Source organism: Homo sapiens, chromosome 9 (assembly GCF_000001405.40).
Source record: "Homo sapiens chromosome 9, GRCh38.p14 Primary Assembly".
NCBI classification, from domain to species: domain Eukaryota; kingdom Metazoa; phylum Chordata; class Mammalia; order Primates; family Hominidae; genus Homo; species Homo sapiens.
Window position 1 is genome coordinate 32,969,978 of NC_000009.12, and position 130,631 is coordinate 33,100,608.

Consider the following 130,631-nt stretch of genomic DNA (forward strand, 5'->3'; position numbering starts at 1 on the left):
ATGGTGAAACCTCATCTCTATTAAAAATATAAAAATTAGCCAGGCATGGTGGTGGGCGCCAGTCCTCCACAGTGACCTGAGACCCCTCCTGTATATCCCAGATGCATGGTAATGACCCTTTTCTCTTGAGATTCTTAAACTGGGGTCCACAGACCCTATGGAAGCACGTCAGTGGCTCCATAAATTCCCTGATAACATATACAAAATGTGTAAATATTCATTATGCTGAAGAGGTTTCACGGCTTTCATCACATTTTTAAAAATTAGTCTATGGTAGAATCTTCAGAGCCCTGCGAAAGTCTCCCTCCAAGTTGGAGTTGTTGGAAGCAGAGGGAAGCATTTAGGCCAACACTGACAGATGAGTCCTAACTCTCTGATATCCAGCCATGTCCAGTCTGTGTGACTATCAGATGCCAGGCTCTAGAAAATATCCCTGAATCTAAAGACATCCTTAACTACCATCTCAAGTATGATCTAGTCCCTACAAGGACCATTTGTACCTGGGTATCTCAGAGACAGGCCCAGAGAAGGAAAAATACTTACGCTCTGAGCCTAAGGCTGGCAGCGTTCATTACAGGTCCCAGACCAAGCCACTGGACTGATCTCTGGGCATGAAGAGGGAACGGGAGCAACTGAGGGGAAGTCATCTCCAGACATGGCTCCTAAGAGCCTGGGGCCAAAGGAGCTCTGCCAAACTCCTGAAGAAAGGAAGGGCTGATCCCTGTAACGAGGGACTCCCCTTCAGCTAATGCCGGAGGTCTCCCCAGACTCTGAAATAACCCTGACACAGCAGAGGGAAGGCAGACCTATGACAGGCCCAGGCAGCTAACCAGAAAATGCTATTTGTGTCCTGGCAGGGAACAGCCAAATCCATAAGCTTCAGAAATGCAAGGTGCTTTGAAGCCAAAGGTTCATTTATATTGTGGTTCTCAAACATCAATAAAATCAAGTTCATCCTGAATGGTTTAAAATGAAGATTCTTAGGCCCTCAGGATTGTGATTCAGTAATTATTTGGTAAAGCCCAAGTGCTTACATTTTTTTAAAGGGAAACCAGTAATTCTGATCTAAGGAGTCCATGGAGTACATATTTAGAAAGTTTCCAGGGGCAGTAAGGCTTCAGATGCAGAGAGAGGCATGGATAAGGTGAATTCCTCTTTCCCAGCCTCCACTGAGATAAAAGCAGAGGCTTCCAGTTACCATTTATTGAGTCTTTCTCTATGCAAGATACTATGCTAAACCCTTTACATAGATTATTTAATCCTTATAACTCAACTCTGTTATGCTCATTTACATATGTGAATTCCAAAGTTCAGAGAAAATAAGTAACTTGCCCAAGATCCCTCAGCTGTGAGTAGCAGAGCCAGGACTGGAACCCAGGTCTGAATCCAGAGCCTGTTTTTAACTAATATGCCCATGATTTTTTTTTTTTTTTTTTTTTTTTTTTTGAGATGGGGTCTCACTCTGTCACCCAGGCTGGAGTGCAGTGGCACAATCTCGGCTCACTGCAAGCTCCGCCTCCTGGGTTCACACCATTCTCCTGCCTCAGCCTCACAAGTAGCTGGGACTACAGGTGCCCGCCACCATGCCCGGCTAATTTTTTTTTTGTATTTTTAGTAGAGGCGGTGTTTCACCATGTTAGCCAGGATGGTCTCGATCTCCTGACCTTGTGATCTGCCCGCCTCGGCCTCCCAAAGTGCTGAGATTACAGGCGTGAGCCACCGTGCCCAGACAATTTTCAAGAGTTTCTGTGCCTGGTACCTGATGACAGCAAATAAAAGGCTATGAAGCCACATGCCCTCTGCAGCTGGGTTGGGGAAGAACGTCCAGGAGCCACAGTGTATGTAGACAACCACCTCAGGAGACGAAGCAGACAATCAAGCAGGCCCAAAGGTCCAGCATCAAGCCAGATAGAAGAACTATGGATGGATGGACTAATGACCTAAGGATTACAATCCTGGAGTGCAGAAGGAGCAGAGAAAAGAGATGAAAGATGTTGGGAATGAGAGATGGACAAAAAGGGCTAAAGGAACTGGCTGATCTCAGGGAAATCAATGAAATGCCACGGAAAGCTTTTGATCAGCACAGGTCCAAGGCCCCTGGGTTCTATGGCTTCTGCTGTTAGTCTTGCATTTATACTGTTCAATTGATAAGAAAAATAATGAGTTGATGCATCAGAATCAATACCAACTTTGGATAGTGCCCAGGAACCATTGTAGAATATTAGATGCTCATCCACTAAAGGGGCATAACAATAGCACGTAACCTCATAGAGTTATGTACAGTGAGAATTCAATGAGATCACTTGAGTACAGTGTTTAGCATAATGCAGGACACACAGGAGTCAGACAAATGTGAGCTGCTATGATCATTAATTATATAATTATTACTATACCTATGTTCACTAAGTAACCACTGTGGCATCTTGTTTGTTTGTGAAAGACATTGAGGTCAAATGTCTCTATGGACTGTGGCTTTTTCTCTCCAGAAGAAGCTTTTGTTAAGGGTGTTTCCTTTTTTCTCACAACTTGAGTGAAAAGTCACATCCCCAAAGATATCCACAATTTCATCAAACCCAACTTTTTAGTTTTCCCTTCACCTTTAGTTCTAATATTATCCCAAAAAACAACTGAATACAACTGTTTTATCCAAATTTATTCTCAGGGAAAAAGAAAGTAGTGGCTCTACGCAACTTTTTCATTCACCAACCACCTTTCCATGCATCAGAACCTATGCTGTGATTGTTAGCTGAACTTCAATAGTTTCCACCTACTTAAGAGAGATGCCTCAAACAAATTAACTTTATTTTCAGACAACAGGTCCAAGAAGACTTCACAGCTCAATCATGACGAACATGTGGCTGTTTCCTCACAGCCAGGAACCCTCGGTATTAGAAGAAAACTCCAACCCCCCACACCATCATCTAGCCTCTTTTCTCACTGTGAAGAACTGATGAGACAGAATTCCTGAGAAGGGAACATTTAGGTAATCTGGGATAGAAGGGCATGGAAGGACTGGACAAACTAAGCCTCCCCATGAAGGAAGGGAAAAGAATATTACAAAACAGACTAACAGAAAACAAGACCCATCAGTATCTTCAGGATAAACAAGAGGCCACTCTAGATGCTCTGATTAAAGGTTGTCCATGCCTACAGAGGCGGAGGATAAATCTAAGAAACAGAAATGTATAACCAGCCCAATGCTTCCATACTCTGCATTAGGTCAGTGTGAACATGGCTTTGCTCCCAATGGTCAGACCTGACATGGGTCCTTCTGAAGATGGTGGGTCAGGTATATCCCAGCCACCCTCACCAGAGAATACATCTATGACAAACCCAAATTCCTAATCCTGAAGTACTTTGAGCCACTCTACATTGTGGCCACTCAATAATAGAATAAATTTGTGAAAAAGCTGCATGTTTTAATTTAGGAAATGAGTAGAAGTTCACAAGCAACCCAGAATAGGTGCCAGCAGTTTGCTCCAGTGGGCCACACCACAGCAGCAGCTCAGGCTCTGCAGAATCACTGTGTCCAGTGCTTCCTGAGATGTTCTTTCAGCTGAGGAATGGAAGGCAGCAGCTGCTGGCACTCATGACAACGAAGGGGCAGCTTCAAGAGCTCAGGCATCCCATCTCGGACAGTTACTCTACCAGCCTCTTGTACCATCTCGATCACAGCTGCAGGCAAGGAAGAAAAGTCAAATCCCAGCTACTCTGGAAAACCAATATGAGATACCAAAAAAAAAAAAAAAAAATCAAAAACGTGACTCCAATCAGTATGCCAGGCCAGGTATTCTACAGCTCCGTAAGCTTAGTTTAGACTTCCCTCAGGCAAAATGAGCTTAATCAGATTATAAATATGAGCAACCCACCTTTGAAATAATACACTCCTTCAGGACACACTCTAGGCAATCCATGTTACTCTGTCAAGAGCTCATCAGAGTGCTTTACCTCTGGTTGGCCCTTGGTAAATGCCAGCTGCCATTGTGAACACCCCATCAATGCTTAAGTTCTTACACACCAGGAAATGCTTTCCTGGTGTGTAAGAAAGCATCACACACCAGAAAATGCTTTCTTCTACATATACACAGGGTTCCCCCTGCTAATTCACCACTCCTGACAGGAGGCAGCCCCAAAGCTCCCACCCAACTGATGGCAGAAGAGACAAAGAATTGTCCACAGCTTTCTTATCCATGAACTCCACTAATTCTCACGGCAGCCTTTAAGTCCCCTTTTGTCACAATAAAACACTGACCCTGACATAATAGCTTTCTAGGTCCCCCAAGAAGACAACTCACAGCAAAGTGGCAATAATACTACAATCCAAATAATCCAGTTTCTTTTCACAGGGCTCGCTTTATAGGGAACACAAAGTTGTACATAGGTTTTTGAGGTCAGACTGTTATTCAGGGAAACAACCAAATCAAATATAAGAACAGCTCAGAAAATGAAACAAATGTGAAAACCAAGGAACACTGTTTACCTTGTGATTCTAGGAAGTATTCTGTATTGAAAGAATTCCAATGTTTTTTGTTTTTAAGGCAAGGAGAATCAAAATCCTGGCTGATCACATGAAGATGTACATGGCTAGTTGAAAGAAAAAAAAACTGAGCATTAAACTCTTTAACAACTATGGCTTAATCAAAATGACAAAGAGTATGAGTACATTGTATATTCATACTATTGAATACTCTTTGAATATTCATACTATTGAAGTGATAGTGTGTCCATTTAATTCAATTGATTCATTCATTTACTTAAGAATATTTAATGCTCAATAAGTATGTACTATGGCCAAACACTGTTCCAGGCACTGAGACTTTAGCAAGAAACAAAATGGGAAAAGCCTCTGCCCTTATAGAAATTGTACGCTAATGAGGAAAGACAAATAATAAATAAGCAAACAAATAAACAAACAAAAAAAAACTTAAAGAATTAACATTGCCAAGAAAAAATAAACAAGGAAAATGGGATAGAGTGCCCAGGGGTAGAAGCTGCCCTCTTTAGTTAACAGTGTTCAGGGAAAGCATCTCCCGGGAAGTGATTTGAACGGAGACAGCACCCAAGCAAGCTAGGTCTGTGGGAAGAGTGTCTCAGAAAGTGAGGAGGCCAAGAGCAGGGGCCCTGAGATGAGGAAAAGCTCAGTGCAACCAAGAAAGAGAAAGAAGGTAATATGGCCCAAATGTATGGCCTGAATTGTTGGAGCCAAGCAGCAGAAACGAGGCAGGAGCCAGGTCATAAAGCCTCTTAAAGGTGACAAAGGGTTTGCATTCTATTCTGAATCTACTGGGAAGCCATTGAAGGATTTTCAGCCGAAGAGTGCTACTATCTGATTTATACTCTTTTTTTTTGTTAACAATAAAAATTGAATTATAAAATGGACCACAATTTAAAAGTGGGCCTATTTTAATTTTATTATTCTTAAATTCATTCTTTTGAAAATGCAACCAGGTGCGGCGGCTCACGCCTGTAATCCCAGCACTTTGGGAGGCCGAGGCAGGTGGATCACTTGAGGTCAGGAGTTCAAGAACAGCCTGCCCAACATGGTGAAACTAACTACTAAAAATACAAAAAACTAACTGGGCGTGGTGGCAGGTGCCTGTAATCCCAGCTACTTGGGAGGCTGAGGCAGGAGAATCACTTGAACCTAGGAGGTGGAGGTTGCAGTGAGCTGAGATCATGCTACTGCACTCCAACCTGGGTGACAAAGTTAGACTCCATCACTAAAAAAAGAAGAAAAAGAAAAAGAAAATGCACTTTATTTTTGAAATGATAAAAGATTTAACTATGAGCTGACAAAGTAGAGGTCGGCTGACATTAGTGGGTCAACTCTTCATGTAGATATTTAAATGCTGTTTTTTCTGTATTACATCAAAATGATTTGCAATAGGAAATTGGAAAAGGGGAGCAAAGCAGAGTGCAAAGCATATACTGAGGTCTTTCCATGGGTATCTGATAGAATGCAGATTCAGCACAATAAAATGTAGACTGCAGCAGTGGCCTGTAAGTGTACTCCAAGCGTACCGTAAGAACCTATGTAAAAACCATTTTTTTCTTATTCCTAACAGAAAAACAAATTTTGTTTTGTTTAAACAATAAAATGTAATGGAAAGATCTGTACTGTAAAACTACTTGCTATAAACTATCACAAGGACAGAAAACCAAACACTGCATGTTCTCACTCATAGGTGGGAACTAAACAATGAGATCACTTGGACACAGGGCAGGGAACATCACATACCGGGGCCTGTCAGGGGGGTGGGGGGCTCGGGGAGGGACAACATTAAGAGAAATACCTAATGTAAATGATGAGTTGATGGGCGCAGCAAACCAACATGGCACATGTATACCTATGTATCAAACCTGCCTGTTGTGCACATGGACCCTAGAACTTGAGTATAATAAAAAAAAATAAAAACTACTTGCTGTAGCCCATGTGTTCAGTTTGTTCAACAACCTCACTCACACATGATGAATTACATGAATAGAAAGTCACCAAATAAGACTCAAGACAAAAAAATTATCTATCAACCTCCATATGAAAAGACCACAGCTTTAATGATTTATACAATCCTTAAGCTTAATATCTGGTCAGTATAGGTTTCCAAATCAAAATCAAGTCATAAGCTGTTACAATAACTGCATTATACTAACATTTTCTTTCCAGTATTTCTTCCTATGAGGGAAAAAAATCATCAGAAGCTTTCACTCTTGAAAAGCGTCCTAAACTAAAACAGTGTTCTTCTCCAAAACGAAAATACTCTACAAACAGTAAATAAAAGCTAAGCTAATTTCAACAGTCATATTTCCAAAAGTAAAATCTATTAAGTACAATACACCTGCACAAGAAATTACAAGAAATGATTACAGTTACAGATGCAAAATAACATCTAATTATCCCAGGCTTGTGAACATAATAATTAAAATCAAATTCATATGCTAGTCCAAATATTATGTACAATTTAGATAAGCTGGTCAAGTATTATTTGAATATACACCATATTTGTTAAACCTAAAATTATATTACCTTTTCTTGTCCTTTAATATTTGTAGATACACGCCAATATGAAAAAAAATGTAATTTCCATTTATGTATTAACAGAGAATTTCTACTGCACATGTTTTAAACCGTTAAAAAATAAAAAAGTCAAGGTACATTTTCACTTAAGAGATAAAAATAAATTACCAGAATTTTAATTGATAAAAGTTTCATATCAATTTATAAAAATGACCCAAGCACGTGGCTCATACCTGTAATCCCAGCTACTCAGGAGGCTGATGCAGGTGGATCACTTGAGGTCAGGAGTTCAACATTGGCCTGAGCAACATAGTGAGACCCTCATCTCTAAAAAATTGTTTTAATCAGCCAGGCATGGTGGCACACCCATAGCCCCAGCTACTCGGGAGGCTGAGGCAAAAGGATACCTGGAGCCGAGGAGTTCAAGGCCGCAGTGAGCTATGATCTTGACACTGTACTCCAGACTGGGAGAGAGGGTGAGACTCCCATCTCTTAAAACAAAAACGAAAACAAAAAATGAATAAAAAAATTCATTTATAAAAATGGGGGGGAAAAAACCTGGGTGCAGTGGCTCACACCTGTAATCCCAGTACTTTGGGGGGCCAAGGCAGGTGGATCATTTGAGGCCAGGAGTTCAAGACCAGCCTGGCCAATATGACAAAACCCCATCTCTACTAAAAATACAAAAATTAGCTGGGCGTGGTGGCGCATGCCTGTAATCCCAGCTACTCGGACAGCTGAGGCATGAGACTAGCTTGAACCCAGGAGGCAGGGGTTTCAGGGAGCTGAGATTGCACCACTGCACTCCAGCCTGGGCAACAGAGTGAGACTCTGTCTCAAAAAAGAAAAAGAAAAAAAAAACGGAAACAGATACCATATAATTATCATATGGTCTCTGATATAAGAAGGTATTTAAAGAAGGGGCATTAGGTCAAAAACAAGGACTAACCCAAGTGTGTTGCTTTAAAAATCTAATTTGTAGGAAAACTAGTTGCTTGGCCAGTTTTAAATCTAATTACAAAATCCATCCTTTTTTGTTTTTTGAAAAGCATAACAAATTTATTTAATCCAAGTTTTATGTGACACAGGAGCCTTCCAAATGAAGATGCAAAGATACGGGGAAAACTATCCATTTTTACACTTGGGTTTGTTGAAGAATGGAAAGCCATGTAGAACCACTACTGCTTCAAAAGGGTATACGACTTAATGAGAATAGACTGAGTGGGGAAACTCAGCAAGGCCTGTCTGTCCAGATTCTTCTTAACCTCTTTGTGCAGCATTCCTTCTTCCCAGGTATGGGAATGGCAGTCTTATGACCTACCATCAAACAAGGTAGATCAGGGAATTTCTTTATAGCCAGGTCTACATAGAAAAGAAGGTTAGAGTAATATTTTGGGGTTTTTGGTTGGCTTTGAGGAAGAAGGTTCTAGTTTCTATAACCTGCCTTGAGAAAGAGGAATTATAGTTTCTATGGCTTGCTTAGGGGGAGAATGAGGGGCAAGAGACGGGAGCAGGAGAAGGTCAAGGAGAAATTTTGCTTCTGAGGCCTTTATTTGGGGTTATCATTTTCTAAGCCCCAGCAACACTATCTGTGAAATGGAAGTGAAGATACCTACTTTACAGGGTTGCTAAGATGATGAAATGAAAGAAATAAAGCTCAAGTGCAATTTCTGATAAATAATAGACAGCAGATTTTAAATGAGGTATCACCTGTCCCATAAACATTTATGGTATGTATCCTCCCACCTTCAATATCCATGGTGGGGGACAGGAGAGCAGGACAGGAAAAGGCTACAATTCTCCCTTAACTACAAGCCAGATGAGCACTGTTTCTGCTGACTCCACTTCCATGACCCACTTTCTTACAACAGTGGTTCGCAAACCCTAAAGCTCTATTGTTGATATTCACTTTTTGATCCATTTACTATGATTGGGCTTCTGTCCCATCACACTACTAAAAGCATATTTTTTTGGATATAACTTATGTTTTGCTAACTACCAAGTTGGTTCTCCTTTTTTTCTATCATTAATATATTTAATATAGGTAACTTTTTAAAACTTTTAGGTTCAGGGATCCATGTGCAGGTTTGCTATATAGGTAAATTGTATGTCACAGGAGTTTGCTATACAGATTGTTTCGCCACCCAGGTAATAAGCATAGTACCCCATAGGCAGTTTTTCAATCCTCCCCCACCTCCCTCCCGCCACTGTCAAATAGGCCCTAGTGTCTGTCATTCCCTGCTTTGTGTCCATGTGTGCTCCGTATTTAGCTCCCATTTATAAGTGAGAACATGTGGTATTTGGTTTTCTGCTCCTGTGTTAGTTCACTTAGGATAACGGCCTACAGCTCCATCCATGTTGCTGCAGAGGACATGTTCTCGTTCTTTTCTATGGCTGTGTAGTATTCCATGGTGTATATGTACCACATTTTCTTCATCCAGTCTACTACTGACGGGCATCAATCATGGTTGATCCCATGTCTTTGCTACTGTGAATAGTGCTGCAATGAACATACAAAATCTAATTTCTTAATAGTCCAGATATTTTGGTAGTTATTCCAACTCAACAGAACTTCCACTGACGTCCACATTCATTACAGACAACGAATGTTATCAGTCCATCAGCACTACATTTGCACATGTGAACAAGCCACTCTGGGTTCCACCTGCCTTGGCCACCTAATGCTCTCTGATGACTTCTTTGGTCAAGTTTTTCCATATCTCTCTGAGCCCATCACTAGCCATTTCCTCTGCCATCATTCTAGCAAATAAGACAGGAGGAATATTCTCACATGGTACATTTTCCCTTAAATTTGGATTCTTTGCTCTTTAAGATTTGATATCCTACTTCATACTCTACTTTTGCATTTCGTACCTATATTCCTTAATTTCTTGATATACAGCCTCCTCAATTTGAGATCCTAATTCTTCCTCACCAGCTCCAATAGCAGTGTAGCCATCTCCTGTTTGGAGAGCTGCAGCAAGCACCTCGCAACACTTTAACCAAAGAGAGTCAGAAGTGCTTCGTTCCTGAATAAAAGATGAAACACGAGTATCTAGAGCATTTGTCTCACCCTCTCTGCTGCTTGCACTGCCACCGGAGCTACTTTCTTCTCTCGCTTCAGAGTTATTCTGCAATGTAACTGCAGGTTCTTTTTTCTTTTCTTCAGGGTCTTTCTCGGTTGATAGTAACTTTTTCCCAGATTTCATGACAGACTGTTAAAGATGTAACTTCTTCATCTTTATGCTGCTTGCCATTAGCATTAACTGATATTCTGATTCTTCTGGGGGCTGTAATAATTCCATGGTCATGGGAATATTTTTAAGCTCCTTTGGCAAATCCAATGCTCCAGCTGTATTCTTCTGCACCATCTTGTCCATCTACTTGGCAATGGGAACCACCTTGTCCAATGTGGCTCTGGCAGGTCTTCCCCACACCCAGCCAGCTGGAGGTGAGAAGTGTGTAAAACTGAGGTGGAAAGGATGGCAAGAAACAAGCCTCAGTGGTCCTGACAGGCTGAGCCAGGCTCTTCCTCACAAACCAAGCCCACAGGGGCAACCTGATTTACATGTTTAAAAGATCACTCTGACTGTTGTGTGAAGAAAGGACGGATAGGGAGGAACATGGAGAAACCAGTTAAGGAGGCTGCTACAGCAGTCTAGGCCAGAAAATCACAGCCTACACTAGAGCTGAGCTGTAGCAGCTGAGATGTCAACAAGCAATCCTACTTTGAATGCATTTTGGAATAGAACAAACAGAACTTATTAATGGGCTGCATGTTGCTTTGGGAGAGTGTTACTTACTGAGATAAAGAAGGTTAGGTGAAAAAGCAGGTTTGGGGAAGAAAATCAGGAATTCTCTTTTGGACTTGTTAAACCAAGTAGAATGCCTTTTTGTATAACAGCTTTCACTCTTATAATCAGTAATATTTCACGTTCTCCCAATAAATAATCAAAATCAATCAACATGTGTGCAGAATCCAAAATGAAATATAAGCACTAATAAATAAGCATAGCTGTATTACAAATGAATGAGGAAACCACACTAAATGGATTGAGGAAGAAAATATATTAACTATACTATAGTAACCTAGCTTTGGAGAACAGTGTTTTGACTAGATACGATAAGGCTAAAAACAAAAAGAACTATAGGCAAGTACTGTACTCTAGTTAGTAAATGTCCTTCTCACAGGGGTATGGGTTAGGAATCCTGTAACTATTTTATGGGTACACTAGGACTGAACAAGTAAATGAATTTATTGTAACTAATGAGAGCCAGGTTTCTCACTGTTGGAGAAAGTAGTTACAAAAAAGGAAAAGGGAAACAAGAATGAAACTTAGAGTTGGAATGGTGTCAGAGATATCAGTATGAACTCATGGTTTTTCACATACAAATAAAGGTAGATAAACACAGAATTATAGGGGTGTGTATGTGTGTGTGTGTGTATGGCTTAGGATTCATACATGCATTTCTGGCTCTATGGCTGAGAGGACCTAGAAAGCAAGGACACCCTGGAATCAACCACTTCTCTCACAGAAACCTAGTGCCCAAGAAGACCTAGGGCTCTTTGGAGAAGTGGTTCATTCCAGATAAGCCTGGAACATCTTGTGGGGCCAGAAAATAAATTGCCCAAAAGATGTTGAAGGCGTATCTAAGTGACACAAGAGCTGACCTAAAGGAGCTTTCAATAACCAAAGCTGAACAATTTGAGCAACAAAATAATTATAGTATTGAATTATAACCTATAGAATAAACATCCATGAGTCCATACCATTAAATGATTGAATAAAGAACTAATGAGAAAGACAGAACAGCGCTTTCACACAGAATAATTTCAACTAATAAGTTAGGTGAAGGAAGTATAAAGTCACCATAGAGTAAATACCAATACAATAACTATTACAGGCAAGATGCACCAATAGATGCTAAAATCATTGGGTGCGAGTTTGAGGAGAAATAGTAGTATAGTCTCAAAATATCTAACCCAAAATATTCATGAATTAAAAAAAAAAAAACAGTAATTTTGAAGGTGAAAACCTGGCAGACACCACCTTAACAAAATGATCAAGGTTAACATCATCAGTAATAAACCATCTCAACATCATGCCCCCCCATATGACATATTGAGAAGGACACAATCAGAAATATCACTTCAGTGATTAAAAAAATGCATAACGTCAACCTAATCATGAAAAACAAAATTAGACAAACCCAAATTAAAAGACGTCCTAAAGACAATTAGCCAGTATTCATCAAAAGTGTCAAGGTCATGAAAGCCAGGAAAGTAGGAACTGTCACAGATTGAGGGAGACTAAGAAGAGAGAACAAATAAATGAAATGTGAGATTGGATTCTGGAGTAGAAAAAGAACAATACAGGAAAAATGGGTGAAATTCAAATAAGGTCTACAGTTTAGTAAGTTATCTAAAATAAGGTCTATAGTTTAGTTATCTACAGTTAGTATTATGAAAGGTCTTTGTTCTTTTTCATACTTAATTTTTTATATTTTCTTAATTGAAAACATTACTTTTACAATAGGAAAAATAATTTTACTTGTTTATCACCTTTTCCTTTCTAATATGTTCATTTATTCAAAACTACATCATACAGAGTAATATAAAAGGGTATATAAATAGCAACTTTGCTTATTGGCTCATTTTGCCTCCCATATATACCTACCACAGCTCTTGCTGTGAGCATTCTCCTTAGCACGACAACATTCACTGTAGGAAAAAGGTATGGGCATCACGATCACTACGTGAAAAGGGCTCAGTGGCCAAGGGCTCTGTTAGTCAGGGGCTCTGCATTAGGGAAACAGGATTATGGGTGACTTTCCCTCCTAAATTTTCAAATCAGCCTTTAACAATAAAAATATATTTATATTTTTAAAGTGAGGTACAACATACATCCACCCTATGACCTAACAATTCCATCTCCAAATATTTATTCTTTTTTTTTCTTCTTCTTTTTTGAGACAGAGTCTCACTCTGTTGCCCAGGCTGGAGTACAATGGCGTGATCATAGCTTACTGTAGCCTCAACCTCCTGGGCTCAAGTGATCCTTCCAACTCAACCTCCCAAGTAGCAGGTGTGCACCACCACCCTTGGCTAATTTTTTGTATTTTTTGTAGAGACAGGTTTTGCCATGTTGCCCAGACTGGGATCCCTAAATATTTACTCAAGGGGAAAAAAATAAATAAAGTACATATGTCTATGATATACACAATAACACACATGAATCTCAAAATTATGCTGACCCAAAAAAGCCAGACCAAAAAAGAGTATGCAATGTATGATTCCATTTATACATGGTAGCTCTAGAAGAGACAAAAACTATCTATGCTGAAGGAAATAAAAGCAATGCTTGAGGGAGGATTAACTGGAAAGGGGCACAAGGGAACTTTCTGGGATGAAAGGATAGACATCTTCTGTATCTTAATCAGAATGATAGTGAAAAGATTATACACGCTTATGAAAACTGATCAAACTATGCATCTTATTATGCACTTTATTGTATGTAAGTTATGCCTCAACTTAAAAGAATCAGTACTGACTAGGGAAAAATCTGGCACAAAGATTTCATTTGGTTCAAGTGGCCAGTAACCTAAGTCATAATTATTCACCTAAATAAAATGTGAGTGTTGGTAGTTAAAAAAAAATAAGCAGAGAAAATCCTGTCACATGCTACAACATGGATAAGACTTGAAGACATTATGTAAAGTAAAATAAGTAAGTAAATAAGTAAAATAAGCCAGTCACAAAAGGACAAATATGTCCTTGTATGATTCCTCTAATATGAGGTACCTAGAGTAGTCAAATTCACAGGGAAGGAAAGTACAATGGTGGTTGCCAGGAGTGGGAGGGGGAAATGGAGAGTTATTATTTAAGGTACAGAGTTTCAATTTGGGAAGAGAAAACAGTTCTGGAGATAGATGGTAGTAATGGTTGCATAGTAATATGAATATAGTAATGCCAATGAATTGTACACTTAAAGATGACTAAAATGTAAATTTTGTTATGTATATTATATCACAGTTTTTTAAAAACAAAATAAAAACTCTAAAATCTAGACTTATCATCTTATTGCTTAAATCAAAGAAATCACGGAGATCCACCTTGCTTGTATTCTTTGAAAGAAATCAGTCATTCCTTTCTGAATCCTTCTGGGCATAAGCCACAGGAAAACAAATTCTATACTTTTCTCTCATTTTATTTTCAAATCCTGGATCTACTACGCTGTCATTACAGAAGTCTATGATGTTTGTTTCCTTCAGAGTAATGGTCCTTAATCATTCTGGGGTTATAGACGCTTTTGAAGAATCTGATAAAAGCCACTGACCACAATTCTTTATCTGAGGATAATGAAGCTGCTTCATCTAGTTCATATATTAGGCTCTCGAAGATTTATATTTTGAGAGGAACAAAGAACCAAATATGACTGAATTATAGGCAGAAGTGGGAACTCAAAGCTTGCATGCAAGTCAGGCAGAGAGGTGGAAGCTTCAGCCCACCTGCTTTGGAAAAACTCCATCCCACTTCCCTGGGTCTCAGTGCAATATGTGCCCTCAGCAAGCCCAGGCTGAATCTATCTGCCCACCTGGACAGAACCAGGAGCCAGCAGCACTACCCACCTGGCTTACCTCATACTCGGAATGGCGTGGTAGCCCAATCGGAAGCGGAGTTTGCTGGACCCAGCAAAATCTACAATCACCTTTTCCCCCACAGTGTGCATATGCTTAAGGAGTTCAAGGTGTTCCCTGGCCACAGCCTTCAGACTGGAAATGGAGGTCCACGGTAAGACCAGCCAATGGTAACGGGCCTTTGGGTATTTATCCTTTATCACCACCACCTGCTCATCTTTGTAAACCTAGCAGAGGGATACAAGAGAAGGAAACAGACATCTACTAAGAATCTTCTGTGTGCCTGGTTGTTATATTCACTAAGTCACTTAATTCCCACAGTCTTGTGCAAATGGTTTTAATAGCCCAGTTTTGAGAGAGGAGAGCACTGAAATTCAGACAGGTTGAGTGTCTTGCACAAGTCATAGTTCCTAAGAGGGAAATCTAGGATTCCAACTCAGATGTGGTTGACTCCAGAGTCTGTTTTCAACCACCACACTACACAGAATACACAGAAGATGCACAGTACAAAATAGTTCCCAAGAATGTGATGTAAAATCTCTGTAGACATAAATTCAAAAGCATCCTTCTCCACTCCAACATGGCAGACTGTGTGACACGTACACGTGGGTTCCAGTGAGCCCTATTAGACCTGCCCCTTGTCAACAAGGAATATAATTGAAGTGGGACTCAAAGGCTCCTCAAGGATGATGCCTGTTTTTTTTTTTTTTTTTTTTTTTTTGAGATGGAGTTTCGCTCTTGTTGCCCAGGCTGGAGTACAATGGTGCAATCTCAGCTCACCGCAACCTCCACCTCCCGGATTCAAGTGATTCTCCTGCCTCAGCCTCTCGAGTAGCTGAGATTACAGGCATGCACCACCATGCCCAGCTAATTTTTTGTATTTTTAGTAGAGACAGGGTTTCTCCATGTTGGTCAGGCTGATCTCGAACTCCTGACCTCAGGTGATCCTCCCGTCTCGGCCTCCCAAAGTGCTGGGATTACAGGGATGTCTGACTGTTAATGCCAGGGCAGCACAGTACTACTGTCACAGTGTATTATCTCTGATGCTCCCCTGAAAGGAACCATACTAAGGTTAATGCAACTTCCCTTAAAGTACCCAGAAGTTTAAAAGGCACAAGGCAGAGGGGATATTCATTTGAAGAACTCAGCTTTCTCTCCAAACAATGACAGCTGCTACTTTATTGCCAATGTGAAAAGCCTCTTGTTCTCACAGAACAGCCCAATAAAATGAATCTCATTCAGAAAGACTGATATCCTTTGATTTCATTTGTAATTAAGACCTCTGTGGAGTGGTCATTTACAACATGAAATGTACTGAAATTCCAAAATTGTATTCTGACCTGCATTTTGGGGTCCTGCATAGAAATCTTCAAGCCTTGACTCCAGTGGCCCAGGGATTCCTAAAAAAAAAACAAAAAAAAAAACAAAAAAAAAAAAAAACAAGCAATGTAAATTACAAATGCCAATAATTAAATTTGGCAACAGTTAATACTGTGTGATAGCACAACTAAACTTGGAAATAAGCTTAGTTTTTGAGAATTAAACAAGATTCACTTGACTCTGCTTCACTCCATTGCCTTCCTATATTCTCTTTTTTTTTGAGACAAAGTCTCACTCTGTCTCACCCAAGCTGGAGTGCAGCGGCGTGATCACTGCAACCTCCGAAGTGATTCTCCTGCCTCAGCCTCCCAAGTAGCTGGGATTACAGGTGCCCACCACCACGCCCAGCTAACTTTTGTATTTTTTAGTAGAGACGGAGTTTCACCAGGTTGGCCATGCTGGTCTTGAACTCCTCACCTCAGGTGATCCACTGGCCTCCACCTCCCCAAGTGCTGGGATTACAGGCGTGAGCCACCACACCCGACCCTATATTCTTTCTTTTTTTTTTTGAGATGGGGTTTCGCTCTTGTTGCCCAGGCTGGAGTACAATGGCGTGATCTCGGCTCACTGCAACCTCTGCCTCCCGGGTTCAAGCGATGCTCCTGCCCAGCCTCTGGAGTTGCTGGGATTATAGGCATGCACCACCACGCCCAGCTAATTTTGTATTTTTAGTAGAGATTAGGTTTTGCCATGTTGGTCAGGCTGGTCTCGAACTCCTGACCTCAGGTGATCTGCCCATCTCGGCCTCCCAAAGTGCTGGGATTACAGGCGTGAGCCAGCACACCCAGCTGTTTTTTATTATTGTTGTTGTTTTTTGAGATGGAGTCTCGCTCTGTCGCCCAGGCTGGAGTGCAGTGGTGCAATCTCAGCTCACTGCAACCTCCGCCTTCCAGGTTCAAGCAATCCTCCCGCCTCAGCCTCCCGAGTAGCTGGGATTACAAGCATGTGTGTACCACCAGGCCCAGCTAATTTTTGTATTTTTAGTAGACATGGAGTTTCACAATGTTTGCCAGGCAGGTCTCAAACTCCTGACCCTCAAGTGATCTGCCCACCTCGGCCTCCCAAAGCGCTGAGATTACAGGCGTGAACCACTGCACCCAGCCAGCCTTCCTATATTCACAGCTGGCTGTTCTAAATGAAGGCGAGAAATGCCAGAGTATGAGTCATACCTTCTTTGCCCTCTCTCACTGCAGCTACAGCCTGACCAATTCTCCACTTTGACATCAGCATATGAATTACATGATCTATGAAAACCTTCTATAGATGCATAAACAACTGATCCACTTTAGTTGTTCAATGTTAAGTACACACTGCCATTATTGTTGTACCTTCAGGTGGCTTACCTCAGGAATTTAAGAAAAAAGCACATAAAGGAACATTCATCCAAATGATTTTCACGCCACAAACAAGTGACTCTTTCATCATGGTTAATAACCCCTCACGCATTTCTGAACTTTAAAGTGTACAAAACAATTAAGCAGTCATTATATTTCATTTCTTCTCCACATCATCTACCAATCACACTACCCTCACCTTTTTGATAGGTGCATCTTTTCCCTTCTTTAGGGGCACAGAGCATTGGCCAGAGTTGCTCCCAGGTTCCAGCCCTGTCCCAGCCTCAGCTTCCTGAGCAGCATCCCTTTCTATAGAATCACTGTTGCCTGATCTCTTTCTCTTCCTGTGTGTTTCCAGGCCAGGGTTCTTTGCCTCTTCCTCAAACTCTACAATATATGGATAAAGTTCATTCACCATGTGGAGAACCTGGCCAGGCTGCAGCTTCACCTCTTGGTCCTTCCCAATTACGACTGAGTCAATGCTGGTGGGATTGACTCCTACCTATGGAATAAACAATCAGAAAATAATTATAATAATAGCAACAGCACCTACAGTAAGATAGCCACTGCTATGTTAACCACTTACTATATGCCAAGCACCTTGCCTTATGTTCACCTATATTACTCCATCACTTCCATACATGACAGAGAAGCCTTCACTGGCTGGCACAGACACTCTAAAGTCAACAGCATAAGAAAATCATCGAGTATAAAATTCCAAGTTATAAATACACCTACCTGCTTTACCTTGACATATCCCTTGTTACACTCTGCTTTCAACTGTACTGAAAGAGATTGGAAAAAGTTAAACACAAATGCAACAAAGAACCAGGCACTTGCTCCTATCTTCCCTAAAGAAAACAAGCTTCACTACAGGCGGCAGCTGAACAGGTGGTGTTTCCTTAAAGGCCTATTAGCAATCACCTGTTATTGCAGGTGGCTGGAGCTCCAAATCCTACCAATTTCTAAAGGTTTAAATCCTTCCATAAAATGTCCAACAGCGTACATACTCCCTTAGCTATTGCCAAGATCCCTATGAGGCAGCTTCAATTAATCCCCACAAGTTTCCCTATTCCAGAACCCCTGGCCTGCTCATGATCACAGACTCTGCCGCCAGAAAAGAAGACCTGTTTCTCCCAGCCTGGGCAGCATGGCAATACCCCGTCTCTACAAAAAAATACAAAAATTAGCCAGGTGTGGTGGCACATGCCTGTAGTCCCAGCTACTTGGGAGACTGAGGTGGGAGAATCACTTGAGCCCCAGGAGGTGGAGGTTGCAGTGAGTCAAGATCGCACCACTACACTCCAGCCTGGGCAACAGAGTGAGACCCTATCTCAGGAGGAAAAAAAAAAAAAAAAAAAAAAAAAAAGATCCATTTCTCACACGAACTCTTGACCAAGGATTAAATCAGGCTTCCACTATTATTTTGGAAAAACAACAACTATTAGATGCTTTAAAAGATAAAACAGTAAAAGACACATTCCTGGAAAACAGAAACTCAGGTGGCTTTGGGTAGAAGGAGTGGAAAGAATGTTCTAGAAAGATGATTGCAGAGACAGAACAATCTGAGCATGTGTGAGAAGTGGTAACATTAAGCATTCCTGTTCTGATAAATGAACAAGGTATCTGGAGTTGAGACAGGGAGGAAAGAAGAACCACCATAGCTGCTCCCCAGAGAGGACAGGGTGCCACATACATGCCCCTTCAGTTGCTGTTGTGAGGAAGGGAACAGAGAGAGAAGCAGCCACTGCTTCTGCATCTTGGGCCTACTCAGCTCAAGCATGGCTTTGTATCCCTCCACTTAGATTAACTCATATAGGAAAGATCATAATCAGTGCTGCAGATGCCAACTCTCTAAGTTCAGAACCCTTGGGAAACCTTGCTGTGGGGGGGTCACACTCCAGCCAGCAGTGTGCATGTTTACAGGAAAAAACAAGGTACATGGTAAGGATTTTTTTCTGAGGGCAAGGACTTTCATGTTATTAAACCCTAAGACAAGTGCTAGATGCCACTGTCTCATAATACTTTGCGTGAAGCAATATGTAAAGGACGGCACTACCCCATTACTTCTCAGAAAGACATGGTTTCACCTGTAGACTCCAGAGTTTACATCTTGCTGCCCATTGAGCAATGTCCCTGGGGAAAGGAGGGCAGGACTCAATTCCACCATCCCATGGTAACAGTATGAACTTGACTGCTCCCAACCTTCACCCACCCTGCCTTGAACATTATCACATTGGGAGGGCAGAATCAGGAATAAATAGGGCCCTGGTGTTGGCTAAAAGAGCTCAGTTCCTGAGCTGTATTTTTGGCAGACAATAGATTTTCCATCAAGATCACCCAGAAAATATGCATCTTTGGTTATCACTATCCCACATAACCATAGTAATCTCCACATTTCTATGACCAGTTACCTTGCTGTCGAGAACATTTCTTATCAGTGATCTTGGTCTCTGGGCCACGCCCAATCACAACTGCTTCCAAATGTGGAAGTCTGATTCGCTGGTGCCGGCTGTCCTGTCTCACCAACCAGCACACCCGCATCATCACTCTAAGGGACAAAACAAAAGAATCACTAGAAAAACAGATCCACTAGCACGAGTCCTCCAGGGCCACACCCGGTGCCACCACGCATGTGATCTACCAGCTGTTCATCTTGAGGCAAGTGACTTCACCACCCTAGTCTCAATTTCCTCACCTATAAACCATGATAATGATGGGACTCAGGAGGCTGTTGTGAAAATTAAATGAGATAATGTGAGTAAGTATTTACCTCCCTGCCTGAATCATGCTAGGCAATCAAATATTTATTACACATTTATTTATTTATTTATTTTATTTATTTTGAGACAGAGTCTCGCTGTGTCCCCCAGGCTGGCACGCAGTGGCACAATCTCGGCTCACGGCAACCTCCACCTTCCGGGTTCAAGCAATTCTCCTGCCTTAGCCTCCTGAGTAGCTGGGATTACAGGCACCCGCCACCACACCTGGCTAATTTTTGTATTTTTAGTGGAGACAGGGTTTCACCATGTTGGCCAGGCTGGTCTCAAACTTCTGACCTCAGGTGATCCACCCGCCTCTGCCTCCCAAAGTGCTGGGATTACAAGCATAAGCCATCACACCTGGCCTGTTACACATGTATTGATATGTGCTGGACATTAGGCTACATATTGAAAGTCAAAGGATGAATAAAACAGGGACATTGTCCCTGTCCTTGAGGAGCCTGGAGTGCAGTAGGACAGACAGAATCATATACCAATATATACAATATAATGTGATAAACACTACAAGAAGAGAGTAACCAAATATGGCATTAGCCCAGTAAAAGGACTGACTGACTCTTGTGGAGAATATTTTAAAAGGCTTCACGAGGAAGGGATATTAATGTGCGGTTTTAAAGGATGAGAAGGAGTTTGCCTGCCAGAGAACTAAGGACATAAAAAAGATGTTCTCTAGTGCTTAGGTGTCTTTATGTGTCATAGGTTTTCCTTCCCTGTCATGACATACTGATGTTAGAACAATATATTTCACTCCCATCTGCCAGGAGACAGTCATAATAAATATGCAAATCTACAATTTCTTTACTTTTTTTTTTTTCTGAGACGGAGCTTCACTCTTGTTGCCCAGGCTGGAGTGCAATGGCACAATCTTGGCTCACTGCAACCTCTGCCTCCTGGGTTCAAGCGATTCTCCTGCCTCAGCCTCCCGAGTAGCTGGGATTATGGGCATGTGTCACCACAGTCAGCTAATTTTATATTTTTAGTAGAGACTAGGTTTCTCCATGTTGGTCAGTCTGGTCTCGACCTCCTGGCCTCAGGTGATCCGCCTGCCTCGGCCTCCCAAAGTGCTGGGATTACAGGCATGAGCCACCGTGCCCGGCCGCAAACCTACAATTTCTAAAGTGTGAATGTGACAATTTTGTGCAATACGCAACGCGCAAAACAATGGAAGTGCTGATATTCTTTTGAAAAACAACCCTTATGGCCATGTGGACTATCAGTAAAAGAGAAAGAGACAAGAAATTCAGAAGAGAGATGAGACCTCAACAATGGCCGAAGCAAAGGGGATGGAGAGCAAGAAGAGCCAGGAGAAATCTGGAAGACATACTTAATTACTGATGACATTTGGGGAATGACAAAGGAATAAAAGGACACACTGGCCAGGTGCGGTGTCTCAGGCCTGTAATCCCAGCACTTTGGGAGCCCAAGGCAGGCGGATCACGAGGTCAGGAGTTTGTGACCAGCCTAGCCAACGTGGTAAAACCCTATCTCTACTAAAAATACAAAAATTAGCCAGGTGTGGTGGCAGGTGCCTCCCACCTACTCGGGAGGCTGAGGCAGGAAAATTGCTTGAACCCAGGAGGCGGAGGTTGCAGTGAGCAGAGATCGCACCATTGTATTCCAGCCTGGGCGATAGGGCAAGGCTCCATCTCAAGAAAAAAAAAAAAAGGCGAGACACTCACCAAAGACTTCAAATTTGGAAGATGCCCATTAACAAAAATGAAAAATACACAAGGAGACATAATTTGGGGATAAAAAGGAAAGTGAAGAGAGAAGGACCAATTTCATATTGAAATGTAATTATTTTAAGTTGCCTGTGGAAGATCCAAGACTCAAGCTGTGATATGTGGGTATGAAGCTCAAGAGAGGGGAATGGACTAAATGCATATATTTGAGAGGCATCAACATGTCACAGAGGCTGAGGCAAAGAGAGAGAGGATGAGATCACCCAATGAGGTGAAACAGGGAATTATGGGCAGAGAGAGATTGCCTCTCTAGACTCCAGACTCTTATCAGTGCTCAAGCCTCTAACATGCCTCTCCCGGAAACCTGCCTATAGTCAAGGCAGCACATATGCCCTCTGCACAAGTTTCATGTCCATAAGCAAAGAAAAAAGAAACCCGATTTTTAAAAATCAGTTTCATTACCATCTGCAAAGACAAGACAATGCAAGGCAAAGTGAGCAAATGACAGCTGAGGAGATGCAAATTCAAATGAATAAGATTAGTGCGAGTATATGAGTACTAAGGAGGTAAAAAGTCCTGTATTAGCCAGTACAGGCTTCCAGAAACCTCCTGGTTAGAGATGGCTAGGAGCCAAGGGGACTGATAAAGAAGAAATGGAGTGGGAGGGGCCATTCCATTTTAAAAAGCACAAGTGACAACACAGATTTCGGCAATGGCAAGCCATAGGTCGGGGTAAAAGCAGACTTAGTTGGCTGAACCAGAGGAGCTGCCTCGGAGAGTCACAAAAAAAGACAGAGGTGTTGAAAGAATACTAGGCTGAAAAGTTTACATTTACCATAATCAAGAGGAGACAACTGCCAGGTTTTGAGCTTCACAGTAAGATAAAACAACAGCATCCAAAGAACACTTAACAGCTGTGTGTAGGCAGTCTAGCATGGAGAAATCCAGAGTCAGAGATTAGTGAGGAGGCTGTTAATATAACGTGAGCCAGAGAGGTCAAAAAGGCAGTTCAGCAAGTCTCTGTGAAGGAGCTGATGCAGGTGCACGAAGAGTCAGCTATAAATCTAAAATCCTAAACCTGGAGCCTCAAATGATGATGGTGTTATGGGCAGGTCCCACTTTTAAATGCTATGCGTTCCAAGGGGCATCTGTTTGCACTTGCTGGAAACAGATGAATGAGCAGGTAACAGACTGAGAAGTGAAATATGTCTTCACTAGGCATTGGGAAATATGTGGTGACTGACTACTCATACTGACAATAAGAGAAGCCAGAAGAGAACAGATTTTGAGAGCAGGGCAAGAGAGGAATCCAGTGAGCAGCAGAGAGCATGGCTGGCAGATGCAGGATAATAAGAACTACCCTTTCTGCCCTCCATCAATACAGATACTTTATTCCCCCAAAGTTCTCAAGTTATGGTGTTCCTTTTTACTACTTCCTGAGAAGCTGAAGTAGTGACTGCACAACAGTTATGTAACCAACCTTAAATAGTAACTTCACCCGTTTCAGCCTCCAATTCCAACTTTTAGAAATGGAGTGTTTTACAATATGGCAAGTGCAGAAGGATGGGTGTTCCTGAATCTTCAACCCAGTCCCTCCAGTAAAACTCCATAAACTGAAAACTATGACAATAGAGGTCATGTCCATTTTCGCTTATCAATATATCTGTAGCACCTAATCTAACACTTGGCATACAGCGGGCATACAATAAATATTTACAAGTGAATTATCAAATGCTATTTACTCTCTGCATGAGAGTAATAATTATCCCAGTTTTCTTTCCTGCCTTCTCTCTCCCTTCCTTCTATGGCTCTTCTTACGATGGAATGCTCTGTTCCTCTCTTTGGGCAATCCCATCCATTCTCACATCTAGGTGGATAAATCCCAATTCTCTATTTTTCACCTCTATATCTTTTTTTTTTTTTTTTTTTGAGACAGAGTTTTGCTGTTGCCCAGGCTGGAATGCAGTGGCGCAATCTCAGCTCACTGCAAACTCCACCTCATGGGTTCAAGCAATTCTCCTGCCTCAGCCTCCTGAGCAGCTGGGATTACAGGGGTGCATTACCACACCTGACTACTTTTTGTATTTTTAATAGAGACGGGGTTTCACCATGTTGGCCAGGCTGGTCTCGAACTCCTGATGTCAGGCGATCCGCCCACCTCGGCCTCCCAAAGTGCTGGGATTACAGGCGTGAGCCACCGCGCCCGGCCCAGCTCTATATCTTTCATTCTAGAGTTGAGGGGATCCGTCAGAAAGAAATTCTGATTATTCCTTAAAGAACTCAAGTGATCTGATAGACCACACAAGGCCAGAAATCAGGTAACCTCAAATAGTGCTGTCCAATAGAATTTTCTGCAATGACGGAAATGTTCTAAACCTGAACTGTCCAATAAATTACCCACCACGTGACAATCGAGCATCTAAAATGTAGCTAGTACAACAGAGAAACTACATTTTTTACTTAATAGTTAAATAACTCCACGTGGCTGGGGGGCTACCATAATATCCACCACAGTCCTGGAAACTTGCCCTGCCCTGATCCATCTCAAGTCCCTCAGGCCTGAAGTTAAGCTCATCATACTGTAACTCCACAGTGCTTATGTATTTCACCTCCCGTTCCTCTTCACAGAACTAGTCCCACTTGCCCATCCCTCTCTCTCCTCTCTTCCCCAAGAAACACATACATACTGGCATACCTGCTTTGTGCTCTGCTCTATTACATTTGAAAGATATTGCATTTTTTACAAATTGACAGTTTGTGGCAAATCTGTGTCAAGCAAGTCTTTCAGTGCCATTTTTCCAACAGCATGTGCTCACTTCAGGTCTCTGTGTCACATTTTAGTAATTCTCACAATATTTCAAACTTTTTCGTTATTATTATATCTGTTACAATGATCTGTGATCAGTGATCTTTGATCTTTGATGCTACTGGAAGAAAATGCCATCTAGGACTTTCACAGGTAGAGAGAAGTCAATGCCTGACTTCAAAGCTTCAAGGACAGGCTGTCTTGTTAGGGACTAATGCAGATGGAGACTTTAAACTGAAGCCAACGCTCATTTACCATTTCAGAAATCCTAAGGCCCTTAAGAATTATACTCAGTCCACTCTGCCTGTGCTCTATAAATGGAACAACAAAGCCTGGACGACAGCATGACTGACTGAATATTTTAAGATCTCTGTTAAGAACTACTGCTCATAAAAAAAAGATTCCTTTCAAAATATTACTGCTCATTGACAATGCACCCAAGATCCCTGATGGAGATATATTATACAGGGAGATAAATATTGTTTTCGTGCTTGATAAAACAACATCCATTCTGCAGCCCATGGATCAAGGAGTAATTCTGACTTTCAAGTGTTATTAATTAAGAAATACATTTCATAAGGGTATAGCTGCTATCAACTGTGATTCTTCTGATGGACCTGGAAAAAGTAAATTGAAAACCTTCTGAAAAGGATACAACCATTCTAGATGCCCTTAAGAACATCTGTAATTTATGGGAGGAGGTCAAAATATTAACATAAACAGGAGTTTGGAAAAAGTTGATTCCAACCCTTATGGATGACTTTCAGGGGTTCAAGACTTCAATGGAGGAAGTCACTCCCAATATAGCAGAAATAAAGAGAACTAAAATTATAAGTAGAACCTGAAGATGTGACTGAAATGCTGCAATCTCATGATCATACTTTAATGGATGAGGAGTTGCTTCTTATGGATGTGCAAAGAAAACGGTCTCTTGAGATGAAATCTATTCCTGATGAAGATGTAATGAACATTACCAAAACGCCAACAAAGGGCTGGGTGTTATGGCTCACACCTGTAATCCCAGCACTTTGGGAGGCCAAGGCGGGCGGATCACGAGGTCAGGAGATCGAGACCATCCTGGCTAACACGGTGAAACCCAGTCTCTACTAAAAATACAAAAAAATTAGCCGGGCGTGGTGGCGGGCACCTGTAGTCCCAGCTACTCTGGAGACTGAGGCAGGAGAATGGTGTGAATCCGGGAGGCGGAGCTTGCAGTGAACCGAGATCGCGCCACTGCACTCCAGCCTGGGCGACAGAGCGAGTCTCCGTCTCAAAAAAAAAAAAAAAAAGAAATTGCCACAGACATCCAAACCTTCAGCAACTATGACCCTGATCAGTCAGCAGCCACCAACGTCAAGGCAAGACCCCCCCTACATCAGCAAAAAGATCACAACTCACTGAAGGCTCAGGTGACTATTAGCAATTTTTAGCAAAGTACTTTTAATTAAGGTGTGTACATTGTTTGTTCAGCCATAATGCTATTGCACACTTAACAGACTACAGTATAGTATAAACATAACTTTTATATGCACTAAGAAACCAAAACATGCATATGTTCACTTTATTGCAGTTGTCTAGAACCAAACCCACGTCTCTGAGGTATGCCTGTATGTATACCCTTCAAGTATAATATACTGAACAGCATCTCCCAAATAAATCGCTCTTTTTTTTTTTTTTCTGAGACAGGGTCTCACTCTGTTGCCCAGATTGGGTGCAGGGCGTCATCACAGCTCACTGCAGCCTCAACTTCCTTGGGCTAAAGTGGTCCTCCAGCCTCAGCCTCTGGAGTAGCTGGGACTACAGACACACACCACCATGCCTTGCTAATTTATTTTATTTTGAGATGGGGTTCTCACTATGTTGCCTACACTGGTCTGAAACTCCTGGCCTCAAGCAATCCTCCTGTCTTGACCTCCCAAAGTGCACGGATTACAGGTAGGAGCCACACCTGGCCTAAGTCATTCTTAATATGGTCTCCTGGTATTCCTTTCTCCTAAAACCCAAATCCTATTTAACTTTCAAGCCTCACCTCCTCCCTAAAGCCTTCATTGAGCTGTCTTCTCTTCTCTACATCTTATTATTGGATGTGGTCAAACTACCTTCACAGTTCTCTGACTGTTTAATGTGGATGTAATTCTACTTTCCAAACAAGATTATAATCTCCCTGCTAACAGACTGCATCACTGCCTACGCATTCACAAAACAATGAGGAGGGGTTTCGGGAGATCACTGTCCTGGGCCAGGCCTAGTCTTTACTCCAGGATCCCCCGGTTTTCAGCACCTTTATCAAGTGCATACTATGTGCTAGGCACTATGCTAAATGTCTTACTTACATGGTCTCATTTTAACACTCACAACTCCATTCTGAGAAGAGAAAATTCAGGATGAGAAGATAAGTAACATGTTCAAGTCACATAGCCAATATGTGCCAGAACTACAATTTGAATTCCAAAGAATGGGTTCTTAACCACTGCATCATATAACTTTTGGCTTCACTCATTTGATCGTTCAGTCAAAATTACTACACTCCTGTGTATCTTGTGCCATTCTAGTACTGGGAATAAAGAGATAATATATGAGCCCAGCCTTCAAAAAACTCAGCCTTAGCCAGGCATGGTGGCACGTACCTGTAGTCCCTGCTACTTGGGAGACTGAGGTGGAAGGATTGCTTGAGCCTAGGGGTTCAAGTCCAGCTTGGGCAACACAGCAACACCTCATCTAAAAAAAATAAATCTTGTGGAGGAGAAAAACACAAACAATTATGTTAATAGTAGATGTGGTAAACATGATGATTGCTCTGTGCAAAGGGTGGAAGCACAATGCTAGAGTACCCAACCGAGATTGGGAGGAAGGAGGTGTCAGGAAAAAATTTCCTGGAGGAGGTGGACCTAAACTTTATAACTGAGTCCCATTTATAAACTGGGTTAATTAGGTGAAAAGGAGCAGCCTAATTAGGTGAGGAGCAGGAGGTGGAGAAAGGAAACAGGGAGAAGATTCCAAGCAAAGAGAACAAGGGCAAGTACACAAAGAAGAAATAGCACAGTACCCATGAAGATGCCATTCAGTGTTGCTGGAACCTAAAGCATGAGGCAGAGAAGAGGCTGGAGATACAGGCAGGGTTCAGAACAGGCAGAGCCCTGGCTGAGAAGCTCAAACTTTAGAACTTTCAATGGATTTTGCAAGCCAGTAGACAATGAATGTTTGCTGAATGAATTAGAGAAAAGAATGGATGAATGCATGGACAGATCTTTAAAGATTAAGCAGGAATTTGATACAGACTTGTTTCCAAAGACCATCTGGGGGTGGAGGGGAGTAATGTGAAGAAAAGATATGGGGGAACAGGCCTAGAAGCAGGGAAATCAGTTAGAAGGCCATGATATTGCAGGTAAAAGGACAACAGTAGAGATGGAGAAGACTGCACAGATTTGAGAGATGTTTAGGGGGTAAAACTATCAGGACTTAGTGATGAATGTGATAAGAGTTAAGTCCAGGAAAGACACTGAGTTCAGTTTCAGTCATCTGAATTTGAAGTGTCTGTGGGACTTGCAGGCAGAGCTGTCCAGGAGGATAGTCAGATGTGAGGGTAAAGCTCAGAGAGGTCTAAGCTGACAATTTCAATTTGGGGGCATGTAGGAGGTAGTTAAAACCAAGCCAGCTGATGGGTTCACTCAGGCAATGTGTACAGAATGAAAAGAACAGTTTTCATTCTGAATGCTGGTAATATTATGTATCTGTAACCTAATCTGGATGGTGGTCACATAGGTATAATCATTTTATAAAAACTGGTCAAGCTTCACATCCACATGTATGTTTATTGCAGCACTATTAACAATAGCAAAGAGTTGGAACCAACCCAAATGCCCATCAATGATAGACTGGATAAAGAAAATGTGGCACATATATACCATGGAATATTATACAGCCATAAAAAAGAATGAGTTCATGTCCTTTGCAGGGACATGGATGAAGCTGGAAACCATCATTCTCAGCAAACTAACACAGGAACAGAAAACCAAACACCACATGTTCTCACTCATAAGTGGGAGTTGAACAATGAGAACACATGGGCAGAGGGAGGGGAACATCACACACTGGGGCGTGTCAGGGGGTGAGGGGCTAGGGGAGGGATAGCATTAGGAGAAATACCTAATGTAGATGACAGGTTGATGGGTGCAGCAAACCACTATGGCACTTAGTATACACCTATGTAACAAACATGCACGTTCTGCACATGTATCCCAGAACTTAAAGTATAAAAAAAAAATTGGTCAAGCTAAAAAAAAAAAAAGAACAGTTTTTCATTGTTTATATGCCAAAGTCACAAACAACAGAAACACCCAACATTTTAGGGAAGGAGGAAAATGACTACCCATAGCAGAAATGACTGGTAAGAAAGGCACATGGAGAACAGCTAGAATGTAAATTCCTTAAGAGAAAACAATTTATCTGTCTTGTTCATCTCTGTATCCCAATCAATACTTGTTGAATAAATCATCTGAGAGCACTGACACGTAAAGCAAAGAAGAAGGGAGTAAAGGGATGACCAAGTTCCAAAAGCAGCAAAGAGATCCAGTAATAATCAAAAAATTTTTATCTGGTTTGACAATAGTCACTGGTGACCTTGGGGTGAAATTTCAGGGGAATGATGGGTCTGAGAGCTAGATACAGAAGGAAACAAAAGGTGAGGAAATGGAGGCAGAGTTCAGAATACTCACTAAAACAGTTTGGATATAAAGAGAAAGAAAGTTATTGGATGACAGCTAAAGTTATAATGGACCACCAAGGAGTTTTTCTTTCTTCGGCAACGGGAAGTGTCAGAGATCTGAGAAACCTGGCCTTGTTTATACACGACTGGAAACAGAAATGACAAATGAAAACAAGGTCTCATAAGTGACAGCATAAAATATCAGAAGCAAACATAAAGAAACTGCTCTGATTAGAGAGACAATTCATCCTCTGAGACAAAAGGAAAAGGGTATAAATCTTGATGACTTTAAAAGGGAAAGCAGAGGCAGAAATGTGAGGGAAAGCACATCTCATGACCCTAATTTTCTCCATAAAATAAAAGGTAACAAACAGGCCGGGTGCGGTGGCTCACGCCTGTAATCCCAGCACTTTGGGAGGCCGAGGCAGGCAGATTACGAGGTCAGGAGATCAAGACCATCCTGGCTAACACGGTGAAACCCCGTCTCTACTAAAAAATACAAAAAATTAGCCGGGCGTGGTGGTAGACGCCTGTAGTCCTGAGCCAGGAGAATGGCGTGAACCCGGGAGGCGGAGCTTGCAGTGAGCCGAGATCGCGCCACTGCACTCCAGCCTGGGCGACAGAGACTCCGTCTCAAAAAAATATAAAAATAAAAATAAAAGGTAACAAAGAGTAGGTGTCTGGGAGCTTAATGGACAGTCGAAGAAAAACAATATAGAACAGTGGCGAAGATCAAGGTCTCTGAAGTTGGACTGCCTGAATTCAAACATTGGTTCTACCACCTACTCGCTGTGTGACTTGAGGCAAGTTATTTAACCTCTCCAAGCCTTCATTCCCTCAAGTGTCAAGCGGTATTAACAATTGCTCTACACCATGGGGTTGTCACAAGAGCTAAAGGACAAAGTATGTAAAGCTCAGTGTCTGATAAAAAGCATTCAACACTATTATCACTCTTGTTAATAGCGAAGGTAGGGCAAGCAGGAGCTGTGGACATATAAAAAGATCATTTGAAAGCAATAACTGCGGCTGGGCACAGTGGCTCACGCCTGTAATCCCAACACTTTGGGAGGCCGAGGGGGGCGAATCACCTGAGGTCAGGAGTTTGAGACCAGCCTGGCCAACATGGTGAAACCCCATCTCTACTAAAAATACAAAAAATTAGCCAGGCGTCGTGGCACACGCCTGTAATCCCAGCTCCTTGGGAGGCTGAGGCAGAGATAGCTTGAACCCGGGAGACGGAGGTTGCAGTGAGGCGAGATCACGCCGTTGCTCTCCAGCCTGGGTAACAGAGTGAGACTCTGTCTCAAAAAAAAAAAAAAAAAAAAAAGAAAAGAAAAGAAAAAGAAAAAAAGAAAGTAATAACTGTGTAACTAAGAAGAACGAGCACAAATCTGTATTGTCTCACATATGAACAATCCCCAAAAGTTCCAAACCTAGATCACAGCAATTCCAAATAGAAATTTTATCCCTGCTTTGTTAAGCCACTATCACTGGTATGTATGGGGAAAGGCTTTTTTTTTTTTTCTTTTTTTTTTTTTTTTTGAGACGGAGTTTCGCTCTTGGCATGCCCAGGCTGGAGTGCAATGGCGCGATCTCAGCTCACCACAAACTCCGCCTCCCGGGTTCAAGAACGTCTCCTGCCTCACCCTCCCGAGTAGCTGGGATTACAGGCATGCGCCACCACACCTGGCTAGTTTTGTATTTTTAGTAGAGACGGGGTTTCTCCATGTCGGTCAGGCTGGTCTGGAACTCCCGACCTCAGGTGATCCGCCCGCCTCGGCCTCCCAAAGTGCTGGGATTACAGGCATGAGCCACCCCGCCCGGCCAAGGACTGCTTCTTCTGGCATTCCCTACAAGGCCTGTTGAGGATGCTGCTAAGGTCCCTCAAGTGCCTTTCACGAAGCATTTCTGGCGGAAACGCTGCCCTTCCCGACAAGCTGGGCCGCCTCCTTGGTTGGACAGGGCCCATTCTCTAATATTTTTTCGGCTTGTGTTGCGACCAAGGTACATACAGGTGTCGGGAGCACACGTGAACAAACGCAAAGTGGGTCGAAGACCAACGCGAGCGCCCGCTGAAACAGCCCAAGGTAGTAACAGGGGAGGACGGAGAAAGCAGCCGTGAGAGCAGCGCATGAAAGCAGCGTCATTCAAGGCACATCACTCAAGGGTAGGAGCAGCCTCGGCCGAACGCTCACCCGCGGCATTGAGCCCAGCCAGCAGAAGAGATAGGCTGACGACCGCCTTACCTCCAGAAGTCGGAGACGGACAAATTCACGTTACTCATCTGTGCCTCACCGCTTCCGGCGCTGCGGGATGACGTCAGAGGCCGGCTGTATCGCGACCAGTGACGTCACCAGCACCTCTCTAACGGATTGGCTGAAAGAATCTTGCCCACTTCCCAGATCAAAAAGCGTCCGCCCCAATTGGGTTCTCTCTGGGCCGTGGTCCAACTGAGGATCCTGGAAGTTATGCCTGTGGGGACCAGCTCTCTCAGCATCTCTCTGCCTGAGGGCCACTCGCCTGTCACTGCCTCACAGTCTCTGAATTGGGTGACATTTCAGACCCAATCCCTCTGTGGACGTTTCTAGGTGGCTGTGCAGCTTCTCGATACTCCATAAGGAGACGTTCACAACCTTTAAGGCCATCTCTCCTGCTGCAGACAACCTGCTGTAGCACTGCTACTTGCTTTTTAAACTACAGTCCGCTTTCTCCTTTGTGCAGGGAGGAAAGAATGGAGCGGTAAGAGGCAGGGAAACCTGTTTTTTGTAGTGCTGTGTACACTAAATGAACTGAGGGGCAATCCGGGAGAAAAAAAGCAAGATGCAGGGATAAGATGCGTGTACTGATTTTTTACAGCAATTCCAGAAAGTTCCCTAAGAATCATATTGCAGTTATTCAAAGGCATTTTGGCAGAAGGAACAATCCCTATCTCGGAGGTAAAAGTATAGTTTATAATTTTTCTCAAGTACAACACACTGGCAAAAATTCTTTGGTTGAATTAGGTTTCTGAATTTTCTGCTAGGCCCATCTGTGCACTTCCCTGTAAAATCCAGTTTTAGCACAGACCCTGGCTAAGTCAGTTTACCAAGAACCACCACCACCACCCCGCCTTATGTGGTTATTCTCAATATCTGATCAGGTTCCTTATTCTCCACTATCCCCCAGATGATGTCTGATTACCTTGGCCTGTCTCCAGCAAGAATCCTGTTAGGTATATTTAGCCAGAAACTCCTTTACCCCGATGTTTCCTCTTAGTAATTTTCCATCCACTGACCCCTACACAGCTCCTTGGCCATAAATGCCCACTTGCCCATGCTGCTGTTTGGAGTTGAGCCTAATCTCTCTTCCACTGCAAAACCCCGTTGCAGTGAGCTCTATATACCTATCATGAAGTTCCTGAATAAAGTCTTCCTTACCATGCTTCAGCAAGTATCATTGAATAATCTTTTCTTTAACAAAATTGAGATTTAAGGAGTCACATTCTTCATCAAGGTGGAGTATTGTTTCCTTCCATGGAAAAGCAGAGACTTAATGGTATGATGAAGCTATCAGAGCCTTCAAGACAGAAGGTGGGAGGATCTTCCAAGAAACACAGAGGACAGGCTTGCTTTTGTTAGCAGAGAAGATGCAGGTTTATATTAGGGTCATATAAGGAAGTGGGAAAACACAAGCAGCATCTCAGCAGCCACACAGGCCTTACAGCTGAGGAATGTTGTTCACAACTGCCCAAGATAAAAAGAGGCAACTCTGGTGACCTGACCAGTTTTGTTGTTCCCTCAATTAAGCATCCCTCTCGGTTAAGGGTGCTTCTTTGACCTGCCTTTGTGTGTCTTGCATCCAAAAGTTGGATTGGATCATTCTAATTACATCATTCACTATATAATGTGCAAAATTGGGCAGAGTTTCCACGTCCTGCTTGTTAGGCCTAGTCCATTGTCTATAGTGTATTAGTGGCCAGAAAAGCAAGATCACATGGCACAATGTATAGCTAAAGGTATGGCAGGCAGTGAAGACTTTCAGGCACTTCATATTGCCATGCTAATCACCAGAACTTTTTCATCTTGAAAAACTGAAACTCGGCCAGGCACGGTGGCTCACACCTGTAATCCCAGCACTTTGGGAGGCCAACGCAGGTGGATTACCTGAGGTCAGGAGTTCAAGACCAGCCTGGCGTGGCGGAACTCGCCTGTAGTCCCAGCTACTTGGGAGGCTGAAGCAGAAGAATTGCTTGAACCCGGGAGGTAGAGGTTGCAGTGAGCCAAGATCACTCCACTGCACTCCAGCCTGGGCGATAGAGCAAGACTCTGCCTCAAAAAAAAAACTCCGTATCGATTAAATAGCTCCCTATTTTCCCTCCCCCACCTGGCAACCACCATTCTACTTACAGTTTTCATGAGTCTGACCACTCTAGGTACCTCATGTAAGTAAAATCAGACAGTATTTGCCCATTTGCGACTGGCTTATTTCACTTAATATAATGTCCTCAAGTTTCATCCACATTGTATCATGTGTAAAAAGTTCCTTTTTAAAGCTGAATAACACTCCATTGCATGTACACACCATACTTTATCCATTCATCCACCCGTGGATATTCCACCATTTGGCTATTGTGAATAATGCTGCTATGAACATGAGTGTATAAATATCTCTTTGAGATCCTGTTTTCACAATTTGCAATTGCAAGAACATGGAACCAACCTAAATGCCCATGAACTGATGAATGCATAAAGAAAATGTCGTACATATACACCACAGAATACTACTCAGCCATAAAGAAGAATGAAATAATGTCTTTTGAAGCAACTTGAATGGAACTGGAGGCCATTTTTCTAAGTGAAGTAACTCAGGAATGGAAAACCAAATACCACATGTTCTCACTTATAATTGGCAGCTAAGCTTTGGGTATGTAAAGGCATACAGAGTGGTATAATGTTCATTGGAGATTCAGAAGTGGAGAGAGTGGGAGGAAGATGAGAGATTTTAAAAAACTACATATTGGGTGTAACTATTACTCGGGTGATAGGTACACTAAAATTTCAGACTTCACCATTATACACTTCATCCATGAAACCAAAAACCATTTGTACCCCTAAAGCCACTGAAATTTGTTTTTAATGTGAAACAATTTTTAAAAATTCTTCTTTCAATTATTTTGAATATATACACAGAAGTGAAACTGCTGGATTATATGGTAATTCCATTTTTAATATTTTGAGGAACTGTCACACTGTTTTCCATAGCAGCTGGATGATTTTACATTTCTACCAATAGTGTACAAGAGTTCCAATTTCTCCACATTCTTGCCAACCCTTTTTTTTTTTTTTTTTTTTGAGATGGAGTCTCGCTCTGTCACCCAGGCTGGAGTGCAGTGGTGCAATCTCGGCTCCCTGCAACCTCCACCTCGCGGCTTAAGGCGATTCTCCTGCCTCAGCCTCCTGAGTAGCTGGGACTACAGGTGCCTGCCACCACACCCGGGTAATTTTTGTATTTTTTTTTTTTTTAGAAGAGATGGGGTTTCACCATATTGGCCAGGCTGATCTCAAACTCCTGACCTTGTGATCCACCCACCTCGGCCTCCCAAAGTGCTGGGATTACAGGTGTGAGCCACTGCGCCCGGCCGCTTGTTACTTTTTTTTGATAGCAGCCATCCTAATGGGTGTGAAATGGTATCTCATTGTGGTTTTGCTTTGTATTTCCCTAATGATTAGTGATGTTGATCTTTTCATAAGCTTCCTGTCTATTTGTATGTATTTGGAGAAATGTCTATTCAAGTACTTCATTTTTTAATGGGGTTATTTTTGTTTTGTTTTGTTGTAGGAGTTCTTTATATATTCTGGATATTGACCTCTGATCAAATATAAGATTCCCATTTCATAGGGTGCTTTTCACTCTGCTTGCTGGCTGTATCCCTGGATGCACAAAACTTAATTGTGAAGTACTTTAATTTACCTATTTTTACTTTTGCTGCCTGTCTTTTGGTGTTATATCCAAGAAAACATTGCCAAATCTGTCATGAAACTTTTCCCTTATGTTTTCTAAGAGTTTTATAGTTTTAGGTCTTATGTTTAGGTCTTTGATCCATTTTTGAGGTGTGGTTTTATTTTTTTGTTTTTTGTTTTTGTTTTTGTTTTTGTGAGACAGAGTCTTGCTCTGTTGCCCAGGCTGGAGTGCAGTGATGCAATCACAGCTTACTGCAGCCTTGACCACCCAGACTCAAACAATCCTCCCACCTCAGCCTCCCAAGTAGCTGGGACTACAAGCATGTCCCACCAAGCCTGGCTAATTTTTTTTTTAATAGAGACAGAGGTCTTGCTATGTTGCCCAGGCTGATCTTGAACTCCTGGGCTCAAGCAATCCTCCTGCCTCAGCCTCCCAAAGTGCTGACATTACAGGTGTGAGACACTGTGCCTGGCCTTGAGTTCATTTTCTGTACTATGTAAGGTAAGGCTCCAACTTCAATTTTTTGCATGTGGATACCCAGATTTTAACAATATCATTTGTTGAAAAGACTGCCCTTTCCTCACTGAATGGTATTGACATACTTACTGAATATCATTTAATCATTTATGCAAGGATTTACTTCTGGGATTTCTATTGTATTCCATCAGTCTGTATGTCTGTCTTTACACTAGTACTGCACTGTTTTGATTACTATAGCTTTGTAATACTTTTTGAAATCAGGAAGTATAAGAACTTTATTCTTTTTTTTTTCAAGATTGTTTTTGGCTACTCTGCTCAGGGTTTTGTTGTTTGTTTGTTTGTTTGTTTGTTTTAATTCCAACAGTTAGAAATGAGATCTCACATGAAAACCTGGATTCTGGCTGGGCTCAGTGGCTCATGTGTGTAATCCCAGCATTTGGGAAGATGAGTCAGGAGGATTGCTTGAGGCCAGGAGTTCAAGATCAGCCCAGCCAACATAGCAAGACCCTCTCTCTATAAAAAAAATTTTAATAAAAAGAATTTTTTTTAAAAATCAGGATTCCTGATCTCTTGGGGGAAAAATCAATAAATCTAGCCAAGTCTAACAACAAATAGCTAGAATTGTGAATAGCTGCCATGTGCTCTCCAGTTTGCCACTGTTTCCACCCACTCACTTATATAACCTGTCTGGCCCCCTGAAAGCCCTTCTTTCTTTAAGATTTTGAGACTCCTGCTCTAAGGGAAAAGCAGTTGGAGGCAGAGTACCTACCTGATCTAAGGGAAAAGCAGGTGAAGCCAGAGGCTGTGGTTGCCTGGTCCAGAGACTTGCTCAGAAGGAAAAATATGAAATTCTGAGAGAGAGTATAGCTGGGACACCTCATTTTGTTTTGGCATTTGGGGAAAGCTGTATTAGTCAGAGTTCTCCAGAGAAACAGTAGAGAGGGAGAGGGTTGTGAGGGCGTCAAGAAAGACCTATCTGGCCGGGTGCGGTGGCTCACACCTGTAATCCCAACACTTTGGGAGGCCGAGGCAGGCGAATCACGAGGTCAGGAGATCGAGACCATCCTGGCTAACATGGTGAAACCCCGTCTCTACTAAAAATACAAAAAATTAGCCGGGCAAGGTGGCGGGTGCCTGTAGTCCCAGCTACTTGGGAGGCTGAGGCAGGAGAAAGGTGTGAACCCAGGAGGCGGAGCTTGCAGTAAGCCTAGATTGCGCCACTACACTCTAGCCTGGGCGACAGAGCAAGACTCTGTCTCAAAAAAAAAAAAAAAAAAAAAAAAGAAAGAAAGAAAGAAAGAAAGGCCTATCTGAGGAAAGGACAATTAGACTGAGTCCAGAAAGACAGAAAGGAAACAAACACATGAAGACTTGATGGAAAAATATTCTAGGTCTGTGATCCAAACTGAGGAAAGAGCATGTACAAAGGCCCAATAGCAGGGCTTTTAGATTATTCTTTTAGAGTTGCTAGAAGTCCAGTGGAGGTGAAAATCCAATGGAGTTAGTGAAAGGAAGATAAGGAGGCCTGAGCAAGGACAATAGTAAACCATTTAAGAACTGTATGTGGATTCATCATTCATTGAAAAACCCCTGAAGAGTTAGTTAGGAAGTGACATATTTGATGTTCATTTTATGAAGGTCATTGTGGCTGCTGTGAGCAAGAATGGACTAGTGGGGAAGGCAAAAGCAGAAAAGTGGAAAGCAGTTAGCAGTTTACTGATGCAGTGCAAAGGACGTTGGCAGCCTGAACGAAGGGACAGAAGTTCACTGACTCAAGGGATATTTGGGGGCAGCATCAACTGGACAAGACAAAACATACTCTTTTCTATAGGCAGTCCTAGGTCTGATGCCAAATCATAAAAGTTATTTAGTGGTGATAGAATGAAAATCTAGCGAAACATAAATTTAGCTGCATGTTTCATATATCCAAAAACTTCTTACTGCAAGAACTGCGACATTGCCTTCTCTGACCATATACAGGTCTAAAGTGAGGGGATTTATGCTACTAAGTGTAATGAAAACGATATTAAAAAAAAAAAGTAGGTAAACATGTTTTCTCACCCCTAGGGTGAAACAACTTTGATGTGTGTACTACACTGTCTCCCCAACGCTCCCCACCAAGACTGAGCCCAGGCTGCCCAGAGGGGTACTCTGCCTATCAACCCGTCCTCTGCTGGTTTCCTTCCCATCCCTGTCTCACTTCTTCACTCCCCTGCTGGTAATTCTTGAGATCATCTCCAAAGTACCAGCATTCCAAATCCTTGTGACACTGTCTGCTCTGGGGGAATCCAACCTAATGCACTCCTCCTATTTTCTAGTATCATTTTATTTACTTTTTAGATAAGTTAACCTCCTACTGCTTCCCAACTTCGTTATGTCATGGCACAAAGATAAAATTCTAATATTTGCAGAACACATGGGGGTAAATCTGAGGGGAGGCCTATGAGGAGCTTGGTGAAAAAAATTTCCTTATTTTTTCTTTATAATTATATATAATAATATAAATAAACAACAAAGTATTGGGGAAAATAACATTGATTTTGGCTACATATCCAAGTAAAATATTTTTAGATTTTTTTTGATGAGGAAATTGAGCATATTTCTGTAAATATAACCTTTATGATATTAAGGTTTCATGATAAAATAGCTATACAATTTCTGACTAAGATTTTTTTTTTAAATTAGAGACAGGGTCTCACTGTGTTACCCAGGCTGGTCTCAAACTGTTGGCCTCAAGCAGTCCTCCAAACTCGGCCTCCCAAAGTGCTGGAATTACAGGTGTGAACCACCACACACAGCTTCTGATTAAGATTTTTTTTTTTTTTTTTTGAGATGGAGTCTCACTCTGTCACCCAGGCTGGAGTGCAGTGGCACGATCTTGGCTCACTGCAACCTCCACCTCCCTGGTTCAAGCAATTCTCCTGCCTCAGCCTCCCCAGTAGCTGGGATTACAGGCATGTGCCACCATGCCCGGCTAATTTTTGTATTTTTAGTAGAGATGGGGTTTTGCCATGTTGGCAAGGCTGGTATCGAACTCCTGACCTCAGGTGACCCACCCGCCTCTACCTCCCAAAGTGCTGGGATTACAGACGTGCGCCACCGCGTTGGCCTGATTGATTTTTTAATGATAATCTTTTCAAATTCTTGGTAATCATACCTGTAATTGGGACACCAGTTGAGCAGTTCTGTTCTATACATTACAGTGTAAACATGATGAGGTATTCATAAAAACTACACCCTGTAAATTCACTTTAAAATCTTCCAACTATAATTTACCCTCTATTATTTTCAACTCCTGCTTTTAGGACTGGTTAACTTCTCCCACTATGTGCTGATTTCTTGAATCTTATTAACTCTTAACTCTTTCAAGGATCTAATTTTTAAGAGTTTAGGAGATGATTACTGTAATCCCAAGCACTGACATTCATATCATTGGTGGTTTGTGGAAAATTTTATTTCAATTCAGCAATGCTGATCTGTGTAAATCACAGATCTTATAGTGGTCTATCCTGAAATTTCTTATAAACATTAAGAAGAAAGGCACAGGAATGCCTTCTAACTTACTTAACCTGCCTTGCCTTCCACCACCTCTTTAGTCCCAGCCTTGTACCAGCAATATTGAACTTCCTACCCTTTCCCCCACCCCAATACATCAGTATATTGAGTTCCTTGATGTTCGTGCTATTCTTTCTGGAATGTTATTCTTTCTTTTCTCCCTAATTCACTCTTGTCCCCTCCAATCCAATCACACTGCAACTAGAGAAAATATTTCACATGCCTGTAATCCCAGCATTTTAGGAGGCCGAGGCAGGAAGACTGCTTGAGACCAGAAGTTTGAGACCAGGCTGGGCAACAAAGTGAGACCCTCTCTCTATAAAAAATAAATAACTTAGCCGGGCACGGTGGTATGTGCCCGTGATCCCAGCTACTTGAGAGACTGAGGAAAGAGGACTGCTTGAGCCCAGAAGTCCAAGGCTGCAGTAAACCATGATTATGCCACTGCACTCCAGCCCTCCAGCCCAGGTAACAGGGCGATACTCTGTCTCTAAAAAAAATAATAATAAAGAAAAGAAAAGGGAAAAAAAATTCAAAACACAAACAAACCTGATCATGTCATTCCCCTGCTTAAATCCTTTACCAATGCTCATCAAATTAAGAATAAACTCCCTTGTTTGGTCAGTTTTACAGAAGTTCTTGTCCATCTCTCTAATCTCATCTACCACTCTCTCCTCGCCTATTTGCCCAAACACAGGGCCTTTCCTTCAATTTCTTGAACCCATTCAGTCAAGAGTCCTGGGTTGAAACTTAGAAAACTTCTCTGGCTACTTTAAAGACTGATGGGGCTGCCTTCTGCACCATCTCCAAACCATAAGAACCTTACGGTATCTGGGCCCTCAATCTCACAATCACAGACAGGCAATAGTAGTTCCCAGAACAGGAGGGCCTGGGCTCTTGGCACCGTCAGACCAGCTCCTCTTACTAGTCAACTGGGAGAGACATGGCTATAGGAGCCCACACGGATACCCACATCCCACAGTCTCAGGGTCTTGGCCTCCAGTCAGATGAAACCAAAGCAACTCTAGCTCTCCATTGGCTGGCGCATTCATTCATTCATTCAACTCTGAGCAACTTCTACATGTCAGGAATCACTCTAGGAGCTGGGGCTACCACAGTGAACAAAACAAAGTTCCTGCGTTCGCCAGGCGTGGTGGCTCACACCTGTAATCCCAGCACTTTGGGAGGCTGAGGCGGGTGGATCACTTGAGGTCAGAAGTTCAAGACCAGCCTGGTCAACATGGTGAAACCCCGTCCCTACTAAATATACAAAAATTAGCCAGGCTGGTGGCAGGCGCCTGTAACCCCAGCTACTCAGGAGGCTGAGGCAGGAGAATCGCTTGAACCCGGGAGGCAGAGGTTGCAGTGAGCCAAGATCATGCCATTGCACTCCAGCCTGGGCAACAAGAGTGAAACCTCGTTCCAAAAAAAAAAAAAAGTTCCTGCTTTCAAGGATCTTACAGTCTAAATGGGTGAGGCAGATCATAAGAAAAGAAAGATACAGGTCATGTGAGGATAAATGCTATAAAGAAAAAACAAGTGGGATATAGAAAGTGGTGAGGATGGCCGGGCGTGGTGACTAACGCCTGTAATCCCAACACGTTGGGAGGCCAAGGCAGGTGGATTGCCTGAGCTCAGGAGTTTGAGACCAGCCTGGCCAACATAGTGAAACCCCATCTTTACTAAAAAGTACAAAAATTAACAGAGCGTGGTGGTGCACGCCTGTAATCCCAGTTACTTGGGAAGCTGAGGCATGAAAATTGCTTGAACCTGAGAGGCAGAGGTTGTAGTGAGCTGAGATCGTGCCACTGCACTACAGCCTGCGTGACAGAGTGAGACTCCGTCTCAAAAAAAAGAAAAAAAAAAGTGGTGAGGATGTCTTGGTAGTGTGGGAGGCCTCTCTTGAGCACAGACCTGAAAGAAGAAAAAAGTCATGTGGATATCTGGGTGAAATGAGAAACCATTAAAGGATTTTAATCAGTGGAGCACCATATTTTTTTTTTTTGTTTTGAGATGGAGTCTTGCTCTGTCACCCAGGCTAGAGTGCAGTGGCACGATCTTGGCTCACTGCAACCTCCGCCTCCCAGGTTCAAGGAATTCTCCTGCCTCAGCCTCCCGAGTAGCTGGGATTACAGGCGCCTGCCACCACGCCCGGCTAATTTTTTATTTTTAGTAGAGACGGGGTTTCACCATCTTGGCCAGGCTGGTCTCGAACTCCTGACCTTGTGATCCACCCGCCTCGGCCTCCCAAAGTGCTGGGATTACAGGCATGAGCCACCGCGCCCGCCCGAAGTGCCATATTTTTTAAAAGGTTACTCTAATTATTTTATGGCACCAGAATCTTAAAGAGAGGGAATGGTTTCCAATTCTGCGTTTCTTTAAATGTATCCATTCATCAAACACTTAAGAGTGCCTTCTCTGTGTCACGCAGTGGGGTCCATGTTGAGTCAACAAGCCAGACACAGCCCTTCCCCTTAAGGAGCTTTCAGTCTACTGAGGACAGCTGCAGGACACGCTCACCTTTCACAGCCTCAGTGCTGAGCCCACTCTCCTGAACCTGCAGTCTCCTTACTGCTAGTCTTTCCAATATTGCATTGCTGCTCTTTCTCCCACTTGTCTTTCTTACTGCACTTCAGACTGGACGTCCAGTGGCATTTTCCTGAGCATGGTTTGGTCCCTCTTGACAACAAATTTGAATGTCTACACATTTACACCATTCAGACAACCCCGAGACACTCCTACTTTGTCATTCTTTTCACAAGCAAAGCTCCAGCTGTCTATGTGAAAATAATACTATTTCAACAACTGTCTTCACCATACGTTTAACCACAGTAAAACTTCTGCTTTCATAGAATAATATTGCTCCTAAATTATGAGGCCTGTAACAAAAATTTTAACCACCCTCCAAAGGGCTTTGATTCACAAGAGACCTTACTTTTCACCTGTATGACTTCTTGGATATTTTAGAGAGAGAGGATATAGCATACATGATTAAAGAAAAAAAAAGAACGCAAAATTTTTTAGAAAATGTATACTTAGCCTTTCTCTCTGTGGTAGCCAATTACTTTAGTAGACCTAATTGATTCTCCCCTTTCAGAATTCCTACCCTTCCATAGTCCCCTTCCACATTGACTGGACTTGGCTGAGTGACTGGCTTTTGCCAATGGGACACTACCAAGTACAATACAAGCAGAACCTTAATAACTGCTTACACATTGTGGCCTATCCTCTGGGGGTGCTCCTGTTCAAAGGATCCAGCTGCCATGCTGTAAGAAGCCCAACTTAGCCACATGAAGGAGAGGTCCCAGCAGAGCTCCCAGCCAGTAACAGCCAGTATATGAGTGACCCAGCTTGGAAGTGGGTCCTCCAGCCCTAGGGAAGCCACCCTAGCAGTTGCTACACAGAACAGAGATGCACTATCCCTGCTAAGCCCTGCCCCAACTGCGGAATTCTGATTAAATAAATGATTGCTACCTTAAGTCACCAATTTTGAGGGCAGCTTGCTAAACAGCATTAGATAACCAGAACACTCCCTTTTAGAAAAAGGGTGGGGGCACTATTCCTACCACGTTCTGGAAGTCATAAGATTGTCTGAAATCTGGGTCAAGGCTCAACTTCCTAATAGAAGAGTTGCCTTATATACTTGTGTAAATGTTAATGTCTGTGCCCCACTCATTCGTAAGCTCCATGAGAAAAGGGATTGTGTCTGTCACAGTCAACATTGTTTTACTGACCTAGAAAACACCCTGACATATAGTAGGTACTCAATCAATATTTTAGTAAATCAATGTAATGTTGATTTACTAGCTCTACTATTTCCTCTGTTTGAATAGGATAATTTCTATGACCATTACTATTAGCAAACATTTACTAGTGTTTATTTATATGTGGATACTCTTCTGCACACCTTGTACATGTTAACTCATTTACTCTTCACAATAACTCTATGAGCTAGATACTATTATTATCCACTTTTACAGACAAGGAAATTGAGGCACAGAAAAAATAAGTAACTTGTTTGTGGCGGGGCCAGGATTCAGTTTCCAGAATTTGTATTGTTAGCCACTACAATGCCTTTCCCAGTTTCCTGTCCTAGATCTGACAGTGCCATTGCTGTTGAAAAAAAGAAAAAGGTAAAGTTACACAGCAGATGAACAGTTATCTTCATCACAACTTCTTCACGATGAAGACAACATCATGACTAGGCAGGTAGGAAGCTGCTCATGGAGAGCCAGGCGTGGTGGCTCATGCCTGTAATCCCAGCACTTTGGGAGGCCAAGGCGGGCAGATCACAAGGTCAGGAGATCGAGACCATCCTGGCTAACACGGTGAAACCCCATCTCTACTAAAAATACAAAAAAATTAGCCGGGCATGGTGGCAGGTGCCTGTAGTCACAGCTACTCAGGAGGCTGAGACAGAATGGTGTGAACCCGGGAGGCGGAGCTTGCAGTGAGCCGAGATTGCGCCACTGCACTCCAGCCTGGGCGACGGTGCAAGACTCCGTCTAAAAAACAAAACAAAAACAAGACCAAGCTCCTGCTCTAAAATGCCTTTTCAATGTCAATGATAACAGGGAGATGAAAGAAATGACAGGTGGGGGCAACCACCAGGAAGAAAGACTTTTACATCAGGCCTCACCCCTAGGGCTGTAAATCTGGCAGCTAAAAGTAACTGAACTCCAACCTATGCACTCAACCCAACTGCAATATCCCAACAGGAGTGTAAAGAGACCCTAGTCAGTAGCTGCTAATTCAGTGCAGAGTCCCTTTTAATGCTGATACCACTGTGGCTTGTGCCTAGGTCTTCCCAATGCTCAGCACAGAAACTGATGGCAAAGGCCTACTCTGGCACCATTACCAGCCCTGCCTCTGCTCTGAGGGACAACCTGGATGTAGGAGTCTAAGCCAATAGCACTCATAAGGTTACCTGAGGACTGACCTCTCAGTCTGGTAAGTACAGGACTTTCTTGATGAACCACCACTACCACCACCAGCAAGTGTGTATGAACAAACACCCCTGGCCTCACTCCCATATTTGGAGATGTGGGAAATTTAACACAAAAATATCTAAAGGGCAGTTTATTAGAAATCATGGTAGGTGGTAGAAAATGGCAGTTTAACCCAACAGTAGAATAAATATTCCATAGCTGTACCACTTAACAGCTTAACAAAAGGATGCATAGCTGGGGAGCAGCAGGACATCCTTAACAAAAGGATGCATAGCTGGGGAGCAGCAGGACATCCTTAACAAAAGGATGCATAGCTGGGGAGCAGGACATCAGGTTTTGGTAATCAGGGGAGCCGCCCTAAAGGGGGCCCTTAAACTGGGTCTTGTCCGTTAGACATTCACTCAACAAACACTTCTTGACACTTGCTATATGCCAATTACTATACTAGGTGCTGGAGATAAAACATTGCTAAGCCATGATCACCAAGACAGTCCTCCACCCTAGAAGTATTGCTGTAGCTCAGCAAATTGCCCTTTGTTGTGCTGCCATCAGAGGCATCCCTCTACACTGGTCACCCGGTCAGGGATACTGTCAAGGACACTGCTCCTCACATAACACAATGTGCTCTTTATAAGCATCCCTGGGAGACATTCCAATCTGATCTCCATTCTAGGAATAGTTTTACTTCTCCAGAGTACTGGATTGATGTTTTATCTTCAGATACCATGAATTGTGGGACCAATGAGGTTGTCAGTTTAGAGACAAATTCATGGCCCAGCTGTATCAAATGTGAAGGTCATTCTTGTATGCCTTTTAGCTTTGTCTCTGGTTCCATTTTGTTACTACCCGTGTTTTTATTTTTTTCATTCTCCACACTTTTAATGTATGGCATCTTGGGGTATATTGTCTCTGTTTGTTGTATCCTTGGAAGTGGCTGTAAACCCTTCTGGATGAAAGCATTGCCTTCAATGTTTATAATACATTATACACATCTGCACAAATGCTATGATGGAAGTGTGTACACTGCGTGATGTGGGAACACAAATAATAACGCCTTATAAATTATCAAAGGCATTAGAGAAGATCTTGCATAAGGGTCATTGCCTGAGTTGTATTTTTTCTTTTCTTTTTTTGAGACGGAGCCTCACTCTATTGCCCAGGCTGGAGTGCAATGGCGCGATCTCAGCTCACTGAACCTCCACCTCCCGGGTTCAAGTGATTCTCCTGCCTCAGCCTCCCGAGTAGCTGGGATTACAGCCGCACACCATCATGCCCTGCTAATTTTTGTATTTTTAGTAGAGACAGGGTTTCACCATGTTGGCCAGGCTGGCCTTGAACTCCTGATCTCATGATCTGCCTGCCTCAGTCTCCCAAAGTGCTGGGATTACAGGTGTGAGCCACCACGCCCGGCCTGTATTTTCTTTTGTTCTGTGTTTTGCTGAGAATGCCACAATACACCAATCTTAAAACAAGGTTGCTGCCACATGCATGCAAGAAAACTTTTTTTTAATCTTACAGAGTAGATCTTGATGTCATATCATGGGCTTATAGGACACACTGAAGTTGTTTATAACTAATCAAAGCTATTTCCATGAGAGTTTCCCTTCATCAATTTTTTTCTGACAACAAGATTATGGGGCAAAACAATTCATATCCGCATCTGAATTTTTGTGCAGGGAAGGAAATTCAGATGAAATATCAAACTTAAGTTAGAATACATTTGACAAGGTGAGGTGAAGAATTAAAATAATTATCTAGAAGATGTATATACACAAAATGTTATCAACTGAATTTTTTTAAATAAACGTTGCCAAATGGTATCTAGGAGTTCGTATTATCTAGACCAAGAGTCTGAGATTTTGAAGGGCTATTAAAAGTCATTTTGTTCAGTCTCATATCTGTGCAGCAGTATTCTTCCCGAATTCTTTCCACTTTTCAGGTATATTCCCAACCTTGGAGTTTCCCGTGATGGTGTGATTGCCTGTGTGAGAACAGGGTGAGAGAAAGTATTGTTGCTGACACAACATCTGAAGTGTGGTGAACCAGCAGATACTCTCTCAATACACTCAATTTTAGCTTTTTTTCTTAAGCGTTTTAGCCATGTAAAAATTCATTTCAACAAACAGCACACAGAAGATCTCAAGAAATAGGTCAGGATCTCATAAATGAGCAATCCAGTTTACAAAAAAGACAGCAATAAACATGTTTACTGCATATCCTTTCACTCTTCGGTAGTATAAAACATTACAACCATCTTCCTTTAGGTTTAAAAAAATAAAGGAAAGAAAAAGTAAACTGAATGTACCTCACGACTTCTTTCGGCTTTCTACCAGGCTGGAGCTTTAAAGACAACACTATTTTGTCTCTGTATTGAGGAAAATTGTGGACTTTTAACTTAGAGTGACTAAATAGAATGCATTACACTCCCCCCCCCATTTTTTTAGAATTAAAAAAAGCAGAAAAACAAAACTATCTGAAAAGTACTCACTGCTAAGAGGAAAGTCTACTCTGAGCTCAGCAATTAGGCACTCTGATGTTAGAGGAGGGCAGCCCAGGCAGGCAGAAAAATCACCAGACTGTGTAGTGCTGGGCTGGACGTTCTAAGAGGCCAGGAACCATCTCCGCTTTTTCACAACTATATGCCCAGTACCTGGCACAAATTCTGGCAAAATGCATATTCATTCATAATTTATTGAGTACCAACTCTGTACCAGGCAGTGTTCTAGATGCTTGCGATATATTATAAAACAAAACAGACAAAAATCTTTGCCTACAAATAAAACTGTTCCTCTATTCATAATACTTTGAACCAAATGTTGGGGGTGGAGGGGCTTCAAACCAAACAATTCTCTAATTCTCTGCAGATACCAACTGGGTATCCTACAATTTAATTCAGTGTGGACACTAATTATCCAACATTATTGCACATCCCACAGGTTAAGGGCTCAGTCTCACAAGACTACCTCCAATTTAAGATACCAATAGCAAGTCCAGGGTCTCCTGTACTTCTGATAGACTGGCTATGAATCGGGGTGTCTTCATCTATTTGAGCTGCTATAACATGCCATTAACTGGGTAGCTTACAAACACCAGAAACTTATTTCTCATTTGTGTAAGCTGGAAAGTCCAGGATCAAGGTACCAGCTGAATGGGTGTCTGGTGAGGGCCTGTTTCCTGGTTTGTAGACAGAGCTGTCCTCACATGGCAGAAGGGACTCACAAGCTCTCCTGGGTTTCTTTTGTAAGGGCACTAATCCCATGACGTAGTCACTTCCCAAAGGCCCCATCTCTGAATACCATCAACTTGGGGATTTCCAATTTATGAATTCTGATAGGACACAAACATTCAGACCACAGCACAGAGGTTCTCACAACCGCCTTAGAGTCAATAATTTGCTAGAACAGCTCACAGAACTTAGAAATAATTCTTACATTTCTCAGTTTGGGGAAGGGATACGGACCTTCAAGGCCCTCTCCGGGAGCTCAATCCTTCCAACACCAACCTGGAAGCTCTCCAAACTCCTTTGGTTAGGGTTTTTTTATTGAGGCTTCATTAGGTAAGCATGATTGATTAGGCCATTGCCCACTGGTAATATCCAGCCCCTTTCTCCTCCCTGGAGGTCATAGTGTGAGGCTGAAAGTTCCAATCCTCTAATCACTTGGTTAGTTGCCCTAGCAACCAGCGCCCCCCCCCCCCTCCCATTTTCGGGCTCTCCAAAAGTCACTTCATTAATATAATCTCAGATGTGATTGAAAGGGGCTTGTTATGAATAACAAGATACCACTTTCACTCTTATCACTTAGGAAATTTCAACGGTTTTAGGACCTCTGGCCAGGAGTCAGAAATGAAAACCAAAATTTTATTTTTTATTTAATTTTTTTTTTTTTGAGACGACTCACTCTGTCACCCAGGCTGGAGCGCGGTGGCACGATCTCAGCTTACTGCAACCTCTGCCTGCTGGGTTCAAGTGATTCTCCTGCCTCAGCCTCCCGAGTAGCTGGGACTACAGGCACGTGCCACTACACCTTGGATAATGTTTGTATTTTTAGTAGAGATGAGGTTTCACCATCTCTACTACGATGGAAGGCCGAGGTGGGCGGATCACCTGAGGTCAGGATTTTGAGACCAGCCTGGCCAACATGGTGAAACCCCGTCTCTACTAAAAATACAAAAATTAGCCAGACGTGGTGGCAGGTACCTGTAATCCCAGCTACTCGGGAGGCTGAGGCAAGAGAATCGCTTGAACCCAGGAGGCGGAGGTTGCAGTGAGCCGAGATTGTGCCATTGCACTCCAGCCTGGGGGACAAGAGCAAGACTTCGTCTCAGAAAAAAAAAAAAAAAAAAGACTGTACTTCCCCAGGTACTGTGGCTTATGCAGTAATCCCAGCACTTTGGCAGGCCGAGGCAGGTGGATCACGAGGTCAGGAGTTCAAGACCAGCCTGGCCAACATAGTGAAACCCCATCTCTACTAAAAATACAAAAAATTAGCCAGGCGTGGTGGCAGGCACCTGTAATCCCAGCTACTGGGGAGGCTGAGGCAGGAGAATTGCTGGAACCTGGGAGGCGGAGGTTGCAGTGACCCAACATCACGCCATTGCGCTCCAGCCCAGGCAACAGTGCGAGACTCCATCTCAAAAAGAAAGATATGTACTCCTCAAAACTGTCAAGGTCCTTAAAAATAAGTAAAGTCTGAGAAACTGTCACAGTCAAGATGAGACTAAAGAGATATGATAACTCAAAGTAATGTGGTGTCCTTGGTGGGATCCTGGAACAGAAAAGGGAAAAATTAAAGAAACCCAAATAAAGAACGAACTTTAGTTAATAATAATGTATCAACGTTGATTCATTAGTTGTGGGAACTGTACCATTTTAATGTAAATTTTAACAATAGGTTAAGACTGAGTGCGGAATAACAGGAACTCTACTATCCTGACAACTTTTCCGCAAATCTAAAACTATTCTTAAATATAAAGTTCAGTTTAAAAAAATGAAGGGTGGTGAGTGGGGGTAGGAATGAAGGAGAGAGTTCATAAAAAAGACTGAAATTGTACGTAGTCAGAAGAGAAGAACCACAACAAATTGGTGCTACTCAAAAAATAAATAAATAAATAAAAGTCTGGCCCCAGTTAATTAAAAACTAAATATTCTAAGAAATTTAAATTAATTTATACAAACATAAAAAATAGCATTTCAGTTAGGATTTACTTTCCACTTTGTGCCGATAAAAATTTTTCTTTTTTCTTTTTAATAGTAGCTCAGTTTTATTTTCTGTGGTAACAAACATTTAAGAACCAGAGAAAACAAGGGACCCCTGAGCACACAAAGGCAGTACAGGCCGACCATGAGGCCCTCCCGGGAAAGTAGCAACTGTGGGAATTCCCTGCCCTAGGGAGGATGGATGCACTGCCTAGGAGGAGACGCAAGGTTAGACCTCGCCCCATTTTCCCAGGCCAGGCTTAGCGGGAAACTGGGGGCCCAAAGTGCTGCAGGGTCCGCACCACCAGAGAAAGATGGTCGAGAAAGTTGATAAGGGAAATTCGGAGCAGGCAACAGTCTTCAGCTTTCCAGCGGACGGCCAGGATCCTGCCGCTCACTGTGAGATCCTTCCCAACCACCCTTTGGTGGGGTTCGGCATCTGGAGCCAGGGACCCATGGGCAATTTCCACCTCTAAGGGGGTCGGGAAAGGCACGCTGAGGGTGAATATGTGCGGCCGCATTCCTGGCCCTTGGCCACAGACGCTGCGTTTCTGCTAGGACCTGACACGTGCGGTGGGGGAGCTCCGCTGGCCGGAGCTGCCGGGGTGTCCGCGCCCCCGGGGCAGCTGTGATCACCCTAGCCATCCCCGCAGTTGGCGCCTCCGCCTGCGTCTGCATCCACGTCCCACATAACCGCCCTGGCTCCGACTCCTTTTCTTTGTAAACTAAAGAAAAAAGTATAGCTGTAGTTGTACTCATTCAAACCTGGACTCACCTTTTCCTTCACCCAATTTTGCTCCTACCCTGGCTTCTTCCTCCTTCTGGGCTCCCTACCCCAGGAAGGGGATCTCCAACCATCCTGTTGCTAAAGCCAGAAAGCTGGAAGTCATTCCTCCTCCCTACCTCTGCATCAAGTCATCATGACTCTACCTGAAGACTTTACATGTTTTTATATTTGTGTTTATTTTTCTCCCTCTCCATTTCTTCTATTTAGGCCTCATCATTTCTGATCTCATCGCTCACCATAAAAACCTGCTAAGAATCCAACCTTCGCATTAGCACCCAAGTGATTATTGTGAAATTTAAATGTAATCAAATCAGCTCTAAAACAAGGGTTACTGTGAGGATAACAATATGGCAACGTTTGTAGAGTGTTTAGCGCAGTGCCTGGCAGGTCCTCACAAAAGAAAGAACAGATGAGGAAAGAGAAAAGAAACAAAAAGTCAGCTGTCACAGGTTATATCACCCCATCCCTAAAATCCTCCAGTGTCTCTCAAGAGCCTTCAAAACAAAATTCAAACTTTTTAGCATAATGCCCAAGCCCTTATTACTTTGCTCCTGCCAGGCCTCCAGCCATCTCCAGCTACCTCTATGAACACTTACGGCCATGTGGTTATTGAGTTATTGGCCAGGCGTGGTGGCTCACGCCTGTAATCCCAGCACTTTGGGAGGCCGAGGCGGGCAGATCACCTGAGGTTGGGAGTTCAAGACAGCCTGGCCAACATGGAGAAACCCTGTCTCTACTAAAAAATACAAAATTAGCCAGGCGTGGTGGAACATGCCTGTAATCCCAGCTACTTGGGAAGCTGAGGCAGGAGAATCGCTTGAACCTGGGAGGCGGAGGCTGCAGTGAGCCGAGATGGCTCCATTGCACTCCAGCCTGGGCAAAAAGAGAGAAACTCTGTCTCAAAAAAAAAAAAAAAGAAAGTATGAAATATCCCACTGAAATAAAATATAATGGTAAGAAAAGAGGCCATCCATGACAGCAACAACAAAAAATGCCTAGTAACACATTTAAGAAGAAATGATGAAGACCTAGTTTAAAAAATGAAGAAAATAAATATACAGTTATATGTTCATGAGTAGGAAGATTCGACATTTTAAATGTGTTAATTCTCTCCAAACTGATATATAAAATCACTGTAATCACAATAAAACTCACAATGGGATTTGGGGGGAATCTGCCAGAAATATTCCTAAGTTCCTCTGGAAGAATAAACATATTAAAAAAAATACAAGGAATATTCTAAAAAGCAAGAACAATGAAGGGAAGTAGTACCATGTATTTCAGTGGAAATTAAGTATACATTAAAAGTGGTGGCCAGGTGTGGTGGCTCACGCCTATAATACCAGCACTTTGGGACACCAAGGCAGGACAACTGCTTGAGCCCAGGAGTTCAAGAACAGCCTGGGCAACATAGGAAGACCCTATCTCTGCACATACAAAAAAAAGGTTGGGGGGCGGATTTCACATTAGTCAGGAAAAATAAGATTAGTGTTAGACAAACTAGTTTGCCATTTGGAGAAAAATAAAGATCAGTTACTTACAAATAATCCTCAGTCCTTACACCAAAATAACTTTCAGATGGAATAAAAAATTTAAGTTTAAAATGGAACAATGATTCCAGATGCAGTGGCAGGTGTCTGTAGTCCCAAGTACTGAAGAGGCTGAGGCAGGAGAATCACTTGAGCCTAGGAGTTCGAGGCCAGCCTGGGCAACACATCAAGGCTGTTAATTTAAAAAAAAAAAAAAAAAAGGGAAACAATGAAAGTACTAGACCTAACCTGTAAACCTGGGACAACAGATTTATATTTATAATGCTGGACTGATGAAGGGGAAGGTGGAGAGAAGAAAAAGGCCAAAAAGGAAGAGTCACAATTTATCTACATAAAAATTAAAATCTTTATATGGCCGAAAAATATATATATAGATACTAAGTAAAAAGCGAAGAATATACTAAAGAAAACAATTGTAACACATGACAGACTAATATCTACCCCTAAAAGGGCTATTATTAAAATAGTGGAATTACACCACAGAAAAATGGTAAAATAATATGAACAGTTGACAGGAGAGTCAGTAAACATTTAAAACATGGTTAAACTTACTAACAAAGAAACTCGAAACAATAAGATATCACTTTTTATCTCCAAGCTTAGCAAAGATTTAACAACAAAAGGCCCTCATATTGGCAAGGCCCACTCACACACTGCTGGAAGCAGTTACAAACCAGTATGGAAACTTATTTATTACAATTTTAAATCTACATTCATGTTGACTCAGCAATTTCAATTCTAGCTGTCCATCCAACAGAAATACTTGCATGAGTACTCAAAGCTGTATTTGCTAATTTCTCTGCAGCAGTTTGTAAAACACTGGAAATTGCTGAAATATTCATCAGTAGGGGAATAAATTACGGTGCCTACATACTACGCCATTAAAAATAACAAGGCAGATTAGTTATTTATCCTGGCATAGTAAGATGACAAAGTGAAAAGGGCAAGCTGTAAACAGCTTGTATAATGATCCCATTTCTGTACAAACGAAGACCACATACAAAGTTATTGCCAGTTTTTTTATTTTATTTTACGTAAGAATGCTTCTTAAAAGTGTTAACTTTTTTGTTAGTTTCGTTTTTAGACAGGGTATTGCTCTGTCGTCCAGGCTGAGGTTCAGTGGTGCAATCACCACTCACTGCAGCCTTGACCTCCCAGGTCCATCCTCCTGCCTCAGCCTCCCAAGTAGCTGGGAGTACAGGCCCACACCACCACACTAACTCTAATTTTTGTAGAAACGAGGTCTTATTATGTTGCTCAGGCTGGTCTCAAACTCCGGGACTCAAGGGATCCGCCTGCCTTGGCCTCCCAAAGTGCTGGGATTACAGGCTTGAGCCACCATGCACCCCCTACTCTTCCTTTATTAGCATTTAACACTCAACTGTTTGTTTCTGGTTCCCTATGTTGTGAGCTCCTTGAAGGCAGGGACCACGACTTATGTGATTTTTTTTTTTTTCTGAGACTCGACAGAGTCTTGCTCTGTCAACCAGGCTGGAGTATAGCGGCACCATCTCTGCTCACTGCAACCTCCGCCTCCCAGGTTCAAGCGATTCTCCTGCCACAGCCTCCTGAGAAGGTGGGACTACAGGCACGTGCCACCATACCTGGCTAATTGTTTCTATTTTTAGTAGAGAAGGGTTTCACCAAGTTGGCCAGGCTGGTCTAGAACTCCGGATCTCAGGTGATCCGCCACCTTGGCCTCCCAAAGTGCTGGGATTACAGGTGTGAGGCACGGCGCCCGGCCTGACTTACGTGATTTTTGTATTACAAAGCCCTAGTACACTGCCTGGTAATATTAGACGTTTATTAACGGTTGGTTTAAACAAAAAACTTTATACCAGAGGTGATACTTGAGAAGGCAACACCTAAGATTGAAAAAAATCAGGTGTCTGTCAGCCAATGCAAAAGCATACAAAGGTGAAAAGGCGTATATGGGAAACTGCGGATAGTTCTGTGACTGGAATGCACAGTTAAAATTAATGAAAGAGAAAAGGCTGAAGAGGCAGCATGAGGATGCTTCCAAGGATAAAGTTCAAAATTCTTAGCGTAGCATATATACCAACAGACAAAGGCATGCCCTAACTAGCTTTGAAGCCTCACCTCCGGCTATTCTAGCTCCCTTAGCTATGGCTATATCCAATTAGTTGCAATTTCCTAAAAACATCATATTCTTCCACACCTTAGTATAGCCTTCCCCTGTGCTTTGTCCACTGCTCTCCTCCCATTTTCAAAACTCAGCTCAATTGCCACTTTCCCAAAGAAATTCTCTCTGATCTATCAGGTTAATATAGGAGGCTCTCCCCTACTGACTTCTACCTCATGGTTTCTCTGGCAGTCTGTTGACTTGTTTGGCTTCTCACTAAAGTCTAACTGGGGCTTTTCAACTCTGCATCTCCAGTTCTGTTTTTGTTTTAAATCGAGACGGGGTTTCACCATGTTGCTTGGGCTGGTATCAAACTTCTGAGCTCACGCAATCAGCCCACGCTGGCGTCCCAAAGTGCTGGGATTACACACGTGAGCCACCGAGCGTGGCAAACTCCATCTTTCTTGGTGCTAGATACTGACATACCTGCTGTGTCCCTGGATAAAGAAGCGGACCCCAATTCCCATTAAGCCCCCGTGGTACCATTTTCAAGTCCGAGGTCTTACGTTGCAGATTGTACATCCAGGTTCCCTGACCCGTAGGATTTAAAAGTGAGGTCAAATAATTAAACAAATTGTTTTAGTCAGACACTCTTGCGGCTACTCTGTAGCCAAACTGGGTGAAAACCTGACCAGAGGAGTCCACGGCCCTCTGTACATCAAAGACGGTCCAAACGTCTCACTGTTTAGCTCAGTCCCAGACACACTGAGCTCAATCTGCACGAATCAGCGAGGTCCAGGGCAGATAACATGTGTCTAGGGGCCTGGACTTGCACAAAAAGCCTTAACAACTTCACAATTTGATTAATTATGCCGCCTTGGACCACGCGTGAAAAACAGCAAGACCCAAGGCCTATGCTATTGGTCTGGGGACTAGACCCACCTGGCTCAAGCATTTTTTGCTCGCCACGTTCCCAAAAAGAGAAGAGGCGCCCGTAAGAGGGGGGGGGGGGGGGGCAAGACTGTTCCAAGAGCTTTCCCGTTCACACACAGCTCCCGCTGGGTCACTGTACTCGAGCCCTTCCCGCCCTCGCGGGCCCAGGCGGCCACCCCACAGGTTTGGGAACCCTAGGACTTGCAGTGCTCCTGGGCCATGCCCCACCAGCCGGAGACTTCCGCACTCTCAGGCTCGCTGAGTGGAGAAAAGGGCTCCAGAAGATTCCACGAGCGCCGGGAAGCCGCGCTAGCACCAACACCCACAAGGCCTTTCGGCGCAGCTCCTCCCGACCCGTGCGCCCCCGCGCCGTTGCCCAGGTAACGGCGGGGCGGTGGCAGCGGCCGAGAAGGGCGGGACTTCCGGCGGGTGACGCGCCCGGGTTCGGCTACAAAAGAGGACGGCTGCGGCGCGCCGGGCGGAACTTTCCAGAACGCTCGGTGAGAGGCGGAGGAGCGGTAACTACCCCGGCTGCGCACAGCTCGGCGCTCCTTCCCGCTCCCTCACACACCGGCCTCAGCCCGCACCGGTGAGTTTGAGCCCTCGCGCTGCCCCTAGTCCCCTGGCTGGCGCCATTGGCGCCGGGAAACCGATGGAGCCGCGGTCGGGAGGCAGTTGGCCGCGTGGGTAGGACCGCTGTCAGTTCCTGGGCCCACGATTTCCCTTTTGGAGGGCTGGTGTGGTGCCCTGGCAACCCATCCCCGGCACGCACAGTGAATGGGCCCGAGACCTTTCCTAGACCTCCCTCCTTCCCCAGCCTGGGATCTCCAAGGAGCTACTGTCTTCGGCTGCCCCTCCGTGCGCGCCCCCGCGGCCCCCCTCCCCGTCCGTGCTCGCTCGGGGTGGGGGGGGGGAGTGGGGTTGGCGACCCTGCGCACGCGCACAGGGAGGCAGGGGCGAGGGGCTGCGGGGGGAGCCGGGCGGAGACTGCGGCTTTTGGTTTCGCTTTCTCTGTTTCCCCTCCCTTTGTTTGTTGAGGGCTGGGCTTTCCCCACCGCCACTTGGGTCCAGGGTGGGAGGGAGAAAGGAAGGAAATCGGTCAGCGCCAAGTGCAAGGGGAAACCTGGCAGGTAAACTCTGCCAGCCTGAGGGGCGAGAGGGATTCGGCTGGAGAAGCTGTAAGCCGTGGGCGGTGGAGGGCTTGCTGTGTGGAGCCAGTAACCTGTTCTATAAACCACTCCCCCCCACCACTGTGTGCCCAGACGTCTTTTTCTGGAGAGTATATGGAGTTTATCAGATTTGCCAAAGACAGTGATAGTGTAATGACCGGTAGACTGAACATATCAGTGCTTCTTTTGGTTACAACTGTCACCGCCTCTAGGGCAAACGGGAAGAATCCAGATAATAGTTGTGTTATATTAGTATGGAAGCTTTGGTGTAGGAAAATTGGAACCAGCTGCTAGAAGGCGGCTCTCAGATTATTTCCCGATAATGATTATTTGTTTTGTCTGTTCGAGTTTATAGCTGAATTATCGCAGGAATTGTTACCTTTTTGGTGAAATTTAGGGAAGGTGGTGTTCTTATAATCGGATTTTGCAAAGAGATTGCTCGGCCTTAGCTCTCTTTTTTATTAAAAGCTACCAGTTGAAAGCCGGTTAAAGTTGCATTTTCTTATTTCAGGCAGTAGAAGATGGTGAAAGAAACAACTTACTACGATGTTTTGGGGGTCAAACCCAATGCTACTCAGGAAGAATTGAAAAAGGCTTATAGGAAACTGGCTTTGAAGTACCATCCTGATAAGAACCCAAATGAAGGAGAGAAGGTGAATAGTATCTACTCTTAAACGTATCTGAATAGTTCTTTGCCAGACGTATAGTATTTCTATTATGGCCTGAAATCGAGTATCTAATATAGTAACTATGATCACTTCTCGGCCTTTTTAGCTAAGATCAAGTGTAATGTAGCTAGGTAACACTTGTTTTTTAAAAAATGAAATTCACTCCTCTTTTCTCAAACAGTTTAAACAGATTTCTCAAGCTTACGAAGTTCTCTCTGATGCAAAGAAAAGGGAATTATATGACAAAGGAGGAGAACAGGCAATTAAAGAGGGTGGAGCAGGTGGCGGTTTTGGCTCCCCCATGGACATCTTTGATATGTTTTTTGGAGGAGGAGGAAGGATGCAGAGAGAAAGGAGAGGTAAGAAGAATCTAGTCTTTGTGCAGCTAACTAAAGTTAGCTGTTGGTCAGAGCAGATCTTTGAGAAATCACCCATTTTAAATGCTTGTTTACATGTTGGTATAATGTTGCAAACTGACCACAAATTGCCTCTGATTTATGGTGTCGTGTTTTTTTGTTGTGGTTTTTTTTTTTTTTTTCTTGAGACGGAGTTTCCCTCTTATTGCCCAGGCTGGAGAGCCATGGCGTGGTCTCAGCTCACAGCAACCTCCACCTCCCGGGTTCAAGCGATTCTCCTGCCTCAGCCTCCCAAGTAGCTGGGATTACAGGCATGTGCCACCAAACCCGGCTAATTTTGTATTTTTAGTAGAGATGGGGTTTCACCATGTTGGTCACGCTGGTCTTGAACTGCAAACCTCAGGTGGTGATCCACCTGCCTTGGCCTCCCAGAGTGCTGGGATTACAGGTGTGAGCCACCATGCCCAGCCAGTGGTGTCGCTTTTTTTAAAATGAGATTTAAGGGGCCTAAAAAATAGCCAACAGAGTGGTAGCAAATGACTGCTTCCAAAAATCTTAGATATTATCAAACAAATTATGAGAACAGGCCGCGTGCTGTGGCTCATTCTGTAATCCCAGCACTTTGGGAGGCCGAGGTGGGTGGATCACTGAGGTCAGGGTTCGAGACCAGCCTGGCCAAGATGGTGAAACCCCATCTCTACAAAACTACAGAATTAGCTGGGCGTGGTGGTGGGCATCTGCAATCCCAGCTCCTCTGGAGGCTGAGGCAGGAGAATCGCTTGAACCCTGGAGGCAGAGGTTGCAGCGAACGGAGGTCACGCCACTGCACTCCAGCCTGGGCAACAAGAGTGAATCTCTGTCACAAAAAACCCAAAAAAATCCAAAAATTAGCCAGGCATGGTGGTGCGTGCCTGTAATCCCAGTTACTCAGGAGGGCTGAAGCAGGAGAGTCGCTTGAACCCGGGAGGTGGAGGTTGCAGTGAGCTGAGATCGCCCAATTACACTCCAGCCTGAGCAACACAGCGAGACTCTTGTCTCAAAAAAAAAAAAAAAAAAAAAAAAAGACAAAGTATATAGCAATATAATTTTCCAAGCCCTTTTTACAGATCTTATTTGGTGTTCCCTCACTCCCCAAAGGAATTTGATGGTAGGTACAGTGGCCTTTTTCAAATGGGAGTAAGTTAAAGTTCAGAAACCTAAAACTTCTTCAAGCTCATATAGCAAGCCAACAGAGCCAGGGCTGAAAACTGGTTCGTTGCCTGCCATCTATCTATTCTTGTTTCAGCTTTATTGTGTCAAAATTATGTATTTAATATGTTTATCAGGAAAGTGGCCTATGGGCTCTAGAAATACTGCTTATAGGAGTAAAATGTTCAAGAGAAATCAGTCTCACTTTATTTCCAGTATAGTGTATACAAATAAGGGCTGATGAGCAGAACCAGTTTTAGAATGAATGGCCAAGCCATTAAATTTCACTTTGAGCTTCTTAAGGTTCAGAAAGATTTGGGAAATTGTTTATTCAGTTTTTCTTTAAAGATCTTCAAGGAAAGGATTATGTTTTTATTAAGATACTTAAACTCCTTAAAAAGAAAGTCCACAATCCAAATGACTTGCTTAGTAAATTGTTAGAATTTGTCCACAAAAAAGTAGTGGTGGTTTTTCACTTACCTTACAAAGAACCTGCAGGTTAACATTGGCAAGCTCTTTTATGTGGCTTATGATCATATTGAGAGGTTATTTCTGGGGAAATGCGCTTCATCAAGCTCTAGAAGCTTTATTTTTCCTTCCTTATACTCAACACTGTTCAAAATAAGGGCAGCTAGATTTTAGCGTGCCAAAACTAAAGGTGGAACTATAAGCAGAAGGACATAATTAATGGTATTTCATGCTTGATTAGAAAGTTAAAATGTTCATTAGGCATATTGTACAGAAACGAGTTTGAGAACTTTTTTCAGTTGGTGGAAAGGCAATAATATTGTTGTGAATAAGTCCTTGTGGAAGGACCACTAGTTAGGAACTTACTAACTTACTAGCAGGTGACTTCATACTTCTAACCTCAGTGTCCTTATGAGATCTTGACCTTCCATTTCCTATTCTGATTTAAGTGAAGTAAGGCACTCCTTAGTAGCCACTGGCCATGTGTGGCTCCATTAATTTAAGACAAAAACAAAAATACGGTTTCTTAGTCTAAATGGCCACATTTACATGCTCAATAAGCACATGTGATTGGTGGCTGCTACGTTGGACAGAACAGATATAAAACATTTATCACTGCAGAAAGTTCTGTTGGGCAATGCTATTATAAAAGGTATGAGAAATTTGGCCTTCAAAACAACCAGTGCTGGCCCAGCAGTAAATGGGCTGTTTTCTACTAAATCAGGAAGAAGTAGAAATTGATACTCTTCTGTGGTGACTCAATAAATACATCAGCTTCCCTGGCCAATCTTGATTAATGAGAATTTACTGTGCTACAGAATTTTTGGATGAAGTAATTGGCCATGTTGCTCAATACGGTACGAAGTGAAAGCTTCAAAAAATATATTGTGACAGAAATGAATGTTTGGATTATTGTGAAATGTGCCCTTTTAAATAACATTGGTTTTTCTCAAGTGACTTTGAAGGTAATGCTTTTGCTTACCATATTTCCAAGATGGCCACGTCTGTGCCCTTAAGCAAATATTTAATCTCTGACCTGATTTTCCCTCATCTGTGATTACATCACAGTTTGAGGATCATCTGTGATAACGTGAACATTCTGTGTATATAGTAGGTAGTCAACAGATGTACCCTGTGAGGCTCATCTTTTATTATTCTTTGCCACATTCTTTATAGTGCCTTTAGCACAAATAAGATCCAGCATCTTAAACAGATTTGCAATGAGAAATATTTTGTTTTAGGTAAAAATGTTGTACATCAGCTCTCAGTAACCCTAGAAGACTTATATAATGGTGCAACAAGAAAACTGGCTCTGCAAAAGAATGTGATTTGTGACAAATGTGAAGGTACGGTGTTTTTTTGTTTTGTTTTGTTTTGTTTTTAAGCACCTTTAATATGACACCTGAAAATGGAGCTAAGACTTCTAGATAGATATGTAAAATTGATTCATGTACACTACCTAGATTTTGGGGGAGGAGAGGGCAGATATGAAGAAAACCAACTGAAAACCTCCCACCTAAAGAAATATCAGCACTTTTTTCTGTGTATATTTTAAATACAGTTGGGATCAAGCTAGTTTGGTATCTTTTTTGTAATAAGTAAAATTTATTGGAAAGTGTGTTCTAATAAGAATGAAACTCATTGGAATGATCTCATCAGTTGTACATTCAGAGGGTAGCATTCCATCAGGCTTCGAAAATATTAAAAGTATAGCATTTAGGAATTGTCTTCTTAAAACATTTACTACTGTATACACTACTAATTCATACATTATTTAATTTTCTTTTTAAATTTAGGTAGAGGAGGTAAGAAAGGAGCAGTAGAGTGCTGTCCCAATTGCCGAGGTACTGGAATGCAAATAAGAATTCATCAGATAGGACCTGGAATGGTTCAGCAAATTCAGTCTGTGTGCATGGAGTGCCAGGGCCATGGGGAGCGGATCAGTCCTAAAGATAGATGTAAAAGCTGCAACGGAAGGAAGATAGTTCGAGAGAAGAAAATTTTAGAAGTTCATATTGACAAAGGTGAGTTCTGAGTTACTTATTCTGAAGTCTTGAATGCTGTGGCAGATTTATTATTAACATTTTATAATTGTTTAAAAATCATTCTTAATTAGGTTATATATGATCCTATCAATCAGAAATAACTCTTAGCAGCTTAGTAAATAATGTTCTTTTATCCAGACATAATTTTGCACATTGGTATATTACTAATACAGAATATATTAGGAATCTCCTCATTTAATATAACAGGATCATCTTTTGAAATCTGTGGTCCTGTAAATGATTGAATAGTGTTCCAAACTTAATTCTCTCCTGTTAAACCATAGTTCTTCCATCTTTTAAAACATTAGAATTGTACACATTCTTAATTAGGAGTTACTAGATCAAGGGATAGGCATACTTTTAAGGATTTGAAAGGGGAGTTAGGTGAAGAATTGGGTCTCATAAAAATTCATGGTTTTTTTGGAGACGGAGTTTCGCTCTTGTTTCCCAGGCTGGAGTGTGCAATGGCACGATCTCAGCTCATTGCAACCTCTGCCTCCCGGGTTCAAGCAGTTCTTCTGCCTCAGCCTCCCAAGTACCTGGGATTACAGGCACCCAGCACCATGCCCGGCTAATGTTTTGTATTTTTAGTAGAGACGGGGTTTCACCATGTTGGCCAGGCTGATCTCGAACACTTGACCTCAGGTGATGACCTGCCTCGGCCTCCCAAAGTGCTGGGATTACAGGCATGAGCTACCGCACCCCGCCTCATGTTTATTTTTTAAACCAATGGGCATGTTTTTGTTTGTTTGTTTTTTTCTGAGGTAGAGTCTTGCTCTGTTGCCCAGGCTTGAGTGCAGTGATGCGATCTTGGCTCACTCTAACCTCTGCCTCCTGGGTTCAAGCGATTCTCCTGCCCCAGCTTCCCAGGTAGCTGGGACTACAGGTGTGCACCACCACACCTGGCTAATTTTTTTTGTATTTTTAGTAGAGATGGGGTTTCACCATGTTAGGCTGGTCTCAAACTCTTGACCTCAAATGATCTGCCTGCCTTGGCCTCCTAAAATGCTGGGATTACAGGTGTGTGCCACCATACCTGGCCTGGGCTAGTTTAAATAAGCGTATTGGCCCACTTAATTGGCTTACTTGCCCATCTATTATATTTAAATGCTCCGTTAATTGATTTGATAGACTACCTTTCATTTTTTTAGACTTGACACTTCCCTAACCCATTGGGCTCCAGATTTAGAAATAACTATATAACCTTTTTTTTGTATTCTCGGGATTTGATTGATTTGTCAATTTTTAAATTTTACTCTTGTCAACTTGCAAAAACATTTTAAAATGTATTACAGCAATACACTGCAGAAATTTTAAGAAATGTATATAACCCCAGAAGGAAACTTAAGTCAACATTATGGTAATCTCTTTTCAGATTTTGCTGTTTATAAATGGGTCTACTATTATACTGTACTGTGGTATGATACCAATCTGGAACTGTTAATATTTGAACATATTTCCATATTAATATACAAATCTACATTAACATAAGTGGCTGCAATAGGATTCTATCATGTGACTCATGATACTGGCCTCTCTGACCCCCAGGGTTCCACCCAAGAATGTAGTACATTGAAAGGTAAAAATAAGTTTCCTTGGCCAGTTGTTGAACTTAATAAATCTGTGTTTACCCCTTAGTGGGCCCATGCCTAAGGTTTATACTTTGAGGTGTTCTTGATACCAATAGCATACAGAGTAAGTCTTAACGTTGTTGATAGGTTCTTGGAAACTGGGACTTCTAGCAGAATGACCTCAAATAATGTCATGCAGGTCCTCAAATAATGTCATGTCACTGTAACACAGCTGAGGGGAAAAAAATTGGTCTTGTTATGTGTCATTTCATTTAAAGCAATTTCCAAGAACCTATCAACAATGGACTGTAAGTGAGAACTTGAAATTAATGCCCTAACTATATAGCAAGTGAAGGCATTTGTGCTGTGCCTACTCTTACTCTGTATTCAGGAAAACCTAGCTGAGTTTAATTGCTTCCCTAGCATAACAAGTTATTTTGCCTCAATACACGATTAAAGACAGATTGTTTAATTTTGTCAGTGTATGATACTGATAGCGCTTTAAGTCCTTATTTAAGAGGTACGTACTGAAGTATTTGTGGGTTAATGGATATAGTTGGAGTTTGCTTGAAAGTATATGTGGGGGGCATGCGTAGGGGTGTAATACATGAAATATTAGTCATGAGTTAGTAACTGCTGAAGCCAAATTGGATGGATATGTAGGAATTCATTGTACTGTTGGCTCTGTTTATACAGGATTAATATTTTCCATACGTAAAGGTGAAACATGATTGCTCTGTTAGGTAACCAGAGTGATCTTGGGAAATAATCAGGAGATAACTGCTTTGGTGTAATACTCTACAAACACAGGTTTTCTTACATGAGTTATGTTCTAAGAGACGTTGCCCAAACCCTTACTGAACTAAAATATGTGGGTCAGAGGTGAGGGGCACGAAGTCTCAGTTTAAAAAAAAAAAAAAAGGCGTGTTTTTTTGCCCTGTTAGAAAATACTCCTCCCCTTGTATTTTACGGACCACATGGGCTAAGGGAGTGTCTAGCACTGATTGTTTTGTTTGCTTGTTTAATTTAAATGAGACAAGGTCTGGAACTCCTGTGCTCCAGGGTGCTATCCTCAGGGTATCCTCCTGACTCGGCCTCTCAAAGTATAATTACCCTTTTTTTAAGGGGACTATACTGAATAGTTCTTTAAAATACGGATTTTCAGGCACAGGGGCTCAGGTCTGTAATCCGAACACTATAGGATGCCGAGGCAGGATCCCTTGAGCCCAGTAGTTCAAGACCAGCCTGAGCGACATGAGAACCCCCATCTCTATTAAAAAAAAAAAAATTCAAAAATTAGCTGGTCTGTGGTCCTGGCTACTCGGGAGGCTGAGGTGGGAGGATCACTTGAGCCCAGGAGATGGAGGCTGCAGTGAGCCATGTTTGTGCCACTGCACTCCAGCCTAGGCAACAGAGCAAGATCCTATCTCAAGAGAAGATTATAGATTTAAAATTTTTTTAGTTTTATATATAAATACTACAATAGAAGGGTCTTGATTTACATTGCTGTTAGACTTTTAATAGAAGTAATTTGATGTGTTATAAGTAATGAAACTGAAATACTTAATTAACATTTTTTGGTTATAACCAGTGTTAGCCAGTCATGGTTTAGTACCAGCATATACCTGTTGAGTTAATACTCTAAATATTGCTAATGAGGTGTAGGTGTCTGTGGGAAAGTTGAAACTTGGAAAGGATATGCAGCTTACTTCCCCAGGGTAATCCAGCCAGTGAATAGCAGCTCTGAGATTTGAAGGCTAGTCTCTTTGCCTCTGGAGTTTGTGTTCTCCACTATGATACCTTTCTTCAGGAGCAAATTGGACTGAACTACTTAAGTGGGCTTTCTTAGTCATTTCTGTGATTTTTATGCATAAACAAACATCTATGTATAGATTTTATGATTCTGACCTTAGTTGGATATTTAATAAAAGTACAAAATTAATGTTTTGTTTTTAGGCATGAAAGATGGCCAGAAGATAACATTCCATGGTGAAGGAGACCAAGAACCAGGACTGGAGCCAGGCGATATTATCATTGTGTTAGATCAGAAGGACCATGCTGTTTTTACTCGGTAAAGACTTTTATCAACCACTCAAATTGATATCACATATTTGGGTTGTTGGTTTTGTTTTTTGTTTTTTTGTTTTTTTTAAAGTGTTTTCCATTACTCTTAGAACCTATTTCTCAGGAAGATTGTTAACCATTGTTCAGATCATAAGAGGTTGAATACATAGGATCAGATTTTTAGCTTTTTGTCTCTAAGTATGGAACGTTGAAAATGTGTTTCAATTAGATGTTTTGTGTGAACCTAAGCAGCAGATGGGTGGGGAAAACATCCCTGGACAAAAATTTGCCCTCAATCTTTGTAAAGCAATTTAAGTGCCTTAAAGCTCTCACCAGTTTTCAATCTCATTTATGATAAATTGAATTGCTTTTAATTATAAATATCCAAAAGCATCTCTGTAGGAAACTTAAATTGTAACTCAATACTAAGTATAAATTCAGGTCTACCATTTTGAGCTAAATAATGAGTATGATGAACACTGAAGCACAAGAAAGATGGATGATTAACAGCAAATGTTTGTGATCCATGGCTAACATAACACCCTCTGTGCATGCTATATTCCCAGCAACTTGGGAGGCTGAGGTGGGAGGATCACTTGAGGCCAGGAGTCCTAGCTACTGGGGAGGCTGAGGCAGAAGAGTGGCTTGAACTCAGGAGTTCAAGGTTATGATCATGCCACTGCATTCTAGCCTGGGTGACAGTAAGAACCCACCTTTTTTTTTTTTTTTTTTTAATGGAGTGGAGGTGAAATTGGGAACATCTTAAACTAGTTTAGGATTAATTAATATTTCAGCTTGGTTTGGTGGCTTACGCCTGTAATCCCAACACTTTAGGAGGCCGAGGTGGATGGTCAGGAGTTCAAGACCAGCCTAGCCAACATGGTGAAATGCCATCTCTGTTAAAAATTAAAAAATTAGCCAGGCATGGTGGCAGGCCCTGAGGCAGGAGAATCACTTGAACACAGGAGGCAGAGGTCGCGGTGAGTTGAGATGGCGCCATTGCACTCCAGCCTGGGCAAAAAGAGCAAAACTTGGTCTCAAAAAAAAAGACTAATATTTTACAAATGTCTGAAGATAATGGGAAATGTTGTCAAGCTCAGGCTTTTGATGCTGTCATTTGAGAAGGGTATTAAAGATGTTTTATTTATTTATTTATTTTTTTTGAGATGCAGTTTCGCTCAACAGGCCCAGGCTGGATTGCGATGGTGAGATCTTGGCTCACTGCAACCTCCAACTCCCAGGTTCAAGCAATTCTCTCACCTCAGCCTCCCGAGTAGCTGGGATTACAGGCGCCCACCACCACGCCCAGCTGATTTTTGTATTTTTAGTAGAGACGGGTTTCACCATGTTGGCCAGGCTGGTATCGAACTCCTGACCTTAGGCAATCCACCTGCCTCGGCCTCCCAAAGTGCTGGGATTACAGGCATGAGCCACCGCGCCCAGCCTAAAGATGTTTTATTAATGTGGGTTGGAAAAGGAAAGTCTAAGCATGAGAAGGAGGAAGTGGGCTGTTAACGTTAAATATGAAAGGCTGTGTTCACTCACAATATGCCAGGAAATATTATTTCAGGTTCATCAATGAGGAAATTGTTAGAGTCCCTTTAAATTGGACATATCCTCATTGTTTAATTTCATAGAGCCTAAATTATCTAGGACCCTGCCCAGGCTAGAGTGCAGTGGCACGATCTCAACTCACTGCAATCTCTGCCTCCAGATTCAAGTGATTCTCCTGCCTCAGCCTCCCGAGTAGCTGGAACTACAGGTGCGCGCCACCATGCCTGGCTGATTTTTTGTATTTTTAGTAGAGATGGGGTTTCACCATGTTGGCCAGGCTGGTCTTGAACTTCAGACCTTAGGTGATCCACCCTCCTCAGCCTCCCAAACTGCTGGAATTACAGATGCGAACCACAGTGCCTGGCCTAACCCTCACTCTTGTGAGTTGTTTTTTTTTTTTCCCCTCTGAGAAACCAGATTTAAAACTAGGTAATGAAACAGTTCACTGATGGTAAATGGTAAAGGCTGCCTAGAGTGTGTGGAATGACTTTGAATCCTTAACTAGGAAACGGGGCTGGCAGGTTGCACATGTTTGCTCTTCCCAGATCTCTGCTCTGCTTGATTTTTACAATGGGGGAAGAAAAGGGTGTCTTTGTAAAAGACCCTTTGCTTTTATTAAACAAAAAAACAGCCTGCTTTGGTACATCTACTGATTCGTGATTTGAAAAATATAAATATGTGTCATATTTTATGCAGACGAGGAGAAGACCTTTTCATGTGTATGGACATACAGCTCGTTGAAGCACTGTGTGGCTTCCAGAAGCCAATATCTACTCTTGACAACCGAACCATCGTCATCACCTCTCATCCAGGTATGGGAACTAGGCAAGCTTAAACTTCTCTTTTCTATTCTAGTATTTTCCTTGTCTCCTGTTAACAAAGTGTAGTATAGGCACTGAGGGAAACCCATTGTTTTTCTTTCTCGGTTACATATCCTTCTCTGGGCTTAGATGAAGTTATAAGGTCTTGGCTCTCTTGTCAGCCCTTGGAAAACCCATAAGTGAAAGGTAACAGGATTGCTTTGCCACGTAAGTTTTACTCCTGCCAATGAGCTAGGACAGTGCTCTGTTCTTTATATTCCCTGCCTCATAAAAATGTGACCATACTTAAGGAAGAACTTGGCTTCAATGTTTTTAGGTCAGATTGTCAAGCATGGAGATATCAAGTGTGTACTAAATGAAGGCATGCCAATTTATCGTAGACCATATGAAAAGGGTCGCCTAATCATCGAATTTAAGGTAAGCTGTAATGTACTTTAAGAATACTTGAGAACAATTGGCTTACTAAAATCTGATAAAAAAGTAAAATTTCAGCCAGGTGCAAGTAGCTCATGCCTGTAATCCCCGCATTTTGAGAGGCTGAGGCAGGAGGATCCCTTGAGCCCTGGAGTTTTGAGAACAGCCTGGGCAACATAGTGAAACCCTGTCTCTTTAAAAAAACAAAAAAAAAAAAAAATTAAAATTTCTGAATGCCTCAGAACCTGAAACTTACATTTTTCCACAGCAAGAAATATATGGATCTGGCCACGTGCCACTGGCACACACCTATAATCCCAGTGCTTTGGGAGGCCAAGACAGGTGGATTGCTTGAGCTCAGGAGTTAAAGGCCAGCCTGGGCAACATGGCAAAACCCCATCTCTACAAAAAGTACAAAAATTAGCCAGGCATGGTGGCACACACCTGTAGTCCCAGCTACTCGGGAGGCTGAGGTGGGAGGATTGCTTGAGCCTAGGTGGTCAAGGCTGCAGTGAATCAAGATCGTGTCACTGTACTTCAACCTGGGTGACAGAATGAGACCCTGTCTCAAAAAAAGAAAAAAGAAAATTTACCTAATAACTACTTCTGTCATGTTGAGCATTCTTTGTTAACAAGTTGAGGATGGGGTTTTTTGCATCATTAATTGGATATTTAAAGATAGGTTGTGGGAAGGGTGTGTGGGACAAGTGGGTATTTTACTAATGAAAGGTTGTAACTGGCATCTTAAAGTTGAGAGGTGCTTTATAATAATTGCAGATTTCTTGGCAAAATAGTGTAATGCTTGATTTGTTAATAGGTATAAAGCAATCCAGTCATTTTCCTGAGTCTTAAATTGGCCTGTCACCATAAAAATATTAATTAAAACTTTTTTTTTTTTTTTTCCTTTTTGAGACGGGAGTCTTGTTCTGTCACCCAAGGTGGAGTGCAGTGGTGCGATCCTGGATCACTGTAACCTCCACCTCCTGGGTTCAAGCAGTTCTCCTGCCTCAGCCTCCTGAGTAGCTGGGAATACAGGTGCCCGCCACCACGCTGGGCTTTTTAGTAGAGATGGGGTTTCACCATATTGGCCAGGCTGGTCTCAAACTCTTGACCTCAGGTGATCTGCCCATCTCAGCTTCCCAAAGTGTTGGGATTTGTAATCCCAATTGTATGAGCCACCGCGCCTGGCCTAAAAACATCTTTGGTAAGGAAGAACTACCCTTTTGAGAGTAAGAATAGCTTTGTTTAAATATGTCGTAAGAAGGGTTAGGCTGTTGCAGGATGGGTTTTGGTATTAAAAAGTCAGTTTGCTGGATAGAACAATGGTTGTTAAAGTGCAGTTTTATTTAATACAATCATTTTTAATAAAGCCTGACTTCTGGTCATAATCCTTGAACTCTAGTTCAGAGTGTGCTATGCACTGTGCCTTTTTAGAGCCTGTTCTAACCTGAGATTGGCAGATTCACCTAAATATTACGTGTTTACATGTGTTTTTCTGGGGAAAATGGGTCCATGATACTCTAAGGGAGCTAATGATGAAATCAGATTGAACAGTGAAAGTTTCTTTTGAAGGTAAACTTTCCTGAGAATGGCTTTCTCTCTCCTGATAAACTGTCTTTGCTGGAAAAACTCCTACCCGAGAGGAAGGAAGTGGAAGAGACTGATGAGATGGACCAAGTAGAACTGGTGGACTTTGATCCAAATCAGGAAAGACGGCGCCACTACAATGGAGAAGCATATGAGGATGATGAACATCATCCCAGAGGTGGTGTTCAGTGTCAGACCTCTTAATGGGCCAGTGAATAACACTCACTGCTGGCATTTAATGTGCAGTAGTGAATGAGTGAAGGACTGTAATCATAATATGCTCACTACTTGCTCTTGTTTTTGTTTTAATAAACTATAGTAGTGTTTTAAAAAGTTAAATGAAGAATAAACGCAAATATAAAAGCTCTGATTTTGCCCTGTATGTATGATGACTTCAGTGTGCAAGATGAAGTTTAATACCTGTAAAAACTACAAAGAAGTTCCCCTAGCATTTCTAGGCCAAACCTTGTAATTGACTTCAGCTATGTACGTGGACAAGCTTAGACTGAAATGCTAGGTATATGTATTGGCTTCAGTGTATGACCCTTCATTGTTAAGCTATGAAAGTAAAACTCTGTATTTAACTGGCAATGAGGAAAAAAAAATTTTGTAGAGAAGTGTTGGTCTGTATAGTTCTTTATATTAAGTGGGATTCATTGTAATGCCTCTGCATTTATTCTGTTGCCTCAGCTGTTACTTGAAGATGGCGTAATATATAATTTATCCTGTGGTATCAGTGATAAAAATGATACCTTTCTGTAGGAGGGGTTTATCATAATATGCTGCTTCTTGAAGGCTTGCACTTCCAGAATTGTGTTTCCTTCTGCTGTGCCATTCATATATATATACATATATATATATAATCTTGACCAGTCCTGGTCATTTGCTCCCCTCCTTGTCTGTGGACCATGATAAGCCCAAGTAGTGACTTCAGAGCTGGGTAACAGAAATTAAAGTGAAAAGACCTTTACGTGGAGAATTTGCATGCGTAATATAGGAAGGTGTTCTTTAGGTATGTTACAGGATTACTTTAAACCATTTGACTTTCGCTCCAAAGTTATGTTGGTAGTATAGCAAATTATGATGAATAGCTTTAATTGTATGTTTAAAAGTCTCATATGTTCACATGCTTAAATCTGGGTATCAGAATTTAAGCAATTCTTGAAATGTATTGTCTCCTTAATATACTAATTACAAAGCATCTCCAATGTGTGTCACTACAGGCTTTTTTTTCCCAGATCATCAAATTTTGGCTTTTAACTAAGATACATAGCTTTATTTTAGCTAGTCTGAATGAGTGATACAAAAATACTATTGAACTATAGTTAAATAATATTAAATAGGATGGAGAGTAAAAGTGGAGGACTGGGTAATGAGCCAAGAAGAAGGGGACTTAGAAAACTGCAAACATTGGAGTGAGCATGAGAGAACAAGTTCTCATAAAGAATACAAGTTTAAAAAGGAGAAAAACTTTAAAAAATAAGGTTCCCAAACCATCAGTGTTTGTCAACTTCCTTTTAGTCTGTGCCAGCCACCCACAGCTACCCTAAAGTTGGAGATGTGAAGCAGATGTTCAGGAAAGTATAATTGATCGGTGTTCAAAAAAGTGCTTTGTGACAGATTTCACTTTTCACTGGGTTTATGTACAAATTCTAAAAATCTCTGAACCTGTATTTTAATGCATTTAAGAGCATTGTTTAGGCCAGGCATGGTGGCAGTGGCTCACACCTGTGATCCCAGCACTTTGGGAGGACAAGGCAGGCAGATCACCTGAGGTCAGGAGTTTGAGACCAGCCTGGCCAACTTGGTGAAAACGTGGTGTACTTTACTAAAAGTACAAAAATTAGCCAGGTGTGGTAGCACTCACCTGTAGTCCCAGCTACTCGGGAGGCTGAGGCAGAATTGCTCAAACCCAGTCCGGAGGTTGCAGTGAACCAAGATTGCACCATTGCGCTCCAGCCTGGGTGACAGCAAGACTCCGTCTCAAAAAAAAAAAAAAAAAAAAAAAAGCATTGTTTATAGGACGCTTAAAAATTTTTACAAATCTCACACAAGGTTTTCAGCGTTTGTCAGTCATAAGGGAAATGCACATAAAAACCAGATACCACTTCATACCTAATAGGATAGCTCTAATCCAAAAAATGGAAAATAAGAATATGGAGAAATTGGAACCCTCTGTACTTTGTTGGTGGTAATGTAAAATGTTGCAGTTGCTGTAGAAAAGTCTGGCAGCTGCTTAAAAAGCTAAACATGGAATTACCACATGACCCAGAGCTGGCCCTCCTTTTTGGGTTTCACATCCATGGATTTAGTCAACTTTGGATCAAAAACAATTGGGAAAAATTGTTTCCTGACCATGTACAGACTTCAGCTGTTAAAAGTATAACAGCTGTTTACATAGTACTTACATTGTATTAGGTATTACCAGTAACCTAGAGCTAGATGGCTAAATTACGCAGGATGTGTAGGTTATATGCAAATAACCATCTTGTTTTATATCAGGGACTTGAGTACCCTCGGATTCTGGTATCCATGGAAAGTCCTGGAACCAGTACCCCCATGGATACTGAGGGATGACTATACAAAAGGAATTAAAAACGAATGAAGGCCGGGCGCGGTGGCTCATACCTCTAATCTCAGCACTTTGGGCAGCCTAGGCGGGCTGATCACCTAAGGTCAGGAGTTGAAGACCAGCCTGGCCAACGTGGTGAAACCCCGTCTCCACTAAAAAGACAAAAATTAGCCGGGTGTGGTGGTGGGCGCCTATAATCCCAGCTACTTGGGAGGCTGAGGCAGGAGAAACGCTTGAACCCAGGAGGTGGAGGTTGCAGCGAACCAAGATTGTATCATTGTACTCCAGCCTGGGCGACAAGAGGGAGACTGTCTCAAAAAAAAAAAAAAAAAAAAAAAACTCGTATGGTCAGTGTTTACTGTGCATTCTCAACAGCCCAAAGTGGAAACCTGACTGTCCACCAACAAATGGTTAATGTGTACCTACAAATCTCTCAATTCTCAATATACATGTGTACATACACTGTGAAATACACAGCCATTAAAAGGAATACTTTTTATACTTCCCCCAAATATGAAGCACTTTACTGTTTGATACATGGATGAACCTTTAAAACATGCTAAATGAAATAAGCCAGATAAAAAAGGACAAGTATTGTATAATTTCACTTATATGAACTAAACTTAGACAAATGCATTGAGGCAGAAACAGTACCAAAGGCTGAGGGGAAGGGAAGGAGAAGTTAATTGACAATGTTACAGGGCTTCTGTTTAGGGTGATGACATTTTGGAAATACAATAGTGGTTGCGTAACATCGTAAATAATGCCACTGAATTGCACAATTGTTTAGGAAAATTTGTTACATGTTTTACAATTAAAAATCCTAAGAACACTAAAAGAAAGTCATATTAGGTCGGTTGGTGCAAAAGTAATGTGCCATTACTTTTAATGGCAAAAACCGCAATTACTTTTGCACTAACCTAATAGTTATATCCTGAAGAGGCAGAAACTGATAGGTTTGTCTGTGTAGTTTTTCAGCTTGTATTATTACTACCACTAACAGCCTCTGTTGAACCCTTCATTACTATGTAAGCAGCCATATTTAATTCTCAGAACAATGTAATGAGGGAGAGCCTATGAAAAAACAAAGCCTATGAAACAGAGCCTATGAAAAAACATTAACCAAGGTCATCATCCACAAAAATACAAGTTCCAGCACTAACTCTGCTTTCTCTGTGATGCTTCTCCTGCCCATTCATACTTGTAGGGAATAGGAGTAGAGGCCAATTATGTCGCTTGAGAGTGCTCTTGGAACAGTGGCAAATTTTCTGTACGTGAAATTAGCTTCTCAACTTTTTTGTACGTACGGTACTGGTTCTTAACCTTGGCTACCATTGGAATTACCCGGGAAACATTAAAACACTCATCAGGTCCCACCCTCCAGGGATTCTGTATAACTCGGCTGGGTGTAGCCTAAGCATCAAAATGATTATGCGCAGCCAAGGTTGAAAGCCACCAACACTGACACATGGATTTAATATTAACCACTTGGAACAGAATACCACTGTTAAAATTGCCGTGGAAGGTTAAATAATGGGCAGCCCTTGCTATTCCAAGTTTGGTTTTTTTGTTTTTTGTTTTTGAGACCAAGTCTTGCTCTGTCACCCAGGCTGGAGTGCAGTGGCACAGTCTCAGCTCACTGCAACCTCTGCCTCCCGGGTTCCAGCTATTCTCCTGCCTCAGCCTCCTAGGTAGCTGGGACTACAGGCGTGTGCCACCATGCCCGGCTAATTTTGTATCCTTAGTAGAGACAGGGTGTCACCATGTTGGCCAGGGTGGTCTTGAACTCCTGACCTCGTGATCCACCCACCTCGGCCTCCCAAAGTGCTGGGATTACAGGCTTGAGCCACCGTGCCCGGCCTATTGTAAGTTTTAAACAACCTCAGACCAGGGAACTTCCTCACTTGGACATACACTTCATAGCAATTTCTTCTCTTAAAATAGTGGAAAATGAAGCTGTAAAAGCACAGTGAATGAGAACACTAGCAAGCTATGGCAATTTGAAAAAATGTGATTTTAAGAGTCAGTCTTGCACCTTTATCATTTAAATTTGGTTATCTCAGCATGAAACTTCTGAGACTGACAGCAAGAATTAAAACACCTTTTGTATATGCGGAAACTACCCTGTAGTCTACCTGCTCTCAAATTTGAGCACGCTTGCTGGGCCCCACCACCAATTTCTGATTCTGTAGGTCTGGGATAGGACCTTAGAATGTGTCTATCACGTGACACTTGTAAGAACCACTGTTCTAGCACAAGCCAAAAGAAGTGACAGCAAAGACTGACATCCAGAATCCTCTAATTCAGTTCTCTCTACTCATCTCACTACCTGTGCTCTGCTTAGGTGAATGTGTTTGCAGCATGTGGAGGAACAATCCATGTATTCTTTGTCCCTGCCCAAACCTAAAGATTGAGGAGGAACTGACAGCAATATTGAGAGTGAGGCAAGAGAGAAAAAAAACCTAGCTTCGGAGTCACATCTGGTTTTCAATGCGAGCTTCGTGCAAGTTGGACTGAGTTAGGTGCCTCACGTCTGGAAACCTGTTTCTTCATGTGCATTTGCGCACCCTCATTACATTGTTCTGAGAATTAAATATGGCTGCTTACATAGCAAGGAAGGGCTCAACAGAGGCCGTTAGTGGTAGTAATAATACATGCTGAAAAAAAACAACTGGTGAAGAAGATACTGAATTGTACCTGAGATTTATACCATTTGCTGTTAAAAAAAAAAAAAAAAAAAAAGCCATACTACTCCCAAATACCTCCGCGCAATGTTTTCCAGTCATTAATTCAACAGCAGAATAGGGGATAGGACAAATGTCCTTATGCTCATGGAATTAATTTTAACGCCAGGTAGTTTAGCTTCTATGTTAAGTGCTAGAGAGCAGCATCCGTTAAATCTGGTGGCTGCAGCAGAGCACTTCCCTAGGAACCGACTGCACACGCCCAATTCAGAAGGAAGTGAGCACTGATTCCCGGCAGCCAACTCCCGTTCGCGCAGCCGCTGCCACCGGCCCTTAAGACGATGTGACCGCCAATTTTGTAACAGTGACGTCACCCGACGTCTGCAGGCCCTGACAGTTGGCTCTAGCGGGTGCGCAGTCTCCCTACCCCCGGTAAGGGGCTCTACCGGCCCTGGACCCAAGATGGGACTCCTACCTCCGACCACCCGGAGCAGCGGCGCCCCAGATCCGGCCGTCCGCCCTGCGCGTGCGCGGCCCGACCCCGCCGCGGTCTGGCTGTAAGGGCGCTGGAGGGGAGCTGGGCTGCCCCAGCCTTCAATGCTGGAGGGACGGCCGCGTGGGGCTTCAGAAAGGCTAGGCGCCGAGGAGTGTAAGCAGCGTGTGCCCATTTAAAGACAAAATCAGTGTGTTTTTCAGGTTTGTACGAAATGAAGTTGTAGAAAGATTAACAAGGGTTACCTGGGAAAGGCAGATTTTCAACTTAGCGTTTACATGTTCACCCAGTGCATTATTTTATTTAAAAAGAAGAAAAATATATACTTAACGGCTCCTAATCCAGCTCTCTTTGCCTGGTCTCCCAAGACACCTATCATTTTGCCCAGCACATACCTTGCCGCTGTGCCACACTGGAGTCCCCGGTTAGGTTCCCTGTGCTTAGACCGCCCCCTAGTCCCTCCAGGAAGCCTTTCCCAACCCTTTCGCGTTAACTGCCCGCCTCATCATCACAAAGGTAACTTGAGCTTTTATCAGTTTTAATTACTCCTTTTAATTTGCTCTTCTTCCCTATGTTTAGGCAGAAACGAGTCTTTTTTTAACCATATTCATCACCTGGTGCCAGCAACAGAAGTGTTCCCTAAAAATTCCTAGAATAAACCAACACGTGCTGACTAGATTCTCCATCTTCATAAACGGTGATACAAACTATGCACATCATAACTACCAGCTTCATGAGGTCAAGACTAAATCAAAAATTCTCAAGGACTTTTCTAAAAATTTTTTTAGCATAAACTGTTTCCTCTAACTTAAACTTCTCTTAAGTGAACGTGTCTTTCCACTGGGATGACTGTCTACATGCTCAGGAATCCTGAATTCATGACTATGTTCAACTCCCACGACCATTTTTAAATCATCAAAATGGCAGCAAATGTCATTACCTGGACCAAAAAGCTGCAGGTTTTGTGGCAAATGGGAAATGTGTTATAGAATATGACTGGGAAAGAGGGATTTCTTAGTGCTGCCCAGAATTAATTCAGCAAACACTGAACATTACTACGTGCCACATATAGGATCATACTGCATTTCAGGTCACCATCAAAGGTAAATTACAAGGCTGGGCGCAGTGGCTCATGCCTGTAATCCCAGCACTTTGGGAGGCCAGGGCAGGCGGATCACCTGAGGTCAGGAGTTCAAGACCAGCCTGGCCAACATGGCAAAACCCCCGCTCTACTAAAAATACAAAAATTAGCCAGGCATGCTGGCATGCGCCTGTAGTCCCAGCTACTTGGGAGGCTAAGGCAGGAGAATCGCTTGAACCTGGGAAGTGGAAGTTGCAGTTAGCTGAGATGGCACCACTGCACTCCAGCCTGGGCAACAGAGCAAGACTCCATCTCAGAAAAATAAAATAAATTTTTTAAAAAGGTAAATTACAAGACTGCAAAACTTTTTAAAAAAACCTTCCCCACTAGTTTGTACCTAATAAATGCTAACATTTAAAAGGGGGCACAAAAGGCCTGCAGAAATAAGAACTCACGTTCTTGAAAGTACTGCCTAGCATGGTATCTTCCTCATCATCAGAGGTGCTCTATACATCTTCAGTTGAAACGTGAAACAGACATCCATATGCAAAATATTTTCAAGGGTTTTGTTGGCTTTTACATGTTTTTCTTTAGATAACTGGTAATGATGCACATTACAAAGGAGACTTTTCTAAATCTCAAGTCCTTTGCTAATTTTTCTTTGGAACAACAGCACATTTTCAATGCCAAACCTTCTCCTACAACATACAAAGGGGAGATGCCAAAACTCTGAATTCTTGTAACGGATCCTGCAACTAGTTCTATCCAGAAGATGGAGACAATATTCCCTGGAGTTGACTGAACATGTGAGAAGGCACAGCTCAGAAGGAGAGGAAGGCTGAGGGCAGTGAAATGAGAACCTATGCATCACCTGGCCTTTTTACATGTTAGTCTATCCTACTATCCCAGGAATTCACTTCTGCTGTACTTGAGATTCAGGGATAATAATGTGACTCCTCCTCCCACATTCTAAGTAAATATGTTAACTAGATGAGCATTTATGTACATTTTAGAACAAAGTCTCCAGAAAGGTATAAAGTTTATTAACATCTTTAAAAAAAAAAAAAAAAAAAAAGATGGGCCGGGCATGGTGGCTCACGCCTGTGATCCCAGCACTTTGGGAGGCCAAGGCGGGTGGATCCTTTGAGGTCAGGAGTTTGAGACCAGCCTGGCCAACATGGTGAAACCCCATCTCTACTAAAAATACAAAAAAATTAGCCAGGCATGGTGTCGCACACCTGTAGTCCCCAGCTACTCGGGAGGCTGAGGCAAGAGAATCGCTTGAACCTGGGAGGCGGAGGTTGCAGTGAACCAAGATCGTGCCGCTGCACTCCAGCCTGGGCAACAAGCAAAACTCCATCTCAAAAAAAAAAAAAAAGATGGAACAGAACACAGCTACTGAATATGATATAGTTCCTTATTTACAAGTTTTACTATGGGAGGGACATTTTCCTCAGCATTTCAAATAATCAGAGGAGTAGAATTTTTTTCTAGAAATATCAGTATTTCACTCTCCAGGTCGAAGATTAATGAAAACATTAAGTGACTGCACCAGTTAGAAGAAGATAAACTAATACCTTAAAAATATATAAAAAAAGAAAGGGTAGTTGCTACTTAAACATGAATTTTCACAAAATTATTCTGTGACTAATTCAGACAATCTATTTGCTTAGAAAAGCTGGCAAAAAAAAAAAAAAGCACATTACATGAATATGCTTCATTTAAGTACATGCTTTCGAGCTGATTTAAAAAGAAAAGTTGAATTATGGTTTCCAGAGCTTTAGGAGTCCATCTTCACTGTAGGTAGCAATCAGGTTCTGATGAGGGTGATGTGCAATACCAATCACATCCTTCTCGTGCACCTGGAACATGTAAAGCACAGGGTTAGGATGTACAGATCTGCAATAAATCACTCTGATGAGGCTTCCAGAGGTGGGTGGAAGGGAAAAAGAGATCTTGGGAGGCCACATATTCCAAATGGCATAGGAGAAAGATGGAGGAGGGTTTTCCAACTCACATCACATTGTGACATAATAATAAACTTTAGGCTGGGCGCAGTGGCTCATGTCTGCAATCCCAGTACTTTGGGAGGCAGAGGCGGGTGGATCACTTGAGGTCAGGAGTTCAAGACCAGCCTGGCCAACAGGGTGAAACCCCGTCTCCACTAAAGATACAAAAAATTAGCCAGGAGTGGTGGCATGTGCCTGTAGTCCCAGTTACTTGGGAGGCTGAGGCAGGAGAATCACTTGAAACCAGGAGGCAGAGGTTGTAGTGAGCCGAGATCACACCACTGCACTCCAGCCTGGGTGACAGAGTGAGACTCCCTCTCAAAATAAAATAAAATAAAATAAAAATAAACAAACTTATATAGTGTTAAGCCACCGAGATTTGGGGATCATCATAGCAGCTGACATTAATTTTACTTCTTGAATTTGACATGGAGCTAAATGTTTTAAAACAACATATTTTATACTGAGGGTCACATCGATAGCTCTGGAAAAGGCACATACTTCAGAGTTCAGAAAGACACAAGTCCTACCATATTTCTTTAGATGAACTTAGTAAGTAATACTCACTGTCAAAGTTCTCTCCAGTTTGCCAGTGACTGTACTGAAACAGTAGAGCACAAAGTCCTCCCCTACACAGTAGATCCATTCACCACGGGGAGAGAGGGCACAGCAAACAAAGTCCCCACCTTCTCTTTTACCAGAACTGAAGCTTCTGACAATCTAGATCACACCACACCCCAAGAAAAAAACATCAGGATTAGTAGCAGCTCAACCATGTGCAGCATTTTAAACTGACATTTTTACGTTGTTATTTTGCACTTTGGTTTACTATCATTTGTAATTAGATCTCCAGTCCTGTTCATCATGTGCTAACTCCCCTTGCCTGGGAAATATTCAATAGATAAGTAATCTAAACTAAGTGGCAGACAAAAATTTAGAATTCATACATCCCACGTCACCAATCATGCCCTAAAGAGACATATTACCCTTAAGCAAATTTCATTGCCATACAAAAAACAATTTTCTAAATCAATATACCAGTATTTCTCAAAGCTTTCTGGATGTCTGCTCTCCAGTTTCCTCTAACAGAATGAGAAGCTTTCCCCATACAGGATGACACTCAGTCTCTAAGACTTTGCTTGCTCTATTGATACATTAAAATCATCATAAACCAAGCTGAGAGAAACCAATCTGAAAAGGCGAACAGTTTACATACTATATGCTTCCATTTCTATACCATTTTCAAAATGACAAAATTATAATAATGGAAAACAGATCAGTGGTTGCCAAGGGTTAGGGCTTGGGATTAACCTGAAATTTAAAACATGATACCATTTACATTAGCAGCCCCAAAGTGAAAATACTTAGGTATAAATCTAACAAAATACATACAATATTTAAATGAGGAAAATTACAAAATTCTGATGAAGGATATCAAAGAACTACACAGAGATATTCTATGTTCATGAACAGGAAGACTCAATATGGTAAAGATGTCAGTTCTTCCCAACTTAATCTACAGATTTCATACAATCCCAATCAAAATCCCAGCAAATTATTTTGTGGATATTGACAACCCAATTCTAAAGCTTACGCAAAGAGGCAAAAGACCCAGAATAGCGAACTCAATGTTGAAAGAGAAGGACAAAGTTGGAGGGCTCACAATACCCAACTTCAAGATTTACTACTAATCTACAGTAATGAAGACAGTGTGGTATTGGATCAATGGAACAGGATACAAAGCCCAGAAATACACTCAACTGATTTTTGACAAAGTAGCAAAAGCAATATAATAGAGAAAAGATAGTGTTTTCAACAAGAGATGCCATAATTCGACACTTACATGCAAGAAAATGTATCTAGACACAATAAAATAAAGACCTTACAGTCTTCACAAAAATTAACTCAAAATGGATCACAGACCTAAATGTAAAACTCAAAACTGTATTTAAAACTCTTAGAGGATAACAAAAAAGAAAATCTAGATGATCTTGAGTTTGATGACTTTTTAGATACAACTCCTAAGACATGATCCATGAAATAACTGATAAGCTAGACTTCATTAAAATTAAAATTTTCTACTCTGTAAAAGCCACTGTCAAGAAAATGAGGCCAGATGCAGTGGCTCATGCCTGTAATCCCAGCACTCTGGGAGGCTAAGGTGGGAGGATCACTTGAGGCCAGGAGTTTGAGACCAGCCTCAGCAACATGGCATGACCCCATTTCCACACACACACACACACACACACAAAAGTCGGGCATGGTGGCACGTGCCTGTAGTCCCAGCCACTTAGAAGACTGAGGCTGGAAGATTTCTTGAGCCCAGGAGCTCAAGGATGCAGTGAGCTATGATCATGCCACTGCACTCCAGCCTGGGCAATGGAGCAAGACCCTGCCTCAAAAACAAAAAAGGAAGAAAATGAAAAGACAAGCCATGGACTGGGAGAAAATATCTGTAAAAACCAGATTTGATAAAGAACTATTATCCAAAATATACAAAAAACTCTTAAAACTCAACAGTAAGACAACAACCCCATTGAAAAATGAGTCAAATACCTGAAACAGAAACCTCACCAGAAGTATAGAGATGACAAATGAGCATATGAAAAGATTTCTACATGTGGAAATGCAAATTAAAATGAGATACCACTACACACCTATTATTTGAATGGCCAACATCCAGAACACTGACCACACTCAATGCTGGTGAGGATGTGGAGTAACAGGAACTCTCATTCACCAAGGGTGAGAATACAAAAGGATACATCCATTTTGGAACAGTTTGATAGTTTCTTACAACTAAACATACTTTACCATACAATCCAGTAATCACACTACTTAGCATTTACCCAAAGAAATAGAAAACATATTCACACAAAAATCTGCACATGGATGTTTATAGCAGCTTTACTCATAATTGCCAAAACTTGGAAGCAACCAAGATGTCCTTTGGTAGATGACTGGATAAATAAATGTTATTAAGCACTTAAAAAAAAAAAAAAAAAAAAGCCGGGTGTGGTGGCTCAGGCCTGTAATCCCAGCACTTTGGGAAGCTGAGGCGAGTGCATCACGAGGTCAGGAGTTCAAGACCAGCCTGGCCAAGATGGTGCAACCCTGTCTCTACTAAAAATACAAAAATTAGCAGGGTGCAGTGGGAGGCGCCTGTAATCCCAGCTACTCGGGAGGCTGAGGCAGGAGAATCGCTCGAACCCGGGGGCCGGAGGTTGCAGTGAGCTGAGATTGCGCCACTGCACTCCAGCCTGGGGGAGAAGGTGAGACTCCATCTCAAAAAAAAAAATAAGGCCGGGCGCGGTGGCTCACGCCTGTAATCCCAGCACTTTGGGAGGCCGAGGCGGGCGGATCACGAGGTCAGGAGATCGAGACCATCCTGGCTAACACGGTGAAACCCCGTCTCTACTAAAAATACAAAAAATTAGCCGGGCGTGGTGGCGGGCGCCTGTAGTCCCAGCTACTCGGGAGGCTGAGGCAGGAGAATGGCGTGAACCCAGGAGGCGGAGCTTGCAGTGAGCCGAGATCGCGCCACTGCACTCCAGCCTGGGCGACAGAGCGAGACTCTGTCTCAAAAAAAAAAAAAAATAAAAATAAAAATAAAAAATAAGCTATCAAACCATGAAAAAACAAGGAGAAAAATGCATCTTATTAAGAAGTCAAAATGAAAAAGTTACGTACTTTATGTTTCCAACTACATAACCTCCTAGAAAAGGCAAAACTATGGAGACAGAAAAAGATCAGTGGTTGCCGGAAGTTAGTGGGGAAGGAGGAAGAACAGAAAGGGCACAGAGAATTTCTGGGAAGTGAAACTACTCTGTACAATTCTCTAATGGTAGACACCTGCCATTATACATTTGTCCAAACCTACAGAACATACAACACCAAGAGTGAATCCTAATGTAAACTATGGCCTTTGTGTGTTAATGATGTACCAAATGCAGGTTCATCAGTTGTAACAAACGTACCACTCTGGCACGAGATACTGATAGTGTGGAAGGCTGTGCCCGTGGGAGGGACAGAAGAAATATGGGAACCGTCCGTATTTTCTGCTCAATTTTGCTGTGAACCTAAAACTACTCTTAAAAGTCTATTTTTTAAAAAACAACAAATTATGACAATGGAAAACTGATCAGTAGTTGCCAGGGGCTAGGGTTATGGGGAAGACGTGACTATAAAGATGTAGCATGAGAGTTTCTTTGGGAATAAAACCATTCTGTATCCTGGCCAGGCGCAGTGGCTCACGCCTGTAATCCCAGCACTTTCGGAGGCCGAGGCAGGTGGATCACCTGAGGTCAGGAGTTCGAGACCAGCCTGACCAACTTGGAGTGACCCCGTCTCTACTAGAAATCCCAGCTACTCGGGAGGCTGAGGCAGGAGAATCGCTTGAACCCGGCAGGCGGAGGTTACAGTGAGCCGAGATCACGCCATTGCACTTCAGCCTGGGCAACAAGAGCAAAACTCCATCTCAAAAAAAAAAAAAAAACAGTTCTGTATCCTGATTGTAATGGTGGTTACATGACTCTATACATGTAATGAAACTTTACAGAATGATTATATCCCTGCTTAAAAATAAATAAATAAATAAAAAGAATGCATGTAAAAACTGGTTATATCTAAATAAGATCTGTAATAGAGTTAATAACTGTACCAATGTCAATTTCCTAGTTCTGATCATTGTATTATCATTATATAAGATGTTATCATTGGAGGAATTTGAAGAGCGAAACACAGGAACTCTTCTGTACTATTTTTGCAACTCTATGTGAATCTAAAATTATTTTTTCAAAATAAAGTATTTTAAAAAGTCAAGCACAGAACTGTGAAGTGTGCTCAGCAGATGCACTGGGCAGCTGTAGCTATTATGCAGTGGCCCAAAAGATACTGCGGACCAGCCATCTCAGCTATGGATTCTCAACTACTACTCCATCAGTTACAGAACTCAAAGAATGGAAAGAGAGTACTACACACCAGCCCCTGGGTCTTCTCTATGGTCAGCAAGATCCCCAAGTGTCCAGGCCAATAATCCAATAGCACTACCATACATACCTAGGGCTTGGGTCCTCAAACTTGATGCTTCTGACACCCCCAGTGCTACTTCACAGTCCACAAAAGTGAGATTCCTTGAGAACCTTGCAGGTTTTCTGATTAAAAATACACCGAGGACACTGCTGCTGCCTTTCTCCTATTAGTGTTCCACTTTAGATCGTGGTAGCTGGGAGATGTCCTGAGTTGGTAATCCATACTACACTGTATCCCCCTAACTCAGACAAACACTGTTATCTTAAAATCTTCAGTGAGGTTCTGAAGGAGGCTTAAAGACAGATAGGAGCTTCCTTTATCCGAAGGATGAAAGTGCTTAATATACAAACATCCAGGGGAAAGGAGATCACTTTTGAAATACCAAACAGATGTTTTATGGAGCTATAAATAAATCTGAAAAACAAATACAGCTTAAACGGTTTACAGAGAAATGAACCCAAATTTGGTTATTGGGAGGGTGGGCCTGGACCAGGAAGTGCTGATTTGGGAATGGCCCACAGTTCCTGTGCAAGGGTACGTTCTGAACACTCACCTGCCCCTGCATGTTCATGATGACCACCGTGTTTGATCTGTTGCACACCACAAAGTGCTCAGGGTTTTTAGGAAGTAGAATCACACTGTTGACGGTAATATCTGTCCCTGCGGTGCTGCCCAGGGATTTAAAGGTATTTGAACATTCTGTGGTCTTCATATTCCAGATCTACCACACAGAAATTTAAGTTATAAACCTTTTTTAGGTATAAAAATTTCTAAAGTTTTAGGGTTTAAAATATTAACAGTTTACTAAAAAAGAATAGAAATGATTCAGGGGAAAAAAGTTTCTTACTTGATTTTAGGTCCAATCAAATACCCAGCACTGCCATATACAGTTTTCCTTCGGTATCTGTGAGGAATTGGTTCCAGGATCCCCTTTAGATACCAAAATCCAAGGATACTCAAGTCCCACACATAAAATGATGTATTTGCATATAACCTATGCACATCCTCCTGTATGCTTTAAATCATCTCTAGATTACTTATAATATCTAATACAATGCCCGCACACCACTTCCTTTGTAAGGATTCAATGTAGTACTTGGCATGGGGCAGATTTAAGTTTTGCTTTTTAGAATTTTGTGGAATTTTCTTTTTTTTCCCCAAATATTTTCAATTTGTGATTGGTTGAATCCATGTTCCGGATACAGAGGACCAACTGTAATAGAGTAAGCATTCATCATGTATTTGTTGATTTATTGGCAAAGCCAAAGTCACAAACTAAAACTTAAAAACTTTTAAAAATCTATGATCTTTTCTCATACATTTTTCCTTAGCCAATAGAGCTCTCTCTCTTTAAAATTAGTTGTTTGTCAACACTGCTACTGTCATAAACAACCAGAAAGCTACCCTTGTCTGGATATCAAAACCAAACAGGGGGTCGGCCATGGTGGCTCACGCCTGTAATGTCAGCACTTTGGGAAGCCAAGGCGGGTGGATCACTTGAGGCCAGGAGTTCAAGACCAGCCTGGGCAATATAGTGCGATCTTGTCTCTATGTAAAATAATTAAAATAAAATACAAACAAACAAAACAAAAACCGCTTTTCTTTTCTTTTTTTTTTTTTTTAAAGAGATGAGATCTCGCTATTTTGCCCTATTGCCTCTGCTGGCGTTAAACTCCTGAGTTCAAGCGATCCTCTCACTTCAGCCTTCTGAGTACGGGACTACAGGCAGGTGCCAATAAGCCTGGCTCAAATAGAGGCTTTTTAGCTTGAGACTCTATCCTGAGATTTTGATGTGGTAGGTCTAGGGTGAGGCATAGGCATTTTTTAAAAAGCTACAAATGATTCCAATGTACAGTTTATACTGACAATGACTGAACAGAAGTCACAATGTTAGCACACACACATGAGGAACTTTGAAGTGGAAGCTACTCTTGGCCACTTGCATTACTTTTCCCGGTCTATCTTTTCACCTTATCCTTCTGGGTTCTATGAACTGAAAGGGTTAAATCAGGTAGCACAGAAATCTGAGATGTGCTTAGAGAAGGGATGGATCAAACATTAAATAGCATTGTCCTGATACCACTCAATTCATCAGGTACAAAGTCTCTAAGGCATGGACTCTGCTGTGTTTCCTCTGTGCCTTCCATGGAGCTTAGCAGAAAGCAGATGTTGAATAAATACCCATAAACAGGAGAAAACAGTTGCCCTGGTGTCAACACTGTTATTGCCTGCCCTAATCTCCTCTGAAGCCCAGTTGCTTAGAAGAAAAAATGAACATTTCAGGAATTAAGAACGCTAAGGCTTCCAGTGTTTTCCATTCAAAAGGTCAGTGACACGCTTTGCCCCACTCACTGCAGAACTAAGGGGGAAAGACCACAAAATAAGGAACCTTAGATAAGCCATCTTCCAGTGGCATTTACAAGTTGTGAGGCCCATATGCATAGCATGAGAGCAAATCCCATGACTGAAGTACTAACAGCTCTGTGTGATTTCCCCATACATCCCAAGGGAGCATACATCTCCTGCCTTCGGGTTTCCAGTTCGATTTCCAATCATGAACAGCAATTTCAGACGGTGGTCTGACATATATACATATATATATATACATACATTTATTGATTGACTGAGACAGGTTCTTGCTCTGTTGCCCAGGCTGAAGTACAGTGGTGAGAAAATTGCTCAATGCAGCCTCAAACTCCTGGGTTCGAGTGATCCTTTCACCTCAGCCTCCCAAGTAGCTAGGAATACAGGTATACGCCACCACCCCTGGCTGTCTGAATTTTAGATACTTAAATATGTATCTAAAATATCTAGATATTTGTATTAAAATGTTTTATTAAAATGTCTAGATCTTCTGCCACAAAGTACTCACTCATATAAGACAATTCAAAAAGATTAGGTCCGGAATGTAAATAGTGTCTCAAAGATCTCTAATAATTTTCTATTTGGGTTTCTCATATCTTTTCTAGGAAATGAGAACCTCTCTTCAAATAACTAAATCTTTAAAGGTACTGAAGATCCATTACTTTCAGCAAATTACTTATTAAATAACTATCTAGGAGAAGGCTTAGTTTTACTCAACACCTCTCCTATTCCTCTATAAATGCTACTAGGAAGGCCCTAAATCTGGGGACCAGGAGTGCAGTGAGGCTGTGCAACAAAAAAGAGATCTATTTATTAGGCCACTGAGACTTTCGTGAATTTGACTGTTAGCAGGTGGACCATACCTATGGCAAAACAGATTTAACCACCATGTGTATCTGTGAATGGGGGATGGCTTAAGTTTAGGACTCTTCACCCTTCCTCTTTTCCTACACATGATAAAGTTTGTTTGGATTGAAAAGGTTTGAGATTGGGGTCCCAAGGCCAATGGGAATTACCCACAGAATACTGTTGTTGTCTCAGACTCACCTCAATTACAGCTAAAATAGCCAGGAAAGAGGTTTACTACAGCACAATCATTCCCATTATCACCACTGAAAACTCCTCAAAGGACAAAGATGGGGTAGACATCCCAAAATAAACTGATAGCAAATACTTAACCTTTACAGTGCCATCAGAGGATGCACTAATAATGTAATGTCCATCTTGTGTAAATGTTGCTTCGTTAACAAAGGAGGAATGGCCACGAAATTCCTTCAGGGTTTTCCCAGATTTTAAACCATGAATTCTACCAAATGAAAGTAAATGAAAAGAACAATAAATATTTAATATCTTATGGTTGTGACCAACGATTGAATGCATTTTAGATAAATTACAGAAGCTCATGTTATAATATTAAGTGAAGAGGGCTATGTGATTGTGTATACGGTGTAATTTTCACTATATCAAACAATCAAACAAAAGCTTTGCAAAGAAAGAGGCTGGAAGAAAATATGCCAGTAATACCACAAGCTTCTGTTCAGGGACAGACCTCTAAAAAACAAGTTAGCAGGAGATTGAGATCAGTGGGTCTCAGCTGGGTCCTTTAGAGTATAACAGACCCTCTAAAGTGATTATGATGCAGGTAGGTCCATAAGACCATACTCTGAGAAACATGAAGCACTGCTACCCCCTTTCAAATGTCTCTTCTGGGTAAAAACTCAAATGACACAACAACAAGTGTCAGTTGTACTTTGGGGACATAAGGTCTCACATACCTTCCCTCTCCATATCACATCATCATGGTAAAAGCATCATGGTAAAAGCGTAAGGAATCACTAGTACCTCCCTCCATGGCCTCATTATATCAAACTCAAGTGAGAGCAGTTTTGGGATTTTTACTTACCTAATTGTCTGGTCAAAAGAAGCACTAAGGATCTGACTGCTATCCTTAGAAAAGCTTAGACAGGTGACACCCTTACTGTGTGCCCTCTCAAATCTCCTTAAACATTGTCCACTCTGAATCTTCCACACCTTTATTTGAAAAAAAAAAAAGAATTAAAAAAACCTTGTTAAGTGTCCTACTATTAATAGCCCACAGAGCCAAGCAAGATGCAATGCTCACTAATGTACTGAAACAGCATTAAAAATGCACGCTAATAGCTGAATATGATGTCTAGTTCACATAGTACAATGGTAACTGAATCCTTTGAAACTTAAAACTCTTTCCTTGTAAATTATTAAAACAAAAATATAGACTCTAAGTTCACTTAGCAGAGACCATTTCTGCAATTTCTGTAGCCCAGGATGTATTTCTAGCATTAAATACAAACCACAACAAATTGGCTATTAGACCATCCCCTTAAAAAAAAAGTTAGTTATTTTGATTTTTATACAGCAAGCCAGGGTGGTACAATAGAAAGGGCATAAGCAGATATGAACTAAAGTCCCAGATCTATCACTTACCAAGTATGTGACCTTAAATATGTTATTGGATCACCCAGACAGAGTTGCTAAGATTACATAAGAAAAAGTAAAGTGATTAGCATAAAGCTGATGCTCAATAATCAGTAGCTATTATTATGCTGAATATCATATGTAGGACACTACCCCATAGCAGAACATTCAAAATGTCTACATATGAGAGGCTGTGGCACTAATCCATACCTTGATTTTTCCATCTTGGGCCCCAGTTGCTAACATTTCTGTATCTCTGCTGAAACACATGCAGAGGACAGCATCATCCATCATCATAAAGTTATCTTGGGCCTGGTACTTAAGATCCTAAAGAAACAATGGTTAGCAGTTATCAAAATAACACAAAGCCAAGACCCCAGTTCTCTACAAACTCACAAAAACCAGGGGCAATGGATTGTACCTACTCTAAACCCCCAAAGTAAACAGAAGTGCCGTGCATACACGTTCCTAGTAAGTAACTAGTTCCCAGTGATATTGCCGGGGATAAATAATTTTATACAATTCAAATTAGTATTATAAAAAATACCCACATACTACTCTAGATCTTTTCCTTACTGATTTTTTTCTAGGCAAAATTTCTCTAGTTTCATATTTTACATCTTTAATAAATCTGAATTTACCTATTTTTGTATGATGTGGGAAACTAAACTAATATTTTTTCCAAATGATCAGCTACCTTTCCTGAAACAGTTTACTGACTAATCTATTTATTTGTGATGCTTCTTTTATTATCCATTATTGTTCAAACAGATTACTTTTCTTATTTTTTTCTAATTATAAAGTGAGACTGCTTCCTGGTTTAAAAAATAAAAGCAAACTATAAAGAAACATATAAAGTAGAAAGTAAAAATCACTCATAAATCCACTACCCATAGAATGGAATTTGGTACTCTACGATAAAAATTACATTTTATTTATTTATTTTTGAGACAGAGTCTTGCTCTGTCGTCTAGGCTGCAGTGCAGTGATGCAATCTCAGCTCACTACAACCTCTGCCTCCTGGGTTCGAGCAATACTCCTGCATCAGGTTCCTAAGTAGCCGGGATTACAGGTCCGCACCAAAACACCCAGCTAATTTTTACATTTTTAGTAGAGACAAGGTTTCATCATGTTAGCCAGGCCGGCCTTGAACTCCTGACTTCAAGTGACCTATCAACTTCAGCCTCCCAAAGTGCTGGGATTACAGGTATGAGCCACTGCGCCCAGTAAAAAATTACATTTTAAATCAGTGGATAAAAGTTAGTAAATAGCTATATGGGGAAAAAACCAACTTGGATCTATACCAACTTTATCCCGCTAAACAAATTCTTGAAGGGTCAAAAATTAAACATAAAATAAAAGATTAAAGTACTAGAAGAAACTGTAGGAAAAAAGATGAATAAATTTGATGATATAAAAAAATTTCAAGTCTGTAAAACAAAACAAGCAAAATCAAGAGATAAAAGTCAAAATTTTAAAGTATTTGTAATGTATATTATAAAACTTCATTTCCTTAAAATATAAAGAGCTCCTACAAATCAATAAAGAACAATCCAACAGAAAAATGGGCAAAAGATATTAACAGACTTCATAGTGTAAGAAATATTAGTGACTTCGGTAAAATAAAAAAAAATTTGTGGCTTTTCACATAGAAAAAGATGTTTAACTTCATTTATAAGAGAAATAGAATTAGTACTACAATTAGGTTAGATTGGAAATGATCTTAAATAAAATGGGTGGTTAAATACATCATGGTTCAATCCATGCAATGTAATATAATACAGCAATAATCTCCAACATATGCTATAAAAAGCAAGAAGTATAACAGGGTATATAGTATGCTATCATCTGTATTACAAAATTTTGAAAAGGATACATAATAAGTAACACACACACAGGATATTCCAGTAAAGTTACATAAGAAACTGGTAATCCTGGCTGGCCCAAGGAAGGCAAATGACTAGCTGAGGTACAAGTGTAGGAGCAAAACACTACTTGAGTAACTTTTTGTTTTTTTGAACTTTGTATCAGTTGTACATATAACCCCTTGAAAAAAAAATTTGTTTTTTGCACGTCCCTGTAATCCCAGCTACTCTGGAGGCTGAGGCAGAAGAATCCCTTGAACCCGGGAGGCGGAGGTTGCAGTGAGCCGAGATCGTGCCCCTGCACTCCAGCCTGGGCCACAAGGGCGAAACTCTGTTTTGTTTTGTTTTGTTTTGTTTTGTTTTTTCCCCCGAGATGGAGTTTCGCTCTTGTTGCCCAGGCTGGAGTGCAGTGGCATGATCTCGGCTCACTGCAACCTCCACCTCCCACGTTCAAGCAATTTTCCTGCCTCAGTCTCCCGAGTAGCTGGGATTACAGGCACCCACCACCAGGCCCAGCTAATTTTTTTTAGTTTATTTTTAGTAGAGAAGGGGTTTCACCATGTTGGCCAGGCTTGTCTCAAACTCCTGACCTCAGGTGATCCACCCGCCTCAGCCTCCTAAAGTGCTGGGATTACAGGCCTGAGCCATCACGCCCAGCCTGAAAAAAAATTTTTTACTTGTAAAAATAATAGATAATAAAACAATTACAGATCATAAAGGTCCTCCCTTGGTTAATAAAATTGGAATTTAATTAAACATACCGTTTTTTGCTTTTTGTTTTTGAGACAGTGTTGCTGCCCAGGCTAGAATGCAGTAGCATAATCATGGCTCACTGCAACCTCAAACTCCTGGCTTGAGGGATCCTCCCACTTCAGCCTCCCAGGCAGCTAAAACTATAGGTGCACACAAGCATGCATGGTTAATTTAAAAAAAAATTTTTTTTGGTAGAGACGCGGTCTCACTATGCTGCCCCGGCTGGGTTGAACTCCTGGGTTCAACTAAGTGATCCTCCTGCCTCAGCCTCCTCAGTAGCTAGGACCACAGGTGTGCACCACTGTCCCTAGCTTTAAATGAGTTTTTTAATTACAAAAGTAATACATGTTCATTACATACAGATCCTTTTTCAACTAATCTGATTTAGAGGCCATAGGTAAGTAATTCAAAGCAGGTAATTTTTCCACTAGGAAGGTTAACACATTTAAAATACTTTACCTTTCTGATTTTTCCAGTAGTAAAGTTCCATACTTCAATGAATCCATCAACAGACCCAGTGACCAAATACTGACCATCTGGAGAAAATCGAGCACACTCCACATGTGATTTCTGACCAAACTGTTTCAAATGAAACAATGAAACAGATGCATTTTTATCTAGTGGACTTAAAACAATTCCTTTTTTAACCTTTTGAGAAACCCTGCCCTAGCATAAAGTCATAGCTGGCCCATATTATAGAGTATTGGAGGGGTATTTCTGTACCTGGACGCAGGGAGCTGGGTGGATGTATTTTTCTCTGACTTAGTTTTAAGTCCAGGCACTAAGTTGAAGCTAGTTTTTTGAATGTGAGATTGATATTTCCAAAGGAAAGGACAAAAGCTATTTTAACATGGGACTTAGAACAAGTAATCCTGTTAGCTCAGACTGTAATGTTTTGCTAGAATCAGCCACTGTTAGCGTGACTTTCACACTCAGTATGGCCTAATATGTTCCTGTTGTGTATCTCAGGGGGAAAAAACTCATTTTTTCAAACTAAATGTATGTTTCCCTATATTATTTTGTAAATAAACTTTCTATCAGTGTTTCACAACCTTCATTTAATGAAGTGATAATGTGTAGCTGACCAAACTTAGAAGAACTAATTAAAGCTAATATACTGTCTGATAAATGCATTCTGAGCATTTGCTAGTGAGGATGCTCCCAATAACAGATGAAAACTACAGAAAATTAGGTAGAAAGAACAAAGAAAAGCTCTAATGTGGATTTCACCTTAAATGCCAAAAAAGGAAAGTGTTTATAACAGAAAATCTTAGCCCAGCAGCATAATAATGATGGATTTCTATTTGTCTCAAGGTTTCAGGCAGAGTAAATAAAGGTGCTGCTTAAAAATATCTTTATCTGCAAGTTAGAATATATAATCCAGAAAAGGCAAACCCAAAATGTTAACCCAAAGTCAAAGATTTGAGGAATATGAAATATTTTAAAATCCAGGAATTTAGAGCACAAATCCAGAGAAACTGTAATATAGAGATGCTAAAGTAGCAAATACACTTGTAATTCTGGGAATTACCTAGAACACTTTTTCCTAGAAAACTCTCAGATTTAAAAAAATAAAAATAAATAAAAAATTTTAAAAAACCACACCATAGGAAGATAAAATCATTTTCCTCAAACATCACATAAGCCCACTTTGTAATCCCTCACTGGCACTCTGCCTGACACATAGCAGGCAAAATAAAAATGGTAAACAGAAGAAGTACATACAAAGTTCACAGTCCCAGGTGTAACCAAAAAAGAACTAACCATTCTTCCAAATGCAGGCTTCTTGGGAAGAAGTGCAAGGGCAGATGGTGGGCTAGATGTCAAGCTAGATGTCCATCCATTAGATGACACATCTGAGGTGTACCACTCCCAGGCCACAGCAGTATCCCAGTGGACACCTGCAGCAACCTTGAATATTGTCAGAGCTGGAGAATGAGTTCTCCCCCTCAATTATCCAAGCCCCTGGCACAGGGCCTGGCTGAGCCCATGACAAGTCCTCAACAAATGATTACTGACTGGCTGAATGTCTTAGGATCCTACCTTAATATGCCTGCTCAGTTGTGTAGGAAACTTTTCTTCTTCCACATCTTTGACAGCTGCCTTGCCTCGAAACAAATCTATGGTCATACCAGGAGGAAGCAATCCCTGATGCTGCTGCCACTTCAGTGCCTATGAGGAAAAAAAAAAATATAGCAATCTGTTCAGGTGCTTTTAAGATCTGGTCATAAGTGCTCAGAAACCAAGCCCGAAAGGATGAGGTTCAGAGAAAGCTGTGAGCCATCTAAACCCCAACTATTTTTGGCCATCCAAACATAAAGTAATCTGTGCTCCCCTGTGTGTCCAAGAACACAGGCTGATCTAAGGGTGAAGGGGACCTGAGAGCCAACAAGTCTATCATCCACCTATTTTCTTACAGGAGTGGCTCTTTTGTTATAAACAAAACTTGGAAAACAAAGATCTCCCATAGTTCTAACACTCAAACACACCCACTATTAACATTTTATATACTACCTTCCAATCTTCCCCCCCCACATATGTGTTTCATTAACCTAGTTGTAATTATACTATATGTAAAATTTTATTTTCTCCTGTTTTCACCTATCAACAGGTCATATTAGTCACAGCTATCATTTTAATGGCTGTAAAATATATCCCATCTAGTAGATGTCTCACAGTTAACATAATCAATATATTAGTGGACATTTACACTGCTTCCAATTTTTCAATCACCTAAATAATGCTGCAATGAACATCTTTGGACATAAAGCTTTTTCTATTTTGGGGATATTCCCCTCCTAGGGTATATTCCTGGAAAAGAAATTACCAAATCCAAAAAAGAACATGAATGGTTAAGGCTCTTGATATATTTGATATATACTGCCAAACTCCTTTCCAAAAGAGCTGCTTTCCAAAAAAAGTTGCAGTTGCACTAGTGTTCACAACTGCATTATGAGGGGTGAAATAATGAACTTTGGAGACAGATGGTCCTAGGCTAACTCATTCACCAGCTATGTCATTTTGACTCCCAGTTTTGCCAACTGAAAAAGTCGGGAAAAAAAGCCTAATTCGGGGGCCAAGCATGGTGGCTCACGCCTGTAATTCCAGCACTTTGGGAGGCCAAGGTGGGCAGATCACCTGAGGTCAGGAGTTCCAGGCCAGCCTGGTCAACATGGTGAAACCCCATCTCTACTAAAATTACAAAAATTAGCCAGGCGTGGTGGTGCATGCCTGTAATCCCAGCTACTTGGGAGACTGAGGCAGGAAAATTGCTTGAACCCGGGACGCAGAGGTTGCAGTGAGCCAAGATCGCACCACTGCACTCCCAGCCTGGGCAACAGAGTGAGACTGTCTCCAAAAAAAAAAGCCTAATTCATAGAGGATAAAACAAAATAATATAAGTGAAGCCTGTATAATAAGCACATGTTCACATAATAAGCACACAATCAATGTTTATTCCCCTTTCCTTTTGTTATTCCAAGAAAACTCAATAATTTTTGGTATCATTTAAAACGGGGGTCCCCAACCCCTGAACTGCAGACCAGTACTGGTCCACGGCCTGTTAGGAACCCAGCTGTACAGCAGGAGGTGAGTAGCCAGGGAGCAAGAGCATTACAGTCTGAGCTCCACCTCCTGTCAGATCTGCGCAGCATTAGATTCTCATAGGAGCATGAACCCTATTTTGAAATGCGCATGCGAGGGATCTAGGATGCATGCTCATTATGAGAATCTAATGCCTGATGATCTTAGATGGAAGAGTTTCATCCCAAACCCACCCCCCTGACACCCCCACCACCATCTGTGGAAAAATCGTCTTCCACGAAACCAGTCTTTGGTGCCAAAAATGTTGGGGACCACTGATTTAAAAATTTTAGCTAATTTAATAAGTAGAAATAGAATACCCTACTTTAGTCAGTTCTCTGATTAATGAGTTGAACTTTTCTCTGTATTCATTAGATATATTTCCTCTTCTGTTAACTGTTTATTCATGTTATTTGCTCACTTATCTATCATGGTCTTACCATTCTCACCAATTAGTGAGCTTTAACGTGATAAAGGTATTTGTTGTTTATGTTTGCTGCAAAGAATTCTTTTACCAACTTTTTTTTTTTAAAGAGAGGGGTTCTCATTCTGTCAGGCTGGAAAAGTGGCATGATCACAACTCACTGCAGCCTTGAACTCCTGGGCTCAAGCAGTCCTTCTGTCTCAGCCTTCCAAGTAGCTGTGACTATGTCTATTTTGGATTATAGCTTTATAGGTTTCTTTTCATCTTAAGTTCCGTTCTCGAGTGATGAAATCTGTTTACCTTTTCCTTGGTGTTTAATCTCTAAGTTTGGGAAGACTATCAGGTTTGATAGATTATATTATCTCCCAGTGTTTTTCTATTATCTTAAAATATCTAACTTTCTATCTGAAATTATGCTACATAAAATATGGGAGCAGGCTCTGATCTGACCTCTCCCCCGCAATTCTAAAGTCAGTGTCCCAACATCATATACTAAATGTATTTTTCTCTTATTCCTAGGTTTTGTGGTATTCCCCATTGTCATCCGTGGAATTATTATAAATAACAGAATTGGGTTTTTGCACTGTTGTTGCACTGGTTGCAACAGATGTTCTTGTGTCCACTACCAAAATGATGCAAATTATAGGTCTTTATTAAATGCAGTATTTCTAAGACTAGTATGCTCTCAACATTCTTCCTTTCCAAAGTTTCTTTGCTAAATATATTTTTTCTTTTTTTTTTTTTTAATTGAGACAGAGTCTCACTCTGTCACCCAGGCTGGAGTGCAGTGGCGCGATCTTGGCTCACTGCAAACTCTGCCTCCCGGGTTCAAGTGATTCTTCTGCCTCAGCCTCCCAAGTAACTGGGATTACAGGCGCACGCCATGATGGCCAGCTAATTTTTCTATTTTTAGTAGACACAAGGTTTCGCCACGTTGGCCAGGCTGGTCTCCAACTCCTGACCTCGGTTGATCCACCCACCTGGGCTTCCCAAAGTGCTGGGATTACAGATGTGAACCACCACACCCGGCCACATTTTACTTTTCTTCTTCTACATGCTTTCCCTAGGTAATTACATTTACAGCTTCAACTACTACTATAATTTCCAAATCTATAATTTTAGCCAAAACCTCTAGGTTAAGGTCCAGATTCACAGATCCAAGGGCCTATACTGCAAGTTTCCACTTGTATGTCCCACAGGAACTTCAAAACATCTAAAAACGGATCATTTCCCCTATCCCTAGTTTCTACCCCAGCCCCCAACAAATCTGTCCTTCTTATATTTTCTACCAAGTCACTCAAACCAGAAACTAAAGGGAAACGAAACCTAGAACCAAAACCTCACTTGCTCTTCACATCTAACCAATTAAATGTAGAACACATGAGTTTATTTCCACTGTCTCTAGAAAATCCACTGAAGTGATGGTAATTAAGGAATAAAAAAGATACATGCCCCAAAAGACAAAGAGAATGGGAGAACAGCAAGAAAAAAATGTTAGTTAAATTTTAGAAGGTGAAAAGTGAATGGACTAGTGGAAACCAAAAACAGAGAAAACCGAAACCTAATTGTACAAGGTGAAGAAGGGGAAGCCACAAGAAGCAAGCCAAACTACCTTGCAAAACTCCAAAAAGGCTTAGGAACTGGAGGAATCACATACCCTTCAAGCACAAGGCATGCTTCAGGGCTGAAAACAGGGGCAATATTAAAGTCTGCATAAGGAGCATTTAGCTACCACGACTTCTCCCAACCCTGAGCAACCACCTCGCCTTAGCCTCAAGAGAAATCAGGTGATGTATATTCTGGAAAGGTTGAGGTCCTAGGCTCTGAAAATCTCAGTAGAGCTGAGGACAGGGTGGAGGTGAGAAGCCACAATGAAAACTGGGGGCTTCAGTGTACACTGGTATGCTGAACAGTGAGATTTCTCTATCCTCCACTCCTACCTGCATCCTCTCAGCTCTCACTCTCAAGATATGGTTTAGGCAAGAACTACTCTCCAAGCAGGAACTACTCTCTGGAAAAGCTGACCAGCCCAAGAGAACATTTCTGCAGAGAATGACAAATGAGGATCCCCATCCTATCATCCCAGGCTGAAGTCTATCAGTTCTCAAACTCCTCTTTCCAACCACCCAACCTGACATACCATAGCAGAGAGCTCTAAATATTTGAGGAAAACTCCCACATATGGTCAGCAAAACAAACAGGGAAGGGGAAAACTCAGAGAAAAAGAAAAAATAGGAATACAGGGACAATGCAGGAAGGATAATAAAACTTTAAACATTTAAAGAGAAAGAAAGATACACGGTATTACAGACACAAATAAAATCTCAAAAATTTATTTCTATGCTTCCTTTCTCAGGAAGTTACTGGACTCAGTACTCCCACAAAATGAGGGTCTAGGCTGGGCTCAGCGGCTTACACCTGTAATCCCAGTACTTAGGAAGGCAGAGGCAGGATAGTCTGGGCAACACAGCAAGGCTCTGTGTTCCATTTAATTAAAAAAAAAAAAAAAAAAAAGGCTGGGTGCGGTGGCTCACGCCTGTAATCCCAAAACTTTGGGAGGCCGAGGTGGGCAGATCACGAGGTCAAGAGATCGAGACCATCCTGGCCAACATGGTGAAACCCCGTCTCTACTAAAAATACAAAAATTAGCTGGGCATGGTGGTGGGCACCTGTGGTCCCAGCTACTCGGGAGGCTGAGGCAGGAGAATTGCTCGAACCCAGAAGGCGGAGGTTGCAGTGAGCCAAGATCGTGCCACTGCACTCCAGCCTGGCGACAGAGTGAGACTCTGTCTCAAAAAAAAAAAGAAAACTGAGGAATCTATAAATAAGACCTACCAAAAAAATAAGAGACCCAAAATTCCCAGTATGAAGATGAGAGAAGTCCTGGTACAGTAACTGTGCAGCAATGCAAGAGAACTAGTCCTGATGGGAACAAAAAGAGAAGGGCCTCAGGAAAGATATCAGCAAGCGGAAAAAAAAGGACTTTTGACGGTTCTACTAGAAATACTCAGGCTGGACTAGCAGAAGTGCATAGAAAACTAGGCAAAAGAAAAAATAAGCAATAATTATTGCAAATCATAAAAATTTATGTAAGAAATTACATGTAATTATTTTTTAGCTGTGAACAATAGCTATATAAAAATAACTATGTAAACATTGAATATAGATTGAACCAAAAGTTGTGATACAGCTCTACTGAAAATCCAGAAGAAGAGTAAGTGTGTATTGAGGAGAGTGGGTATAAGACAAATCATTTTTCGCTGAAGAAAGTTAGTTGCTAATGACCAAAAAAAAAAAAAAAAAAAAAAAAAAATCAGGTAATAACAGTATAAACATGGTATTCAGCTATGGAGCTAAGTCAGGAAAGTTAAGAATCAGAGGTGGAGAAGGGAAGCACATGGGACTGTTTTTCACTGTAAGCCCTGAAGTACTACTTAAACGATGCACTGCTATTAGTTTGATTAAGAAATCAAAAAGCAGCTTACTTTTTTTTTTTTTTTTTTTGAGATGAAGTCTCGCTCTTGTCTCCCAGGCTGGAGTGCAATGGCTCAATCTCGGCTCACTGCAACCTCTGCCTCCTGGGTTCATGTGATTCTCCTGCCTCAGCCTCCCGAGTAGCTGAGATTACAGGTTCCTGCCACCACGCCCAGCTAATTTTTGTATTTTTAGTAGAGACGGGGTTTCACCATGTTGGCCAGGCTCATCTCGAGCCCCTGATCTCAGGTGATCCACCCACCTTGGCCTCCCAAAGTGCTGGGATTACAGGCATGGGCCACCACGCCAGGCCAAAAAGCAGCTTACTTTTGAATCTCAGAGTCACTGCAGGCCTGCAACAAATAGCTTTTTGGTCCTTTTCTAAATGCAGATTTAGTGCAAAAAGGTTATTAACATCCCTATTAATCACTTGTGCCCTTTGTTATTTATAATATATCTATTACTCTAAGTAGCTTTATAATAATGACCATGCTGGCAACACTATTAGTAATTTTTTAAAAAATCATCACCAGCAGCTACCATTTACTATTTACAAGGTGCCAGGAAATGTATAAAGTGTTTATGAACATTATTTCTCTTAATCCTTACTCTCAATACTGTGACGAGTAAATGGGACCAGAAAAGTTAAGTAATTTGCCAAGACTATATAGCTGGTAAATGAGAAAGCCTGGATTCTAACTAGGATGGGCATTTGTTCCAATCTTTCCAGGACAGTTACTATTTGCACTTGGTGTTCTGGCATAGGGATCAACTGTACTCTCAACGATATTCCAGACAGGATGATAAATTCTATGGTAACCCTAATTCTAACTGACTCCAGAGCTTGTTCTTAACCACTAATCTATATTGCCTCTCCCAGGAAAGAGGGAGAGTGGAACAGCACAGTTACTGGAATAAGCAACTCTGTAGGTAGTCCCCAATTCTTAGGGTGTACAATTTCTTCAGCTAAGACATAGTTTATACATAGGAAATTAGGAAATTGTACCAGGAGTTCACTTTTTAAATTTATTTTTATTTTTGGAGACAGGGTCTCACTCTGTTGCCCAAGCTGGAGTATAATGGCATGATCATAGCTGTCATCTCAATCTTCTGGGCTCCAGTGATTGTCCCACCTCAGCCTCCCAAGTAACTGAGACCACAGGCACACCCCACCATAACCCGCTAATTTTTTTACTTTTTGTAGAGACAGAGTCTCACAATGTTGCTTAGGCTGGTCTCCAACTACTAGGCTCAAGTGATTCTCCTGCCTCAGCCTCCCAAAGTGCAAGGATGACAGGTGTGAGCCACCACACCTGGCCTCTACAGGAATTGAATTACCTGTCCCAGCAATGCCATGAGACGAGATGGAGGCACCACACTGACTTCGCCAGCTAAGGCCTGGGCAATTGCTGCTCTTCTCTTTTCTTTGCTACTTCCATCTGGGTATGCCTGAAAAAGGAGAGGGTGTAGCATCATTTCCAAGAAGCAACAACAAGATATGAGTGTGCTTATTTAAAACAAACAAGCAGAAGCATACACAGAGGAAAATGTGAAAAGAAATTACCCAGTTAAAGAAGGGATTAGTTGAACTAATTTAGTTTTTGAAAATGACTTCCCAATTCTGCCCGCTTGCATTTCAAAAGTATGAGTTGGGAGAAAACTGAGGTCAGCCAATCCACACTATTATTATTTTTTCACTGAGTTCCTGGCCAAAGGACACACTGCTATTTTTCTGAAAAGAGTCCAAGTAAACCACATTAAACCCAGAGTTGTTCTTCCAGTTTTTGAAAAATTTGCAGAACCAAGAATTCTTTTATACTCTTTAGTAATTTCTTAAATGGCTCCCAGCACAGAAGTGCTTCACCACCTCTAAGTTAAATCCTGTCCTGGTAATCTAAAATCCTTTCCTTTATCCTCATAGATTTTGTAGGTTTACTCTAACATTCTATTATCCAGTGCCTATTAAGTTCTTCTTCCTCCTGAGAAAATACTTGCAAACTACCCATCTGACAAGGGATTAATAACCAGAATATGGCTGGGCAGGGTGGCTCACGCCTGTAATCCCAACATTTTCGGGGGCTGAGGCTGGCAGATCACCCGAGGTCAGGAGTTTGTGACCAGCCTGGCCAACATGGTGAAACTCTGTCGCTACTAAAAATAGAAAAACTAGCCAGGCCATAGTGGTGGGTGCCTGTAATCTCAGCTACTCGGGAGGCTGAGGCAGGAGAATTCCTGGAACCTGGGAGGTGGAGGTTGCAGTGAGCTAAGATCGTGCCATTGCACTCCAGCCGGGGAGACAACAGCAAGACTCTGTCTCAGAAAAATAAATAAACAAATAAATAAATAACCAGAATACAGGGCCAAGTGTGGTGGCTCATGCCTGTCATCCTAGCACTTTGGGAGGCCGAGGCGGGTGGACTGCTTGAGGCCAGGACTTCGAGACCAACCTGGCCAACATGGCGAAACCCCATCTCTACTGAAAACTCAAAAATTAGCTGAGTGTGGTGGCACACACCAGTAATCCCAGCTACTTGGTGGCTGAGGCACGAGAATTACTTGGACCCAGGAAGCGGAGGCTGCAGTGAGCCGAGATCACGCCACTGCACTCCAGCCTGGGTAACAGAGCTCTGTCTCAAAAACAACAACAACAACAACAACAAAACCCAGAATATATAAGGAGCTCAAACAACTCTACGGGAAAAAAATCTGATAATCCAATGTTAAAAATGGGTGAAAGATCTGAATAGACATTTCTCAAAAAAAGACACACACAAGGCAAACAGGTTTATTTAAAGGTGCTCAACACAACTGATCATTAGAGAAATGCAAATCAAACTACAATGAGATATCATCTCACTCCAGTTAAAATGGCTTTTATACAAAAAGACAGGAAATAACAAATGCTGGTGAGTAAGTGGAGAAAAAGGAACCCTCGTACACTATTAGTGGGAATGTAAATTAGTACAACCACTATGGAGAATAGTTTGGAGATTCCTCAAAAAATTAAACATGGAGGTACCATATGATCCAGCAATCCCACTGCTAGGTACACACCCAAAAGGAAATCAGTATATCAAAGAGATATCTGCACTCCCATGTTTATTACAGCAGTGTTCACAATAGGCAAGATTTGGAAGCAACGATAAGTGACCATTAACAGATAAATAAAGAAAATGAGGTACATGTACACAATGGTGTACTAGCTGGACATATAAAAGAATGAAATCCTGTCATTTGCAACAACATGCATGTAACTAGAGCTCATTATGGTAAGCGAAATAAGCCAGGCACAGAAAGACAGACTTTGCATGTTCTCATTTATTTGCAGGAACTAAAAATTAAAACATGGAGATAGAGAGTAGAAGGATGGTTGTCAGAGGCTGGGAAGGGTGGAGGTGGCGGGGGTAAGAAGGAAAGTGGGGATGGTTAATAGATACAAAAAATATAAAGAATAAATAAGAAATAGTATTTGATAGCACAACAGGGTGACTATAGCCAATAATAATTATACATTTTAAAATAACTGAAAGAATTGAATTGTTTGTAACACAAAGGATACATGCTTGAGGTGATGGATACTCCATTTACCCTCATTATGCACTGCATGCCTATATCAAAATATCTCATGTACCCCATAAATATATACACCTACTATGTACCCATAAAAAATTTTTTTTAATCCTTTTTCCTCCTATTTTGACAAACCTCTAGTAAAAGGCTGGGGGGGTGGGCAGGAAGAATGAAACCATACAGATAATAAGGTTTAGGAAGAATGAAACTATACAGATAATAACGTTTTGGAAGAATAAAAGACTATCATCATGCTCTACTGGTAAGCATAATCCGCGAAGAAACAAAAGCTTCTAGGGACTAAAAAGGCTAGAAGGAAACTACAATTGTTAGGGGCAAGACACACAAATGATCAGTGAACATACCAGCAGTCAGGCAGCACTTCGGGGAGGGCTAATGTGGAAATGACATCAGAATAAAATGTTCTGCTTTTTTTACTAACCAACACGCAATCCTCTAAACTGAGGTGTATAGAAGACTCAAATAATCAGAAAACTGAACAAAATTATTCTCTTTAACATACGCAAATTTCAGCCAACATATATAAACAGAGAAGCATCATTCTCAAAAATTAAATCAAAATCACAAAGAGTATACAATAAAATGGTAAAAAAAAAAAAAAAAGATCATGTTATTTCATTTCCAAAGTTAACAAAAAGTTCCTTTTCATTACCACAGTCATACCTCACGAGGATCAAAGTAAGACCTGGCCAAAAGGTTCTCCAGATGAATATATCGCTCTGGCTGTGTTTGTTTTAACATGATCATGGGATCAGTCTGTCTCAAAAGTGACCTGGCAGCACCCAATTCACGGAGCTCTATCAATTCCAGAACAACCTGGACAATTAAAAAAAAACAAAAAAAACCCCAGATGTTTCAACACACCGTCTTATTAATATTTTTCGGTAAAATATCTAACACAGATATGGCCTGTCAAAGGATTTCCAATACCAGGAAGTGCCCCTTTCCATTTTCACTAGCAATTTCAGGTGGACTTGGTGGGCTTGGTGGCTCATGCCTATAATCCTAACACTGTGGGAGGCCAAGATGGGCGGATCACTTGAGGTCAGCAGTTCGAAACCAGCCTGGCCAACGTGGTGAAACAGACTCTCTACTAAAAATACAAAAAAAATTAGCTGGGTGTGGTGGTATATGCCTGTAATTCCAGCTACTTGGGAGGCTGAGGCAGGAGAATTGCTTGAACCCGAGAGGCGGAGAGTGCAGTGAGCCAAGCTCATGCTACTGTACTCTGGCCTGGGCGACAGAGCGAGATCTGTCTCAATAAATAAATAAATAATAATTTCAATCCTTCAAACTCTATCCTTCATTTTTATCTACCAATCTCCCCTCCTCTCAGGCTTCTTGCTCAGAATGTAGATGCCAAAGAAAGCTAAAGATGGGAATATACCCATGGGCTCCAGAGAAACCTTTCTCCAGTTACCAAAATTTTCTTTGGGAATTATTGAACTCATACGGATTGTAAAGAAACAAACTGCCCAGACACGGCAGCTCACACCTGTAATCCCAGCATTTGGGAGGCTGAGGCAGGTGGATCACTTGAGGTCAGGAGTTGGAGACCAGCCTGGCCAATGTGGTGAAACCCCGTCTCTACTAAACACAAAACTTAGCTGGGCGTGGTGATGCACGCCTGTAATCCCAGCTACTCGGGAGGCTGAGGCAGGAGAATCGCTTGAACCCCGGAGATGGAGGTTGCAGTGAGCAGAGATCGCACCACTGCACTCCAGCCTGGGTAACACAGTGAGACTCTGTCTCAAAAAAAAAACAAAAAAAAAAACCCGTAAACAAAAACCAAAAACCAATTTCACTACTTTTACTTCAAATTACAATCTTATTTCCAGAAAGTCTACTCTGCTGTTTTATAATCACAAATTTGTCTGATCTTTGTCCTAGGTTCTTGGCTTGGAGCTTCTTGGAATTTGACCAGTGATAGGGGTATCTTTGTTACTCCTGGGCCCCTTGAATCACACCTGGGTTTGTGCAAAGGAAATGGCTCAGGATAGGTAGGAGCTAGTTATCAGAAAGACTAACTATGTGATTAGAAAGTTGAGGCTCTCTCGTGCCTGTAATCCCAGCCCTTTGGAAAGTCAAGGCTGGCGAACTGCTTGAGCCCAGGAGTTTGAGACCACCCTGGGTATTATGGTGAGATCCTGTCTCTACAGAAAAATGCAAAAATTAGGCAGGCGTGGTGGTGCGTGCCTGTGTTCCTAGCTACTCAGGAGGCTGAGGCAGGAGGAAGGATTGATCCTGGAAATGGAGGATGCAGCAAGCTGTGATCTTGCCACTGCACTCCAGAGTGGGTAACAGAACAAGATCCAGTCTCAAAAAAAGGAAAGAATTTTAATTTGGGAAATCCTGGATTTTCCAAGAAGGGAGAAAAAATACAATGTCAAGCCTTGCCATTGTTGTATGGGCTGATGCAGCCCTACCGTGCTTGAAGGAATGCTCACTGACGCTTTTTAGTTGGGGAGCTGGCCCACAACGAACCAACCCATGGGGATCAGCATCACCACCACTCTTACCTGTTCATAGAGGTCAATGAGGGTTTTGTCTGGCAATTTCAGAGACTGTATAGCCTGCAACACAGTATCCCAATGGCCACTGTTAATGTCAGCCACAAAACTCTCAATGCTGTCCACAGTATTCAGAGACACAGTAGTCTCCTCCTGCAAGGTGGCTAACGCCCGATGTAAACTGTTCTCCTTCAAGTACTGCATAATAAGGCGGATCACACTGAAAGAAAACAAATCGTTCAGCTCAGGGATTCTCACTCACCAGAGGTCAAAAATAAAGCCTATCAAGCTCCTACTCAATCATCTTCCTTTCACTACTATTTCTTTATCATGTGAGTAAAATTTTCCAAAATCACAGAATCTAAATTATAAGGGGACCCCCCCTAACCATAGAGACAGAACTGGGGTTCAAGGAAAGGAAATCATTTGCCTAATGTCTCAGTCAGCTAGAAAGGGAGTTGGTGTCAAGGTGACTATCTTATTTCCTAATCCAGAGCCTAGTTTCCTATTCATTCTTGTAATTATATTGTAGCACACTTCACTGAAATACTTTAAATGACTAGACTAGTTATTTATACAAAATAATCTAAATGAGGTTGGGCATGCTGGCTCATGACTGTAATCTCAGTAATTTGGGAGGCTGAGGCAGGAGGATTGGCTGGAAACCAGGAGGTTTGAGACCAGATCAGGCAGCTGTGAGACCCCATCTCTACAAATTTTTTTTTAAATTAGCCAAACATGGTGGCATGTGCCTGTAGTCCCAGCTACTTGGGATGTTGATGTGGGAGGATCCCTTGAGCCCATGAGTTCAAGACCAGCATGGGCAACATAAGAAGACCCCTTCTCTACACACACACACACACAAAAAAAAAAATTAGCTAGGCATGATAGTGTGTGCTTGTGGTCCCAGCTACCTGGGAAGCTGGGGTGGGAGGATTGCTTGTATCCATAAGGTTGAGGCTGCAGTGAGCCGTGATCATGCCACTGCACTCTAGCCTGGGAAAGAGAGCAAGACCTTGTCTCAAAAAAATAAATAAAATAAAACCTATGAGGTAAGTTTACTTTTATCCCCAATTTACAGATGAGGATTTGATCAGATAATAGAGATAATAAGTGGAAAAATCAGGACTCAAACTGGCAGTGTGGCTCTAGAGCATGTATTCCTGAGGAGAAAGCAAACATCCTCTTTTTTTTTTTTTTTTTTGAGAAATGGTCACTTGCATCGCTCAGGCTGGACAGAATAGTGGCGTGATTGTGGCTGACTGCAGCCTGGGCCTCCTGGGATCAGGTGATCCTCTCACCTCAGCCTCCCGAGTAGCTGAGACCACAGGCATGCACCACCACACTGGCTAATTGTTGTATTTTTTGTAGAGACGTGGTTTTGCCATGTTGACCATGCTGGTCTCAAACTTCTGGGCTCAAGTGATCCATCCACCTCAGCTTCCCAAAGTGTTGAGATGACAGGTGTGAGCCACCGCACCTGGCCCCTCTTCTTAAAAACAACTATAGGCCGGCCGCGGTGGCTCACGCCTGTAATCTCACCACTTTGGAAGGCCGAGGCGGGCAGATCACAAGGTCAGGAGATCGAGACCATCCTGGCTAACACGGTGAAACCCCGTCTCTACTAAAAATACAAAAAAATTAGCCGGGCATGGTGGTGGGCGCCTGTAGTCCCAGCTACTCGGGAGGCTGAGGCAGGAGAATGGCGTGAACGTGGGAGGCGGTGCTTGCAGTGAGCGGAGATCGCGCCACTGCATTCCAGCCTGGGTGACAGAGTGAGACTCCGTCTCAAAAAAAAAAAAGGGAACTGATTGCTGCTACCTGCAGTAGTCTTTTTCTCTCATGGCCCCTTTATGAGGTATGCAGGTATCCAGACTTAGACCCCTGTTATTCTGCTATGATACTATCTTCCTTAGCACATGTCCGTTGACTTCCATTTTACACTCCCAAAATAAGTCATCTCTCTCCTCAAACAGCTCACATTTGACATAGCCAAAATCAAATTCCCTACCTTCAAACAGAAATGAATACATAAAGAGCTAGAAGCTTTGAAGATAGTCTGGGATTTGAATCAAAGTTATGTGACCTTGGACAAGTAGGTTAACATCATTTCAGTATTTGCTGAATGCATAAACCTCCCTTCCTCCTATGAAAAGTCTCCAAAAAAGGTCCTCTCCCTCCCTTACACTCAGACACAATTTTTATGTCTGTTAATTTAATTATTATTAAGTGTTGGCAAGGACAGGTGGAGGATGGAGTTCTGGAAAAGCACACTAAGGTCTTCTTTAGTCACTAATTCTCATCCCCTATTCCTTGAAAATTTTTCTTTCTAGCCCAGTCTCCAGTCTGTCTCTCCCCAGACAACCCAAAATTCCGTGCCAGATCGGGCCTGATAGTTGTTCATTCATTCCAAAAGCTAGTTGTTCATTCATTCCAAAAGCAATTAACTCTTCCTCTAAGGTATGCTAGACACTGAGACCACAAGGAAAAGGAGCTCCTAGGCACCGACAAAGGCTAGTTTGGGGTGAGGTTATCAAACAGTGACAATACTGAGTGATAAACGCTAGGCAGAGAAAAGCAAAGGGGCCGTATAAGCAGAGACAACGAATCACATTGCATAAGCTGGACAGGGAGAGAAGCAAGGCTTAAAGAGACCTATCCCCTTGCGCAGATAATTAGACTGGAGTCCAGAGTGGATCCTTAATTTGGTCAATCACAGCGCGCCAGCAGTCGGCCAAGGACAGAACTTAGGTCTGCAAGGTGTGTTTTCCCCACCCGTGCCACCTCCCTCGAGGTTTTGGGCTTCACGTCTGAGAGCTGCTACTTTCCTGTGGGCCCACCTCCGAGGTAGCGAGATCCAAGATGCTTCTTTGGGGGCAAGGAAATGGCCCTCCACTCCCTGGCCTCTCGGATGCCTTCTCCCGAGTACCCTCCGCCCCACACCCTTAACCTCCAGGCCCCCGGCAAGGCGCGAACATCCCCACCGCAGGACTCACTCCGAAGATTCGATTTCGATCGACATAGCCGTATCTCTCCGGGAGCAGGCCCCAGCTCTCCCTCAAGGCCAGTCGCGCAACACACCAACGACACCTCCGGCGGACACCTAACGTCACTTCCGCTTGGGTCGGCGTCTGGCTCCCGCTCTGGAGATAGAGTGAACGAAGAGTAGGGGCGAGGTTCGCGTAGGGGCGGAGCCCTCAGGGGCTGTCAGAGGGCGGAGTTTATGCCCCTGCCCCAGAGAAATACGCATCAGGAGGAAGACTGTTTAAAAGCAGGCCGGAGCCGGGTGCGGTGGCTCACGCTTGTAATCCCAACACTTTGGAAGGCCGAGGCGGGCGATCACCTGAGGTCGTGAGTTCGAGACCAGCCTGACCAACATGGAGAAACCCCCGTCTCTACTAAAAATACAAAATTAGCCGGGCGTAGTGGCGCATGCCTGTAATCCCTACTCGGGAGCCTGAGGCAGGAGAATCGCTTGAACCCAGGAGGCGGAGGTTGCGGTGAGCCGAGATCGCGCCATTGCACCCCAGCATGGAAAACAAGAGCGCAACTCCGTCTCAAAAAAAAAAAAAAAAAAAAAAGAAAGATAGAAAAGAAAAAGAAAAAAAGCACCGGGCGCCATACAGCTCACAAATGTACTGAAAAAGAAAAGCGCTGGGGCGGAGCGCGGTGGCTCGCGCCTGTACTCCCAGCGCGCGAGTTCGAGACCAGCCTGGGCAACATGGTGAAGCCCCGTCTCTACTAAAAATACAAAAAATTAGCCGGGCGTGGTGGCGGGGGCGCCTGTAATCTCAGCTACTCGGGAGTCTGTGGCAGGAGAATCGTTTCACCTCTGGAGGTGGATGCGGTGAGCCGAGATCACACCATTGCACTCCAGCCTGGGCAAGGAGAGCAAAATTCCGTCTCAAAAGAAGAAAAGAAAAGTAGTGGTGATAAGATTGTAGTAAGAAAAGCAAAGAAAAGAAAGAAGAAAAGAAAGAAAAGAAAAGAAAGAAAAGAAAGAGCACTGGTTTGGAAAGATTGCTTTTTTTTTGAGACGGAATCTCGCACTGTCGCCCGGGCTGAAGAGCACAATGGCGCGATCTCGGCTCACTGCAAACTCTGCCTCCCGGGTTCAGGAGATTCTCTTGCCTCAGCCTCCGGAGTAGCTGGGATTACAGGTTTCTTGCCATCACGCCAGGCTAATTTTTTGTATTTTTAGTAGAGATGGGATTTCACTATGTTGGTCAGGCTGTTCTCGAACTCCTGACCTCGTGATCCGCCCGCCTCGGTCTCCCAAAGTGCTGGGATTACAGGCGTGAGTCACTGCGCCCAGCCAATGTTGCTTTCGTTTGATGTAATTAGTTGATTAGATTTAAGATGAGGCTGAATATGCAATACCTGATGGGATATTAATACATTCAAAACCAACATAACACTAGCCAAAATTTATAGGAAGAGTTAATTGAGGATTTTGGTTGGTTGGTTGGTTTTGCGTTTTTTTGAATCAAGGACTCGCTTTGTTGCCCATGCTGGAGTGCAGTGTCTCGATCGTGGCACACTGCAGCCTCGACCCCTCCAGCTCAAGCAATCCTCCCACCTCAGCCACCCAAAGTGCTGGGATTACTGGCATGAGCCACCACGCCCTGTCACGGGACTTTAGGTCAAACACATTATTACATTTGTAGTGACAAATGAAATGTAGAGATATCAGTGAACTTCATACATAAAACCTATTTTTAAATATTTTATTGCTGTTGTATATAAATTGTAAAAATTATTTGCAGCACAGTAATAATAAATCTGGCCAGGCGTGGTGGCTCACGCCTGTAATCTCAGCACTTTGGGAGGCTGAGGCGGGTGGATCACCTGAGTTCAGGAGTTGGAGACCAGCCTGGCCAACATGGTGAAACCCCGTCTCTACTAAAAATAAGAAAATTTGCCAGGCAGATAGGTGTGCATCTGTAATCCCAGCTACTCGGGAGACTGAGGCAGGAGAATCCCTTGAACCCGGGAGGCAGAGGTTGCAGTGAGGAGAGATCGAACCACTGCACTCCACCCTGGGTGACCGAGTGACCAAAAAATAATAAATAAATAAATAAATAAAATAAATCTGTGTTCCGAAATTACATATTGAAATGATGTATTTGTAGATTTCCTGATGGCTTTCAGTCTTATCTGATTCTGTGCCTAAAGGTCTGCCATACAACTTGTCCATAACCTCTTAAATACTGCTTCTTTTGTCAAATCATCCTCTATTTCCTATCAATTCTTGAAGGACATGGTCTCCAAGGTTTCAAATGTTTTAGAGTCTCCATGCTTGCCTTGACATGTAGTGAGATATCAACATGGGTTATATGGTTTATGAGATACTCCTTCACTATTCTATCCCATAACAGCACAAAATTATTATAACTTCTTCCTTGAAAAGAAGACCCAGCTCATCGCAACAATAGCATATGTCCTCATTTTCTCTACCTAGTACTTGTCATGTTACTCTTAAATTCAGGTTACTTCTCTATTTTGTTTATACAAATAAATCTTCTCTATGATTACTTAACACCAGGTTTTATTCTAATATCCACCACACCTCTGCTTTCATTTTGAATGGAATGGCTTCTCTTCTTATGACTCCTATTACATCCAAGCTTGTTCATTATTTATAGATGTGAGCATCTTATTGCTTCATTATGTCTTTTGTAGTAACACCCTAGGATTTTGATATTGAACTACATATTACTCTATTTTATAACAAATTAATTTATTTTTATTTTTCCTATATATTTAGCATTATATTGATTTTTTCATTATCTGCGTAAGTAGATTTTTCTTTCTTTTTTAAGACAGAGTCTCACTCTGTTGCCTAGGCTGGAGTGCAGTGGCACCATCTCAGCTCACTGCAACCTCTGCCTCCTGGGTTCCAGTGATTCTTCTGCCTCAGCTTCCCAAGTAGCTGTGATTACAGGCACGCACCACCATGCCCAGCAAATTTTTGTATTTTTAGTAGAGACGGGTTTCGCCATGTTGGCCAGGCTGGTCTCGAACACCTGACCTCAAGTGATCCGCCCGCCTTGGCCTCCCAATGTGTAAGTAGATTATATTACTTATGAATTTCAGAACACTAAAAGGGATGTTACAAGAGATTTGGAGGTCCTTGAGCCTAATAGTATTGAGAACATGTTAAAGAGATGCCTATTAGTCATTGCTCCAAAATAATAACTCCAATCCCTTAATACTTTTCTTACTCTCCTTTTTTAACCTTGGAAAGATCTTTTAGAAAATAATATATTTTGTGATAAAGAAACATTTACATAAGTTCAACAATTCTTTTGGTTTCACTTCAGTTTCCTTTTATTCAGTCAATTACAGGTACAATTAAATTGATTAATTTTTCTCTAAAAAATAGCACATATTGATTGGCCAGGTGTGGTGGCTCACACCTATAATCCCTGTACTTTGGGAAGCCAAGGTGGGAAAATTGCTTGAGACCAGGAGCTCAAGACAAGGCTGGACAACATAGCAAGAGACCCCTTCTTCACAGAAAAATTAGCCTGGCATGGTGGCACACGCCCGTAGTTCCAGCAACTTGGGAGGCTGAGGCGGGAGGATTGGCTTGAGCCCAGGAGTTTGAGGCTGCAGTGAGCCATGATCGCACCACTGCGCTCCAGCCTGGGAGACAAAGTGAGACCCTGTCTCTAAAGAAAATAATAATAATAATAAAATTAAAATAGGCTAGGCATGGTGGCTCACGCCTGTAATCCCAGCACTTTGGGAGGCCAAGGTGGGTGGATCATCTGAGGTCAGGAGTTCGAGACCAGCCTGGCCAACATAGTGAAACCCCCCCATCTCTACCAAAAATACAAAAATTAGCTGGGCATGGTGGCACATGCCTGTAATCCCAGCTACTCAGGAGGCTAAGGGAAGAGATTCGCTTGAGCCCGGAAGGCGGAGGTTGGCCTGAGACGAGATTGCACCATTGCACTTTAGCCTGGGTGACACAGTGAGACTCCGTCTCAAAAAATAAAAATAAAAATAAAAAAGAAAGAAAGAAAACGTGGGGCAGTGGAGGGTGGGGAGTGTAAACTATACTCTGTCTGCATCACATGCTGCTTGACATAATCCCTGGTGCCAAGTAGCCTGTTTCAAGTCAGAACTTGTTATTTGCTGCTGTGCCCGTGGTTTATGCATTCACGTCAATGTGATCATGGGCACCATTCTTGAGAAATGAAACTTTATCATGACTAGCAAGCAGCCACAGAGGTATACCTATCCTTTGCTTCTTCGATATATTGGATTTTTAACCCCTGATTGACAGTCGATGCTGCTGGCATTGCAAACCCTCCTCATTCATGTTTATTCTGTAATAAAAAAGTGGAATATGATGTTTTTGTTACCATGTATAAGAAATTACAATCTTTACCTAGTTGGGGAGGATTTTTTTCCTTCCTGAACTGGTTGCTTATGTAAGTATTCTGTATTCCAACAATCCATCCATTTCCATGCTTTTCCCATACCCAAAAGTATAGCTTTTGTCACCTTGCTGATCTCTTGTTCACAAGTTGATAAATTTTGCCAATTCCTAAAGATCAATTTGTATAGAAATTTTGTTTTTAACACTAGACAAATGAGGTCTCTCACATCTCTCCATCCATATATAAATAAAGAAACAAGCAGGCACACACACAGACAACTTCTAAACTCTAAACCAGGCAGTTGTATTCACCAAGAATCTTTCCACCGCATACTCACAGGCTGGATCACAACCTCCTAGACCAAATTTCTAGTGAACAAAAGTAACCCCGAGGGAAATCCGGTCTCCTGATCCGCCCTGCTTTCCGGTAAATGGGCCCCCTCCCATAAGTCCATGTATCAGCAATCTATCTCTTGAATCCAGCAGAGGGCAGGACAGTCACAGAAAAACTACCATTGTAAACCTAGCCTCCAAATGTCTAACTGGTTAAGGAAAAGAGGTGGAGGGGAGAGAGATTCTTGGTCCTGCGGATAAAGGAAGTACTGTAGAAGGGAAAGTCAATATTTGAGTGCCAAAATGGGGCAAAAGGTTCGTTTTATTTTCTATTAAACTAGACCAGTTTCTTCTAACAGGATATAATAAGGCAAAGCAGAGAAAAAAATCACATAATTCTATGTGCTTTTTGCAGAACATGAATTTTAAGTTATGAGAGTTAAATGAGTTAATTCATACAAAACACAACAGTGCCTGGCATGTAGCGAGCACTAAGTAAGAGTTTGTTGTTATTGTTGTTGTTGTTGTCGTTGTTGTTGTTGTAGAGATAGCGTCTTGCTATGTTGCCCAGGCTGGTCTTGAACTTCTGGCCTCAAGCCATTCTCCCTCCTCGGCTTCCCAAAGTGTTGGGATTGCAGGTGTGAGCCATCATACCTGGCCTATTATTATATATTAAGATGTCAAAGCCCTTCTATTATTTATGCTTCTTACCACAATAAGAAAATAAATACTATAAGTCAAAATAAAGTCTAAAACTGGTCTGTTTTGGAGTGAGGAACTCCTCTCTTTAGTGTGATACTGCTGTCACAGATGGGCTTGTACCCTGCTCATGCTCCACCAGCTGGAAGCTGGCTGGTCTCCAGTAGTCCACTTTGTCTGGACCCCTGAAATCCCTGTCCATGTCTCATTGGCCAGTTCAGCCTCCGTGATGCAAAGCTGCTACGGTGTGTGTAGCCAGCATCTCCTTTATTTACACAGAAAGGGTTCCTCCCTCAAGGCTGGCGCTCAAATGGGGACCTGTTTCCCACACCACGACTTGTTAGCATTTGTGGTTCCAGAGGCTTCCCTTAGCACACCTTTGATCTGGGATCTGTACAAACAGAATACACAGGGCCAGGCCGCAAGAGTGCCAGCAGCTACCTGCACTTTCCCCACAGGGAAAGTGCTTTCCCACTGTTGTCCTTTTTCTAAAATAGCATCTCTCATCTCCCTACTCAGACTGCTTTTCTACTTTCCAGGGACTCTAGGGCACAGAATAAGTCTTAAATTTGTATGCCTGGGATGCTTGATCTTTCACAAGACAGAGGGGAGGGTTCCAGCCTCGTTCCCCATTTTATCCCTACCCTTGGAGCCGTCTGGGATCCTCCATTCTCTAATTGCAATGAACAGTTTTGGGGGTGTCTGGCAAGCTCACAGTTCCCCTTTCTTTCTTCCTTCCTATCATGTATAGTGAGAAGAGAAGTACTTTGATAAAATGTGGCTTTCGGCGACCCCACCCTGTGGTCACTAAAGATACACACACAGGAACAGGTAAGAAATACACATATAGGCATGTGCACATACACAGGTAAGACATGCATATACAGAAACACATAAAATAATGTGGCAGACATGGAAACTTTGACGCACACAAAGACACACACCCCCACAATCCTGTGGCTTAAGGAAGTAAGATTTTCCCCCGGGTATTGTTTTTCTTGTTGACTCTGGTCACTGTGGTGCCCACGTGGCACATCCACAGTTCTTAGAAAAAGGACAGAAGCACAAAGCCTCTACCAAGTTAGAAACAAAGGCCCTGGCACAGCCCAGCCCTGGCTCACCAGTCCAGGATGCCTGTCCTACCTTCATCTCCTGGAACTGTAGTTCTGGCTCAAATGGTGCCCCAGGGGATCTCAGCCAAGGAAAACAGAGGCTGCCCAGGCACTGAGTGCCACTGGGCCAGCTGGCCCAGACCAAACATTCAAGCTCTGATGCTCAGAGCCCCCACCGTCTGCAACCCAAGCATCTCTTTCCCACACAGGCCAGCCTTACCTCATGTAGCAGCCTGCTGCGGAGGCGAAACCAAGGGTGAGGAGGGTGAGGTTGGAGAGATAGGTTAGAAAATGGGGTTGGGCATCATTCTGAGCAAACTATCGCAAGGACAGAAAACCAAACACCGTATGTTCTCACTCATAGGTGGGAATTGAACAATGAGAACACTTGGACATGAGGTGGGGAACATCACACACCAGGGCCTGTCGTGGGGTGAGGGGAGGGGAGAGGGATAGCATTAGGAGAAATACCTAATGTAAATGATGAGTTAATGGGTGCAGCACACCAACATGGCACATGTATACATATGTAACAAACCTGCACGTTGTGCACGTGTACCCTAGAACTTAAAGTATAATAATAATTAAAAGAAAAAGAAAATGGGGTTGGGGAGCAAGAGGTATGACTAAGTAGGGGGGTGACATGTTTAAATTTCCACGTTTGAGTGCCCAACACATGGAACAGTGCCTGACACACAATAAATGTGAATGGCTCTGGTAGCTTCATGAAAAGGGGGCTGGAAACTGATGGTCCTGATGGCAGGAAGCTCAGTCAGGAGCATCCGATCATGTGAGAGTTGGGTGGGGGCTTGCTCTGGGGCTGAGGATGAGGTAGGAGTGAAAAGAGAAAGAAATGGAAGTGACTGTGGATGTGATAAGAAAGGCTGTTTAGGCCAGGCGTGGTGGTTCACGCTTATAACCCCAGCACTTAGGGTGGCTGAGGCGGGTGGATCACATGAGGTCAGGAGTTCGAGACCAGCCTAGCCAACATGGTGAAACCCCATCTCTACTAATAATACAAAAATCAGCCGGGTGTGGTGGCAGGCGCTTGTAATCCCAACTACTCGGGAGGCTGAGGCAGGAGAATTGCTTGAACCTGGGAGGCAGAGGTTGCAGCAAACCAAGATCATGCCACTGCAGTCCAGCCTGGGCGATGGTGAATAAAAAAAGCTGATTAGAGCTGAGACCCTGGGCTCTGACTCATGCTAATTAAAACAGTAGTAAGGCAGACATAGAAAGCCAGCTTGTTAATTTACTGTGAGAAACATACCTGTCATGAGGATGGGAAATACATGCATCAGCATAGGCGTTCCCATCAGCATACAAACATGATCTGGTCTCTCTCACTCTTAAAATTCTTCCTTGACCTATATCATTTCTCTTCATACTCCACCTCATTTCTTTGCTTTCCTTCATAGCCAAACTTCTAGAAAGAGTTGCCCCCAAAATGCTGTTTGTACTCCCTCAATCTGTTCACGCCCACCCTATTCCAATCTGACTTTCATCTCTACTATTCCCTGAGGTCTTCTCATGTCAAAGTCACTGATGATTTTCCTGTTGCCAAATCCAAGAGGCTTACCTAGTTCTTCATCTAGAGGAAATGGAGACTCAGCAGGTTAAACAGAGTTTCACTTCTTGCAATTTGGTCCAGCCCCCTCATGAGGACAACTGGAAAATAAGAAACAAATCTGCTTATAGGCATAGAAGAGATAATAAATTGGTGTTTGGGACTACTTTTTACCTGGAGGGAATTTGTCCATGCTCGAATGAATGACCAGAGGAAGATGGCTTTTTTAAACAGGAGGACAGTTATTGAAGTTTAGGGCTAGCCAAAATAAGAAGCCCTGGGCTGGGCATGGTGGCTTACCCCTGTAATCCCAGCACTTTGGGAGGCCAAGGCGGGTGGATCACAAGGTCAGGAGATTGAGACCATCCTGGCTAACACGGTGAAACCCCGTCTCTACTAAAAATACAAAAAATTAGCCGGGCGTGGTGTGGGTGCCTGTAGTCCCAGCTACTCGGGAGGCTGAGGCAGGAGAATGGCATGAACCCAGGAGGCAGAGCTTGCAGTGAGCCAAGATCACGCCACTGCACTCCAGCCTGGGCTACAAAGTGAGACTCCATCTCAAAAAAATAAAAAACAAAAATTAGCCGGTGTCGTAGCAGGCACCTGTAATCCCAGCTACTCAGGAGGCTGAGGCAGGAGAATCACTTGAACCTGGGAGGTGGAGATTGCAGTGAGCCGAGATTGCACTGTTGCACTCCAGGCTGGGCTATAAGAGCAAAACTCCGTCTCAAAAAAAAAAAAAAAAAAAAAAAAGGGCTCCTGGTTCCAAGATGGCCTAATAGGAACAGCTCCAGTCTACAGCTCCCAGCGTTAGTGACGCAGAAGACGGTGATTTCTGCATTTCCAACTGAGGTACCAGGTTCATCTCACTGGGGCTTGTTGGACAGTGGGTGCAGTCCACAGAGTGTGAGCCAAAGCAAGGTGGGGTGTTGTCTCACCCAGGAAGCACAAGGGGTCAGGGAATTCCCTTTCCTAGCCAAGGGAAGCCGTGACAGATGGTACCTGGAAAATCGGGACACTCCCACCCTAATACTATACTTTTCCAATGGCCTTAGTAAATGGCACACCAGGAGATTATATCCCGCGCGTGGCTCGGGGGGGTCCCAGGCCCACAGAGCCTCACTCACTGCTAGCACAGCAGTCTGAGATCAAACTGCAAGGCAGCAGTGAGGCTGGGGGAGGGGCATCTGCCATTGCTGAGGCTTGACTAGGTAAACAAAGCAGCTGGGAAGTTCGAACTGGGTGGAGCCCACCGCAGCTCAAGGAGGCCTGCCTGCCTCTGTAGACTCCACCTCTGGGAGCAGGGCATAGCTGAACAAAAGGCAGGAGAAACTTCTGCAGACTTAAACGTCCCTGTCTGACAGCTTTGAAGAGAGTAGTGGTTCTCCCAGCACAGAGTTTGAGATCTAAGAACGGACAGACTGCCTCCTCAAGTGGGTCTGTGACCCCCGAGTAGCCTAACTGGGAGATACCTCCAAGTAGGGGCAGACTGACACGTCGTACAGCCGGGTGCCCCTCTGAGACGAACCTTCCAGAGGAAGGATTAGGCAGCAACATTTGCCGTTCTGCAATATTTGCTGTTCTGCAGCCTCTGCTAGTGATACCCAGGCAAACAGGGTCTGGAGTGGACCTCCAGCAAACTCCAACAGACCTGCAGCTGAGGGTCCTGACTATTAGAAGGAAAACTAACAAACAGAAAGGACATTCACACCAAAACCCCATCTGTACATCACCACCATCAAAGACCAAAGGTAGATAAAACCACAAAGATGGGGAGAAACCAGAGCAGAAAAGCTGAAAATTCTAAAAATCAGAGCACATCTTCTCCTCCAAAGTAACACAGCTCCTCACCAGCAACGGAACAAAGCTGGACGGGGAATGACTTTGATGAGTTGAGAGAAGAAGGCTTCAGACAATCGGTAATAACAAACTTCTCTGAGCTAAAGGAGGAAGTTCAAACTCATCACAAAGGAGCTAAAAACCTTGAAGAAAGATTAGATGAATGGCTAACTAGAATAAACAGTGCAAAGAAGACCTTAAATGACCTGATGGACTGAAAACCATGGCACAAGAACTACGTGACGCATGCACAAGCTTCAGTAGCCGATTCGATCAACTGGAAGAAAGGGTATCAGTGACTGAAGATCAAATGAATGAAATGAAGCAAGAAGAGAAGTTTAGAGAAAAAAGAGTAAAAAGAAACAAAGCCTCCAAGAAATATGGGACTATGTGAAAAGACCAAATCTATGTCTGATTGGTGTACCTGAAAGTGACGGGGAGAATGGAACCAAGCTGGAAAACACTCTGCAGGATATTATCCAGGAGAAATTCCCCAACCTAGCAAGGCAGGCCAACATTCAAATTCAGGAAATACAGAGAACGCCACAAAGATACTCCTCGAGAAGAGCAACTCCAAGACACCTAATTGTCAGATTCACCAAAGTTGAAATGAAGGAAAAAATATTAAGGGCAGCCGGAGAGAAAGGTCGGGTTACCCACAAAGGGAAGCCCATCAGACTAACAGTGGATCTCTTGGCAGATATTCTAAAAGCCAGAAGAGAGTGGGGGCCAATATTCAACATTCTTAAAGAGAAGAATTTTCAGCCCAGAATTTCATATCCAGCCAAACTAAGCTTCATAAATGAAGGAGAAATAAAATCCTTTACAGACAAGCAAATGCTGAGAGATTTTTGTCACCACCAGGCCTGCCCTAAAAGAGCTCCTGAAGGAAGCACTAAACATGCAAAGGAACAACCAGTACCAGCCACTGCAAAAACATGCCAAATTGTAAAGATCATCGATGCTAGGAAGAAACTGCATCAACTAACGAGCAAAATAACCAGCTAACATCATAATGGCAGGATCAAATTCACACATAACAATATTAACTTTTAATGTAAATGGACTAAATGTTCCAATTAAAAGACACAGACTGGCAAATTGGATAAAGAGTCAAGACCCATCAGTGTACTGTATTGAGGAGACCTATCTCATGTGCAGAGACACACATAGGCTCAAAATAAAGGGATGGAGGAAGATCTACCAAGCAAATGGAAAACAAAAAAAAAAGCATGGGTTGCAATCCTAGTCTCTGATAAAATGGACTTTAGACCAACAAAGATCAAAAGAGAAAAAGAAGGCCATTACATAATGGTAAAGGGATCAATTCAACAAGAAGAGCTAACTATCCTAAATATATATGCACCCAATACAGGAGCACCCAGATTCATAAAGCAAGTCCTTAGAGACCTACAAAGAGACTTAGACTCCCACACAATAATAATGGGAGACTTTAACACCCCACTGTCAACATTAGACAGATCAACGAGACAGAAAGTTAACAAGGATATCCAGGAATTGAATTCAGCTCTGCACCAAGCGGACCTAATAGACATCTACAGAACTCTCCACCCCAAATCAACAGAATATACATTCTTCTCAGCACCACATTGCACTTATTCCAAAAGTGACCACATAGTTGGAAGTAAAGCACTCCTCAGCAAATGTAAAAGGACAGAAATCACAACAAACTGTCTCTCAGACCACAGTGCAATCAAACCAGAACTCAGGATTAAGAAACTCACTCAAAACCACTCAACTACATGGAAACTGAACAACCTGCTCCTGAATGACTACTGGGTACATAACAAAATGAAGGCAGAAATAAAGATGTTCTTTGAAACCAATGAGAACAAAGACCCAACATACCAGAATCTCCGGGACACATTTAAAGCAGTGTGTAGAGGGAAATTTATAGCACTAAATGCCCACAAGAGAAAGCAGGAAAGATCTAAAATTGACACCCTAACATCACAATTCAAAGAACTAGAGAAGCAAGAGCAAACACATTCAAAAGCTAGCAGAAGGCAAGAAATAACTAAGATCAGAGCAGAACTGAAGGAGATAGAGACACAAAAAACCCTTCAAAAAATCAATGAATAGAGGAGGTGGTTTTTTGAAAAGATCAACAAAATTTATAGACCGCTAGCAAGACTAATAAAGAAAAGAGAGAAGAATCAAATAGATGCAGTAAAAAATGATAAAGGGGATATCACCACCGATCCCACAGAAATACAAACTACCATCAGAGAATACTATAAACACCTCTATGCAAATAAACTAGAAAATCTAGAAGAAATGGACAAATTCCTGGACACATACACCCTCCCAAGACTAAACCAGGAAGAAGTTGAATCCCTGAATAGACCAATAACAGGCTCTGAAATTGAGGCAATAATTAATAGCTTACCAACCAAAAAAAGTCCAGGACCAGACAGATTCACAGCCGAATTCTACCAGAGGTACAAAGAGGAGCTGGTACCACTCCTTCTGAAACTATTCCGATCAACAGAAAAAGAGGGAATCCTCCCTAACTCATTTTATGAGGCCAGCATCATCCTGATACAAAAGCCTTGCAGAGACACAACAAAAAAAGAGAATTTTAGACCAATATCTCTGATGAACATCAATGCGAAAATCCTCAATAAAATACTGGCAAACTGAATCCACCAGCACATCAAAATGTTATCCACTACGATCAAGTGGGCTTCATCCCTGGGATACAAGGCTGGTTCAATATATGCAAATCAATAAACGTAATCCAGCATATAAACAGAACCGAAGACAAAAACCACATGATTATTTCCATAGATGCAGAAAAGGCCTTCAACAAAATTCAACAGCCCTTCATGCTAAAAACTCTCAATAAATTAGGTATTGATGGGACGTATCTCAAGTTAATAAGAGCTATTTATGACAAACCCACAGCCAATATCATACTGAATGGGCAAAAACTGGAAGCATTCCCTTTGAAAACTGGCACTAGACAGGGATGCCCTCTCTCACCACTCCTATTCAACCTAGTGTTGGAAGTTCTGGCCAGGACAATCACGCAGGAGAAAGAAATAAAGGGTATTCGATTAGGAAAAGGGGAAGTCAAATTTTCCCTGTTTGCAGATGACATGATTGTATATTTAGAAAACCCCATCGTCTCAGCCCCAAATCTCCTTAAGCTGATCAGCAACTTCAGCAAAGTCTCAGGATACAAAATCAATGTGCAAAAACCACAAGCATTCCTATACACCAATAACAGACAAACAGAGAGCCAAATCATGAGTTAGCTCCCATTCACAATTGCTTCAAAGAGAATAAAAGACCTAGGAATCCAACTTATAAGGGATGTGAAGGACCTCTTCAAGGAGAACTACAAACCACTGCTCAACGGAATAAAAGAGGACACAAACAAATGGAAGAACATTCCATGCTCATCAATATCGTGAAAATGGCCATACTGCCCAAGGTAATTTACAGATTCAATGCCATCCCCATCAAGCTACCAATGACTTTCCACACAGAATTGGAAAAAACTACTTTAAAGTTCATGTGGAACCAAAAAAGAGCCTGCATTGCCAAGTCAAACCTAAGCCAAAAGAACAAAGCTGGAGACATCACGCTACCTGACTTCAAACTATCCTACAAGGCTACAGTAACCAAAACAGCACGGTACTGGTACCAAAACAGAGATATAGACCAATGGAACAGAACAGAGCCCTCAGAAATAATGCTGCATATCTACAACTATCTGATCTTTGGCAAACCTGACAAAAACAAGAAATGAGGACAGGATTCCCTATTTAATAAATGGTGCTGGGAAAACTGGCTAGCCATATGTAGAAAGCTGAAACTGGATCCCTTCCTTACACCTTATACAAAAATTAATTCAAGATGGATTAAAGACTTAAATGTTAGACCTAAAACCATAAAAACCCTAGAAGAAAACCTAGGCAATACCATTCAGGCCATAGGCATGGACAAGGACTTCATGACTGAAGCACCAAAAGCAATGGCAACAAAAGCCAAAATTGACAAATGGGATCTAATTAAACTAAAGAGCTTCTGCACAGCGAAAGACACTACCATCAGAGTGAACAGGCAACATACAGAATGGGAGAAAATTTTTACAATCTACCTATCTGACAAAGGGCTAATATCCAGAATCTACAAAGAACTTAAACAAATTTACAAGAAAATATCAAACAACCCCATCAAAAATTACACAAAGGATATGAACAGACACTTCTCAAAAGGAGACATTTATGCGGCCAACAGACACCCAAAAAAATGCCCATCATCACTGGCCATCAAAGAAATGCAAATCAAAACCACAACGAGATGCCATCTCACACCAGTTAGAATGGCGAACATTAAAAAGTCAGGAAACAACAGGTGCTGGAGAGGATGTGGAGAAATAGGAACGCTTTTACACTGTTGGTGGGACTGTAAACTAGTTCAACCATTGTGGAAGACAGTGTGGCGATTCCTCAAGGATCTAGAACTAGAAATACCATTTGACCCAGCCATCCCATTACTGGGTATATACCCAAGGGATTATAAATCGTGCTGCTATAAAGACACATGCACACGTATGTTTATTGCAGCACTATTCACAATAGCAAAGACTTGGAATCAACCCAAATGTCCATCAATGACAGGCTGGATTAAGAAAACGTGGCACATATGCACCATGGAATACTATGCAGCCATAGAAAAGGATGGGTTATGTCTTTTGTAGAGACATGGATGAAGCAGGAAACCATCATTCTGAGCAAACTGTCGCAAGGACAAAAAACCAAACACTGCATGTTCTCACTCAGGTGGGAATTGAAGGATGAGAACACTTGGACACAGGGCGGGGAACATCACACACCAGGGCCTGTTGGGGGTGGGGGGAGGGGGGAGGGATAGCATTAGGAGAATTACCTAATGTGAATGACGAGTTAATGGGTGCAGCACACCAACATGGCACATGTATACATATGTAACAAGACTGCACGTCGTGTGCATGTACCCTAGAGCTTAAAGTATTCAAAAAAAAAAAAAAGGAGCCCTAATGAACCTCCCCAAGTTGAGATATGGAACAGCTGAACCTTGGAAGTAAGGGTGAATTACAAGTAGACAGACCCTAATTGGAATCAGCTTCAAATCATCTCCATCCCTGCAACTAGAATAAGGTAATTCTGGAATGCCATTGCCTCTGAAGAGCCTGGCAGAAGCAAATTTAAAGCCTTTCTGGAGGAAGACATCACAGGCCTCAACTTATTGCTATAAGCAATTTTTTGCATTGTATTTTGCAAATACAATTTCTGGCTCATGAAGAGATAATATAGCATGAATGAAAACCAGCAAAACCAGTAGACAATAGAAATAACTCCACAGGGGCTCCAAATGTTGGCATGATAACAAACCAACTTTAAAGTAACTATGTTTACCATCCTCAAAGGCATCGTTAAGAATTTCAGCAGAGGACTGGGAATAATAAAAAAGGACCTAAATGGAAATTCAAGAACCAAAAACACATGCATGTTTTGTTTTATTGTGCACCACTTTATTTTATTTTATTTATTTGGGGAATTGCACTTTTTACAAATTGAATGTTTGTGGCAACCCTGCCTGGACCATCTATCAAGGCCATTTTTCTGATAACATGTGCTCACTTTGTTTCTTTATCTCACAAAGTGAGAGCCTTTTTCAGCAATGTTTTTCTTCTTCTTCTCCTTCTTCTCCCCCTCCTTCTACTTCTCCTCCTTCTCCCTCTGTCCCTCTCCTCCTCCTCCTTCTTCTTTTTAGAGACAGGGTCTCGCTCTGTCACCCAGGCTGAAGTGCAGTGGCACAATCATAGCTCAATGCAGCCTCAAACTGCTGGGCTCAAACAGTCCTCCCACTTCAGCCTCCTGAGTAGCTGCGACTATAGGCATGAGCCACCTCGTGGCTGCAATACAATATTTAAAAATCAAGGCATGTGCATTGGTTTTTAGACATAATGCTATTGCACACTTAATGACTCTAGTGCAAACATAAACTATTATATACACTCAGAAACCAGAAAATTTGTTTGACTCACTTTATTGCAATATTCACTTTATTGTGGTGGTCTTGAACTGAACCCACAGTCTCTCCAAGGTATACCCGTACAATCATCAATAATAAGTAATTATGGATAGGTTTACCAGTTGATCTGACAAACTAAAGAGAGAATGTATGAATTAGAAAATAAGTCAGAAAAAAACAGAAATAGGTGCAGAGAGACAAAAGTATGGAAAATACAGAAGAGAGGAAATGATTCATAAAGAGTGCGATGAGAAGTTCTAACACATGTATAATTCAAGTTCCTGTAAGACAGAAGAGAGAGATAACGGGGTAGAAGAAAAGCCTGAAGGATTAATGGCTGAAGACTTTCCAAAAACGAAGAAAGGTATCAAATCACAGATTCAAGAAATCCTAGAAACCCAGGCAGAATAAATAAAAAGAAGTCTGCACCCGGACACATCATAGTACATTGGACACATAGTCTACATGGGACACATCAAAACCAGTGACAAAGAGAAAATCTTAAAAGCAGTCAAAGGAATAAAGATGCATTATCTTCCAAAAAAAAAAAAAGCAACAATTTAATCAATGACTTCTGCTCAGAAATAATGAAAACCAGCAGACAATGGAATTACATATTTAAGGTACTGAAAGAAAATAACTGCCAAATTTGAATTCTATATTCAGCAAAAATACCCTTCAAGGAGAAAGGTAAGATTCTGATTCAAAAAAAAAAAAACTGTAAATAAAAGAATAAGAAAAAATCGGAGGAATTTGAATACTGACTGAATATTTGATAGTAAGTAATTTAATTTATTTTAAATTGTCGTGGTTTTTTTTAACGAGTACTTATCTTTTAGGGATAGACACTAAAGAATTTACAGATGAATTTTTTTTTTTTTTGAGACAGACTTTCGCTCTTGTTGCCCAGGCTGGAGTGCAATGGCACAATCTTGGCTCACTGCAACCCGTCTCCCAGGTTCAAGCGATTCTCCTGCCTCAGCCTCCCAAAGTGGCTGGGATTACAGGCACCCCCCACCATGCCCAACTAATTTTTTTGTATTTTTAGTTGAGACGGGGTTTCACCATGTTGGCCAGGCTGGTCTTGAACTCCTGACCTCAGGCGATCCACCCGCTTCGGCCTCCCAAAGTGCTGGGATTACAGGCGTGAGCCACTGCGCCCGGCCTACGGTTGAAATATTATGATGCCAGGGACTTTCTTCAAAATAACCTGGAACTGGGTGGGGACTGTGTGGTGGGAAACAGATTGGATAGGTGCTGATAATTGTTGAAGTTAAATAATGGATATACAGCTTCATTATACTAGTCTCTCTACTTTTGCATATGTTTGAAGTTTTCCATTGTAAAAATTTCTCAAAAAGAATGAAAGTAAAATAAAGACATTTTCAGACAAATAAAAATGAGAAAATCTGTCACTGATTGAGCCATACTAAAAAATGTTCTTTAGGTCAAAGGAAAATGATGCCACACAGAAGCTTGCAAATGGCCGGGCGCGGTGGCTCACCCCTGTAATCCCAGCACTTTGGGAGGCCAAGGCGGGCGGATCACGAGGTCAGGAGATCGAGACCATCCTGGCTAACACGGTGAAACCCCGTCTCTACTAAAAATACAAAAAATTAGCTGGCCATAGTGGCGGGTGCCTGTAGTCCCAGCTACTCGGGAGGCTGAGGCAGGAGAATGGCGTGAACCCGGGAGGCGGAGCTTGCAGTGAGCCGAGACTGTGCCACTGCACTCCAGCCTGGGCGACAGAGAGAGACTCCGTCTCAAAAAAAAAAAAAGCTTGCAAACGCAGAAAAGAATGAAAAACAATGAAGATGGTAAATATGTTTATAAACCTGAATTGATGCTGGCTGCATAAAGCAATAATAATAACATGAGGTTGGAAATGAAATTAAAACGTATAACAACAATGACGTAAAAGCCAAGACAGTAAATGGAGTAAAAGTGTTCCAAGGTTCTTGCACTATCCTGGAAGAAGATAAATTCCTATTAGACTTAAATAAGTCAAGGGTGGATATAGTAATCCCTGTAGTATTACTAAAAGAATAGTGAAAGGGTGCATAATTTCCAAGCCGGTAGAGAAAAAATGTAGAAAAGTTAAAAATATATTATCAATTCAAAAGAAGGCAAGAAAGGAGAGAAAAGGGAATATAGAGCACATAAAGAGTGCTCTTTCAGCATACAAACATGCTCTGGTATCTCTCACTCTTAAAATTCTTCCTTGGCCTATTATTTCTTTTCATACTCCACCTCATTTCTCTGCTTTCCTTCATAGCGAAACTTCTAGAAACAGTTGCCCCCAAAATGCTATTTCTGCTCCCTCAATCTGTTCACTCCCACCCTATTCCAATATAACTTTCCTCTCTACCATTCCACAAAGTCTTCTCACGTCAAAGCCACTGATGATGACTGAGGATGACTGAGGAGACAAATACAAAGCATTTAGGGCTGGGCGCGGTGGCTTACGCCTGTAATCCAGCACTTTGGAAGGCCGAGGCAGGTGGATCATGAGGTCAGGAGCTCAAGACCAGCCTAGCCAACATGGTGAAACTCCGTCTCTACTAAAAATACAAAAATTAGCCGGGCATGGTGGCATGCGCCTGTAATCCCAGCTACCTTGGGAGGCTGAGGCCAGAGAATAGCTTGAACCTGGGAGGCAGAGGTTGCAGTGAGCCAAGTTCATGCCACTGCACTCCAGCCTGGGCAACAGAGCAAGACTCCGTCTCAAAAAAAAAAAAAGAAAGAACTTAATAAAATTATAGATTCAGACTGAAATATACCAATAGTTACAGTGAATATAAATGGAAAAGAAATTCTCCAGTTAAAATACAAGAATTAGTAGACAGGTTTAAAAAACAAACAACATGCTATTTACCAGAGACAGAGGTAAGGCATAAGGATACAGTAAGGCATAAGGATACAGGTAAGGCATAAGGATATGGAAAAAAGGATACAGTAAAAGGACTGAGAAATATAAAATTGGAAGACTCTAAAAGAAAGCTGATATAGCTGTATTTTATATATATATGTGTGTATATATACGTGTATATATATGTATATATATAGTGTGTGTATATATATATATAAAATAAAAGGTTGGTTTCCTCCTTCCTTTTAAAGTATATAATTCAATTTTTTTTCAGTATGTTCAAAATATTATGCAGCCATCACCACTATATAATTCCTAGATAAAATTTACTTTAAGGCAAAAATTCTTTTTTTTTTTTTTTTTTTGAGACCCAGTCTCACTCTGTTGCCTAGGCTGGAGTGCAGTGTCACGATCTCAGCTCACTGCAACCTCTGCCTCCCAGGTTCAAGCAATTCCCCTGCCTCAGCCTCCCGAGTACCTGGGATTACAGGCGTGTACCACCATTGCCTGGCTAATTTTTGTAGTTTTAGTAGAGATGGGGTTTCCCCATGTTGGCCAGGCTAGTCTCAAACTCCTGACCTCAGGCAATCCGCCCACCTCTGCCTCCCAAAGGGCTGGCATTACAGCTGAGAGCCACTGCGCCCGGCCAAAAAGTCTTAAACCCAGAAGATACAACAATCCTAAATTGCTAAATCTCTAATAACATAGTCTCAAAGCACAAGACGTAAGAACTGATAGAACTACAAAGACAAATAGAAAAAGCTACAAGCCTAGTGGGAAATTTTCAACAAGCAAAGAGTATAGAAGATTTGATTTCAAAATTCATTAAGGTAGGGCCGGGCATGGTGGCTGATGCCTGTAATCTCAGCACTTTGGGAGGCTGAGACGGGCAGATCATGAGGTCAGGAATTCCAGACCATCCTGGCTAACACAGTGAAATGCCGTCTCTACTAAAAATACAAAAAATTAGCTGGGCGTGGTGGCAGGTGCCTGTAGTCCCAGCTACTCGGGAGGCTGAGGCAGGAGAATGGCATGAACCCGGGAGGCGGAGCTTGCAGTCAGCCGAGATTGCGCCACTGCACTCCAGCCTGGGAAACAGAGTGAGACTCCATCTCAAAAAAAAAAAAAAAAAAAAAAAAAAAAAAAAAATTCATTAACGAAATAGAAGATTTGAACAATACAATTAACAACTTTGACCTAAGAGACATACACAGAACACTGTCCCCTAAAATTCTGACTACTGTAGTCCCCCTCTTATCCACAGTCTCCTTTTCCATGGTTTCATTAACCCATGGTCAACTGCAATCTGAAAATAGGTAAGCATAGTACAATAAGATCTTTTGAGAGAGACATTTTTAGTAGAGACAGAGTTTCACCATGTTGGCCAGGGTGGTCTAGAACTCCTGACCTCAAGTGATCTGCTCACCTTGGCCTCCCAAAGTGCTGGGATTACAGGCCTGAGCTACCATTGCTGGCCTTTCTGTTGTTGTTTTTAGACAGGGTCTTCTCATTCTATCACCCGGGCTGGAGTGCAGTGGTGTGATCATGGCTCATTGCAGCCTCAAACTCCTGGCTCAAATGATCCTCCTGCCTCGGCCTCCCAAAGTGCTGGGATTATAGAAATGAGCCAGTGTGCTTGGCCACAAAACTTTTTCCTTTGAACATAATTATGAGATTGAAATAAAAAGGAAAAAGACTTTTTCAGCGATATGAAAATCTAAGGAGGATATTATGAGTAAGGAAAATTACCTACTAATTTTGGTCATGAACATAGATGTAAAAATCCTAAATAGTAGATTAGCCAACCAAATCTTGCTATAGATAAAAAGGTCACTACATAATGAGTAAATTGTTTCTATTCTAGGAATGCAAGTTTGGCTTAACACTTGAAAACCAATCCAAGAAATCTACCCCGTTAACAGAATAAGGGAGAAAAATCACGTGATCATTTTAATAGATGCCGAAAAGCATTTAATAAAATTCAACATCCATTCATGATTAAACCAAAACAATACAAAACAAAAAACTTAACTCTTACCAAACAAGGAATAGAAGGGAATTTTCTTAGTATAATGAAAGTCTACATAAAACTATATCAAATATCATTTTTTTTTTTTGAGATGGAGTTTCACTCTTGTTGCCCAGTCTGGAGTGCAATGGTATGATCTTGGCTCACCACAACCTCTGCCTCCTGGGTTCAAGTGATTCTCCTGCCTCAGCCTCCCGAGTAGCTGGGATTACAGGCATGCACCACCACATCTGGCTGATTTTTTTGTATTTTTAGTAGAGACGGGTTTTCTCCATGTTGGTCAGGCTAGCCTCGAACTCCCGACCTCAGGTGATCCACCTGCCTCGGCCTCCCAAAGTGCTGGGATTACAGGCGTGAGCCACCGTGCCTGGCCTTCAACTATCATTCTTAACTATATCAAATACCCTTCTTAATGGTGAAACTTTAGTTTTCCTTTAGAGATCTAGACTTAGAATAAATGAAAATACCTCTCTACTACCGCTATTCAACATTGTAATGAAAGTCCTAGACAGCACAGGAAGGTACGAAATAAAAGCTTTGAGATTGGAAAGGAAGAAACATCTTTTTTTTTTTTTTTTTTTGAGACGGAGTCTTGCTCTGTTGCCCAGGCTGGAGTGCAGTGGTGCGATCTCGGCCCGCCACAAATTCCGCCTCCCGGGTTCAAGTGATCGTCCTGCTTCAGCCTCCCAAGTAGCTGGGACTACAGGCGCGTGCCACCATCCGTGGCTAATTTTTGTATTTTTAGTAGAGATGGGGTTTCGCCATGTTGCCCAGACTGGTCTCAAACTCCTGAGCTCAAGCGATCTATTCACCTTGGCCTCCCAAAGTGCTGGGATTACAGGCGTGAGCCACCGCACCCGGCCGGAAGAAACATTTAAAGATGACAGGAAATCTTCGTAGAAGATACTTAGAAAATCCAAATGAATGTGGAGAAAATTATTAGAATTAGTTATCAAGGTTACTGAATACAAAGTCAATATACGAAAATTGTGTTTACATATATGAGCAACAAAAGAAAAATATGTTTCAAAAGGCTATCATTTATTTAAAAATAGTGAAAATAGACTGGGCGCAATGGCTTACGGCTATAATCCCAGCACTTTGGGAAGCTAAGGCAGGTGGATCACTTGAGCCCAGGAGTTCGAGACCAGCCTGAGCAACATGGTGAAAGCCTGTCTCCACAGAAAATAGAAAAAAATAGCCAGGCATGGTTGCATGTGCCTGTAGTTCCAGGTACTCAGGAGGCTGAAGTGGGAGAATCACTTGGGCCTGGGAGGCGGAGGTTGCGGTGAGCCGAGATCATGCCACTGTACTCCCCGCTGGACGACAGAGCAAGACTCTGTCTCAAAAAATAAAAAAGAGTAAAAATATATACAATACCTGGGAAAAAATAATAAAAATGTATAAGATCCCTGTGAAGAAATGCAAGAAGACCTAAACCAAAAGAGGATTCTATCTTGTTTATACGTTGAAGGTTTGATGTTTTAAAGATATCAGGTCTCTTATAGTGATCCATAAACTTACCAGCATTTCAATCAATATCTCAAAAAGTGGGGTGATTATGGTGGGGTTTTTTGGTGGCTCTTGAGAGGCTGATTGTAAAGTTCTTATGGAAATGCAAGAGCCAAGACACTCAATAAAAAAAGAACAAGTTTCAGTAAAAAGGTACAGTATGGTAGTGGGACAACGATAGATAAATAAAGCCATGAACTAGAATAGAGTCCAGGGACAGACCCTCACAGGAAAGGACAGTTGCTTTATGACCAAGGTGGCATTGAAGTACAGTGGAGAAAGGACAACAGCTTTTCAATAAACAGTACTGGGATAATTGTGGATGTCCACAAAAAAGCAATTTGCCTACAGTTCCCCAGTGACTATGTGGTGAAGCCAAGTCTTTATTATTTTTTTATTTGTCTTGAGATAGAGTCCACGCCTGGCTAATTTTTGTATTTTTAGGACAGACAGGGTTTCAACAAGTTGGCCACGCTGGTCTCGAACTCCTGACCTCAGGTGATCTGCCTGCCTCGGCCTCCCAAAATGCTGGAATTACAGGCATGAGCCATCATGCCCGGCCTGAAGCCAAGTCTTTAAACCCAAACGTATCTGGCTCTAAAGTCCATACTCTTTACATTTGGCCAACCACCATGTCACGTCCCAAAGCTGTGGTGAGCAACAGGCCTCCCAAGCTATGGAGGTGCTCTGTGACCCAGTAAATGTTGTGAATACCTGCAGAGGAGATAATTACTGCCTTCCAGGTTGGCAGGGTCTCCTTGGCCCATAGCCCTAAAGCTCCTACTGGGTTCCCCTCCTCTCTGGTAAAGTACAGCTGGCACCTGACCACCAAGTCCCTTTGAAAAAGAGTGGCCCTCTGGTTGACTCTGGCAAGGGGGACTTCAGCAGGGGGCTGGCCTTACAGCCAAGGTACTCAGGACTGAATACCCCCAGGGCGCTGTGAGAGGCTGATGCTCTGAGGTTCCCTTGGGGTCAGCCTCAGGCCAGAATTTGGTCACCAGAACTAGGTCACCAGAGACTCTTGGGACAAGTTTTGTGTTTTACTTTTTAAGCTGAACTTTGTGTTTTTGTGGCTTTGGTTCAGGGGTAGAACCCAGCTGAAGAAGGAAAAGCAGTAGAGCCTTCCAGGAAAACACGCAGAGGAGGCCTAGTTCCCTTTGGCCTCTTGGCCATGCCCTGGGGGATCCCTCGGAACTACCAGGGACTGCCCTTCCTCCATTCCTCCCTTCCCTAGTTTCCTGGATTGACAAAGTAGACCTTTGTTTCTGGCTTTGAGACCTTGAGGGAGGATAAGAGTCCTGTCTTTAGCACCCTAGCAGTAACTATAATCAGGCTGAAGAGTTTTCTTAGAAATACAAAATGGCAGCTTGGAAAGGCCCTCGTAGCCTCCTGACCCCGTTTCCAGATGGGGAGTAGAGAGATGATCTTGTTACAGGAAAAGGATCCCAATCTAGACCCCAAGAAAGGGTTCTTGGATCTTGTGCAAGAAAGAACTTGGGGCAAGTCCATGGAGTAAAACGAAAGCAAGTTTATTAAGAAAGCAGAAGAATAAAAGAATGGCTACTCCACTGGCAGAACAGCGGAGTGGGCTGCTTGACTGAGTATACTTATAGTTATTTCTTGA

The 130,631-nt window shown here is 42.2% G+C and overlaps 3 protein-coding genes, 2 long non-coding RNA genes and 2 pseudogenes across 42 annotated transcripts, besides 19 other annotated features; 2 read left to right on the forward strand and 5 right to left on the reverse strand.

The window, feature by feature from the left end:
- On the reverse strand, positions 2,639-55,143 carry APTX (aprataxin). 36 transcript variants are annotated; one of them, NM_001369005.1, is made up of 9 exons: positions 31,590-31,651; positions 27,266-27,371; positions 19,782-19,918; positions 18,106-18,147; positions 17,567-17,869; positions 15,994-16,053; positions 14,654-14,880; positions 4,481-4,584; positions 2,639-3,675 (listed from the first exon to the last, which is right to left on the reverse strand). In NM_001369005.1, the coding sequence occupies exons 5-9, from the start codon at positions 17,783-17,785 to the stop codon at positions 3,521-3,523; spliced, it is 765 nt and encodes a 254-aa protein (NP_001355934.1). In that variant the 5' UTR covers positions 17,786-17,869; positions 18,106-18,147; positions 19,782-19,918; positions 27,266-27,371; positions 31,590-31,651; the 3' UTR covers positions 2,639-3,520. The 36 variants fall into 36 exon arrangements, 23 of the variants coding, with proteins under 23 accessions (NP_001355934.1, NP_778243.1, NP_001182180.1 ...); NM_175073.3 differs by having other exon boundaries at positions 18,106-18,152; NM_001195251.2 differs by having other exon boundaries at positions 2,639-3,711; positions 18,106-18,152.
- Positions 6,412-7,225, reverse strand: TCEA1P4 (transcription elongation factor A1 pseudogene 4; annotated as a pseudogene).
- Positions 30,596-31,207: an enhancer, noted in NCBI's record as "NANOG-H3K27ac-H3K4me1 hESC enhancer chr9:33000571-33001182 (GRCh37/hg19 assembly coordinates)". NCBI's record gives its function as "activates a minimal SCP1, AML or CMV promoter by ChIP-STARR-seq in naive H9 embryonic stem cells {active_cell/tissue: H9 hESC(naive)}" and the evidence as "EXISTENCE:reporter gene assay evidence [ECO:0000049][PMID:30033119]".
- Positions 31,050-31,109: a silencer, noted in NCBI's record as "silent region_19828". NCBI's record gives its function as "represses an Ori minimal core promoter by ATAC-STARR-seq in GM12878 lymphoblastoid cells {active_cell/tissue: GM12878}" and the evidence as "EXISTENCE:reporter gene assay evidence [ECO:0000049][PMID:35858748]".
- Positions 31,208-31,820: an enhancer, noted in NCBI's record as "NANOG-H3K27ac-H3K4me1 hESC enhancer chr9:33001183-33001795 (GRCh37/hg19 assembly coordinates)". NCBI's record gives its function as "activates a minimal SCP1, AML or CMV promoter by ChIP-STARR-seq in naive H9 embryonic stem cells {active_cell/tissue: H9 hESC(naive)}" and the evidence as "EXISTENCE:reporter gene assay evidence [ECO:0000049][PMID:30033119]".
- Positions 31,208-31,849: a biological region, named in NCBI's record as "NANOG-H3K27ac-H3K4me1 hESC enhancer GRCh37_chr9:33001183-33001795".
- Positions 31,580-31,849: an enhancer, noted in NCBI's record as "active region_28267". NCBI's record gives its function as "activates an Ori minimal core promoter by ATAC-STARR-seq in GM12878 lymphoblastoid cells {active_cell/tissue: GM12878}" and the evidence as "EXISTENCE:reporter gene assay evidence [ECO:0000049][PMID:35858748]".
- Positions 31,800-32,768, forward strand: LOC124902140 (uncharacterized). Its single transcript, XR_007061454.1, has 2 exons — positions 31,800-32,082; positions 32,200-32,768. It is a non-coding gene; the product is annotated as an uncharacterized LOC124902140 (long non-coding RNA).
- Positions 45,757-48,274, reverse strand: LOC124902139 (uncharacterized). Its single transcript, XR_007061453.1, has 2 exons — positions 46,573-48,274; positions 45,757-46,248 (listed from the first exon to the last, which is right to left on the reverse strand). It is a non-coding gene; the product is annotated as an uncharacterized LOC124902139 (long non-coding RNA).
- On the reverse strand, positions 49,528-50,176 carry LAGE3P1 (L antigen family member 3 pseudogene 1; annotated as a pseudogene).
- Positions 54,136-54,731: an enhancer, noted in NCBI's record as "H3K27ac hESC enhancer chr9:33024111-33024706 (GRCh37/hg19 assembly coordinates)". NCBI's record gives its function as "activates a minimal SCP1, AML or CMV promoter by ChIP-STARR-seq in naive H9 embryonic stem cells {active_cell/tissue: H9 hESC(naive)}" and the evidence as "EXISTENCE:reporter gene assay evidence [ECO:0000049][PMID:30033119]".
- Positions 55,054-55,348: an enhancer, noted in NCBI's record as "tiled region #3987; K562 Activating DNase matched - State 1:Tss". NCBI's record gives its function as "activates a minimal TATA promoter and a strong SV40 promoter by Sharpr-MPRA in K562 cells {active_cell/tissue: K562}" and the evidence as "EXISTENCE:reporter gene assay evidence [ECO:0000049][PMID:27701403]".
- Positions 55,054-55,356: a biological region, named in NCBI's record as "Sharpr-MPRA regulatory region 3987".
- Positions 55,207-55,356: a silencer, noted in NCBI's record as "silent region_19829". NCBI's record gives its function as "represses an Ori minimal core promoter by ATAC-STARR-seq in GM12878 lymphoblastoid cells {active_cell/tissue: GM12878}" and the evidence as "EXISTENCE:reporter gene assay evidence [ECO:0000049][PMID:35858748]".
- On the forward strand, positions 55,296-69,930 carry DNAJA1 (DnaJ heat shock protein family (Hsp40) member A1). 2 transcript variants are annotated; one of them, NM_001539.4, is made up of 9 exons: positions 55,296-55,406; positions 56,498-56,639; positions 56,836-57,013; positions 59,908-60,012; positions 60,463-60,690; positions 64,239-64,353; positions 66,597-66,712; positions 67,038-67,138; positions 68,708-69,930. In NM_001539.4, exons 2-9 carry the CDS (start codon positions 56,508-56,510, stop codon positions 68,924-68,926), a joined length of 1,194 nt encoding a protein of 397 aa, NP_001530.1. In that variant the 5' UTR covers positions 55,296-55,406; positions 56,498-56,507; the 3' UTR covers positions 68,927-69,930. The 2 variants fall into 2 exon arrangements, with proteins under 2 accessions (NP_001530.1, NP_001300968.1); NM_001314039.2 differs by lacking the exon at positions 56,836-57,013.
- Positions 55,326-55,920: an enhancer, noted in NCBI's record as "H3K27ac hESC enhancer chr9:33025301-33025895 (GRCh37/hg19 assembly coordinates)". NCBI's record gives its function as "activates a minimal SCP1, AML or CMV promoter by ChIP-STARR-seq in naive H9 embryonic stem cells {active_cell/tissue: H9 hESC(naive)}" and the evidence as "EXISTENCE:reporter gene assay evidence [ECO:0000049][PMID:30033119]".
- Positions 55,326-55,946: a biological region, named in NCBI's record as "H3K27ac hESC enhancer GRCh37_chr9:33025301-33025895".
- Positions 55,637-55,776: a silencer, noted in NCBI's record as "silent region_19830". NCBI's record gives its function as "represses an Ori minimal core promoter by ATAC-STARR-seq in GM12878 lymphoblastoid cells {active_cell/tissue: GM12878}" and the evidence as "EXISTENCE:reporter gene assay evidence [ECO:0000049][PMID:35858748]".
- Positions 55,877-55,946: an enhancer, noted in NCBI's record as "active region_28268". NCBI's record gives its function as "activates an Ori minimal core promoter by ATAC-STARR-seq in GM12878 lymphoblastoid cells {active_cell/tissue: GM12878}" and the evidence as "EXISTENCE:reporter gene assay evidence [ECO:0000049][PMID:35858748]".
- A 1,857-nt stretch (positions 69,931-71,787) lies between the features above and the next one.
- Positions 71,788-106,697, reverse strand: SMU1 (SMU1 DNA replication regulator and spliceosomal factor). Of its 2 annotated transcripts, NM_018225.3 has the most exons (12): positions 106,606-106,697; positions 103,619-103,829; positions 101,763-101,915; positions 98,847-98,957; positions 92,072-92,200; positions 90,488-90,607; positions 87,621-87,737; positions 86,860-86,987; positions 86,136-86,262; positions 83,146-83,313; positions 78,129-78,281; positions 71,788-77,414 (listed from the first exon to the last, which is right to left on the reverse strand). In NM_018225.3, exons 1-12 carry the CDS (start codon positions 106,629-106,631, stop codon positions 77,316-77,318), a joined length of 1,542 nt encoding a protein of 513 aa, NP_060695.2. In that variant the 5' UTR covers positions 106,632-106,697; the 3' UTR covers positions 71,788-77,315. The 2 variants fall into 2 exon arrangements, with proteins under 2 accessions (NP_060695.2, XP_005251560.1); XM_005251503.6 differs by lacking the exon at positions 101,763-101,915.
- Positions 74,006-74,507: an enhancer, noted in NCBI's record as "H3K27ac hESC enhancer chr9:33043981-33044482 (GRCh37/hg19 assembly coordinates)". NCBI's record gives its function as "activates a minimal SCP1, AML or CMV promoter by ChIP-STARR-seq in naive H9 embryonic stem cells {active_cell/tissue: H9 hESC(naive)}" and the evidence as "EXISTENCE:reporter gene assay evidence [ECO:0000049][PMID:30033119]".
- Positions 74,006-74,681: a biological region, named in NCBI's record as "H3K27ac hESC enhancer GRCh37_chr9:33043981-33044482".
- Positions 74,362-74,681: a silencer, noted in NCBI's record as "silent region_19831". NCBI's record gives its function as "represses an Ori minimal core promoter by ATAC-STARR-seq in GM12878 lymphoblastoid cells {active_cell/tissue: GM12878}" and the evidence as "EXISTENCE:reporter gene assay evidence [ECO:0000049][PMID:35858748]".
- Positions 106,559-106,708: an enhancer, noted in NCBI's record as "active region_28269". NCBI's record gives its function as "activates an Ori minimal core promoter by ATAC-STARR-seq in GM12878 lymphoblastoid cells {active_cell/tissue: GM12878}" and the evidence as "EXISTENCE:reporter gene assay evidence [ECO:0000049][PMID:35858748]".
- Positions 106,879-107,078: an enhancer, noted in NCBI's record as "active region_28270". NCBI's record gives its function as "activates an Ori minimal core promoter by ATAC-STARR-seq in GM12878 lymphoblastoid cells {active_cell/tissue: GM12878}" and the evidence as "EXISTENCE:reporter gene assay evidence [ECO:0000049][PMID:35858748]".
- Positions 112,671-112,720: an enhancer, noted in NCBI's record as "active region_28271". NCBI's record gives its function as "activates an Ori minimal core promoter by ATAC-STARR-seq in GM12878 lymphoblastoid cells {active_cell/tissue: GM12878}" and the evidence as "EXISTENCE:reporter gene assay evidence [ECO:0000049][PMID:35858748]".

Bases quoted from the DNA above. Each gene is read 5' to 3' on its own strand.
- APTX (NM_001368996.1), bottom strand. From the start codon at position 19,914: ATGATGCGGGTGTGCTGGTTGGTGAGACAGGACAGCCGGCACCAGCGA. The intron at 18,153-19,781 runs GTAACTGGTCAT...AATCTCTTTCAG, and splicing joins GAAATGTTCTCGACAGCAAG to TACAGTTGAAAGCAGAGTGT. The intron at 3,676-4,480 runs GTAAACAGTGTT...CCTTGCCTGCAG, and splicing joins ATACTTCCTAGAATCACAAG to CTGTGATCGAGATGGTACAA.
- SMU1 (NM_018225.3), bottom strand. From the start codon at position 106,631: ATGTCGATCGAAATCGAATCTTCGGA. The intron at 98,958-101,762 runs GTATGACTGTGG...CTCCTTTTTCAG, and splicing joins CTTACTTTGATCCTCGTGAG to GCATACCCAGATGGAAGTAG. The intron at 83,314-86,135 runs GTTAAGTATTTG...TCTGTGTGGTAG, and splicing joins CCTCTGATGGCACTGTAAAG to ATCTGGAATATGAAGACCAC.
- DNAJA1 (NM_001539.4), top strand. From the start codon at position 56,508: ATGGTGAAAGAAACAACTTACTACGATGTTTTGGGGGTCAAACCCAAT. The intron at 64,354-66,596 runs GTAAAGACTTTT...TATTTTATGCAG, and splicing joins GACCATGCTGTTTTTACTCG to ACGAGGAGAAGACCTTTTCA. The intron at 66,713-67,037 runs GTATGGGAACTA...CAATGTTTTTAG, and splicing joins CGTCATCACCTCTCATCCAG to GTCAGATTGTCAAGCATGGA.